General features: G+C 37.3%; 3 protein-coding genes and 1 non-coding gene across 5 annotated transcripts; all 4 read right to left on the minus strand.

The window, feature by feature from the left end:
- Nucleotides 1–275: 275 nt before the first annotated feature.
- Nucleotides 276–21,964, minus strand: LOC124160872 (mitochondrial chaperone BCS1). 2 transcript variants are annotated; one of them, XM_046536979.1, is made up of 9 exons: nucleotides 21,520–21,964; nucleotides 21,311–21,415; nucleotides 20,940–21,079; nucleotides 19,129–19,323; nucleotides 13,272–13,505; nucleotides 11,684–11,801; nucleotides 11,120–11,318; nucleotides 3,724–3,893; nucleotides 276–1,008 (listed from the first exon to the last, which is right to left on the minus strand). In XM_046536979.1, the coding sequence occupies exons 1-8, from the start codon at nucleotides 21,735–21,737 to the stop codon at nucleotides 3,726–3,728; spliced, it is 1,377 nt and encodes a 458-aa protein (XP_046392935.1). In that variant the 5' UTR covers nucleotides 21,738–21,964; the 3' UTR covers nucleotides 276–1,008; nucleotides 3,724–3,725. The 2 variants fall into 2 exon arrangements, with proteins under 2 accessions (XP_046392935.1, XP_046392936.1); XM_046536980.1 differs by having other exon boundaries at nucleotides 959–3,497.
- Nucleotides 20,011–20,083, minus strand: Trnas-gga. The gene has a single exon. It is a non-coding gene; the product is annotated as a tRNA-Ser (tRNA).
- Nucleotides 21,965–31,116: 9,152 nt separating the features above from the next.
- LOC124160874 (cyclic nucleotide-gated cation channel beta-1-like) lies at nucleotides 31,117–57,816 on the minus strand. The gene is made up of 8 exons (XM_046536981.1): nucleotides 57,561–57,816; nucleotides 56,019–56,171; nucleotides 52,773–52,922; nucleotides 47,405–47,572; nucleotides 46,171–46,399; nucleotides 41,868–42,157; nucleotides 39,432–39,651; nucleotides 31,117–36,541 (listed from the first exon to the last, which is right to left on the minus strand). The coding sequence occupies exons 1-8, from the start codon at nucleotides 57,742–57,744 to the stop codon at nucleotides 36,442–36,444; spliced, it is 1,494 nt and encodes a 497-aa protein (XP_046392937.1). The 5' UTR covers nucleotides 57,745–57,816; the 3' UTR covers nucleotides 31,117–36,441.
- Nucleotides 57,817–108,882: 51,066 nt separating this feature from the next.
- Nucleotides 108,883–109,953, minus strand: LOC124161377. Its single transcript, XM_046537691.1, has one exon. The coding sequence runs from the start codon at nucleotides 109,951–109,953 to the stop codon at nucleotides 108,883–108,885; it is 1,071 nt and encodes a 356-aa protein (XP_046393647.1).
- Between the last annotated feature and the right edge of the window lie 34,226 nt (nucleotides 109,954–144,179).

Consider the following 144,179-nt stretch of genomic DNA (forward strand, 5'->3'; position numbering starts at 1 on the left):
TTAGATAAACATGATGGCCCCAGTAACCTTAATCTACTGTAAATTGGATCTACCAGTTAAGATATCTAAACTATTATTATTTTTCACCTCCACCTATGATATATTCCCAGAATCAAACTTTTTATTTTCTACAAATCCATGAAAAAAGTTAAGTTAAAAAACTAGTAATTAAGTTAAAATAAAAAAGTAATATTAATCTTCGTAAAGACAGTTAATTCTTCAATAATATGCTAAGGATATAAAATTAGGCATTAAGGATTATTAATTCACTAAAATAAAATATGAATTTCTTTATTTTTAACAAAAAGTACAAATAGAAATAATCAGCATAAACTACATGTAATGGTAAAATTTCTCACCATATATGTCTGCAAAGTGAATTACTAAGTTTATTAACAACCTACACAAATCATTAAAAACAATTTATGTACACAAAGACAGAGCAACAATAACCAGCTAAAGATTAACAAATTTGATGTACAGATGAGGTTCAAGTTCAACAGATTTTCCACCGATTATGAGGTATGCATAAAAACATAATGGCTGCCAACATAACTATATTTACACAAAGTTATTAACATTAGCTTAGACTACCTAGAAACAGAACAACATGACTCAGCCAGCATTCAGACTTCATTTAACTTCAAAACATAACAGCATTCAGACTTTCACCTCTAGATGGTACATTAGAAGCATGACAATGATACTGACTTGACATGCTTACTCTTTGGGTCAAAATATTCCTTTGTTTGGCAAGTAACTCATGGTGATGACTAAAAGAAACTCAACATCAAAGTGGAGTAACAAAATGATTTCCCTCTAAATAAAATAATATCCTACACAAAACTAAGAATGCCTTTCACTGAAATGCAACAGCAATTGTTGTCACTGAGATTCCACCTAAGCAACACTCTCTTTGCCCTATGCAAAGAAACAGCGGAGATGGCTTTTGTCCTGGTAACTCCCTCACAGTATTCATCTTCAGACTTTTAAGTGTTTCTGATGGCACTTGAAAAAAATACAGGATCTTGTTAATGACACAATGCTGTGACATATATGGCACAACTTAAAGGACTTGCATGCAAAAAATGCAATGTACACATGCTTCATGCCCTTTACTGCGGTGGTGCTCAATCACTTCTCTGAATTCTCTTCTGAGCCCACCATATAATTTATGACAGATTTGTTCTTCACTTTTAACTTTCACGCTAGAATGTAGCTCTTCATTTGACTCATCAGCATGAATTCCATTGACTGATGTTTAAGTTTTTTATTAAACAACGCCCATTAGTTTCCAACCAAATTATGATATGTGACCACTTAAAATAATGTTTCTTAAAGAAATGTACCACTGAAGTGCATCAGGGTGACAAAACAACTTTGTATCTGTCTGAATACAGATAAGGAAGACATAAGACACCAAACTTAAATCCAGAAAAAAAATCCCTACTCTCACCATACTTGTCACTGAAGTATCGGAGCCATTACCAACCCTAGACTAAATAAAGAGCAACTCAGAGGATGATGATTCACAGATGTATCAGTGTCCCAAAAGAGCAATCCACTACCAGTGACCATGCAAACCTCTCAACATGTGTTAAAACTCAAAGGTAATGCCTGACTTTTACAAATTTTGCATGTGAAATTCTTACACTCTTTTCTCACAGTGGTGGAGTGGAACTCAGTTAAAGCAAAGAACAGTGTGTTTAATCCTTACAGGCCACACTTCAGCATGGCCACATTCCAGCCACACAGGGTAACTTGTTACCCCACACCGAAGAGGACTCGATATACAAAAAATACGGCCATTATAGGACTTCAAACCTAGTACTTCATACTTGTTGTTCTTTAACAATCCTAATAATTTTCACTCGTCAATTTAAAGATGGTGCTCTAAGAACTGGTCATACATGTGAGAACTCTGGAAAAAAAGGCTTTTTCCAAAAGAATAATAACTCCGCTATTTTTCAATATTAGGGGCTAAAATTTCAGGGTTGTGTGTGCAAGATATACAAGTACCACTAAAATAACATTAACCACTCATCTTGCAAAAAGTATATTTATTTTGAAAAATTACTACCGGGTAAAGTGGAAAAAATAACACACCATAAAATTTGCTTTTTCAGGCTGCTATTGACTTCTAACTAGGCATTTACTTGAAGAAAAGCGAAAAAAGATTATTTTCATTACATTTGAACAAAACAAATTAATTGACCAGCCTTTGTCATGCTCAGAGGCAACCTATGTTCCTCGCAAGGCGGCCTTCCACAGAACGAACATTCAAACTGGATTTTTCTATCCTTCTTTCGTTTGCACAGTAAACCACCTCCACCTTCGATCAAACTTAATTTTCTCCCGATTATTATAGTATACAACACAGTTCACTTTTATAGTGTACATGTATACACTCTTACAAGGCACTTATACAAGGCAGAGAAGTATCAAACACAAGGCACAAACCTAGTAGGCACATTAGGATTCTAACGTGGGAAAAGATGACAAAACGACCCACACACAGTATCATAACCTAACCTGCGTTACCCAAAAATAAACATACACTAGATTTATTCAACAAACAATATCATGGAAAAATGAAACTGAATTATTTCTCAAGGACAGACGAGATTTCATAGCGACTAGGATATAGAATTTTATTTTTTTAATAGAATATTAAAAACACCTTTATTTTGTCTATTGACACCACAGACAAGTTGTAAAAACTCTTCTCGGGATACCGTGCAGGTAAGATTTTGTAAAAATTAATAGATTTTGATATATATTTTAATTTTGATAGGTATTCCCTTTTTATAAGTAAACCGCTGGTGTTCTAACACTTTTACTACAAGTATTTTTAGGTGACTTGCAGGGTAGTATTTAGATGTAGATTACATAGGAACCTGAACAAATGAGTGGAGGCACTTTGAGCGTTCCATTTATCGGCGTGTAGTAACTAGTTACCCCCAGTGTGGCCGTAACCGTTGCTCGAGTCAGATCCTAATTTTTTTTCAAAACAACTAGTCAGTGATGTAAGAATTTAAACTTTCCCAGCAAACAATATGAACAAACTCTTCAAATTTATCACTTCTGTAGGACCTGGAAATATAGTGGAGCTCAATGGGATCACAAGCCACACCTGTCTACTACCGATGGATGTAGTTATTTGAATCGATTTCAAACATTTTAGAACTCCAATTTCACATTTTCTGAGCCTGGGCTAATGAGCCACCGCAGTGGTCGTTAAGGGTTAAAAATATTAATGATGAACGAAAAAGAGATCACTCCCCTTTGTAATATACTGTAGAAAGGACACAAACCAAGGCGTCAACAGTACTTACATTTCATATGACTGAAACCTCTGAAGTGCTGAGTTACATTCCCATAATTCCGAACCCTCTCACATTCCTGAGAAAACTCAACTGTCTCATCATGGATATGCAGTCAACCGAGAATACACAACTTTTCAACTGTACTCTGCTTGTGCCACTCAAACCCTAAAACTATTAATGGACATCGGTTTCAAAATTATAGTTTTCCTTCATTCAAGAACCCTAAATTCCCAAATATAATGCACACGCATAAAACCCACATTAACCTTTGGCTGTTGTCAAACTCTTCAAAAACAACCAACAGTAATGAATACGTTATACTAAAAAATTTTGGGTAGTAGCACATTAATGATGTAACGCATTTTCATTCATGACTGAACATTAAAATTTCACTTACCATCAACCCTGTTTCCATATATTCTTCACATTTGCTATCACTTCTGGACCCCATTCTTTATGAAACATGAAGTAACCTTGGAGTTGTGCTGGGCTGATGCCCTTATTGAAAGACAAAACAGCATCAGCAAACTTAACTGCCTCAGCCTGAGCTAACGCTTTTCTTTGATCCTGAAATGAAGCAAAAATTGCATGGATGTAATTCACCATGGTCTACTGGAAAACATCAATGAAACCATTCTGCACTGAGAAAAAATTGGTATGCATTAGCAATATAAAATTATCCCATAGGAAATTAAAAGTTTCCCCTTTCCCACTGATAGACTTTTATGATGATGCCTTCAAATTTAGCCATCACTTCCTAACTTTCCCCTGATTTCTAATCCAAAGCTTTTAAATTTCCCTGACTTAATATCAATGGTAAAGCAGTCATTTATATATATGTATATATATTTTATGGTAATATAAGGCATAAATATACAGTTAAATAAACTCTGAAGTAGTAGTGGTAATGTTGATCATCAATCCTAAGATTGGTTTGATGCAGCTCTCCACCCAATCATATATATTATTACAGAAAGGTCTTTTTCTATCATTTCATAAACATATATAATAATAATAATTTATTACTCCTACATTAGTTTTTTCATCTTAATACAATGAAAAAAGAGAAGGAGCTTTAGGTGTTCTCGAAGGTCATAGGACCAGAATTGAGCCACCATCAATTAACAAAATGTATGCCAATAACATAATAATGCAGTACATGATACATTAAGTTTTATGTAAATAACATCAAAATAAATTTTCAACTTTTTCTTGCGAGAAGAGCCAGTCTTTAGCAAGTCTTAACATGACATTTGTGGTTTTATTTTAATTCTAGCGGGCAGTAGATGAAATAATTTTGGCCCCATGTAAATAAAACAGCGTTTATATACAGTTAACTTGGGTCTATTTGCAACTATAAATGACTCATTCCTTAAATTATATTTATATTTGTCACTTACACTCGGCATATTTCCACTTCTGGCAAAAAACAATTTAACCACTTTGAATAAATACAAATGCCTTAGTGGCAACAAATTTAGGGCCACAAACAACGGAAATGAGTGCTCATAGTAATTTTTAGACAGTATTACCCTAATTATTTTTTTTTGCAAAATGAGTGCACACTTAAATGTGTTCATGTATGCACTGCCCCAGCAGGTTATACCATAAGAAAGTTTGGAGTGAACAAGGGCATGATAAATGGTTTTTTTAACCGGAAGAGGACATTTTCTTCGTAGGTAGTAAAATTTGGAACTTCTAAGGCATTTGTTTACAGTAAGTGTTTTACCTGTAAAGTACAGTAAGTAAGTGTTATATACTCTGTAAATGCTGCACCTACAGTGTTAAATGAGGTATCATATCAAACAATGAGTCACCGGCTTATGATGAAAAATACAATCTCAATCTCATTATTTACCCATTACTTCGACTTAAAAGTTTTGATTTTTCCATGTCGATTACTCGCTCGAGATATATCGACTAGACACATTCTTTTAATTCTTAACTTCAAAAAAAGGTTTAAAAATCTGTTAAATCCATAGCTACACCAAAGAAACATAACATAAGCAGGTGAAATATTGAAAATAAAATCTTGCAAGTATGAAGGTCAGACTCTAAACAACCTTCCCACTACTCTTTCCTTTGTCTAAGTCTTTGCTCCCACTGAAAAGATTTACATTCAAATGGTACAGACTTGAACAGGTTGTTCCTCTTGTGTCATGATTAATATCGTTAAAGCCTACAATGTCAGTTTTAACCCTTCAACACTGTCCTACATGCTGGATACCAAGCCCTTAAATCTTACTTTGTTGCCGCCATATGGTCGTGCATGGTTCCACTATACTTTGTTTCAATGTGCTCTTTATGTACAATATATAGAGGTCCGTGAAAGTGGATTTATTCCTTGCCAAAATTCATTTTCAAACCATGTGGTTTCGGTGTTATAGAAAATCTTGGCGGTGTAATTATAATAGGGTAGTTTCCTTCATCAAAGAAAACGAAAGGCATTGATTGCGATTCGTTACCCACCATTAATGCATTCATAATAAACAAATTATTTCGTTTTAGAAATACCGGTTTAGACGAATGGCAATGGTCCATTTTTATCCTCATTTGAAAAGGGCCAGATTGGCGCCCATGCGATGCCACTCCACGTGACGTCACAGGGACCTAGTTTCTATATGAGAAGATAGGAGTTCTACATAGTCTGAGATTACCAATGCATGCATGAGGCACAGAGCTCAGGGAAACATGTCTTAATAATCACTTATTAAAACTGGCTAAGGTCGGAAAGTTTTCCTCGTTTGATAAGGTATTAATAATCCTTATTTAAGCCAAGCGCTACCAGCCAGCAGGGTACTCAGCTACCCGCTAGCAGCCTGCGTCGTATCAGCGCTAAGCCTCGCTTCAAGGTCACCTCACAGGGCGGCAGTGGGAGCCAGACGGAGAGATTTCCCGGCATTCATACTTACGCGTCGCGTTTTCGCGCGCTTGAAATTTTTCACTTTTCATTTAATCGCGAAAAATAGATATCTTCATTAAAAAATTTAAAAGTGTGAAATACGTACTCCAGGAGTAATAATCTTTTGATTTAGGCAATAAAAAAATAATAGGAAACCACCCTATTCTACAATGTTTCCACATTTATGGACATTTTATTATTTTATGGTACACGTTTCATGAATACTTACATGCTTTTATTAAGCATTTTACATAACATTTAACACAATTTTGACTGTACAAAATTTCTGATAAAACTAAATGAAGGAAATGGTTCAACTTATATTGGTTCAAGGTGTATGAATGGTTCAAGTATGTAGCCTTGGTGAATGCGATCAGCAAACGGCAACTCCCCACTACCTTACATGTGTATACTTCGAGAGTCATTCCAGAAATTTTGGATTGTCAAGCTTCTCCACACTAAATTAAGCCTTTAAAAATGCTTCAGTAGTAGCAACAACAAGCTCCTCCTTCGTTTTCTTTGACTGAGTGACTTTGGGTTCAAATGATAACTGTCATTTTGTGGGAACCCTTTCTTTCACACATTTATGTGTATCGCTACTGATGTGCTTTAACAACGTGTCACATCTTTCAAATTCAAATATTTTATCGCAAACTTTGCACAGTAATACCTCTGTCTTTCACATAAAATCCTTCTGAGCTGAATTCACTTGCCCTGGTATGAGCGGTATCACTAGCTTTTGGCATTTTAAAATTCTTTTCGTTCGATATTTAAAGCTGGAACCATGATAAAAAAGTCCAACCGCAAAACATTACCACTCACGATGGTGTTTTCAAACTGAGTGCTTGGTAGCTACGGCATAATCATAGAACTGTATAACTTACAAATTGGCTGAAATGTTTCATGTCGTAGGTTCCCTTTCGAAACCCTCACTCAGGTGTTGAGGGAAGGTAGGACAGCAGCTAGATACAACAAAATCGCTTAGTTATGATTACAGTTGTTGCCAATTGGTCAGGAAAGGCAGTGAAAGAAGCACACACAACTAAAACTAATCGGATTCAAAGAAACTTGAAAAAGTACATATTTCCCATTAATCAATCCTGAAACATCTAGATTGAGATGCTTTCTCACCTGAAGACTTAGATATTAGATTTGGCCAATGTCGAAATGATTTTTTTGCAATTAAGCTCAATGGAGAGCTGAATATCCAACGATCCGTCTGCTAATAAGGAGAACCCCTCTCCTCCTATCCTTTTTGTTCCTTCCTTCTCTTCCCCCAACTGCTAGCGCTTCGTGTTTTCAATTAACCATATGTGTCTATGGATGTCTGTAAGCGAATTGAATCCCACAGTTGACGTTGATGGCCGCCGTGATCACGACGGCACCCATTTCAATCCGGCCTCACAGTGCACCATCTACAGCATGAAATACAGGCAGTATTACATTGAGACAGAATTGTTACATTAGACCCACACTCAAGGTTTTCCTGCAACAAGCTATCCAATAACGCTGTCTAATGCGTCGCGATGAGTCACCGGAATTACTGCTCAGCATTGACGCGTGCCGGGTGCGTGAGCTTGTATTTCCGCTCTTCCGCAGCCGTGTTAAATTTCATTCAGCACTTTTTAATTCATAATATCTAATTCTTCAGGTGAGAAAGCGCCTAATTCTAAATATTTCAGGATTGATGTATGGGAATCGAAGAGAGGCTGTGATAAATTTAACGGCAAATTCTGGCAGAGAAATCACTACAGTACACGATATTACACGGATGCGTTATGCGCGAGACTAAATAAGCCAATTGACCTTGGAATCGTAATGAGATAGAACAAATGAACGTCGGCAGCATTAAACAATGGATTATGACTCATTAGAGGTGATTTCTTCACTAATTCACCTAAAATCGCAAAAAAAGTGAAATTTCGTTTTCATTTACCGATTTCGGGTGGCGCCATTTACCGATTTGCATCTCGCGAATTTCACGGACCTCCAACAATATATCATTATGTGGTATGTGATACAATTGTACAATTATGAAGAAATGAATTAAATGAGTGGGGCTCCCAAAGTTCCACCAGTAGATAGAGATATTCCAAAAGAAGAACAAGGCAGACAGTTCACGGATGTAGATTGATAAGGCGAGACAGTTAGTTCTTGTTCATAGTGTGCAAAGGATAGGAATTGCTAAGTTTTTAAGTATTGAAGGATATAAGTATTGAAATAATTAGTTTATCATGGATACACTTGAAATTCAGTTTAAGAATAGGCTTAATATGATGATTTTTATTTTTTAAATAGGTTCTAACTATAATTTTCTATAGGTAAGACATCCATGAGCCAACTATGTATAGAGAATTAATGGAGCTGACGGTAATATTTCTTGGAAGAGTCCCTCCAGAAGGCTTTCGCTTCAAGCAATCGGGTCCGAGGCATAACGCCCCATGGATGTCCAAAGTCATTTTATTCTATTAAGGAGTGTGTTTTTTGCTCGCAGTTCCATTTGAGCCGGCCCCAAGAAGATGGTCTCAAGTACATCTCCCTATTTGTAGTGAATTTATGTACCTTATTTCTCCGAATATAGTCCCCCCCCCCAATTTTGAGGCTTCAGTTTCAGAAAATAATTTTAAAATGCATTTGAATATAGTCCCCCCTTTACTTTTACCATGGAAATTGTTGGAAAAAAAAGGGGGGACTATATTCAGACATACACGGTACTCAGATGTGGTTCTCCGCTCCTTGTGTTCTTCTCACAAAAGTCACCAGCAATTCCATAAAAGACTTGCTAATTACGAAAGTGTTAACCTGCACATCGCAAAGACCAGCACCAAAAAAGCAGCACCAAAGAGATTTTGAAACCCTCTGTGGTACCTGAGCAAGGACTTGGTAGGACTGTCATTGTTTGACAGATCCCTTTCTAGGGTGAAAAAGAAAACGTGATACGCCATATAAGTACATTGAGGGAAAATGTGATTCACTGAGGAAGGTATCCAATAAATATAAAGACCTGACTGAGCTATCTATACAGTGAGTCCTTCTACGTCACCCCGTTTAACGTCATTTCGCGATAACGTCACGAAAATTTTACGACCGTGATTCGTTTATCGCCCCTTCGCTTCGCGATAACGTCACGTATTTTAAATTTCGCGCGAGAAAAAAGGCGAAGTGGCAGGCGTTACAGGTTGTTTGTTTCGTGGGCGGTAATACGGTCAGTCTATTCAAAGTGTAAAACGGTGTGTATATTGTTAATTGCGATTACGGTTTTGGAAAATTTTAGCATCAGAGACATTTCCACGACAATGTCCAAGAGAACAATGTTCACAATAATTTTGGTTCCTGTTACTGCGACAATGTTTCAGCGATGATGATGCCCAGGCGACGCCCGCCCGCCTCAATTCGCAATTAAAACCATCTCTTCGATTTCATAATCCCAGTTTGCCCGCCCTCGCTCATTTCCGCCATTTTGATTTCGCTCCTGACCGGTCCGAAAAGAAATTCTCGTAGCGAGGGTAGGGCCTATGGATCGGAGCACCGGATCCCCGGTCTGTAGCGTCCGGTAGCATTCATTGGATCGCACTATAGCGAAGCTGAAAAGCAAATGCGGGAAGATACAAAAATGGAGAAGGATTTACGTCACTGCTGCTATTGTCGTCGATGAAGACAGGAACTCGTATTTATGCCATAGTTTGGCATTCCCATCGTAAAAAATGCCCCAGATATGATACGCCAATATTTTTTCGCATAGGAATTGTGAGGTCTAGGAAGCGATATTCAATTTTTACATTGTTTTTATGGGATATTATGCTTCGATTAACGTCATTTCGTTTATCGTAACATTTTTCAGGAATGGTAGGTGACGTTAAACGAGGACTCACTGTATTGCATTTTGCCACAGCTGATTCGAGAAAACTATGTAATACTTTAGACATACACTCTACATTTTTTGATATGTCCACATAGGAATGGGATGAACATCCTGACTACAAGAACGGTTAGCAAATTCTTCAAGGTCTTCAAGTGGTATATGATTGTGCAGAGAGAGGGGTGAAACGTAACAAAGAATGAAGAGAGCTTTCAAAATTTATTACTAAGTGCAAATTTTCATCGTAGCACAACCCCTAATGTGCGCAAAATCACTTTAATTGTTAAATACTATCCATCAGTGGAAGGTTAGAAATACACTTTAAATGTATATTATTTTGATGAATATGTACTTGAATTCATAGACAGAGTGATTATAAATTGATCGCTTTTGATTGTAAATTTTTTCATGTCAATTAAATCCTTTCTCACGCAAGCACATTTCTTCAGAGGCTAGATCTTGCTAGTAGGAGTAAAGACTTTGCTAAGGGTACGGAGGGGGTGGAGGGGAAGTCTCAAGCAAGCGGTGTGGGCCTTATCTTGTGGCACCACAGTGTGGGGTAGCACCCTAGAGGGTGGATTGCAATAAGACAGACGATATTTCATAAACGCTTAAGATAGGTCAAAACAATCTGAAATTTGGCCCTGTAGATCTTTATTTTCAAGTTATTCATAAGGACAGTGTCTTGTTAGATCCAAAAAACTCAATTGAAGGTCCTCAGTATTTGGGGCCCTTTTGGCACGGGTTCCCATTATTTTAAAGTAACCAAATTTTAGCATGCGAATAAAAACCTCATTTGGGTCATTTTGAGACTAGGAAAACATAAATTTTATCAATTCTGAAAAATAAGGGCTGGCCTACTGTACCCCTTTATTACTTGAAGTTCTGCTTGAGCAAAGATTTTCACTGAAATTTGATAGTGACATTGGATTGTCTCCTCTACTTGCAATGCTCAAACATATTATTTCTACATTTACTTGGACATTTTATTTAGTCCACTTCAATCACCTCTATGGGCATTCTTGAACCTACCTCTTCCCTTTTCTTTTGCTCATCCGGGATTCCATTGGCATCTCCATTGCATACTGCTAGAGCAGCTTTGTCTCCATTATCTAACGAATAATTCCAGTAGTAGAAACGGAGGAACATGCGTTCAATTTGGTATCGTGTACATTGTCCAATGTATTCCTTGACATCCACTCGCCCAGGTCGAATCAAAGCAGGATCCAATCTGTTGAAAACAATTTTCATGAGGAGTACTTTTGCTAATATAGTCACTCAATTTTAAATCAAAATTCTTTTCCCTAGCTTTTTAAAAAGCAACCCTATCCTCAGCCACAATTGTTTTCATTTTTAAATATTTTACATGCTCAATTCTATCTTAAACCAATTAAATTTATTAAACATCATCTTATCTTAAACCAATTTTATTAAACATCATGACACCAATATTGGAATTAAAATAAGCTGTGAATGCTGATAACTTATACATAAGGCAAGACATTTCATTTCCCAAGTGAAGAAGACATATTGATCAGTGATTGTCCCAAACTAAACAATGTGCAAAACAAATAAACTATGTTTATGTTAACTTACCTATCCAGAAAATTTGTTGTCATGAAGAGAATCCTTGCTTCAGTTGACGCCACTCCATCAAGGCAATTCAACAGCCCACTGAACGTCACACGGTTGAGTCCTTCAAAAGCTGCCTTGGCTACAAGAAGAAATTTAAACTCCCATGAAAAATGAAACAAATTCACACATGAAATTTTCAAAAGCTAAACGCAGTCGAATTTTTCAATGGCTCATGTAATTGCTAGTGGTAAATTATTTTGTGATTAGTAAAAGAAATATGGGCAAGCGCTGGTCAAAGTGAAAGGGCCACGATTATAAATTAAGTAACTTATTCAACCCGAGGCATTTCTTAATTTAGAAAAAAAATTTAGCTACACATTTAAACCTACTTTGATATGCAAAAAAATGTCAGAGAATTTCAATCCCTATTTATTTGTTTGGGTAATTTGATTGGAGAGTCACAAACTTCATGGACAAAACAGCAAACAATGACTCTACACAAAGAATAGATTTCCATTTCTTTTGAGATACATAAAATTTGTTCATCATGTGAATAGGAATCAGAGGAAAGAATAAAAAATTACCAATAATGAGGGCAATTCAGAAATTATTGGTAGGCAATTTTTATTCATGGCACAAATGACTTCCTTGCCATGGCTGGTCAACATATGCATCTTGGAGGAATTGTTTCTGCAAGCAGGAATTCAGAGCTACTCATCACTATCTAGCATCATAGTTTTTTTATCAAATGAGAGTGGCACATATACACAATAGATTTTGAACATTACCGTAGATTTAATTCCATTAGGCTATATTGGAGTAATACAGAGAAATGATGAGGACATAGTTGTTTGGTTAGTTGAAGTCACTCTAGGTACTAACTGAAATAATGAAGTCAAATTAGTTTCAAGTTCTCCCCAAGCCAAAAGTCCATCAACAAGAAAATATTCACATTAGTTTGAATGCTGTGAAGCTGGGATCTTGAAATTTGGATGGAAATTTTATTCAACCACAGTATAGCCGTAACATTTTCAAAGTTCAGATTCCACAGAAATTACTCTCTGGTGAAAAACTGACAGCTCATACAAATAATAAATCTGCAGTTTTTCCCCTATACAAATCACAAAAATGCTGCCATCGATAACAACAATAGTGATCAAGAGAGATATGGTATGACTGCACACAATAGTTTGAATAACATTGGGGTGCATCACTGCTGAGTCAATGGTGACCCAAATATGATGCAGCACAATACATATTGATCTTTGAACAGATTTAAATTTTGATGTATAGAAATTTGATAATGCCTTTAATATTAATTCAAATCATTTCAAGTAGTATAATCTTTTTCATTGAGGAATATCATTGAGTAATTGATAAAACTGAGTGCAATGATTACTCTCTCAATGCAAATGGAAGCACAGGGTTATATGTACTTCATTTGTAATTGCTGAGAGTGTAACATTAGCAGCAATTTCAATTCAGGCCACCCTCGAACTGTGAACACTTGGAACCAAAGTTGACTGCACTCCTACCTTTCCATCCATACCACTACATTTAATTACATTTGATACCCAAGATATAGAAAGCAGTCAAACTTTTTTATTACCTTGAGACGACTCAGTCCTGCTAGCAAATGCAGCATCCACGTCTTCAAGCAAGAGCACAGACGGCAAGGGAGCTACAGACAGAAGATGTGCCAGTCGGTCATCAGACAATCCTCTTTCACTCAAGTTGAGCACACAAATGCCAAATCCCAGTTCGCCAGCAAGGGCATTAATGAAAGATGACTTCCCACAGCCAGGAGGGCCATGAAGCAGGTAGCCACGGCGGTATGGAATGCCTGAAATATAAAAATGTTCGTGTTTAATACCAGAAAAGATGGGTCGGTTCCACTTTTTTACCATTTCAGATTCCGTTTTCAATCAACTTCAGTCAACTCTTGATTTTTTGGCTCTCAATTATCCAGTTTATAGATTACATATTCAGACTATTTTTCTCTCCCCTCCTCAGAAAAATTCTAAGAATGCTATGCAGGCAACAATAATGAAACTTTAAAAGTTCGATGTAACTCCATGAAATTAATCTAGATACAGTAAAACCTCTTTACATTGTAATAGAGGGGACCAAAATTTGGGCAATTTGATGTATGGAGGTTCACTATAGAGAGGTTTTAGTGATAGGCACCATTTTTTCATATCCTTTGGAAATGAAAGGGTCTATACTGTCTTTTAAACCATTATATTTATGTTTTTAAACACACATGCATGCATCAGTGAACAAATATTTATTATTTAATAATTACAGAAAGCAAGCGCTATCGCATGATTTTTGCCATGATTTGAGAGAAAATGATGTGATCTCTCTAAATTCAACAGTCACTTAAAATGATTGGGATAGTTGGATACCTTTTTTCTTATTTACTGTTAGGTATGCTCTCATATTGAACAAAATGGCCACAACTAACGATTAACATGAAAATTACAGCACAATGAGGTATATAAGAAAAAAGAGTGAAACATTTATTGCTGAAAATGTCATTCCATGTATGTAATAGGGGCTGCATTAATGGTCTCTGGTTGTGTTAGTACAATTTGCGGAGGTAGTTAGGCCGTCTCGGGGGTATCTCCTTGGTTTGATAAGTGGAGGTTTTATGATATAAAGAGGTTCACTACAAAGAGGTTTGCCTATAAATTTACATGTAAATCTGATGGGACCGTAGGGGTGGTATGATGTATGGAGGTTTATGATGTAAAGAGGTTCACTACATAGAGGTTTTACTGTATTAATATAAATGTATGCATAGTTAATATTTTTCATATACAGGCATCCCCCGAGTTACGTATGTCTCGACTTACGTAAATCCGTACTTACGTAAGTGATAACCGTATTTCAAATGATTACGTTAATTTTCGAATGCGAGCGCGAAGAATTAGATATTCACTCGTACAACCTATGGTAGAAAAAATATTGATTAGTTATCGAGTTTTTTACGTGCTAAAAATAACAAAGTGACCCATATTTGTCATTCCTCGAAGGAATTTTCATTAATTTCTGCAGAAAAATCGCTTATAGACCCCAAGTCAGCAATCAACGTGAAAATTTGCAGTTCTAGCGATGGATGTGGTTGCGCTCATTCCTGTACGATACAACTTGTTATACAGCATGCACACCCGAACTCAGACTTTCAACTATTTAAAAATTGTATTCTTAAGTTTGGACATTTCCATCTGTGGAATTAAAAGAAAATGAAGTTTAAGCAGAAATCTTTATCGCAGAAAAGAATTGTTTAGTACCCACGTAACGGCATTGAAATTTTGAGTGTTGGCAATGAACGCCGCGAAAAAGTTAAGAAAAAGTTGACACACTATATTAATTGCGTAATTGTTTACATGTTTCTGGCGGAAGATTTTATTAAGCTGCATTTTCTCGTTCTCTCATATTGTGTGCATCTGTAAATGAATATTGCGTCATTGAAAGCTTTTCCCCACTAACTTTGTTGCACGTTAATGACGGAGTTGGCTGAATAAAAGCTCACTTTTAATTAGCTTCGTGCTTTGGAAATACTCTTCGATGTTTCCAGCGAAGTAAATATTCAAATGATGATATTTTCACGTTATTTTATTGAGATATGAGAGAATGAAAGTATGTTACCGTGCGTGTATGTGTGTGTGAATGTGTCTAAGAATATAGTTATTTACTGGTATTTTTGTGTGTGTTATTTGCTCGTAATCCTAGACACTCCTACGTGTATTAACTGTGACAGTGAAACCACCAGATTCATCGATCAACGTTATATATAAAAGGCAGAAGATATAATGATTATGGGTAAGTAGACAATGCATTCTTTTGGCCCTTAGATCGCAGTATAACATAATGAATCAATTTAAGTATTCAGTTTAGTAATTTAGCGTTGAGATACCGTACTTTCCCGAATCCACGCGATTGGTCCACTCGGGGAATAATATTACGCATTTTGATTGGCAATGCTCGAGATGCAACTCTCAGACTATATTAATGTTTATCGATTTTTTATCTAATAACGTAAGAATACGCGGTAGAGTACATGAATATCGCAGTGAATTGAATGAAACTTCACCGAGAATTTACCACGCATTTCTCCGCTGAGAATTTCACCGCACCGATCGAAATCTCTGAAGCACTAACGCAAAGGTTCGACTTACGTAAATTTCGACTTACGCAGAGTCTGCCGGAACGCATCTCTTACGTAACTAGGGGGATGCCTGTATGTATCTACAAATGGTTGCCTGAAATTGACAAAGGAGCAAAAGTGGTGCTGATAAATTTCCTGCACAACTTTTGCAAATAATAGTATGTACCTGGTACATCAGGCAACATCATGCTGGTCAACCTACAAACACTAATGGGGAATCACATGGTAAATACCAGGTAAGCCAAGAATTGGTCGTTGGTGATTAGTTGCACTAAATAATATTCACACTAAGTGGCTTTATGACTGCTCTTTCCTGAATTACTAGAAAGAACCCGAGGGCAAGTTGTAACACTTCTGATTTGTCTGATTCCATCAAAGATTGTGAAGTTCTATGGCAATGAAAATAGAATCAGCTGACTGTATCACCTAAGTGACTTAAATCATGAAGACTGAATCTTTCTAAGTAACACTCCTCCTATCTCTATCTAACAGTTTCAATGGGGTACATAAACTTGAGTCTTGTTCCAGCCTTAAGTGGTAGAATGTATTTAGATAAATATTAAGACAATTATGCTCGAAAAAACTATACGGATTTCTTGGAAGAAATCGTAAGAGCAAGTGGTGAAGCGCATACTTAGATAATGCCTAAATCTCACAGCAAGTTCAGAGGAACTTTCAAAGAGGAAAAGACAAGCAACAAGACATAACAGAAAATAATATTGCAAAAACCTATTTCAAACATAAGCTGTAGAAATCAAGAGGAAATTTGAGCTCTACAACCTATACTTAAATGTAACAATATGAAAGATAAACTGTAATGTCCATAAAAATTCTTTCTCCAACACTCATCCTGTTGCACTTAAAACCTTGTTCTGCTGGTGTTTTTCCTTCGGCTTACTTTAGTGTGTCTTATTATGGCCAGAATTATTTGCAAATTTGATACTCATACTTGTTTCATCAGCATCTTGACTATGTTCTTACATAGCTAAGTTCAGCCAATATAGTTTAATTAACTTTCATATAGTTATATATATATAAACTCGCACGCTCCGCGCGCTCGTTAAGGGGCTCCGCCCCTTAAAAACCCCGGTTCCGGCTTCGCCGTCTACATATGTGGTCGTTGGAAGACTTTTGAAGTTCGAATAATCTCAACTCGACTAGGGGCCGGCTTCGCCGGCCAGGGGGTAGGGAGGCGCCCCACTCATTCCTCGGAACGGCTTCGCCGTTCCTCGCTGAAGGGCGGCTTCGCCGCCCGGGGGTTTAGTGTGCCAGGGGGCGAGGGCATTTCGGAACTGTTTCACCGTTATTCGTTTAAGGGGCGGCTTCGCCGCCCAGAGGTGGGGGGAGTCCACAGCGGCTGCGCCGCTTGAACATCGGGGCGGCTTCGCCGCCCGGGGGTTACTGAAGCTCCCCCTCGCCTACGCCAGTTCCTCGTTGTGGGGCGGCTTCGCCGCCTTGAGGCGGAGGAGCCCCCCCGCGGCTGCTCCGCCTAGTCCTCATAAATGGTCTTCCCCACCGAGAGGGGTGCCCAGGGGGATTTTAATGTGTTATGCATGCGGTCACCAAAAGTCCACAGTGATCATGTAGCGATGATTGTATTAATAGTGGCGACAAGTACCCATAAAAGAAGACTTAATGGCAAGTTTTTCATTTTTTTTCGGGGGGTTCCTACGGAATACCGGGGGTTTTATACTTGTGTTAAACCAGTGGACACAAATCGTTCTCATAAATTCCGTGCCGATAAGTCCTAGGGGACCGGAAGAGTGGTCTGATGATTCTTTTACCTGGAGAGGCTATTTATTAGAAATCTTTTGGGAGGTTTCACGGGGTTATCGGGGGTTTTAATAAGTGGTAGGGGCACTGGTTAAATTGTGTCGAAAACTATTCGAAAAGGCGAGTTTAAATTTGTTTTATTTTTTTTCGGCGATGTTCCATGAGGTAATCGGGGGTTTTCTGGTATTTTTTCCCGTATGGTTTACGGTGGCTCGCCCTCACCAAATATTCCCGATCTAGAGCTCAGAGGGGACGGGTAGTGCGGCGTAATGTTTTCGAGAAGTTCCCCAATAGGAGGCTAAATGACACATTTTACATTTGGGGGGATTTCAGGGGGATACCGGGGGTTTTAAAGTGTGTACTCCTGGCGGTCACCATCCGTTCACATAAGTTCCGTGGGGATGAGTGGTTGGGGGCGGTGGAATAGTCACGAAAAGTACCCAAAAAGTAGACTTATATGCAAAATTTTATTTTTTGGGGGTGGGGGGGATATGTGGGTTTACCGGGGTTTATAGGTTTTTACTGCCAGCGGTCATCAATCGTCCACATCAATTCCGTAGCGATGAGTGGTAAGGATTGGAAAAGCGGCGTAATTGGGACGAAAGTACCCGAAAAGGCTACTTATTTGGAAATTTAAATTTTTTAGGGGGTTTCAGGGGGTTTAAAGATGACGATACTATATGGTGACATTCATTTACTGTCATGTCTAAAAAAATGTGCCCTATGACAACCATATTTCGAGATTAATACAATAGAAAGCAAACCAGTCCCTGAAAAAAGTGTGTAGTGCCCGCCATTTTTATTTTTTCGCGGTTAAATCCATTAAATCATTTACTAGATGTTTATGTTTTCTGAAAGACAATGCTGCGCTCTATGTAACTAACAAGTTTGAAAGAAATCGGTCAGGTAAAAATTGACAAAATCTTGTGTTAATCTTTTGGAAATCGTAATTTTCGGTGATTTTCGGAATATTTTAATTTTTTTCTCAGTAACTAAGGACGATGAAAAAGAATTGTTAACATCACTTCGTAAACAATGTTATGAGCATATATAATAATCATTTTCGTTATCTTACACCTGAAATTAAGTCGAGGGGAGAGGAAAGTATGAAAATATATTCGAAAAACCACTTTTTGGACGCCATTTTGGCAGCAATTTTCTTAAAATGAAACTAAGAGCATTAAACAGTCACATGGCCACGTTTATCAGCTTTAAAAAAATGCATTAATCATTCGTGTGGCACGCACAGTCCACGCGCAGTAAAATAAAAACCAAAAGACGGTCCCCGGAAAAGGCGCGATTTCGGCCATTTTGTCGACCTAGCGACGACACGTGGCGGAAACTTCCGGTTTTCGGATTTTTCCTCCGGATCATTTCGGGTTCCCCGCACGCGTGCCAAATTTCAGCTCTCCAGCACTTCTGGAATTGGCTGGGAATTTGTATCCATGAGTCAGTCAGTCACCACACCGGCTGTATATAGATAGGATAAATACTAGTAAAAATTAAACTTTGGCTTTACCTCGATTACTATACCATGATGGATTTTCAATGAACTCTCTCACATCACCAAGGATTCTCTCACCAACACCTTCATCAAGAACAACAGATCCAATTGGTCGACGCTTCCGAGGATGTCCAAAAGGCCTCCACTCTGATCCCATGGCAGTGTACATAACAGTCTTCCCTTCCTGTTGAGCCATTGCCATATGCCTAGCTGTAAAATGAAAAAAAGATAGTTGAATCAAACCTTCAGCATCGCATGAATGAAAAACTATGCTAACTCAATATCCAGTGAAGATGTATTTGAACTGTCTGAGCAAACAAATTTAACAGTACACATACTTTTAACTAGCATGAGTTTAATTTATTGAAACATTAAATTCAAGTAAACATATCCTTCGTGGTAACTACAAAGAAGGATGCAATTCTTGCAGATATCAATTATCAATCTCAGGAAACAATATAGGAGATAGTAAAATAGTGCAATTTATGATCTACACTTACAATAAGTGGAAAGAATACTGAATAAATTTTAAATCAGCACTCTTTCGCACACATTTTACACTATGAGTTTCTATTCACAGTCTTCACTTTACCCTGCCATCACTGGGGCTGAATGAATGAAGAATTATATGGGGCCTCCATTTTCCAACAGTTGAACTCGTTCATCTATTTGACAAGCTACCATGCTAAATTTTGTGGATTTGAAAGTATTTCTGATGGTGCTGCTACTTATGACTTCATGCCACAGTTGTTTCCTAGATGCCCTGTACCTCTTCCACCAGAACTACTGTCAGCATAATTTAGAATGAAAGAGTTCATCAATTTTATATAAAGTGGAATTGTGATGAATTCAACAAATAACCAGATAGTGCGAAAAATCCACAGAGGAAAAGTCATTCGCCTCGACCGGGATTCGAACCCGGATCCCTCGATTTCCGGCCGAGTGCTTTAGCCAGTTAAGCTACCGAGGCGTCATTCTCCCCTGTGGAAATTTGTGGACTATACCGGACAAGGTGGTATGGACTGCTGAGCATATGATGCGACTAGCAGTCCAGGTCGTGCGCATGGCGCCACAGCCGGTCGTGTGCATTGCGGGTGACTCCGTAAAAAGTTATCACCGTGGCTAGCCCCGGTATACTTAAATAAGTCCAGAGCGAACACCTCTAGTGTTCAAAGTTCGGGCTTTGCTCTCCGGCTGTGGTGCCATGCGCACGACCTGGACTGCTCGTCGCATCATATGCTCAGCAGTCCATACCACCTTGTCCGGTATAGTCCACAAATTTCCACAGGGGAGAATGACGCCTCGGTAGCTTAACTGGCTAAAGCACTCGGCCGGAAATCGAGGGATCCGGGTTCGAATCCCGGTCAAGGCGAATGATTTTTCCTCTGTGGATTTTTTGCACTATTTGTGCATTGCGTGTGACTCCGTAAAAAGTTATCACCGTGACTAGCCCCGGTATACTTAAATAAAATAACCAGATGCTTCAATTTCTTTATCAGAGAATTACTTGGAGAAATTAATGAGTAATTATATCAAATTTCAAGTATATAAATAAATACCACATAATATTCTTCTAACTGTCTGCATTAAGGATGCAGTCTGAAAAATTTTCTGCAGATTAAATGATGGGGTAATACCCATGAAATAGTATATATCTTGCATGCAGATTACATGCAGTTCAAATAATGGGACGAAGTACCAAAAATTGCTAGACTTAGAAGAGCAAGTTGTTTCAGAAGAGCACTCGGCGAGCCAGGGGAAGCAGTACCAGGCAAAATTGCTGATACGTAAAAACTGAGATAATTACCCCATTTACAGACACCTACCTTCTTCCAGGATATCAAAGTACATCTGCTTATTGCGTCCAAAGGCCGTCAGTGTAACCGTTTCCCATGGGACGCCCATGTGTAGATCGAGTGTATGTTGCTCTCGCGTCCTTTCAACCTTAATCCATGTGGTTCCATACCTAGCAGACAACATGAAGATCCGGCAACCTTAGCTAGGCGAAAATTCAGTGCATTAGGATGTAGGGTAAGGGCTTTCCACTGATACTATTAAACTCGAGCTATTTTCCAAATATCCATGCAATAATATAATTTATATTTAAATACCAAATTTACCACTCCATGATCATCATAGACATAATCAAATAACTCTCTAACCTGAAACGGAGTTGGGGCGACAAATATGAACTCACCGAAAGAAATGGGTTCCGATGCTTGGTATAAAATCGTACTTGGCAAACACATGCCCCGTGTCTTTTTGCAACATGCTGGTTTCAACGCTCAAATGCTGCGTTTGCCTACACCAAAGGAAACACAAGGTGAGTTGCAAGATGAATACAAAACACATTTACTCATTAATCCATCAATAAATTGCGTATAGCAAATTAAAAAGGGATACTACCTCGCTCCTTTCGTAGTAATCCATTGAAGAAGCCAGTGGTAACTTTTGTCTCTACAAGGAACTTCCATTGTCATCATAAAATGACGACGAAATAAGATAAGACCTCCTTGGAGGCCTTTTCGGAGAATAGCGGCGCCAGCCCCAATACCGAAAAGGCCAAATCCAGCACCGAAGTACGGATTGTCGGACAATGCCGAAACATATTCAGCTATGGTCATTTCGCGATGGAGGACATGAACTCACACATGCAACTCCTCGACAAATGGTAGAATACTAGTACATAACACCCTCACTTCTCATTTTGGCATGCGTGTTACAGACACATAAATAATAAAATCTTATAAATTTAATGCATTCTTCACTATTAAAAGCATTACCTGAGGTAATGAGTACACACAGGTTAACTTGCGTGAAGCACTTTTTCCAACTTTACCAAAAATTACATTCAAATAACACTTGATGAACGAAAAGCGCAAAATGATCTATACACCAGAGACCTCTGCTGCCTCTATATCAAACTAATAAGTTGCAAGGCGCAACGTTCAAGTGAGGTTCGAGAGCAACCTAGCATAACAACTGTGAGTTGTAGTTAATCAAATAAATAAATTAATGCATTTCCGTGTGTAGAAAACGTATATTGGAATGAATTTCATTGAAAGTGAATAAAATGCTATAGAAAGTTGTACACTTTAGTAGCATCTTTAAGTAGGTAACCTTGCAATCACTTTAGGTGGGTTATCAACGTGGATTTCATTGAGTAAATGGATAAAGATGACAAATCTGTAGTCAAGTGATAAGCTGATATTTTATTTAATTGAAGGTTTTTTTCCCTAGTAAAACATAAGGCATCAGGAATCCATAAATTGTAACAAGTGGGTTACTCGATCAACATATCAACTGGCCCAACAAGATTCTCTATAACTAAGAAATTAGGAATGTGTGAGTAGTGCTTCTTGATCTTGAGTCAAGTATAGAGTCGAGTTGAAAACTATTTGCGAGTATTGAGTCTAGTTGAGTTTGGTCATTTCTGGATCTGGCAATCTGACTAAGTGTACACCAACTTATTTCCATTTTTTCAACCCCCTTGCAAATTTTTGACTCTGAATTCTTAGCCTAATGTAAAAAGGGAAAGATATAATGGGAATGTTGATGGTAATTGTGTCAGAATTAGGAGATGGATGGAAATAAATGTTTAGTTCCATAAGTACAAATGAAATGAACTAACATATCTAGTAATATGTTGTCAATTTAATTTATAAATGTATCCAAACTGCTAGAAAGAGCCCTGAATAATTAAAAGCATTTGCACCATTGTAATGAATCATGTAATATTTGGTCCTTTCAAATTCTCATGCAGAAAAGTCAATTGTTTTACATGATTATAGGTGCCAGGTTTTGACGTCTCCATGTTACAGTATTAGTGCATGCAGAAAATTGTCTTTCGCTACTCATGTGGCTGGACAAGTACTTTCTTGACAAAATTTCAATATTTGAGAGCACATGGAATTTTTATGAAAAATTATGTCAACGATTTTTAAGGATCTCGAATCTTCATGGAATTTAATTGGGCAATATGAACGAACTATAGAACTTAGCTTTAGATATAGAACCAAACTTTTTTCTTAAGTTCTCATTTTGTTTAATCAACTTAAGCAACTCTTGTTTTGTTAGTTCAAGAAGGAAACAAAATGCAGCAAAGGAATAAATGAAAATGAACATCGTATGTAAGTACATAATATTCCAAAAGGCAAGATTCAAGATGGCACTATTTGTGGGGTCAAACAGGAAAAAACCATCATTGTCTGCTAAAGCCGAAAAGTTACATGTTTATTCCTAGAAATCCAAACAATTTTTACGTATTCTCCCAGCATTTGAGTTAAGAAAGTAGGGTAGGGTATAAAAGTATCCCACAGTAAAGTATGAGCGACGCAGAGGTTCACTCCGATTATTCCAAATACATATGCCGCCGGGTCGGAAGACCGTTGGCTGCTGCAGCTGGTGGGTTTTTGGCACCGACGTCGACTACTGATTGCTACGTGTACAGCAAGCTGAAACTTTAGGGCCAAGGCATTAGAATGACTTATGTATTGACTTTAACAACAATATTACAACACAGGTTTCATGATAGCGCCTCCTGTGGGCAGATTTCTGAACTCACTGCCCTCAACAGCTCTGTAACTGAAGCGACTCGACTCGACATTCGTAACACTACTCGAAACATTCGAGTTGAGTACAAACTACTCCCTATAAGAAATCCTTCTGTTTTTATAAGGTCTGATGGTGAAGTGATGAAGTTCCATTTGAATCTATCATCATCACATAGATAAGTCCCTCCAGGTCATCCTTGACTACCTGAAACTCATCCAGGGAGCCAGCTGCGAGCATATACTCCAAATATACAAAAAAGCATGTTCAGCTATAGTGTGGTGCCTAGATGTCCAGGGTTTATCCAGAATTAATCAAGGGAAGGATGAGGAGGTGATGCATTGACAGATATAGGGGGGTGGCACATGCCCTCCCCCCCAAATGCTTAAAAAGTAGACAAAGGTTTTTATATGGCTATCACCATGATAATTTTGTTTTGTATGTAACGGAGCCTCAATAAATTCATTTCATATTAAAATAAAGAGAAAATTTCGTATAGTAATTGTTGTATCTTGTTTTTAATTTCAAGTATGAGAAGATCACTAACCTGTCAGACCCTTGTCCCCCCCCGCCCCCCAGAAAAAAATCCTGGATTCACCTCTGAGGTGGGGTGAAGCCTGTGGGTCTGCAAGGTAGTTCCGGTTGCCATCATTGCCTCTTCGATTGGAGCTGTTCGCGATTAGTGTGGCTGACCAGTAACAGTCACTGCATATTAAGGAGGGGCTAAAATCATCATCTTGCTTGAGTTCAGAGTATAGCTCGATTATTTTTACAGAGTGATCTTCAAGAGGATAATATTTAGTGGGTTCACCTAAATTTACAGGTATGACTGAATAGTAGTGCATGAAGGTAGCAAGAGACAGGTGTGTTATTGAAGTGATTCAGGAAACTTCCTCTGGGGCACAAAGACATGAGGATCAGAAGTAGATGATGACAAACAACAACTGGAAATTTAGAGCCTTGCATGCAAGCACTAATCTAACTTTAAGTACTTTCTGCATTTTTGTATCACTCAATATATTGGAAAAATCCTTGGCTTACTGGAAGTTTTTCATCATCCTAGACTGGCATCATAGACTCTTTTGCCTTGAATTAGATGCAGCATTTCAGGTAACCTTTTTTGAAATTAGGGCTGTCAAGTTCAAGGGTGAAATCATCGGCTTTATATTAACAGGGTGCACGTTATTTAAACCAAGTAATTATTTTAGTATCGTTATGTATAATTTTTACTTGTGTTAACTATTTATTGCTTGTTGAGTTTATCTTTTTATTTATTGTTTTGTGTTCTACCTGGATTGCGACTGGATATACATACATATTTTGCCATCTTGTTATGTTTAATATTAGTACGCTGCTATGTAAATGGTGTTCTGTTGACAATGAATAAATAAATTTATAAAAAAGTAACCACAAATTTGGGGATACATAACTTCCTGCAGATCCAGGGCTTACCTGAGGCTTATCATAACAGTAGTATACTACTTCCCTAAGCCCACACCTTTTCGAAATGATGATGGTGAGGATAATTCGAGAAAATTATGCTCTTGATTTAAAAGGTTTTATTCAGATGGCTACTGTGATCTGAGCTTATATTTTTCTCAGAACCACAAAATGACCTGATGATAAACGAGAGTGCAAAAGTTACTTAGCAATAGGAAGTATCCTGAATTATTTGCAACCCACACAACTATTATGACAGCGTGTCTGTATAAACATAAGGGGTTCCAACTATGCATGTAGAATCCGAGTTTTTCCCGGCGTATGCTCTGCAGGAATATTTCTCGGGTTTCCCACCGGGTGTCGTATCGAGTTGTAGTTCCCAACGTTTCCATGACTAAGTCCGTTGGGAACTACAACCCGATACGACACCCGGTGGGAAACCCGAGAAATATTCCTGCACAACTATGCATGCTCATAATTAATTTCAACCAAAGGTAATAAATGCACGTTATTTTAAATTAAATTGAAATTAAAATTAAAATTTTTAACCGCGCGTGCAATCGGCTATATTCATATGGTCGAAATCGACCATTACTATTGCCTTGGGACAAACGTATGGCTTTCAGCGATTCTTCTCTGAGTGAAAGGCCATAAGTCAGGTGATAGCTAAGGCCTAAAGGCCGTAATATTATGACCTGCCTAGGAGGCGATCGTAACACAGGCCATACAAAATAACATATTGCACGCCTAAGGAGTAATAAAAGAAATTTACAAAGTGTCAACGATTATATATAGCGATTGTTCCAATAAATATATGAATAGTGCGCTGGAGCACATGCAGATTCAACAGGCATTGGCTAGATACATGAAAGAAAGACGTCGATTTCATCCTGAAAGGAGGAGGATAAGGGATACATGTAATCCATTCGCATATGATGATGATATTTTCATTAAATATTTCCGCGCATCAAAAGAAGTTGTAACTTACCTTGGAAGCACAGATAATTGACGGAATTAGCATTTGCTTATAGTTAAAAAGTTATGAATATGTTTTAAATGGATGCTCCGTTGAAGTGAACGGAGGAACAGGCTTTTATTTGCTAACAGATTTCTTACTTATCCAAATTCATCCTTTTATAAGAGTCCACTTCGGTTAATGACCATAGAATTAATTTTTTCTCCTTGTTGGAACAAACTGCCTTCTCAAAAAATTACCATGTTTAAAAAAATGTTTAAAAAAAGTGAACTGAGTTCATAGTACCAATTATAATTTTCATACTTGCCTGCAGAAAGGGCCTTAAGACTTTTGGCCAGGCCATATGATATGGCCTGTTGAAAGTGGAATCGTTATAGTCCGTAATTTCGGGTCTGGCCATACAAAATTTACAGCCGGCCATAGGTATGGCCCTGTTTAGCAGAATAGCCCTGCAGGACCAGAATTTTTTTTTCTTAGAATTAGTGCACATTTTTAATCATATTTCCCAAGAACGCATTGCCATTAATACTTAAAAAAGCATGCATGCATGCATGAAATTTTATAGTGGCCAAAATGCATAATATTATTCCTTGACAGTAAAAATAACGTAGTACAAACTCTGGCTTCTACGCATATGATCGGGATTTTAAAGGAAAATTCTCTCCTGTGACCTTCAATGTGTGAGGATACATCTGAAAGGCTTATTAAAACAATTGTGCTTTATTTCAATTGGACATTATCGCTCTAATTAATTAGACATGTGCAAAAAAGGAAATATATCAGGATTTTAATAAATTTTATCATAAACACTACCATTTTAATAACTCTGAATGAGGGGGTTTCGATGATTTATTTGGTGTATTAATGAGTCCATATATGTGGAAATATCTCATGTTAATTGTCTTATTTTAATTTTTAATACATTTAAATAAATTATACCTACAGTAAAATTATCGGACTTTTACTTCCAAATATTACGTCCTTGTTAGATATATGTCTTTACTATTAAACCTGTTACACATGAGTGTAGCTTGAACTTGAGTTCTGCTGACCACGGTCAAATAAAATGCCTTTGATTATCGACAATTATCTGCTAAAAATAACTATTATCATGGAAAATCTGCTGGTTAAGCATTTTTGGTGGCATGAGGTGAAAATTTTGAAATTTTCAAGGAGAAAACATAGCCTTCTGAAGTCAAAATAAGCCATCCTTGTAGATGAGAAAAGAGACATCCTTGTGAGAAAACTTAGCCTTCTGCAGTCAAATAAGCCATCCTTGTAGATAGTATTAAACTTTTATCCTCTGAGAGATAGACATTTTGGTGATTTTTAAAAAAGCCTTTCTGAAATAAAACATTAACCTCTCCTTTTCTATAAAGTGGCAGATATAGTAAATCAGTCAATATGATAGGAAAATTGATTTACACAATTTAAAATAATTTTATTAATTCACCCTTCAAAAATCAATGAAAAAGATTTATTTGATGGAAATAAACTCTGATTAAAATTAATTGCTATTGAATTGTGCCCCAATCCTGACTAACAATAATAAACTCTTTTATGAAGAGAATACCATCTGGTTTTGAGCTGAATTGGTGAGGAGAAGAAAATTTCAATAAGATAATGAAGTTTTCAAGGTGACTCAAGAAGGTTCGATGGACTGCACCAGTGCTCAATGCTATGGGGGACCACTCTGTCAACAAGCTTGTCAAATATTAACACACTATGTGTGCATAATGGTAATACGTAGTTCTATTTTAGGGGTATAAAAAAGCAGGACATATTGTACACTATATAAATAAAATGAACATGGAAAATCTTGTATTTCAACTACAAAGTACACGCTAAATTTTTCATCACATTCACACTAAATTTTCTTCAATAGTTAGCAATTTTTAGGGATCATAACTCAAGAGTCAAAGAATCTCATCCCTAGTACTTTTCCTACAATAATGGGAACCTCTTAATGTTTCCTGTACATTACACCATAATACCAGAGACAAAATAGCTTGACATTGTGCCTCTTATAGTTCTGATTAATCAGAATTACCGACCATTCCTCAGCTTTTAGTAACTCTTGAAAGCCTCATAATATAATTTTCAAGGGGATCTAGCTCACTAAATCAGTGTCAAGGATTTTTATATAGTACATATAATTTTAGGATAAGGTAGACATGAAAAAATAATGTTTACATTTTTGTCCTCTCAAAATTGTTTTGAAATTCATGTTAATGCAAACCTCAGATTCAAAATTGGTAAACACTTTTGGAATTTAAACCATTTAAAAAAGGCCTGAACAATAGCTTCATGGACAGTATACCAAAAAGAATTTTTTCCACACTGCTTGAATGAATATGTAATAAAGGAATAATAGATTTTGTTAAAAATTTCCTTAAGCAGTCAACCAATACCACATATTTTAGAGAAAGGCAGTGAAATAGTATGGGGAACTTTAATAAAATTAGGTTTAAGACTTTCAGTAACCTAAAATCAACAACATTTAACAGTTAACTTGGCAAGGTAAAATATTTCAGAGGACTAGGCATATAATAATCTAATCAAATAGAAATCTCATTAATGCTTGAGGTCAAGACCTAATTTGGCATAAAAGAATGCAATCAGTGGCGGATGTGGGGGGTGCACGTCCCCCCTTGCAGGGCTGCCTTCATTGCCGAACATTGCAGAACCACTAAACCACTAAAATTTCTAAAAATTCACATGTAACTTGATCATTTTTCATTACAATAACAATATAGGTAGCTCAAAATATCTTTTGCTCCCCCCGCCCCCTTGAGTGTTTGCTGTATCCGCTACTGAATGCAATTTAATACTGATAAATCATACCACGGTAATGGAGCCATGTCTATAAACAGCAGTCAGTGGCTTCAGAGAATATAGACTCAGGTTTAAATCCTTTCAGAGAGAGCTAAAAAATATTGAAAAAAATATGGGTCATAGTTATGAAATAATTTCATGCATTGCCAGCATGAAATTTAGGTACAAACAATGATAAAAATCAGCAATTGATAAAAGATTTGGGAAATTATTGAACTCGCTTAGAAAATGCATTTAGGTTAGCTGTGCATATATTGACTTTGAAGGGCATAGAACTAACATGGGGTGTTATTCTTCCACCACTGGAATTGAATAATTAAATTTATGTTGTAATAAGTAAGCAATCATTTAAAGAGAATGTGGAAAAAATCTAAGGAATTGAAGGGGAGTGCTCAATTAAAATTACACTGATTAAGATGATTTAATCAAATATCATAGAGGAAAGACAAATTTTATAGCCCTAACTGCAGGAAAAATTATAGTATTCAAAACCAGAACACATAATGAAATTAATTAATGACAAACTCTAGGAATAAAAAAATTAATAAAATGAATTAGGTTTAACTTGATGTGAACCTAACATCAAATAATTGAGAAGACATGTAGCAAAAAGATACAAGAACTTTATGGTGGAAGGATATTCATAATATTATGGTCCAAATAATGGTTGCCAATTTTGTGATTCGAGGCCGACACCTCAAGCAGAAAATGTAGTTGCATAATGAGGCACAGGAAAAATAAATTTACATGCAGCTTTCAGAGTAATCCATCTTGTGACCTGAAAACAAAGCAAGTGTGTACCATTTTCCATTTTCAAGGAACTTTGCAAAAGGATTGCACAGAGAGACAAATACAGCCTTCTATCGAGACCTGGAATGCAGTATTTTCGTTTTTTAAATATGCCAAGATTTCTGATATAATTTGATAACCAGAGTTGTGATATGTATCGTTATGACATAAATACCCATTCCATGATAGTAGTCCATAATGAACAAAATATTTTACCCTTTGCTTAGGAAAAATTTACCATGAAGTTACCAGTTCTGAATAAACTACTCCAATGAATGAAATTCACAGAGTGATGAGAAATCTACTTGGTGCTTTAAATACTCTAAATAAAATAAACTTTCAACGAATCAATAATTCATCTGATGAATAATTGGATATCCTATCGTGTTTGCTAAGATCCAGTTGAAGATAAATGTAGGCAGTACTTCAAATCACAATCATTGGTACCGCATATGAATTTTACAAATTGATTTTGAAGTTTCCATTTACAGAAGTTATTGAAATACTCTTAACACAAACAGAAGGTATTTCAAACAAAAAATGAATTTAAAATATTTGATCAAATATAATTGGCCAAAAACTTCTAAATATTACATAGGCAGGTAACATTTCTAGTTTTTACGGCTTGAAACTATATAACAAGTAATCCCCGGGAGAGCCATTACAGTTATCCATTTAAATCATCATGGCTTCTCGTCAGATTCCTCCGTGGATATGGTATGATAACAGATAGACATGTATAGAGAAATTCCCCACTTGCTGATAATATCATTTTCATTTTTGAGGACAAATAACTCAATATTTCAGTGGCAGTCATTTGAAGAAGGTTCCTGCTAATATTTACAAATTTAGCGAATTCTTCCAAATTTTTTAATCAGTACATTGTACCTCAAATTTTAGAGCCTAATTGAAATATGTATGCATACTGCTACTACATACTACATTCCAGATAAATGTGATTTTTTGAGACTTCGCAAAGACATTTTTAGTGAGAGTTATAACCACCACCTGGCAAGTTGCCATCTATTTAGCCAGCAGTATGTGACTTTCTGTTATTTAAAGAGATGATGAAAACTCAATAGGAGAATTATTAGGACGGGATCCTAAAATTGGAAAAAAACAATAGTAAAAAAAATTTTCTTGGCTGTAAATTAAGATACTCGTATTACAGGGATATTATCTCATTAAAATGTTTAGCAGTAATTAGTATAAATTGAGGTAATTAATTTGTTTGAAATTATCTCCAGCATTTAAGAATATTGATTGATGAAACTGTGAGGAATAATACCCTTACAGAGGATTGGACCAGTTTCTTATTTAAGGGTGTTTTTAAAACTAAATTCAAAACTGTAAATAAGAATGACTTATATGTGAAGAGAATATTTTTTAATATTATAGATAATTTTCGATGAATTTACAATATGGCGTTTTAATTTCCTGAGTGAGAATAATTTTTATGAAGGAAACGCCTTATTACACAGTCTAACTTTGCATATAAAAATTGCAATAGCCATAGACCGTGTTCTTTCTCAGAAAAAATCACTTCCCAAGGCCAGTAATTTTTGGCTGCACCAAAGGAACAATCAAATTCACAACTTTGGATGCAATGTATGCAGTAACAATAACAGTTTTAACGGATAATTTGTGCAACTAGCGCATCAAAATTGTTTTAATTCTCTCTTTTAAAGGAGAAAAGTTTTAAGCATATTTTAAAAATATGTATCTTAAGAAGTTAACTCTTCAAACATTGTTTTTATATAGGCATAGGAATTATGAGCCAATTATGAGTGTGACAAAAATGGCTGTGATGAATCACCTCACCAATCATTTAAGGATTCACAGAGTATTTGTTTCTATATTGAAAAATCAACATTCCCCAAGAAGTATAATCTTTACAGACAAACTATGTGTCAATTTAATTAAATTAGATATGAAATTTAATATAATATGCATATATGATGAGAAACATGAAAAATCTGTTGCCCAGCTACAGTAATATTCTGACCATCTTTACAACACTCAAGGAGGACTTGGGCAAATCAAAACAACCTCAGAACAGTTCAAATTATCTGGAAGAGCACTCATTACAATTTATATACAAGTTTCTTGTTTATTATTTCTGTGAGCTACATTCTTCAAGTTAAAATTTTGAGAAAAAGTGAACTGTAAAGGAGTTGCCATTTCACCAAGCAAATGATTGATTTGATAAAGTACTGGGAATCTACAATTAAAAAGTATCTCAATCCATTATTTACAAGTAGGTTAGGGATTTGAGACTGTTCTTTTAACTATCTAAAGGATAAAATAAGCACAACATTCCCATTTCTTCTGCAAACCACTGCAACTGGGCACAGCAGGAGGAGGTATAATGGAGATGAAATGAAGAAAATGAATTTTCATCGGTCTATCCAAGGAATATAAAATTCTAACCCTTTTTTTAGGACTGAAAGTGATAAGGAGCAGTTATTTTTTTTCACAGACAGCAACTGCTAATGTACCACTTTATGAAACAGATATTAAGATGTGACATATCACCATTGCTTTGGAGTTAGCTCTTAAAAGCACATTATCCAAGTTCTTTTCTGGTAAGACACATAGGTTCAAGATACAGCAGTTATAAATAAGTGGGCTCACAATCAAATAAGTAAAAGTTAAATTTAAGTTACCTGTATGAACATTCACAATTGATGAACTTAAATTTTATGAATCAAGTGTTTTTAAAATTAAAAATAAACACAAAAAATTAAAATGAATGGGAATGAATTTTGCATAAGAATACTGTAAAATTGATTTTAAATTACTTATGAATGATGATGAAATAATTTTCGCAGTTAACAACACGATCAAGCCCAAATGGAAGTAAAAGTTGATCAGAGAGCCCACTGTTCACATATTTTGATGAAGAGTATTAATTTTATCATTTTCTGAAAACTGATTAACCCAGGGGTAGAGAAATGGCCAGGTTCCTTGATCCTTAGGAAATAAGGACATTTTCTTGAGGATATATCAGAAAATGATATCATAGCACCATGTAAAAACAAAAGTTAACAATAGCCGTCACACTTTTCATATGCAAGATCACACTCCAAGTTTTATAGTTAATACTGGAAGATGATGAATCACTTTCAATGCCAACTTGGCATGTTTTTCATATATTTATCTCTATATGTAGATGAATTATAAATTTCTTCATTGTCAAATAGGAATGAATGTTGTGACCCCACAAAAACTCTGAATCTTCTTCTCAATGGCAAAATATGAATATGCAATTGCATATTTTTTTTACTCACAGTTACTATTGACCTTGGCTATGTTATTAACCAATTTTTTTATATAGCATTAAGGGTTCACTCGCACCCAACCATTTCATCTGCGAGGAAATATAAAATTAAGTGTCACCAAAGAGAGTACAAAAATGTCTCACTTGAAATACCATTCAAGATTCTGACTGCAGTATCGGCAGTCCCTCCTCTAGAACAACAGCCCACAATATTCCAAGCTTGCATCATCCACTCATCTTGATAGTTTCTCATATAAACATCAGTGGAGAGGGGAAAAACTCACTACATATATCTTGTAGTTACTTAAAAACTCACTTTCATTGGAAAATGAAAAACTGTTTCATGGTTGTTGGATATGCAGACACTGCTGTGGCAAAGAACAGCCTTATTTGAGATCCTTCTTCCATCTCTATACAACTGGGAAGCTTCACACACAGTGGAGTCACGCTCTTCGCACTTAAAACACTGGTTGAGCGAGGCTCGCCTTACTTGAGGACATTCCTTCACTCACATTCAGAACAGACATCCTACATTTTTGGTGGCAGTGATGGTAATGTCAGCTTGAAAAAATGGCGTTACTCTGATAATTTTGTAACAGTTTTTGCTCAAGAGCAAAACAAACTTTCAAAGAGATGAGCATGCTACTTTGTCCAGAAGAAATGTTTATTTTTTTTACAACCCTTGGAGAATCTCCACCTGATTGGTCCCACAATGGTCTGATGTAAACATTCTTGCAAGTGCACATCGTGAATTCACGTCCGAATGACAGCAAGCATTAAACTTCTAATGGGAACTAAAATGATCCTTAAAATTTCACCGCAAGAAGAGATCAGACCAATCTCATGACTTCTTTCATTAATTAGGCCATATCACACTGTGGAGACCATAAGAGATTTTTTTATTTCTGAGATTTTATGAAGTGGAATGCCTATGGTGAAGTAATTCCCTATGCATTGACTAATCTACTTTAAAAATCACAATTACTCTAAAGAAGAAGGTTGCATTTCCTAGAACCATATCTGATCACCTCACTTTTCCTGAATACATGAGTAATTTTAATTTCAATTGCAAGGAATGCATCTATGCCTTACTTAAATTAAGAGATGTATTCACTATGTTTTAGAATAACCTTAGATTGCATTAAGTTAAAGATAAGATAAAATTAGAATGATAAATACGTTCGCTAAATTAAAATTATAGGGTGAATTAACTTCCTCATCAATTCTTTCATAGCCAAAATATAAAATGAAGTTTAGAAGAATGAATAAAAAGGAAAACTGTCTAATTTTTCTATACTCTTACTTAAATAGGGTTGGACAGTGAAAGCATTGAACTTTAAAGTATTGTAATTCCCATATGAGGCATTTCAATGGTTACAGCACTTAAGGACTGACAACATTGAGATAATTGCCATCCACTTAAGAAAATTAATGCCCAAATTTAAACAGTGACATTCTCACTGGCATCTATTGCAAATGAAATCAAATCATACACGAGTTCTGTGAATAATGATTGTAAGGTATTTGATGGAGGGGAGAAAGTAAATTTAAGTCCCTGAGGATATCTCCTAGAAGCTGAGAAATACCTATTTCTCCTCAGATAAAATACAAAATTGGTCAGAAATTCATCCGGTGATGAGGAAAATCATAAAAAAATTACGTTTCCATCGCTAAGAACAAACTTTCCACTTGGAGATGACATCGTTAGTGTAATGTTACTTTGAATTTCCCAAGAATGTCAATGCATAAATGGCAAAAAATAGCTTTAAAAGGAGTCCAAAGTTTATATTGCAGCCATTTTATTCCAAAACAAATTACTTAACCTCTTAACCTCTGAAACAAAACTTATATAAGTGATAAAAATGAATCTCTGCAATCACAGTGTGGCAATTTCTCAGACTCTCTACTTAAAATTTAGTTTTAGAAAATTGGAAGACCTTCCTCCTACATCTTAATAAAATGGTCTCAATCAAAGACATCTGCACATAGTGTTCTACTTCAAATCCAAGAGCATTCAGTTAGACTAAATCTTAACATTTTACTAAATCCGAAGAGACAAATAGGTATCCTCATATGCTCTTTTGCAGCAGTTTAGCATAGTGAGAGAAGAGTCTGTCGGGGTTTCAGTTACAGCTCCTTCATGGAACATACAACCTTGCAGTGACAAGTAAAAGTTTTCAAAACTAAAATGTAGACAAATTGGTCAAAGTTTTTAAACTGTTTAGAAATGTTTGATTGGTTAAAAAAATTCCCTCAAAGAATAGGCTTTGCTTTCCATTTTAATGGTACATAGTGCATTCAGTGTTAAGAGGATTCACTGATCAAGTGTGGTGGGAATTTAACTATGAGCAGTTACCCATACATTTATAGAGATTTTGAATCTTGTACCTCATTTGTAAATTAATATTTTAAAATAATTATCTATTTAAAAAAATAACTTACATAATTAGTGAAGACTAGTTCGAATACCACTATTTAACTAAAGATAGAAAGGAATACAATATTTAAATAAAATAGCAAGAGTCATTGAAGTTGGTTGCACTGATAAAAAAGGGCCAATCATGGGTTACTATTAATATCAGCCTGAAAATTATTCAAAGACCATGGCATTATTATTTTGATTTTGAGCCAATTACTACTGTTTTATTCTCATTTCTGCATCTAATTAATTTTTGTTTACCTTGAAGAGGCAATTAATTGCACTAACTATCATCAAAATACTTAAATACCAATGTGAATCAATTCATCTCCAGCAGAAACTGATTTCTCAAGTGAATGGCTGTCATTAGACAAACAAATTCTTATTTTCATGCAAGTAGTAATCAATTTTGATAAAGTCCAATGTATGATATTTATAAGCAAATTTGTAATTTTATCATAAATTTTCATTTAAATTTAGAGGGAATGGCCTTCTTATGAGAGAGAGAGAGAGAGTGTAGAAAAAAATAAGTGATAGGGATTAATCCATGATTTGAGCAAATAGGTATGTCTAATGATGAGTTTGCTAGTATCAAATCCACTTACCACTAGGCCCCAACACTTTTTTTTTTTACAGTGAGGCACGTTTCTGAGTTGTTTTCTAAATAAACTAGGTTAATCCACTCTTTGGGAGGGAAATAATAACCATGCTTAAAGGTAATTCCCTAGGTTGAGGACGTTCTTAGGAATATGAGCGTTTAAACAAACGTGTGATCAAGAAGGGCAGGCTTCCCACTGAACTCCTTACCTAAAAAACATACTTTGCTCCACTTTTAAGTCAAGTGACACATATTCCAACAACAGACTTCTAATAGCTGTGAGAGCTTCTTTTTCCTTTCAGATGCACTGAGTGACGATGATCCAGGTATCTATGGAGGGGATAGATGATGTGGACAGCAAACTTGACAGTGGTGATGACTAAGTCCTCAGCATCACACATGATGAAGTCACTCCTCATTTCCCATTTCAGCTCTACATGCTAGATGATTGACTCCCTGTTCCTTTCATTGTTGTCATCAGTGTTGGTCGTTGAACCAGCACTGCTTCCACCGCAAATATGCATCTCTATCTCAGCCAACCTGATTACAAGGGATTGAAAATCAGAATGCAGGTAAGGGTTTGTATTTTAACTATACTAAATTTGGATGAAAAAATTAAACTTTGTTTTTCATCAGATTTATTTATTTTTATTAACCCTTAGACCAGTGGCGCAGCGAGGGAGGGTTTTGGGGGATAAACCCCCCCCCCCCCAGAGCTCAGAGAAACTTGTAAGTTTAATCCATTTTACTTTATTTGATATAATAATATACTTAAAGGAGAGTGTAAGGATTAATAAAATATCCCTCAGAAAGCCATAAAACTCACCATTTTGAACCATTTATCTTAAAAAATTTCTGGGGGAGGGCCCCCGCACCTGCTTATCCTGGCGGGTATACCACACAACCCAGGTCTTTTTGCTCCTAAAACTCCCCTTAGCCTTAATTCCTAGCTGCGCCCCTGCCTTAGACCATCGAAACGTTTTTAAACATTTTGTATGCTGACTGCGGGAAAAACGCTTTTAAATGTTTGACCATTGCTCGACTATCTATGGTAGTTTCCCAACATTTAGAATGCTACCCAGGTGGAGCCCAAGTGCACTTTCCACACTGCAGGGATAGCTGATTCGGCTTAACTCTCCCTTACCATCCCTCAGGGCAAGGGGGTGCCTCCTGGAATTTCCTATCGTACTGCCCATTTCATATTGTTTCCTTCCCTCTCCGTACTGTTAGCCCTTTAAGTGCCAGCCCTTTTCGGGAGGGATGTGCGAAGACTGCCAAGGCTATTTTCTGGAATTTGCTACATTTCTTATTTTAAAATTTTTCAGCTGCTTAATTTTATTTAATACATCTATATTTTTTCCAATACTTAAGATATAATTATATCTTCTATCCATAGACAGATTATGGGGGTTTACTTAAATAACAGCCGTTGAAAAGGTCACAATCACGATAAAAAGGTCAAATAAGTCGGGCTGATAAATCGGCCCCTGGCAGTTTTCGCTCAACCAGCGAGGGCCGATATATTGGCCTGATGGCAGTAAAAGGGTTAATATACCAACGACAAGTTCCCAAATGTAGGCCCATGTGTTAGTAGGGAAAAAAGAAAGGTTGGATTGGATTACAAGGGTTCACTCCTTACGAGACACTCGGCCAGGCTAGGGGGCAAAATATTTCTTGGTTCTCTACTGCACAAGCTGGTAGCTAAAATCATGCACTACCTCAGCTTAAAGGGCTAACACACTACCATGGTTTCGATAATTTGCATCATCCTCAGGTGAGAGGTACATTGGTCCATCATCTTACATACCTGACTACAATCAGATGGAGTGGAGGGTAAACTGTAGAGGTAGGGGGAGAAGGTTGGAAGTTGGGAGGGTGGAAGGGGAGGGTTGGGTCTTCCCCAGGGAATGTGGGAGGATGGGAAGGTAGGTAGGGCCGATGCACTCAAGTTGACTAACTGCAGTGAAAGGTGGGCAAAAGAAGTAGGGGTAAAAATACTGTGGAAACAGAGTTTAAGTTTTTCATCCAAAATGTTCAGCAAATTCCACAAGCATCGCCAGAAACCACTAACTATACTGCAGTCAGGGCCAGATTTAGATGAAAAGAGGCTCTTGGCTATTCCTTTTATCACATCCCTTATATCCCTTTCACCTCTTACTTTGAAGTTTGTAAACTAGAGTTCATAATGATAATAATATCATCTGTTTGAAAAATATTTGAATTAATTAATAATTGATTTGCTAAATTCATACAGGACACTATAAAAAATCACTAGTATCATCATGTTAAGTATTAAAAATATTACTAAGTATTTACAGTGCAGGCCACAGAGAGAGACATAAATATATGTATGTGTATATATAAATTTCAAGCCATCACCAAAAACCTAGAAGTTAACATCATACTACACATTTCAATATTTAATAATGAAAAGGTTAAACAAATAAGGGCCAGAGGTCATACCATTGAGGTACACCTGGAAAATTTAGGGCAGTAACATCACAGAATCTGTGTGATCTGTGTTATAGGTGTTTAATTCTGATTTAATGACCCAGATAAATTCAGAGGATTACCCATCTGGAGGAGTAGAACTCATTATATTAATCCTTTGATGTGCATGCCCCTCCTGACTTTGAGAGATGTATGTACCTACTTACATGCGGTTAAATTCTTCTCAGAATTACACCTGGTCAGAAGTTCCATGTTGACCAACGATTCACTAGAGTTATATTCTAACATCCTCTGGACGGAGGTAAGATGCCACAATTCCATCTGTCTGGGTAGGTCTAATAGAATCTATTTTGAACCTAATAATAAAAAGGGCAGCACTGATTGGCCGAGACACAGTGGCAGATCTATAGGGATGTGGAGCTAAGAGGGCTAAAGCCCTCCCCTATTGGGTCGAAGCACACACTAGATGCAATACAAATTTTTGGAAGTTTCCACTATGTACAAGAGTATTTAGTTATATGTATTTGGCGATATATATTTTCCTACTTTAACCAATTGAAATACAAATTAGCTCTAACCTTAGGGCCTCTTTTACACGCTTTTGGTATGTCACAATCAAGTGGTAGATACAGACTTTATCCCTCCCCTTGGGTATTCAACTTACACTGGATAGAATGGTAATTTTGCTCGGATCCTCACTAATGCTGGTAGGTTACCACCCACTTAACTCCCCCACCCCATTGTCCCTATCCTGGATCCCCCACTGCCGAGACACCATAATCAATGACAACCCAGTTGATGCAGGGTCATATAAGTGCCCAGAGAGACATAACTGCAACTCTTACCTCAGCCCTGAGGATGCTGGAAAAGTACTCTAGCAAAACATAGGCCAGCATGGACCACCTGACCCTGTGCGATGCCGGAGATGAATTCATCCAAGCCATCCATCTGCAGTGAAAGACTGAAATCTTTTACGCACCTGTGCTCCACATCCCATTGCTGCTGGCTGAGCTTCACGCTGAGCGAGGCATTTTCGGCCTCGAGGGTGATCAACCGCTCTCGCAGTCGGGTGATCTCCGCAATTAAGGCATCATGTGAAGACGACGACGGTGAGGCACCAGCCACCACCACATCCGCCGGTACCCAAGACGCGGCACCCACCACCGCGCCACCAGCTACTGACGTGGCAACACCTGTAACTGAGGCAATGAATATGTCTTGAGGCAGGGAAGGAGAGGATTTTATATGGTTTTAGGGTCATAGGGAGATTATTCTATATTTAAAAATGAAAATGACCTCATTCGAAGGGCTGTTGGATCTTAAATTGAATCCTCTAATGAGTCGCCAGACTATAACGATGACTGAAATGCAATGAATTGTTCCCATGGAAGTGAGCCCTGTAAGTCATTACTAGTTCACTATAGACACTCACTTATTGAAATTCCAAACAATTAGCACCTACAAACTTTGGGAAACAAACTTCATTTGTAAAATGAAAGGAATCAGAGGGGCTTGGGCTGAAAATGTTACTTTTTCCGTTTACCTGACGTGGAATTACCAATTATTAACTTAAACGCCTTCACAGTGGGAAACAAACAATGAAATTTGTGGTATTTTCTGGTGTTTTAGGCTCTTGGAAGGCTACTTGGTTTCTTGAATTCTCCATTGTTTTTGCAGTGATTAGCATTTTGGAAGGCTACTCCGGTTTCCCACCTGGTTAAACATGACATTGCTTCCGATGTTTCGGAAACCGAGGTGGTTCCAATCTTCAGGTACCTATTCCCATCTGACATGAGTCCTGAAGATGGCAACCGACTTGGTTTCTGAATGTCATTATTAACCAAGTGGGACACCCAAATAGCCTTTCAAAATGCGACATCAATCTTGGTCACCTGTTCTCAGTATGTACGACATGTGCACAGCAAAAACTTTCACCATCAGTTCATCATAAGAGTGGTTCACTAGAACCAACATGACAGAGGACATGCAGTGAACACCCACTAAACGATGGGTTTGACTTTTGTTTACAAGGCACATAGGCTTGTAAAAGTCAATGTAAAAATGTAGAAACACGAGATTGAACACCAAAATGCACCGTGTAACTACCAAACTTAAGCAAATGCATAAAGGAAAATAAAACCTGTTCTAATTTGATTCATGCAATCAGGAATAAACTTGTATGTGTTAATGCAGCGGTTCCCAAACTTTTTCTTTCTGCGACCCATTTTAGCCCATACGTTTTAGCCGCGACCCCCTAAAAATGGTTGTCTAAGTTTAAGTACATAGTTCACTTTATTATTCGTATACATCTCGCGACCCCCAGTTTGGGAACCGCTGTGTTAATGTATCGTGTCAACTGGCCTATACGATGGATTCGGCACACAATCTGAGCTGACTTTCTGCGCTCTTAATGAAGTTTCAAAATTTGCCAATTTTTTTCCATTTGCACAGTGTCATTATAACTTATTTCCGTCAGGATAACTTTCTTCTTGCGATAATGAAAATATTTACATATGCTGCTCCTGCAGCTCCTATAGTAATCCAGTGAAATATTTGTGTGAAACATCATCTTATTTCTTCAACATGATCCATAACCATAAAGCTACAATGGGTGGTATTGAGGTCAGAATCTCATGTTGCTTAATTACTACGAGTGACAATGATAAAAAGGAAGAAAATTCAGGGAAAGTATTTTTTGGATGAAGGAAACTTAATCCATATAATGACATTTCCTATTGACCTTTTACACTTGACACTTACATGCAATATACAGTCGGTAACCCTCCATATTGAATCCCGTCACTTTCTGTCAGTGGGCTTACTTCCATCAGCTTCAAAAATAAACTAAGAAGTGGATTAAGTTATTGCAAGCTTCAAAAATACGTTTGTGACAGTTCGACATAAAAAAAGATTATGGGTTTCCTTGAAGAAGCACATATGCTCAGAATCGTAGGATGTAGCCATATAGGTGGGTGGAAATGGATTAACCCATATAACCCAGAGCTGCTCCTGGGAGAAATTAAATTTCAGGATATCTCTTTTTTAAAATGTAAAAATTTTGTACTCGATCGTAATTATTGTGGCAGCTACATATTTCGCCATTAACTTAACAGCACAATAAAAAAAACGTAGCTTAAATATTTCCTGAATAGAGCTGAAAATGTACATTACATTTTCAATGTTACTAAGAAGTTACATTGGATTATTATGGGTTAATTATATAATTATACGCCTTCTTCATTTACGAAAAGTACATAACACATCGACATTTGTATGCTTCGATGCTCTTTAGACTGATTCCTTGCCGTGTAATAATGCCAATTCAACACATGATGGAATTCCCTTTACGATCGGTCCTCCGGAGCGGATTTATATCGTGAATCAAGGGTATCGGATAATCGAAAGATTCCCTTACCGGGACGCAAGTGTGGGTGTGTAGGCACGGCGCTGGGGAGCAGGTGGGCCGGGTGCAGAGCTTGCACCGTGGGGGGCGGCGCGTGGAGGTGGACTGGCGGGGGCAGGTGCGGCGACACGAGGACGCCACCGCCCGCCGCCCCCGCCTGCGAGGTCGGGGGCAGCAGCGGGTGCAAGGGGTGCGACGCCGCGCCTCGCCTCTGCTGCTCCTCTTCCTCCGAGGACCGCGCCCCCGCGCTCGAGGTGCCCGACAGAGGCGACTCCATCGTCCTCGCGTGGGCTCCGTGTGACCTAAACGGGAAGAAACAAACAATTGAAGTAAGGAAAGCGATGGGTGAGACGAATCTCCAATTACTAGGAACTAGATGCGTTTACATGGGAAAAAAGTATTGGTACTAACCTAAAAAAGTGCATTAAACCACCTTCAATACACTAACTTCTTATTTTAGAGGATACTGAGGTAAAAGTTTCAAATATGAGATACAGGAAAAAAGTTAGAAAGACTCGACTAAATTTACTCTACAAATTTCAAGACAAGAGCGTACTAATTGATTTAGTAACAGGTCAAGATAAAAGCCTAAGTATGATGTGGTTCACGAACGTAGTAAAATACATGCTCTAAGGTTGGATTCACTCCCACTAGACCGGTCGTATTTTTTCTTATTACACGAAGTATTACTCTTTCAAACTTATGCCATTACATAGAAAAATTCATGTTACATATTGTGGATCTTTTTCAAAAGTTTTCTCTATTTAAAATAAAAAAAAATATCTAAGAAAATACTGAGGTAATTTTTCAAGTTTGAGATACAGGGAAATGCTAACAAGGATAAATTTTACATGGATGGCATAGTATTCTGCCAATTGCTGTCACGCCCTTAGGGTAGTTTGCATTTTGTCTTTTTTCACGACGATTCACGCGTTGAAAATTTACGTTACTATCTTGAAATTTTCAGGGGATTCAGAGAAAACCCTTGCCAGCATTTCCCTGTGTTTCAAACACAAACATTTTACATATTGAAAAAAAAACAGAGGTAAAATTTTGAAATTTTAAACTCGTGAAACTTATGTACACGATCCACTCAATATGGTCTGATGATTTCAACATGATAGCGTGAGTATTGAACTCAAAATCCTCCACGGAAAAAGACCGGTTGAGCGGAAATGATGAAATCCCTTCATTAGACTTTACGTCCGAAATTTTGAAAGCAAATATCCAACCATGCACTCATTTTTCTTCAGTACCAGAGATATTATCTCTATGTAAACAGACCGAAAATTCAAAATAACATCTCAACGACCTTGCAAGGGAAGTTACCCAAGTGTCAAGCAGATGGGGCTCCACATATAATTTTTTTCAATAGATAATAGCGCCATGTTTCATAATTACGTATTCAAACCGTTATCACAACCACACTTTAGACCGCAAGTTGCGATTCGCCGAAGTTTAAGAGAGGAAACTTTCATCCTTATGCATAGGCTAAAATTACGGACTAAATGAGTAAATGGTTGCAGACTTTGAAGGATACCGGTGATGAATTTGATGCATAACAACTCCTTAGGATTCTCACATTACAATGCGTTTCACTATATGAATTACCAGAAGTTTGGGGGATCGGGTAAGTGTGGTGACTAGAGTATTGGCTTCCAACCTAGCGCGTTTGGGTTCAAATCCCGGTGATGATGGAGATTTTTCACAGAATGCCCGAACACTGCTTCAGTACTTTGTGGAGTGTACTTCAAGCACGAGTACATCAAGCACATCTCTTCGTCCTCCAGCTGGGACGTTAAAGTGTGGTTACTTTGGGGCCTTTCGTTAAGAACACGATGACGGGTTTCTTTCCACCCTTTCGTTCTATACCCTTCCCTAATGGCGCAGATTACCTCAGCTGTCGCTCGCCTCCTAATAGCATACCAGCAGTTTATTTCGTGCGAGAGATTGGCTTCCTCTTTTTTTCATTATTTCACACGGAATGCGGTGAATGTTGGTAATTTATCATATGATGAGCAAAACCCCATTCGGATTAGTGATTGCTTCACTACTATTCACTTCATCAATATACAATAATAGTTAAATGACTGAAAATCTGAGTTTTCGTCGTTTTTATATCATTCAGTGGGCGATAAACCTATTTATCTGTGTTTCAAGGGCCAGATGGTGGTATCATAACGATATCTGCGATATTATCAAGACTATTTTAGGAATTGCAAGTAGATTGGGGATCTCTCCTTTCTATTCTCCATTTGGCGGTAGATTCTAGGGCGCGAATTAAATCACGTAAAGAAATTTATTGTGTTATTTAGTAAATATGGAAGCCCTTAAAATTGGCAATATTGCGAGTCTTTCGGAAATTTTAGCGGAATTGATTTTCACTTTACTTCGTCCAATGCTTTTTTTGTTCATAGTCGACACCTAATGAAATCAACTGATCAAATTTCCATCTAAGTAAGCGTACTAGGAAGGGTGAAATATAAAAAATTAAAATCAACCACGTGGAAACAAAGGCTATTGTCGCAGTAAGCCAATTATACCCATAAAATTCATCACAAGATCGGGGATTTTGCTATTTCAATACCAATTCTTGTGCATAAATGTATACTGGAGCTCTTGCATACATTTCCTGAAAGTCTCAGTATCAAAAGTTTTTATGAGGAGTCATGAGAAACAACGGATGGCGGCGGAAACATTGGGTGCACACAACACTTGCGCATAGTTGCCGACAAACCAAACTATTTGAGCTGCTTTTTCATTGGATAAATATCATCTATAGCTGTAATTTAACTCTAAAAGCGCCGAAACGTTAATTTTGACTGTTTTTGAATTTCAATTGGTCTTCTCTTCTTTTACGATGATTAAAAATTGCTGATATTTCATGAATATTAATGAATTAACGTCCTCCGACCACACGCCAAAAATTATTACAATCGACTGCATGAATGATGAAATATTTGCTGATACACCTCAAAGCGCCAGAGCGGTCATTTTGACCGGTATAATTAATGCTATGCTTATTACTTGTGTCCTTTAAAATCAGATTTCTTCAAGCATTATGCGCAGCATTCACGTTAGCAGATTGAATTCACAAATAATTTTCTGCATGTTTCTATGCAATTTCTTTTTTTATGCTGTGCAGTTATATCATAGATTTCTTTCATAGACTACCTCGGAACTTATCTTCCAAAGTTTGTGTTCAAGTTGAAAATTTAATTGTTCAAAAATGTTATTTATCATTTGAAATTATTGTTAGTTTTTCATTATTGTTGAAGTATTCCACCGATTAAGGCAGGTTTCCATGGAGTACTTGAGAAGAATTCTGGGATCCTCCCTCCCGATCAACCACTTCCTTCTTCAATTCACAATGAGGCTTACTTCCTCTTATCCTATCTAAAAATCCTATTCTTTTCCTTCTTCTCCCTCGTTTACCTAACATTCTACCCTCTAACACTGTTTTCAACATTCCCTCCCCGCTAAGTACTCGCTCCATCCATACCTTCTGTCTCCTCCGTGTCTCATCTAAAAGCAGTCTCTCACCCTCACCCACCATGTCCAGCACTTCGTCGTTCCTCCTCCTCTCCGTCCATTTCATCTTCTCCATTCTTCGCTACACCCACATCTTGAATGCCTCCAGTCTTTTCTCGTCCTCATTCGTAAGTGTCCACGTTTCTGCACCGTAAAGCGCTACACTCCAGATCAAACTCTTCACTAACCTTTTCTTTAAATTCTTACATAGTGAACCTCTCAGAAGCTCCTTCCTGTTCACGAACGCCTCATTTGCTAATGCATTTCTCTTCCTGATGTCCTTAATACTGTATCCGTTTTCCTCAAACGTACCACCTAAGTAGTTGAACAGCTCAACCTGCTCAAGTTTTTCACAACCCACCTTAACATTAAGTTTCACATTCATCGTTTGTGATGCTTTACAAAACCTTGGTCTTCTTGTCATTAATCCTCATCCCATACTCCTCGAAACGCTGGTATAACGCATCCACTGGAGCTTGAAGCCCCCTCACTGAATTGTAAATTAGAGATTAAAAAATAATCATACTTCAAAATAAAAATGAGAAAGACATTATTGACACACACACCACCACAACGAGAGAAAATGCCTACCGGTCAAAATGACCGCTGATGGCGGTTATAGGCATGGGAAAAAGACATCGCGTCTAGTGTTAAGTGTAATATATATTTTGAAGTATTAAAACTCCGAAATTCACTATGAAAAGCCTGGTATTTCATCTGAGGTTGGGGCCAATACTTTTCCCCAGCAACGCATCCGTTTTTTTGCACGGTCCAATTTACTCACCTGGAACTGGGGCTGCCCCCGGGGCTGAAAAGCGAGTTGGCCGAATATCCGGTAGAGGGTGCGATGGAGTGCGGCCCGCCGCCGCCGATGCCCGCGGCCAGCGATCCCCCGGGCGCCGAGGCGACGGCAGCGCCGACGGGGGACACGGGAGACAGCCACATGTCCTCGATGGGGATGCGGCCACGGGACTCGACCAGACCGGGCGTCGAGTGACTGCGGCCCATCGCCACTGCACGGCCAACAGAACGAGCAGATTCAAACGAGGATCACAAAATAACTCAGCCATTGTTACTTGTTATATTTCTAACCCTGCCGCGTGAACGGCGGTGAAATATACAAGAATTGCCATGAGAAAAAATTCCCCTGGACCGGGAATCGAACCACCTTTGGCTTTCCGGGCCACTGCGCAGACCACTACGCCATCCTTGAGGCTCTCAATCGATTGTGGCTTCTTGGAAGTCCTATCTCCCTCGCGTTGCCATCCTTGATGGGCCGCGAGGACCTAACACCTAGTACCATGAGCCTCGGTATAATTGCCATGGGAATCAAAGAACCTGGATAGTGTAGTGGTCTGTGCAGTGGTCCGTAGTTCGATTCCCGGTCCAGGGGAATTTTTTCTCATGGCAATTCCTGTACATTGTTACTTGTTCACACATTCACGATAAAAATTTGCTTGTTTTCATGTAATGCGACCGGAAAAAGAGAAAATTGGGCTGCTCTCATGATGTCCGGGTTTTCGGACCTGAGGTTGTCGGAAAACTCTCGCCATCAGACAAGAAACAACGCTTGAATTGCCATGAGAAAAAATCCCCTGAAACAGGAATCAATGCGAGGGCCTTTGGCTTTCCGAGCCGCTGGGCAGAACTCTATGATATCCAGGTCCACTTCTACCGAGGAGTCCACAGGAAAATCCAGGGGATTTTTTTCTCCTGGAAATTCAAGTAATTTTCACCGCCGCCCACGCAGCAGGCTCTATATATTACACAGAAACAGCAATGAAACCATGACAGCATCTACTATTCATTGCGAGAATATAGAACTGGTTGAGTGGACGTAATGCGGCTTTTTATGGTTAGGGTCTATGATCCATCATTAATTTTTTTACTCAAAATATGAAAAAATTATTTTGCGGAGCATTCTGCGTTTACTAATGGTTGACGTTTCGCACACTAGCTTGTCAAATCTAGCGAAAGATTCATGAACGGGGTTTCTATAGAGGGAATTAAGGTTTCACCTTTCTCCAGCGGTGCTCTTCGGTATTTCTCCAGCCTCTTTACTGCTATTGCCTCCAGTCGGACCCTGGCTGCTGGATACTCCTTCAGGACATCCCACATGTCCTTCTTCGAGAGGACGAAGAGGTCGCTGTAGCCGACTGACCTCACCGAAGCCGTCCTCCGATTACCTAGTCAAAGGAAAGATAAAAAAATGATATTAACCACTCATCTCGGCAATTATATTCCCCAAGTTCAACCTGTTTTGGGTATTAAATGTAGAAATGACTCACATTTTTCACTAACTTCAATTGGGTCTTACAACTAAAGAGAGTAATTTCTAGTTATTTATCGTATCCCAGTTGAACACTGAACATAAAAGAGAGCTTATCGTATACTCAGCGGTGTCTTGTTCTCGATTTATCAATATTTATGAATTCACTAAAAACAATTTCGAAATTTATACAAAACGATTGATATTATGATTGATGATAATGATTGAAGTAGAATCATTAATAGTAATGAGTCATGGAAATAATTTCGGCCGCAGTTTTAATTTAGTTAATTAATTATTACAAGTTGTAAAATTCAGTCATTATATAGTTACTTCGTATCGATATTATATATATGTAATTAAAAGTACCATTGGTTCCAAAACTATAGGATCATTACTCCCTCGTTGAAGAAACGCGTTTAAAAACCGGTTGGGAACCAAATGATAGTTGTAAAAAATAACAAAGTAATCGTTATAAAGTTAAGGCAACGAAGTAAAAATGACTTTATATTGTTTTAAAATTTAACCTTGTAATATGATAAATGCTAAAATGTTTCCCATGTTAATAAGAAATCTACCTAGGTATCGTTGGCTTTGACATACGGGTTGCTGGTGGATGGAGCAACTCTCCATTTTCCGAAGTTTTCACTATTTGATGTTCCATGGTGAAGCGGGTACTAAAGTATCGTTTTGTTTATTATCTGCACTACTATGAAAAACAAGTGTCGTAAAACGTAACCGTTACCGGTAACTGAGTTACTTTTATTCAGATACTCCCGGCCTCTGGTAGTTCCACAGATAATAATTTTCAAGAACCGAAGCAAAATTATTGAAAAGCATTCGGTGAAGCATGAAATATAATGATAACGTTTGAGATTAAAAACAGGTATAAAAATTTTGATACCAAAAAGATAAATTACAAAAAACAATTATGGTAATTGACTGTGGCAATTGCGTTCAAAAATAAACGATTATTTATCATCATATTATTAATGGGAGGATGAATTTGAAATTCGTGCCACATTATTAAAAATCACGGATTTAATTAGCTGTGAGCAACTTAGGAGTTTTTTTTTAATGATTGGCAATTCGAGTTAGGTCATATTGAAATAATGACGTCCTCAGAATAAAAGATGAAAATATATTACATCTATTTTTGTTCTTCCAATATCTCTTTAGCGAGGAGTTCGACTTTGGCAATATAAAACTACGTTAATGAGCTTAATCACGCAGTTATTTTCTTGATTCCGTAGTACCAATCAATTACGGACCAAAACAATGGGTTTGACTACATTGTCTTTTTGCCCGAAACTTTCCTTTTCACTGACAAGGTGATTTCTCGTTGTTCCCTTCTCATCCGATGAAGACGAAGTCATTACGTTTCTCTTTGCTTTCCATCACAAACTTTCATAATTGCATCAATTCTGTCCGCCACGGCCAACTTGAGGAAACATTTTCTTTCATCGACATTCTGCTGCAGGCTCTTTTTTGAGACTAGACAAGCGAACGACCGCGGAGGAGAAGAAACTTAATTACGCCAAACAACAACCCTGTGCCACAAAATAAGGCTCACTTGATGAAATCTCCTAAAATTTCCACGTTCGAAGACCACATGGGAGGAAACATGGTATACTGTCCAAAGCTATAGGATTTCCGGAGGATGGCTGTGGATATAATCTATTAAGGAGTAGGACCGGTAATCATGAGGGAATTAATTAACTGGGCCGATTTGATTGTCTTCGATAAATCCTGAAATTTCAAAAGTATTTTGGCATTCAACTAATTTAGTCCAATCAAGGCCAAGGTATACTAAGAAGAAAGTACAGTATTCATAAAAGCACTTGAACCTTTCACACTTTTAATCCACCCATTGATCATGTATTAGAGTAGAAATTACGGATACTCATGATTTCAGCAAAGCTAATGCCTCTACAGTTTGCGATAGAGATTAGTGAGGACAGATTTCACTCCAAACAAAGGCACTTAAGCGTGTCTAGTATGATATGTGGCACGATGTGGTGGAAAGTCTCCCAAAACCTTCAATTCCCCCTTTTTTCCTTCCTCGTACACCATCTCCTTTTGAAGCAGGACATCAATACCTCCACTACAAAAACGCTCAACAATCACCCATCGAATCAAATCCGCTCATCTAGTAGCCCTAGTAGTATTAGATGAGCGTATTTGATTCGGTGGGCGATTGTTGAGCGTTTGTGCGGTGGAGGTATCGACATGGTGTAAAAGTCGAACTCTTTCATTGAAAACGAAAGTTGTTTTACATAAATTCTAATAGACTTAATCATGAAATGGCTGTACATCTCACAAAAAGCTTTCACCATTTTCTATGGGTCTAAGAATAATTTTTGCCAATCTTAGCGACGTAACTCAGTCTGCCATGTGTCATTAACTAAATCAAAATTAAAGTTATCTTGGATTAAGTCATGCTCAACAGCTTGCCGATAAAAATCGAAGCTTGAAGCACGTACGTGGTGCAAGGGCTCCATACTAATAATGAAAGACTCTTTGTTTCTTCCACAAGTTTATAAACATTCTCGGCTATTACACCCAAAGCCTCGGGTATTTGATAATGATGTAATAGCCGAGACCGGTAATAAAATAGAAATTTTTATAAACTTGTGGGAGAAACAAAGTGTCTTTCATTATTAAGATTGCCCATACTTTCGCAGTAGGACATATTTAAGGAAGAACTTGGCTGCACGTGATACACTTGAGACTGTCGTTGTAACAACGAAACGCATCGTGTGAGAAAATGAATGCAGTGGGGATATTGCAACGTTCAATTTAACCAGGACCGGAACCAAGAGTTTTATCAGGTGGGACAAAGATCAGTTTGCCGCCCTCTCCCACTGAATCCCCTCTCGCTTCCTCCATCACTAAAATATAATACGTCCTTTAGCTCTTTTTTGATATGCGGCAGTTTAAATTACTTACCGTATTACCATGAAGAAAGTTTAAAAAAATATTATTGCTTAGTAATTTATAAATTGATAATTATTGTTACATAATTTAACTATACAAATTAAATAACTTTTAAAAATAAACTCTTGTCAGTCGTCTTCGCCGACGGTAAAAGGGTTCGGGGGAAACAAAGCAGGGAACAAGTCCAAATGCTCACACAAAACCAACTCAACTTTATTCCAACCAAGTCGTGCACCACTATTCCGCTGCCCAACTACGACTGCCTCCCCTACCCGCCGTCAGCCCACGTCCGTTGAGTCGCCCATGAGAGATCGTTTCCCAAGCATCTCTTCCGATGACAACAGGAACGTTCCAATGGTTGCGTTTCGGACGAAGTCCGTTTTGAGGCTGCTCTCCATCATCTCGCAGCTTTTAATAAACTTAATGAAAGCCGCGCTCACACTACTTAAAATTTTTCCGCCACCTGATATCTGCCGCCCGGGACACATGCCCCTTCTGCCCTGCCTTATTTCCGGGCTTGCATTTCACAAAAATTTTGCTTTGTGTGTGGTGTTATTTTCACACACTCAGGGTTGGCAGTTTTCTTTCCCTAGGTCGCTTCCTACATCGGTGATTTTTTATTGGTCATAGGGCTTCAACCGGGGAGTGGTTTTGGGGCCCTTTGGACGATAGCCAAACCCTCGACCCATTAATCAAAGATATTCTCTTCGAATGAACCTCAGAAAGAAATTCGCCATGAAGACATCATTTGAATTATTCGGGATTCAAAGCCGGATATACACATATGTGTTGTAACCATCCTTTGAGGATGAGTTGCAATGACGTGATAAACGCAGATTTTTCCTATACTCCCTCGATGATGACACGAGAGACAATTTCGGCGTTCGAAGACCAGGTAGGAGAAAGAAATGGCATACTATTGAAAACTATTGGATTCCCCTAAGAATGTAATGAATATCATTTGAGAATTAGGTGCGGTAATGCTAAGGGAATTAATGTACTCAGCATATTGCATGCTGTTGTTTTATTAGATTATATGCAGTGCTATTACGTTAGCTACAGAGCCAAAATCTCTATTATCCAAAATGATAGTGGCTTTCAAAGTTTGACCTTATCTCGTAGGCCAAAAAAATAAACAGAGGGTTTTGATGTAGCGAGGGCAGAGCCGAGAGGGGATGTTAAAAACCGTACTCGAGGAAAGAGTTCTTGCATGCGAGGTCGGAGGAAGAAGATAATGGGATTTATAGATAGAATGATAGGGAATTGGCGTTATTGTGAACTGAAGAGGGATGTGCAAGAAGGGAGGGGAGACGGCCAAAGTATCATTATATTATATACTATAAATAATGCTTCAAGTGGGCAATTGGTTCGTTGGTAACATAAATAAATATGGTGCTAAGAATAAAAATCTTTGCCTTGGTTTACAATACCCTACAATTAAATGATAAAGCATTCTACTTCACTCTAATTTTTAAACATATTTATATTTTTTTTGGGAACAGTTTGAGAAGCTTTGCTGGTAGATCGTTCCAGTCAAGTATTTACCTTTTTAGATACGAAAACTCCTTAACGTTAGTCCTTCGTAATCGGCACTTTATCTTAAATTGGTGATCACTCTTTCCAACAAATTTTGGCTTTAATATATCCTTCCCTAGATCTTTCCAAAATCTTTCTCCGGTAAATATTCTATACATCCCACATAGACTGCTTCTTTTCCTCCTTTGCTTTAAGCTATCCCATCTTATAGGTGATTGAATGATCTACGGCAGTGAAACAGTTGAAAGAAAATAAATTCCCCAAAGCCGTAATCTTTGCTGGGCAAAAGGTGGTGGGTGGGGAGTTACAAGGCTGACAGTGGGGTTATAAACGAAAAATTTAAAAAATTAATTTTCGTGTATAACCCCACTGTCAGCCTTGTAACTTTCCACCCTCCACCTTTTGCCCAGCAAAGAGTACGGCCTTGGGGAATTTATTTTCTTTCAACTATCCCATCTTAGTTCATTGATAATTTTCTCAACACTTTCCGTTTTCTTGTATCTTCCTAACTCATACATGATGTGCAAATGCTCTATGCAAACTTACCTTAACCGTAAGAATACCTTAATAATAAAAATAAAATTCTGGTATTATGCTGAATTAAAAGGATATACTTATTTTGCAGCATCCCGCCTGATACTTACCCAGACTCCGACCCGCTGTTCCCATGTTCAAGATGCTGATCTCCCCGAAGTACGAGCCGGCCTTCAAGGTCGCCAGCACCGTCCGCCCATTGTCCGCCACCACCTGCAGCCGACCGCGGTTCACTATATACATCTCCTTGCCCACCTCTCCTACGCGGAAGGCAAAGAAGAATAGCAGTGAGGCATTGAATCTTACAGGAGGTAAAAAAATCCTTCACAAATTTTTACTCATTTTTCTTGCTTCGCCTCGCTTTCGAAAAAAATTGGCGTTATAAAGATTGAATAATCTTGTATCATTACATTGATGGTGAAATAAATCTCCCTGAATCTTTAACGTGTATGGAAGTACTACAGAGAATTTGTTTTACATAATAAATACTTTTAAATATTTAATTAATGAATCCCGTATTGTTAAATATTAGACTCGTATTATTTGCCGTGAATTGATTGCCGTATAAATTTGCTATTCTTGTTCGACTGATCAATTAATAGATAAATGAATCAGTACTCATAAAATGGAATGATTATCGATTAACCTGGTGAACGAAGTAATCGCTTACACGGAAAATAGTAAGTAAAAAGAGCTTATAGCATACGCTTGGAATAGTAATTGGTTGTTTCTTCCCCTTCGACTTTCCTCACAAATTATCTGAGGTAAAAAACACGTACAAAAATTACCCAAAAAATATTATGCATAAATACTGCTTTTGTGATCTTCTACCAACCTCACATAGTTCTATTAATCAATTAGGGGTACTACACAAAGTGCTGAGAGCTAACGAGGTAAACGGTTTCTAAAATTACCTGTTAACATTAACAATAAGGATTTGAAAGATAGCACTTACTCAAAGCATTCACAACAATGTAAAATCAATTTTTTACCCAGCAAAAAGGCCACAAAACAATTACCACACCCTAATAAACGAGTAATGGAAGCAATATCCCCACAAATATGACCCAAGGTAGTACGTGACATATTCCTTCAAATAATAAATTCATAAAAAGTAAGGTCAACTGTTGTGTATCATCCAATGACACTTGTCGTACGGATACCGTTTACGCTTTATATGAAATTATTTTTCCGCGACTACGACAGTATTTATGCCACGTTCACGAGATGAGATTATTCGAAAGATCGTGCGAATGGCTCCAGAGTCAGAGAAAATAGAGGCGTGAGGCGCTTGATCAGATATCGCTTTCCCTTCGATATTGCCGTTATCATTCAGGAATTTATCGCCCACGTCGCCGTAAAAAGGCCATTATCGCAATAAACATCGGGTACGGCGCGTCCGGGTGTCAATCTTTACGATTGGTATCATCATTCCATCATCGTACCTTTGATATCTCATCGATCTCTTCCCGTTATTCCATCATATTATGTAAGAGCCAACCTAAAACGTTTCCAAATCCAAGCGAAACATTATTTCAACTGAGAATCGGACCAGGAAAAGATAACAGGAAAATAGGTTATGAAATATGAAGGTATCGATGACTCGCGCGTTAGGTAGTGCATTTAGAAACGCCTGCGACGATATGCAGGTAATAGGGTACCGAGTTAAAAATAGAAATTTTGCGCTGATGAAGTCAGAGGTCGAATAACTGTTATTGAATCGGAATGCTACTTCTGATTATTTGAACAATTGCGTGACTCATCTAATTTAATAATGACTTTAAACATTCAAATACTCCACTAAATTAAACGGTTACATACCGTTTTATATCGTATATGTTTGCATCGACGAGAACGAGGGGTTAGGTGGAAAAGGGGACGTTTTAGTATCAACCTCGCCCGAATAAAGACATCTATTATTATTATTATTATTTTTATAAATTTGCTAAATATTGGAGAATTCCTAGAGGCTGGAAGGGTACAATCATATACTCGTTTTTAGAACACGATTTATAGACACTTCATTTGAATTCCAGTTCCTCAAATGGAATAATTGCTGATTCATCACCTTCCATTTCCAGCGAGCCTCTTAAAGGGTTATTGGCATAAGGTATTTTTTACTGACATAAAATGACTGTACCTTTTTATGATCTCGAGGATGTATCACTTAACATCAACACAATATCAGAAAATAGACCTTTGGTGTCGGAACACACAGAGTTAGCAACGAAAATAAGTTATTTTAATCAAATACTTTCAATTTTCCACAATTTCTCAGTTTACTGCTTTTTACCAGTTTTCATGTTTGTGAATGTTTTGTCTTTGTTGACTCTTAATATAATCACTTCACAATTTTATACAGATATAAATTGAGAAGAGAGTAGTCAACTAAGTGAGAGTAGACAATAGCCAGTACTGAGTTTTGATAGTGAAAAATTACACCAAATTCGTCTTAACAGGCATTATTAGTTAAATAACTTTACCTAGCGCTTCAGATCTCCGATAAAAGAGAAAAAGAGAAATAAACGAAGATGCAAAAAATGCATGGACTTAAAAATGCTCTCAATCGTTCTAACGATATGAATAATCTGTGTAGTAGGCCACAGAGTAAAGACGATGGGGAATGTACCAGCGACTAGTCGCGACGGTTACTTAAAAATAGAACTTATTGTCAATTTATCATGACCAGCAACTACATAAAGTCTTCGAGTACTGTCCAAAATATTTTTGACGCTGAAAAAATGTACAATTTTTTTATCTATGGCCAGTTAAACCGTAGGAAATAGTTTTCAGCCCTCAATTTTAAATTGGCGAATTGAAACTGAAAAATGAAGAGAAAAATTTCCCAATAGTAGTATTATCGTACTATCTGAGGCAACGTTTATGGATGAGAAAAAGAACCAATTCCGAAATACTTCTTGCCAACTAACAACAAGACCTCACACGAGGATCCTAGAATACAAGGGGTGCAAGTGCAATTTTTATAAATTTGGAGATAGTGCAAATAATGGTTACTGAGGTACACAATATTGTTGTGTGATAGGGATACAGGTGAATCATTGAATCTGTGTAGTTTCACTTGTACACATCGCCTTATAGGCTCCTCATATATTAACTTTGTCTAGCATGAAAAAAATTAGTCACAAGAATCTGATCACCTTTGACAGAGTACTAGGTAGATTTCAGTGCAATCTCCGCAGAACGTCAAAAAATTAAGTAAAAATGGGATTATACAACAATATCTAGAAGAGTTGAATATCCTGAGTTTATTCACGGAAATATTTCTAGGAGGGATTCAAGAATTTCTAGGAGGCAGTATTTCAAAAAGTTAAGCTAGGTTAGCTTTTTTGGCTTACCCTTTCTGCAGATGTAATCGCCAGGGGAGAAGAGCACCGGCCTGAGCCTTAAAACAAGCTCGCAGAGGAAGCCGGCTTCGGTGTTTTGGAATATCTCCACCCTCTTCAGCGTGTCCAAGTGAACGTTGATGGCAATCTCGGCCTTCAGCTTGTCTGCACGACGAAGAAACCACCGGTCACGAAAGCGGATAAGGAGAAAAACAGTAATGTAAAAGTAAAAGTAAAAAAAGACAATTAAAATTTCAGCAGTTGTTGGGGTCGAAAAAAATTACCATTCTATCTAGTGTTAATGGGATACCCAAGGGGAGGCTATGTCCTCTTTAGCCCCCCCGTAGACCCGCCACGGGTTCTAGGGATCCATTACACACTTCATTCGAATAAAAAAATCTGCCACCGATACTAAAGAGGCTATTGAGAGAGACAAAGCATATGTCATTTTCATGAGCATAAAAAATTGTATACTGAGTTGTACCGCTGAGGGGCTACAGAAGTCATTGGTTTTATAATTAATTATAATAATTATGTAAGCACAGGAAAAGCGTTGATTGTCGACATAATTTATACCTCATTTTGACTAAATTGATAAAAGTTTCGTTAAATTACAATAGTCGTGGTAAAAATAAAATGAAGGCATACCATTGGACTTCTTATCGAATCATTAGCAAATGAATGCTCTAATTGAAGTCCGGTGGTATGATATGGCTTTCCATTGTATACTTTCTGGAAGCTACATTTGAAACACCGAATTTTTAAAGAGGCTCTTAAGGGAATGATTACCTTAACACAGGGAAAGCGTTGATTGTTGACATAATTTTGACAAAATTGATAAAAGTTTTGTTAAATTATAGCAGTCACAGTAAAAATAAAATGAAGGCATCGGACTAGTAATCGATTTATTGGAAAATGAATGCTCTAATTGAAGGCAGAACGCGTTCGTTACGTGAAATCGCCACTACGGTCAGCTAAAATTGCTGAAACAGGTTTTACGGTTATTAATAGCTGGAGATTGGGAAATGGCAATTTGGTTTCAACTTCTGTAGCAGCATGTCTGAATACTTACGATATTGATCACAATGAATGAATTAATCAATTTTATTTTCAGATAAACTTTCTTGGCTAAAAAGCTGAAATTTTAACCAAAATGAGGGTGTTCATTTATTTTCAATAGTATATCGTTACATGTTTACCCTTAATTCCCATAAATTTCAACTGGTACTCAATCGTGTACTAAGTCACAAACACAGTGTACACATTTTATTTTAGCAACTAACATTGAAGGAATAATAACTTTGAAATGTAGTTAAACAGGTGGGATAAATGATTCTGAAATACCCTGATTCTTAATGGATCAGGGACGCTAACTATCTGAATGCAATAAAACGACTGAGGAAAGAAAACTACTGCGATTAATTATTTTTTAAACAGAAGACTACATCGGGAATAAAGTTACTTTTTGTCTCTTACTCCTCGTCGATGGACAAATTTAAATAACCTCTCTTCCACGTTAACTAATCAGCAATTGAGATATGTCTAAATGCTTACCCGGAAGACAGCTGACAGCCTTCTCTTCGTCGGAACATTTCTGCGTCAACCAGAGGTAGTCGAACCACTTGATCACTTTGACCTGCAGATGGTTTGGAACCCGTCGCATCCTCATGTAGGTCTTCACGCCATCGAGCTTGGCTGTTAGGAGAGAAAATGAAGAAGACGATAAAATATTGCACATTTATCCTCTACATAGTGAGAATCCGTTAACCATTAATCACCAAGCAGTACCAATGATTTCCAATCAGTGGTGTATAGCTGAACGTAATTGCCATTTATATTACTTGATGTTAACTCTGGAGTTTTATAACTGGGATACATTTTCTATTTTACGAGTATATTATATATAGTAGAGTTTATCTGACTGTTTTCATGGTGAGAGAAAAGTAACTAATGAAGATAAGGTCATATGAAACATAAATGTATAAATTTTTTTGTTTGTGCACGGTTTTGTTAATATATTGCCCTGGTGTATCAATGGAGAAATTTAAAAACACTCTCACATCCAAACTCTTATTACCATCATATCATCTCCACACGAAGTATGAAAAAAAACATTTAACGCAAAAATTCTGCAAAATTTCATAAAAAAACGAAAATGGAAAAAGTATATTGCATTCAATACTGCCACAGGAATATGCAAATCTCGGAAAGTTTAACAATTTTCATACTAAAAGGTTACAGGCATGAAGTAACAGCAGTAGAGTATTATAAATAGTAGTATAAAACATACATGCAAAAGGGGAACGCGTTCAAAAGCATATAGTCCTCCTAAAGCCAGAAAATATAAATTGAATATAGTCTTGACTATAAATCTAGAAGCCAAAGGGTGTAATGATATAACTGCCTACTTAAAAGTAAACCCTGATATCGAAAATACAATAGCTCTAGTATAAATAGCAGCACTTTATATTAATTCAGAAATTCTGAATTACTGACGTACTAACCTCGGCAAAATAATCATTAAGTATGCTTAAAGATAATTACGGCCTGTAAAGGATGAATCAATACGAACGGTGTTTCATTTCACAATCTAGTGAAATCAAGTGGTAATATTATGGAGTAAGACAGAAGTTTAGGGGAGGAAGTTGGTACAATCAATCCATTATTCCGACAAAATTCTCCGTTGCGAGGAGACAAATTATTTCAAATCTCCTAACATATCGAGAAGAAAAGTATCAATGTAAAAGTAAAAGTATACTTCAACTTATAGTTTTCACGTTAGCATCATAACTGGTGTCAAATAAGCCGAAAAATGAGGGAAAATTATACGTGTTTATTAAACAGGGCTCGATTTGGTGGCTTCGTTTGCTTAATAATTTGGAAATAAAAGCACTTCTTCAAAACTTCAAAGGATCATTTTGACACTGAACCATACCTAAAAGCTTGAAAGAGATATTATGATATGCCGAAAAGAAAAAAAAAAGTTTTTTGTGAAAAAACAGTGGAGAGCTTAAAAAACTTTACCAAAACAACAGTTAAAACATAATATTTATTGAAAATTCATGGCCCGGGTTTTCCAAAATCTTAAGAGGATAGAATATATACATTATTAATCACTCCCGCCTTACCTTTTGTGCACTTTTTTTCTCGCGACACTCGACTTGATAGTAAGTCATTGAAATTTTAATGATACATAGATTAAATCCTAATAAAAATTTACCTTGTAAAACTCGCGCATATAAAAACCTATTTAGAGGTGAAATATTGATACTTTCGGAACAGGTAAATTTTAAGTACGGTCTAATATATGCACAGGATAAATTTCAAAATGATTGCGTGAGTATAAAGCAAGTAATTTTTCACAAAAAATGACCTATATAGTAGGAGTGATGCGTCTCCTTAAGCACCATAATCTCGGATCTGAAGCACTGACCTTCGAATCGTGAACCTTCTAAAACACCAATTTTAAACTCTTGATTTCGCAAAAAGATAGCCATCCATTTGTTAGAAAAAATATCACCGCAATTGGTCAATGATTCTCACAAAAACAAGTCATTCCTTAAAAACTTTTGATTTTTTTTACTGCGGCTCCAATATACCGCTCTCTCAATCTAATACCAAACTATTTACGTTATCGTTGAAACATCGGATTAATAACATTAAAATCGGAAAAATTTAGTTGCCTCCACGAATAGGAAAACATGACTTTGGTGCAGTCCATATTGAGTGATCATCAGTGAACCATGAAGCAAGAAATTGCTTTCCGTAGTAAATCTATTAAAATCATAAATATCTCGCTGAATGCCAAAATATAATTAAATATACGGTAAAGTAATTATTTAATCGTTTAATATCAAATAGGAAAACTCTCTCCTGATATCCGCCATTCGAAGAAGAGTTAATACTTCCTCATGCCAGCTTAAGGACAAGAATATGTTGCACTATACGTCATATGGACTCTAGGTGGAATAAGGCATCATGGAAAAACAACAGATGGAGGGCAATCAACAGGAAGAGGAAATAATGGATAACGCTTAAGCGGTGACTACTGAAGCTTGGAAAAAGATCATAAAAACATACGTGAGACCCCTATATCAGGGGTCGCTTGAGAAGAGTCACATACATGTTTGTCTACAATAACACCCTGCATTAAATCTACATTATTAATTAACTTTATTGACTGAAATTTCAGCAACTATTTGCCATAATCGAGGTCTTCATACAAGTAGATATTATAAGAATACCGGATTGTTTTAATAAAATATGGAAATGTAAACCGATTTATTTTTGAAAATTAAAAATACACATTTAAAAAAAATCTAAAATAAGATATATTTTATAGTTGGTAGATAGAAAATACAATTATTCTCCGACATAGTTTTCTAAAACACAGTTTGAGCGCATAAGTTATTCATTGGGGCCGTGACTCGGAACCGAAATTGTAATCGTAATTCGCTAAATTAATTCAGTAGGTAGAAAGAAAAGATGAGTTACGACGAAAAGATTCTTCCTCATTCAGCCATTCCTGCGTAAGTTCAAAATAAAATAAAGCATAAGTCGCCCCGCACTTTCCCGAGTCAGTGACGTCATTAGAGTTTCGGCTCAGAAATCCATTCACGGAGAACCGATCTTTGAGGGAAGGAATTGCTCACCGAATAGAATAAACAACAATTGGTCACGCGAGGCCGAAGAGTTACTGAAAAGCGGTGACTCCTTCAGCAGGACTCAAACGTTTAAAATGGAGACTCTACCTCTGCGGAGAGGGTAACTCTGACAGTATAAAAACACACCATAGACTTTACTATAGCATATTTTGAGTTTTTTTCGATAACGACTCGCAAGCATCAGAGAATAATGTCGGAATCTCCGCAAAAAAATTCAATAATGTAGAATTTCATTTAAAAATGAAGTAATGTGTACTGTTTATATTTCATTTTAAATTACGAGAGATATTTTGCCGAAAGGATTTACAATGAAAATTTTCATCGAAAAATGAAGGACTGTAATAAATGGTATGGTATTTGGAGGAGGCGACCGACAGTTGGGGTCATTTGCGCCATGAGGGAAGAGGTTTGGAAGGAAGGGTGGAGAGAAACTCGGCGTCGGCATTAGCCTGCTCTTAACGAAAGGTGCCAAAGGGACCACGGCTTAACGTCCCATCGTACGGACGGAGTGTTGCGCATGAAATGTCCTCCACCCAACACTCAAGCAGGGATAAGGCAGTCTCTGAAAATTCTCTGCCAGTGCCGGGATTTGAGCCCGAGCCCGCCGGGTGGGAAGCCAACACTCTAGCCACCACACCAACCCGATCCCCCATTAATAAATGGCCCTTGCTTCGTGTCCCAACAACTCCCACCACACGCCGCGCCGGCTTGTGGGGTAGTATGTTGATGAGCTTTGAAACTCATTTAAAGCAATAAGACCGAAAACCCAGAGAATTAATTTTTTATCAAATAAATAGTTTGCGAGGACACTTCGTGGAATGGTGACGTGATAGATATAAAAAATAAACGTTTTTTTATTCCACACAGTAGTTCTTGAAATCTCTACATATTTCGACTTTTCAGGTAATTATCAAGATGTAACAGAATTCTGTTAATACCTCTTGATAATGACCTGAAAAGGTCGAAACCGGTAAAATACCGATGTGTGGAATATTTACGTTTATCTTTGAATCTATCAATTTATATTTTGCCAAAAATTTGAAAAAATATTAAAGATATGAATTTCAGTTTTTTTAACAAATAATACATATTTCCAGTAATGCGGGTTACATTAAATTGTTTCGGGGACCACGTGCCATCCACAGGCTGCCGACCTCTGTCTTACACCGCTAGAAATCGCCACAATAGGGTAGTTTCCTTCATTAAATAAAACGAAAGGCATTGATTGCGATTCGTTACCCAACATTAGTGTATTCATAGTATACGAATTACTTGGTTTTAGAAATCACAGTTAGACGAATGTTAATGGTCAATTTAACCTCATTTGAAAAAGGCCAGAGTGGCGCCCATGCGAAGCCACTCCACGTCACGTCACAGGGGCCTAGATTCTATACGATTAGATAGGAGTTTTACATCGCCTGAGATTACCAATGCATGAATGAGGCACAGAGCTCAGGCAAACTTCTCTTAATAATCACCTATTAAAATTGCCTATGGTCGGAATGTTTCCTTCGTTTGATAAGGTATTAATAATCCTTATTTAATCCAAGCGCTACCTGCTAGCAAGGTACTCTGCTACCTGCTAGGAGCCTGCATCTTAGCGGCGTTCATATCCTCGCCCCAACGTCACCTCACATGGCGGCAGCGGGAACCAGAATGACGTCACACGGGCTCTTCCCAGCATTCATGCTTAGCCGTCGCGTTTTCTCGACTCAAATTTTCAAATTTTCACTCTTTATTTAATAGCAAAAAATAGATATCGTCATTAAAAAATCTAAAAGCGTGAAATACGTACTCCAGGAGTAATAATCTTTCGTTTTAGGCAATAAAGAAAATAATATGGAACCTCCCTATTCCCGCTTACGCTGCCGGCTCCGCGTCCTGCCTGATGACCGTCCTTGCATTTGCATTGCTGGTGAGTCCCCCACTTCCCTCCCCCCTCCCACGAGGCGAAGTGGGCCAACGCGACACCCCCACCTCCTTCCGACCCTCCCCTCCTCCCCCCACGACGACGAAGCGGCCACGTTGCCATGGAGACCGGCCACGCCGCATCCCTCCTGCGTCATCCCACACCTCTCCCCTCCTCGTGACGTCATTTGCCAGCAAAACTCTCCGCCACACACACATTCAGCGTATGTGTGTGTGTTTTTATATGTGTGGGAATCATGATGCGTCGTTTCCCATCCCACCAACCCCTGTAAAACCGTTACCCCTTCCCACCCCACCCCCCATCTCCACGGTATGTCCACGTGTGTCCGTGTGGCGTTTTGGTTGGTTGGCGGTCATGTGGGCGATGCGCGACCGGGCACGGGTTTAAGGGAATGGGTCTGGGGGTGGTGCTAGGGCTGGTGCCGCGACCACCATGGTGGTGCTTCATATTGTGGGACACGTAGATACGGAGAAGGCACGTAGTGTTGATTACACAGCGGCGGATTACGGGGGTCGCTCTTGTAACTACCTTCGTAACTTCTGGATAAATGAAAGAGGTGATAATCTTCAAGTCGGCTCTTCAGTTAAAGATTTTATGTAAAAATCTTAGCAATCAACATTTAAACATTGTGGGTCAACTTTTCTCGGGATTCCCACCGGGTTAAAGACTCCACGGAGAATTTATACCGGAGGGAATCCCGAGAAAAATTTGCCCACATTATTCGCAGGGAAAGCATAAAATCTTATTTCAACACTTAAAAATTATTATATTATAAAAAAAGTTACTTCTCTACGCATAATACACCTCGGACGAATTATTGCTGAGAGGTTTAGCATACAACCAAGACTGTGGAAAGTAATGTACCCCTTCAGCCCCCACACAATGGCAATGACCTAAATCCGCGTGTTCTTACGAGGTGAACGAAACAAAATTGCAATGGCGTATACGTTTAAATAACAATAAAAATCGCTGTGAGACTCACTCAGAGATTCAAACCGAACTTTAGTTTCGATTGGTGAAAGTAGAGATTACTCCCGATTAAGAAGCAGACGAGTGAATATCACAATTTCTTAGTATGGTTACCTTTCTCCTTTAACCCTTCCACTTCAATTAATTTTCTGAATATCGTGTTCCGAATCTCTATTTATTTTTCCTGTGGTTCTCTTTCAAACGATGGGTAATGAAATTTTATAATCAACACAGAACCGTGTAATAAAACGTGATTATTAAACATGGAGAACACACTTATCGCTACTCGGATAAAATCATTTTTATCCTTCCAATGCATCATGTTTCATGAAATATGAATTATTCATGTATACTATGAATGTTTTAACATTGTTAAGCTTTCAAAATAATTATATTGTTTCTCTAAATAGTGATACAAATTATGAAAAAACGAGATACACTCGTCATTGAGCGGTTTGGCGTCGAAAGTTCATGACGAGCTCGACTCGTCATTACAGCGCAAGGGGTTAACAGGTCCACCATGCACTGGGAGGATTTTATTGAGGGTGTCGGAAACTTTTACTCGAGGTTTGAACCCGGGATCCCTCGATCAGCAGCCAGGCTCTTCTCGGCATATTTATCACACCTTAAACAGCAAAGGAATTCTTTGTACGGGGAGTAGTGCTGACTTGTAAAATTGAAAAGACTGCTTTCTGAGACAAACATCTAAATGAATCGCTAAGTGCAGAACGGCATCATGTCCAAGTTGGACGATTTTTCTTTTTTTTTCTTTAAGTTGCTGCTAGGTGCAAGACTCAACGTTTCCTACTAAAAGGGAACTTGTCATGCTAATAACACCGAACCGACATGTTTCCTTTTAGTTGGAAGCGTTGAACCTTGCACCTACCAAAACTTAAACAAAAAGAAAAATCGTCCAACTTGGACATGATGCTTTTATGCTGTTAGCGATTCAAATATATCACGATGCATTCATACGTATCGAGGAAAGAGTACTGCTTAAAATAATAAAAGGTGTAACGATTAGGATAGCGGAAATTGAAATTTTCAATGAAATGTCTTTGTTCTACCCTGAATATCTAACCTAAAACTAATATAAATCCTGTCCAAGATCAAGAATTTGCCATTTACAAGATAATTCTCGTAGCTAGGCATTCATAAAAATTATTTCTTTCAGGCGTGACTTTCTGGACTCTACTTAGCATAATGAAAAGTAAAGAAAACTTTGCAATCCCGCATAAATATTTAATGTAGGTACGACCTAGGTTTCGACCTGGCACGTCATCAACCTGAGAATATTTCATTTGTTATCTCTTTGACGAATTGTCAAAGTTTGATTGCGTATAATTTTTGCTAATATTTTTGACTTGGCGATTGATAACATAATAATTGGACCAAGGAATGGAAATAATACCTGTAAATTAAACTGCTATCATAGCCGCTCGCCCTTTCAGTGCGGAGTAAAGGTGGCGCTAGTGCCTCCTCTGCGAAAAGCTTAACGAATGAATAATCGGTGACATAAATCCTTAAAAAAATAACGGGAAAAGGGGTTAAGTCCAATGACAAATGATCACCATTCGGGATTCATATTCATTAAACAAAAAAAAACGTGATCGGGCATTAGAAGTAGCTGCAGTTAATCTCAGACAAGAATGAATAATGACTTGGGGATCAGTTGAGACTCCGTCGAAATGAATGAGAGACTAAAAAAATCTGAAAGCGCTATTCGATTGGATTTCTACTCTTCATTGGCCTTAAATAAATTATCATTTGATACACTACGATGACAGCTAGTTTAAATTCAAATTGAGACTCCGCCGAACTTCCGAGAGACATTTAGGTGAGTACACAGTGGTGCAATATGATTTAAACGTGGAGAATGAAAATTAGTCCTCCCAGAGAGACAATTGTGACGTGCGACCGGTTTTGGTTAGAGTGTAGTAAATTTTTCTTTGTTATTATATCTTAGAATTCTTATGAATTAAATAATAATTAAAATATTTTCCGAAATAGACTTTTGTAAGCACACCTAGGAAATTGAAAATTAGCACCTATCATTCCTCAGAATTATTATACAGCGGCTAGTTTCACTGAGAAGGCGTTACCATCAGAAACTATTTCCATTTGAAAGGTTTTACGTCATTATGATGCCTTTGTGTGACCTGTCGTACCATAGAAACTGAAATGCGTGAAAAAGAATGATATAGATAATAGCTTTGGAAAAAAATACCCAAATGATCACTATATTTCAAAAAGAGGGTTCCCAATTCAACAAAAGGGGTCCCTTTTCCATAAGGAGCATTTCCATATTTTGGCCATGGAACGAAAATTTAAAATATCTGGCCATACGAATGGATATTTTCATTATTCAGTAATGGATCCGTGTATAATAGATAATGTATCCTAAGAAAAATACTAGATTGTCAAATTGAAAAGAAAATAAAATATCCTAAACCCGTTGCATGGATGGTATAAGCAACTATTTACGAGAAGGAGAATGTAATTTCAAAATGATAAGGGCCGTCTCGTAACAATTGGACAATAATTTTTACTTAAATCAATCGAAGCACTGCTTTTGGAGATTTTATTTCCTTATTGAATAACATTTGGATATTATTTCACACGGAAACATTCACTTGAAGCCGACTAACATCTCACCTTCAATCAGTGTCCAAATTTGGGAAGGTTATTCGGGAATTCCACCGGGTCAGGTTCTCCAACTCCAATTCGGCCGACGTTTCGATAAACGAGTTGTCCATCGTCATCAGGGCATCGTCATCGGAACCTGATCCAGTGGAATTCCCGAATAACCTTCCACTATTCGATACGCCGGGAAAGCCTGCGACCATTCTTCAGTGCACAAATGTATTTGAAGACACATTAATACATGTGGATTTCGGCGAATAGATCCGATTAGCATGCAGTAAAATCACATATTGAGTTATGATTGGCATGCTAAGTAAAAATTCTAACCCAAGACCCCTGGGTCTATGGTGGAGGATCTAATGGAAAAAACATATGTGGCAGAGTCTTGAAGAAGCTAGAATTCCTCAAGCGTGAAATGGGAAGTTCACAGGCCTTCAAAGTGGAAGGGAAGTGTTACTTCGCAATTCGATTTCTCGGCATGCAAATACGATCCGGTACTATATATTTAATCCTTGAACTTAATTAAATACAAAAGAAAGTAGTGGCTTTCTTCTAAAACTGCTACGGATGAAGGGAAAGCCTTACACATCTTTTACACAGATAACATTTGGAGCCACAAGACACTCGGAGGCGATGTGCTAAGGTGAGATTTCTTGAACAATTATGAACCGGCGTCTTCAAGAGTGACGCAGACGCCGTGTTACGACCATAACATGATTTCAGATACCACAGATAATATAAGATAAGAGAAATACGAATATGAACGCATTTGTAGAGGAATACATGTGTTTTTCCCGCTGACAATAAAAGAGAAGTAAAAATTATGCTATGATCAAAATACTGACCAATCACCCCCTTAGCAACTTTACTTAGCATAAAGTGACATACTATAATCCAGATCTTAAAGTATCCACTTGAAGCCAATCGGCGACTCATCTTGATTCATTTAATATGTTAATTTTAAGTTTTATTTGTGCATGGGAATTTCGGAGAAATTAAACCTGCCTTACCATACATATTCTGGAAAATGGCATACATCTATGTCAGGAGCGATGTAATGTCAGACCAGGTGCGTCCACTACCGATATAATAATACACTAATATTCCATCTATCCAAGCTCAAGCCGCGCATCAACCGTGAAATCGTTTTTAGAGTACTTCCGATTATTCTAACTTCCTTCCTTACCACCGGCCACTTTAAAGAGAAATTTATTCTTTTATCAACTAAGACCATTCCAAGTCCAGCTAGGCCGTATTAAGTTGTTGTTAACACTTATAAGTTTTTAACTCCAACTTCTTTTAAGTGCCGAGTTAAGTCGCATGGAACGAAATATTGTCTTTTCCACCAGAGCTTAAATAATTCAACTTGTAACAATCGAGTTGAAAACTCAAAACGATCGTCCGTTGGTTCACAATGACTTAAAATGGTGTAATTATACTTAGGGTATTCACTGTTCGAAAACAGCTCAAATTTCTCTTGAAATTAGCTAATGAAGAGAAAAATAGATTTGTCTGTCGAGTTTCATGTATACTATCGTAAGTTCTCTGAAATGGTGTCCACGATTGATGCGCGGATTGTACAGTGACTGAAGGAAAACGTATTTAATTGATCTGGTTCATAGATAGTCAAGTTACCCAAAGTCTCTCTTTCTGATTAATGGCTGGCATGCCTATTGAGATGACTAGAATGGTAGGTGCAGATTTAGACAGATAGGGACTGCGCATTTATCTAACAAAGTTAGGCGAATAAAACCAGTTCCGGGCACGAAGGAAAACATTTAGCGATCTCTAGAAAACGCGTACTTCCTTCTCTTCCGATCTCTTTTTGTGACGATAAAAACCGTGAAACGTATGCAATCATCTTGAAATTATCACGGTCTTGAGTGTAGCGTTTTACGGTGCAGAAACGTGGACGCTTAGGAAGGAGGACGAGAGAAGACTGGAAGCATTCGAGATGTGGGTTTGGAGATGAATGGAGAAGGTGGAGTTGACGGAAAAGAGGAAGATCGACAAAGTGCTGGAAATGGTGGGTGAGGAGAGGCAGCTTTTAGATGAGATACGAAGGAGAGAGAAGGTATGGATGGAGAGAGTACTTAGCGGGGATGGGATGTTGAAAACAGTGTTAAAAGGGTAGAATGTTGGGTAAATGAGAGAGAGGAAGGAAAAGAAAAGGATTTTAGGATAGAATGAAAGGGATAGAAGGAAGTCCATCAAAGAAGGCGAGGCTGAAAGAATACTTTTCAAAAGCTCCATGCAAACCCACCTCAGTCGGTAGAATACTTTAAAAATAATGATTTAAAGAAGACATTATTCAACATTTACCTTTATCAAATACATAAAAAATAAATCCGAGAATGTAATTAAAACATGTTCAACCGATTCAGGCGTGATACAGTGAAGTTCAAAGCACTAAATAAAGTACGCATTATATAATTGTGGAAATGTGCAACTACCTTTTATATCAATATGTAATTAAAAGGAAAAATTATTGCATTAAAAAGACAGGCACTTATTGAAAAATATCTGCCTGAAAAATAACTCCCTGAAAATTTCAAGTTGATAACCCACGTTGAAAGCAAATATACTGTCACCAAAAGAGTTCAGTAGGTATGCTTCCTCTTAAAAATAAAACAATCGTCGTCCAACGTGGTGGTGCCCCGACAGAAATAAATTGGATTCACAGACAGACCCTGTTCAACATTTTCCTATATCTCATACGTAAAAAATACATAGAAGAATGTCATTAAAAGTAGTAATATCATCAAATTTGGAATACAGAAAGAAAATACAAAAAAACGATCTAATTTATGTACCCTGAAAATTTCGAGTTAATAGCACAAGTTGAAAGCAAGTATTTGGTCAGCCAAAGAGACCGGTCGTGTACGAAGCATGCGTCCTCTTAATAATGAAACAATGGTAGTCGGTGCCACGAAGGAAATAAATTGTATTCACGGACAGACTATGTTCAACATTTTCATGTATCTTATACTCAAAAATTACATCCATGAGTGTAAATCAAAGGTAAAATTATCAAATTTGGAATACATGAAAATGCTGGCAACGATCGACTTCATGTACCCTGAAAATTTCAAGTCGATAACGGTATTTATAGGATGCGACGGACAGCTGAAGTCATTTTCGCTATGAGGGAAGGGTAAGGAAGGAAGGAAGGGTGGAGAGAAACCCGGCGTCGGCATTAGCCTGCTCTTAACGAAAGGCACCAGGGGGACCACGGCTTAACGTCCCATCCGACGGACGGAGTGTTGCGCTTGAAATGTCCTCCATACAGCATTCAAGCAGGGATCGGGCAGTCTCTGAAAAATCTCTGCCACTGCCGGGTTTTGCACCTGAGCTCGCCGGGTGGGAAGTCAACACTCAAATCGATAACGCAAGGTAAAAAGAGAGTATTCGGTCACCAAAAGAGACCAATCATCCAAGAGGTATACGCCCTCTTAATAATGAAATAATCGTAAGGTTTTTTGGATAGTTAACTTTTACCTATAGCTACAGTAGTGGTATAAGTAAAAGTGAACAATCCAAGAAATCGTATAATGGAATACTACACAACAGAGAATGAGTAAGGGAATTGAAACGTAAATAGCACAGTAGAAGTTAGTAGCACAAGTTGATAGTGAGTATTCGGTCACCCATAGAGACCGGTCATTCAGCAGGTATGCGTCCTTTTAATAATGAAATAATCGCAGTCAAGCCTAATGGTGCCTCGCCAGAAATAAATTGGATTCACGGAAAACGGCACCACCGAAAATTCTGCATTCGGTTGATTAAAACACACATATAGAGGAAGAGGGGCTCTTTATTTTACTCGTATAAACATTTCGAGAGTTCGCGGACGCGAGTAAAAACACGGTCGGGGGATATTACTGCGGCGGATGGCGTCGCGAAGAAAGAAGAGCACGAGGACAGAGGAGAGTCTTTTGGGAGTCAACGCGGAGGGGCTGCATTGCAGGGCCTTAATTACATTCGCCATGCGGAGCAAACGTCGACCCTCTTTTGTTTTCCAGCGGACATTTCTCCCGTGCTCTCCACATGAAGATATTCGCTCCTCGCTTCGTCCCACTTTTATTCGCTCCAATCGAATTAGCGGCTCGACGATTTAACTCTATAGCGATGGAATAGCGATCGCCGTGAAAGAGTCAAAACTGCACACATCCTTTTCAGTTTTTGTTGATTTTCATTCCAACAATTTTTTTCAACATTTCAACCTAATTCAAGATCAAATGAATCTCTCTATTCATGTAATGCTTATTTATCCAAGAATTTAATGAAAAGGTAAAATTATCAAATTTGAAATGCAGAAAAATGTTGGCAAGGATATACTCAATGTACCCTGAAAATTTCAAGTTGATGGCGCAAGTTAAGATCGCCGTGGAAGAGCCAAAACTACACTTATCCTTTTAATTTTTTAATGTGATTTTTATTCCAGCATTTGTTTCAACGTTTGAATCTAAAAGAAGATCATATACAGCTTTACTTAGCATTTTATGAAACTAAATCAATATAAATACGGCGATGTGAATCAATCCCGTTTAATAAGTAACAAAATAACCAAGTATTTTTCTAAATTTTAAAAGACATTAATATCAACATCTGTAACAAAAGAAATCATCACGGTGGGATGAGAAAAGGCAAATGTCATTTTTACCTGGAGCGATTGGAGTAATCAACGACGAATGAACACACAATTACTTAGTTACATTTTAGGTGATTAGTGACAAACATTTTTTCAAACTTTTAAATCCAATTCAAGATGAAATAAACCCTCTAATTAGCATAATTACCCTCTGAATACGGCAGCGTTAATAAATTTGGTTCAATAAATAAGAAAATAACCAAGTATTTTTCTAAATTTTAAAGAAAATAATGTTAATATGCATAACAGAAGAAATCATCACGATAGGATGAGAAAAGGTAGATGTCATTTTTACTTCAAGCGATTAGAGGTAATTAACGAAAGGACAATTACTTGGTTAAATTATTAAATCATTAGTTCCAGTCATTTTTTCAACATTTCAAACTAATACCAATCAAATACACGCATTAATTAGGATTTAATTACCCTCTGTATACGGCATCGTTAATCAACTGGGTTCAGTAAGTAGCAAAATTACTAGATATTTGTATACATTTTAAAAGACAATGATATCAACACACAACAGAAGAGATCATCACCGTAGCATGAGAAAAGTTAGATGCCACTTTTACCTTGAGCGATTCAAGGTAATTAACGAACGCACAATTAGTCAATTTTCCAACACATGGTAATAGTATAGTTTTCGTAGAGTAATGAACTTCATGGTAATTATTGTATTTGTTGGTAACCATTGCATTAATTTCCTTTATTACGCTTTTTATTGAACCAACGGAAAATAGAAATGTTGTTAACACTTAAAATTTATGCTATACCTACTATTCTTTCTGCTTAGGCCCAAAAAGCAAGCAATTTTCACATTATGTTTAACGTTTCAATCCTAGAACGGGTTATTTTACCATAAGTATGCCTACATTCTACTTTTTAACAATCGATTATAAATATAATCATCTTGTTAGACTAGATGGAATAAATATACTAATGATAAATTAGAGATAATATAGGAGGTATGTAATTGAAGAAGGCGACCCATGGATAAGGAAATTTGCGCCAAAGGCTGGGAAGGAAGAGTGGGGAGAAGCCCGGGTTCGGCATTAACTCTTAACGATAAGTAGTGTCTAGGTGACCACGGCTTATTCACGCATCTGACAGACAGAGTTTAGTCCTTCACAAAGCATTCGAGTTAAAAAAATTGATACTGCTAATATTCGGACCCGGACCCTTAGCGTAGAAGACCAACACTTCAGAAACCACACAAACACAATTCCTTTAGAGAAAAATATTCAAAATAGGACAATATAGAATTTAAAAGTTATTTAAAAATTGCATACATCGTCTCGAATTTTTATCTGATTTTTTTTCTAGCATTTTTTTCAACTTTTCAATTTAATTCAAGTTTCAATCCATTCGCGACTTAACATATATTTACCCTCTGCAAACGGCAGTGCTGATAAAGCGTAAGTAATATTTTTCTAAATTTTAAAAGTGTCAACACGTAAATCCACTGGTATCCTTACCATTGGTAAAATAACCTGTTCTGGGATTGATATATTAAAGGTAATGTGACAATCAGATCTCTTTTCGGGAAAAGAGCGAAGCAAATTTTAACTATTAACACCACTTGTCTACTTCGATTATTCAATATGAAGCATATCAAAATATATTAATGTAATAATTACCATCAAATGCAATAATCACCATTATTTGTTCAGCATTGTGTTGAGAAACTTCACAAATAAACCGAATGTGATGCTTTCACAGCCGTTATCAGAGAGGGTGAAGAGAAAATGAAAGAGGAAAAGCGAAATGCGCAGTTGCCTTGACTCCGGAATAAATTCCATCACTCCATGGATGATCAATAACGTGCAAGTCGGAGAGAGGCAACATGACGGATGAATAAATAAATAAATCTAGCGGCCGCGGCAATGGAAGAAAAGTTGGGTGCGAGAACTGAAAGGGGAAATATGTACCATTGAGTGGATATATCGGTAGAGGGAGTGTGACAACATTCAAATATATTCTCCACCAGCATATAATCGTTTTTTGTCCATTCACCAGAGAAAACATTCATAAAAAGCTCATTATCGTGCGAGATAATGCTTAATTCTTGAATATTGACAACGGCAGACGACAGGTGGATATACAATGCCAATGAAACGGCTTCAGCCGAAATTTAAAGGAATGAGGTCATATAAAAATAATTAAATTTCTTTATATACGACAAGGTTTCATACTTGTTTTGGAAGGGTTACAGGATTTGCGCGCGCCATTTCAAAGACAGTAGCTGTCATTGCATTGAAAGAGACACACATTTTAAAACCAGTCGAGAGCAAATATTACATACTGGGTGGGGTATTACAACGAGCCATTTTAAAGCAACACATGAATAATTCAACGCAGCGGGCTTTCAAATTATATTTTAAAAACATATTGTTTCAAATTTTCGAAAAAAGCATGCTTTTTCAATGTGTACATGCATGAAATTAATCAATAAAAAGCACCAAATAATCATTATAATAATATTTAAGATTATACTGGTCTTCCTTAACATTGTAGACCGTATTAATCCTCATAGAGATAATTAGAGGAACGTAGATGACTTCTACTTGCATAATCAACAGTGAGATAGGCCTGAATGCCCACTCTGTTTTGCGTAAAGCAATCCCACTTATCTCTCCAACAACTCGATTGAGGCAGCATTTGAAAATTATAGTAGTTAAATTTACAAATATTAAGCTGAAATCACCAGAGCCATGCAACTCCCCTTGGATACCGCACGAGCTGCAGTACGAGATATTTCCTCGGTAATTAACATGGATATCAGCTCCGATGTTAAACTCATTCCGTTTTACTCTCTTCTTGTTTTTTTAATTTATTCTAAGCTATTTTTTTTAGGGAGATTGCCTTCATAAGTAGGAAAATGTTGATTATATGTCATATGTAGCGTATATGTCACGCATGACGCAGTGCATGTTAGTGGAAGAAAATTTTAATCCATTGGTGCATGTTGGTGATAGTTCGCGCTCTACCAAACACCGTAGTTGGCTTGTAGGGCATTTAAATGTAGTTTATTTTACACACAATAGATACCTAATACGATGATAATGATGGCTTGTTTCATTCCCTACTTAAACAATAAAATTCGCCTTATTTAGTCGATTTTTTCAATAAAAACCATTAAATATGGAAAATAAGGTTGGTATAATATATATCTACGGACCAAAAATCCGATCGACTATTCATAAAAAATCTGTGACAGTTGTGGGTTTAAACAAAAGGAACAATGTCAAAAATATTTAACGCACCGTAATTAATCACATCCAAGAGATAGAGGACGCATCACTCTCGTTCCACCGATCTTCTTTCGTGACGTACTCGTGACGTATCCGTGACGAAGTGTTTAACACTCTTCCATCTTGTAATTTACTTGACTGCATTTTAATGTTGAGAATATGACCTCAGTGTTTTCTAGGATGCAAAGGTTTAATATTGGAGAAACAGGGGAATACTGAATAAGATCTAATCTACATCGCATGTGTTGAAAATTTAAAGATGATAGCTTACGTTTTCACAGAGCAACACGCCCCGAAAAAGAAAAAACACGAACGATTGAGAGGGGTGATGCCTGGGCTAGATTTTCCTCTAGGCTTTCCAGGCCGGTACCTAGGGCCTGGAGATCATGAGGGGCCTACATTCACTATAAATTCTCGACTTTTTCATTTATTTCGTGCCAATTTTGTTAATAAAGGCTAGTCGCTATCACAAGATGTTTTATTTAACATATTGATATACATCACAGCAATTATGTATTTTATTATCTCTCATGTAATATAAAAACTTAAAAATGAGAGGTGATAGAGCCCCATTTATAGTAGCATATAGAGCAGCATTTATCTAAATCTGGCCCTGGATGATGCGTCCTCTTAAGGATTTAACCCATTTCCGTCCAGAAAAATGTCTTGAATTCCTTTTTCCACTCGTCTCTTTAAGATAGTAGGATTATGTACACCGGCTTCAAAAATAAACTAATAGGTAGATTAGATCAACAAAGCATTAAGTAGCATATATTGTACGTATGTAAGTAATTGTTATGCGTTTCTAAAAGCAATTTAGTTACCATGTGTATAAGTATTCAGCTTAGTAAAACCACTATGGCACCAGTGTCACCTTGATAATGGCACCAGTTGCTGAAACCATGGTCGGTTTAAAAAAAATTTTGTGTGGAAACAGACAAGTGGTTTTACTACGCTGAATATCAAAGATTTCCACCGTATCACGCCGGACACTGTGTCTTTTATATATAAGTATTGTGTGCATGTAACATTAATGGAATATCACAATTGAATGCAAACGATAGGAAATATCACTTAATTCAACGAAAGAAATTTATTTGTCATGTATTGATAGCACCAGTCCTGTATAAACATGTGTATGATGGTAGCCCCAAAACGGTTTAAATGGGGTACCAATATATTTCAGCATTCTTATAGGGTTTTCTGTTGTAATGCAATTGCATATGAGTAGAATAAAGTTATATTATTATTATTATAAATATATTTTTAGCGATTTGAAAACAAAATAGAGCGTGGTTTTTTCATCAAGAGCTTCACATAGGTACTCAGAATGGTAGGGTGTAGCCCGGTAGAGTATGGCTATGGTGGGCTGGAATGGTTGTACTATCATTTCAGGTTTAATAGTGATATCGGCTTGATCAGAAGTTGCATAGTTAAAACGTTGGCTTTAGCTTCAGGCTTCGGCGCAGCTACATTGAGCACTCTGTTTATAACTTCTCTGAGATCATTACTTTGAGGTTTATTCCCAAAGTACACTTTCTCTTCAGCTCAGTCCATCTCCCTTAAACTCTCTGTGACGATTGGATCGGTTACATAAGCGGCCTTGCGTGTAATGGGGGATTACTGTGCAGTGCGAGGCCATTATGCAACGGATCACATGCTCTCCATCACCTGCTCCGTTCGCTGGTACGTAAGTCCCTCGTTAAGTCTTAAGGCGAGGAATATGACAGGTATTAGCTGCGACACGAATACTCCTCGTGAGAGACAGTCAGTTATGGATGACAAGAGGCTTACTTTTTCTGGAATTTAAGGAAAACCGGAGGAGTTACTGATGTGCATCATGGGTGGAGCTTTAAATTTAATAGATTTCCGCATAGTTGCTAAGATGAGAGATAAAATAGTTAAGGTTTAAGTTAATTTTAACGGCAGGGTATTCGATTTTACTCTCAAATTCAACATTATTTTGAGCGTATGACACTCAGCCGGACTCTCAAAATTATAACTAACCGGGAAGAGCAATTGAAGTTTCTTTGAAAAAATCTTTAATTTTGACCTAAAAATTAAAGGTCAGCAGAATGTTTAACAAATTCACTTGTTTGATATCTGTGATTCCATGCTTAGGGGCTACATTATTCGATCAAATTGCTCAGCAGTGAAGTAAAGATATGTTATTTTGCTACAACCCAAACACGCACTTTTTAAGATAATACCAAATTGAGTAGGTACAGGAAATTCCGAATGGCCATTATAGCTGGAAGAAATAAATATCACCGAAAGATATTTTTTTATTTATTTCTCCATCATAAATTGGCATTCAAATTTTTCTGCCTTTGGAAATTTTTAATTACGTAAATTAGCCACTCATGCTGATTACTGTAGACTCAAGGAAAATAAAGTAAGGGAGAGTAACATAAACAAACTTGATGACTCACAATAATTAGAACTTAATGACTCACGATAAAACACTAAAACTTTGAATAAATTTATTTAAGGGGACCGAAAATGTCTAAATTCAGGCGTTTTCAAGAAATACATTGTTGCAGCTGTTGCGACAATTGACGTCACTGCCAATCGATCATCAGTTACCCTTTGCTTATGCCGTGATGGTCTAAATAGGTAACTACATTTCATGACCTCGAGAATTCAAAAAAATAATAAGTCTCCGTATCATTACAGTCTCTGATAGCATAAAAATTTGGAGGTAATATTTTAACAGATAGCCAAAGTATCGTACGTATCAATAGTAGCACGCAAGGTACATCATTGTTAACATTACCTGTATTTCAAATGTAAGAATTAATATCTGACGAAATACTGAGATTAAATTTACTAATTTGATAACAGGCACATGTTGATATAATATACTCCGCAAATTTTAAGGTGATGCCTGAAGTATTAAATGAATAATACGTCAAGACAAAAGACAGCTTCAGGCGAGTATTGCGTTTTACAAATGGAGAGTTATGGGCGAAGTGCAGAAAGAATTAAAATATTTGCGCTGTCAAATTTTATGAAACCAACTTATTCAACTTCATTGAATAGCAAATTCTCTTCGTTTCGCGGTGCAACCTGGGTCAATTGTCGGTTACCGCAGTATGGAGGCGAAAGGCAGTCAAATACATTCGCAGTACATTGGTTTAAGCCCGCGAACTCACGGCGAAGGTTAAGTCTCCGCAAACCATAAGCTGATTACGCAAATCGCCAATCTGAACCGAGGGCGAAATCAAGAGGACTGCATTCACGAGTTCTCTTCCATCGCTCGTGAATTCACCAATCTCGATTTCGTCGAACCGCAAGTCTTTCTGCAAGACGATTCCGAGAGCAGACTTAAGCGACGCAGTGGTTGTCACGAGGAATCCATGTTCGGCGCATAAAATTTTCCTAAGTAGGGGAAAATAAAACGGAATGCAGGATAAACAGTATAATTGGCCAGGGTTATGCCGTGCGTACATCACCTACTGAAAACATCAAGAGCTTGACTTCCGAGTTGTTCTATTGGATCCCAGGGATGAAGTCAACGATCCTGAGGCCATCTTACTGATATACCATGACTTAACCAATTTGTTGGAGACGAGTAATGATTAAATAAGGTAGTAGACTGCCAAAGGCTGGGTATTACTGTAATAAAGAAAGTGAAATACGATTCGCCGCGTTCGATCCTGGGCCCTTCACTTCTCAGACTGAAAAAGACTAACTACCTATGTAGGTAGGTGAGTTTTTTTTTAATTATTCAGATTAACCATGCTGGGGCTACTTGATGTGACACTGGTGAGAAATCCCGAAGATATTTTATTTATATGTAACATCTTCGAGAAAAAAATGTAATTTTTTTTGGTATATCAACATGGTGTTTTTTTATTCACTCTTATTTTACTAATATTTCTCCTGTTTGATTTCGGCTCGTGGCACTTTTCGGCGGCGAAGCAAGAAGCGAGCCGATATATCGGCCCGCGGCTCTAAGAGAGTTAAATCCAAAGTCTAGTTTGCGTGGGTGAGGTTAGGGCTCACCACTGAATAAGGCAGGCGTGTATGAATTTCTTGCGTGCTGATTGGATGTAGAAGAGCCAATCCCGCTCCCACCGCCACCTTGAATATGAATGATTTTCGTTCGGGGTGTCAAAGCTTCACCCGGATTTGATGCCGGGATCTTTTGATCAGAATGTAAACCGCTTTACTCACTAGTCCACTACAATCTCCAGAGATACTCTAAAAATGATCTTATTCTCCAAGTAGGATTCTTGAGAGGAGAGATTTATAGCACTAGCTACCGATTTATAGAATAATTATTTTTTCAAAGCAATCTCTACGGTGCGTAGTTAAATAGTTTGGCAAAGGAACATATTGAAGGCTTTGCTGACAGTTTTGAGAAAATATTAACTTCTCCTTGAGGGATAACATTTCGGTTTCCCTTCACAGCAGAGGAGTAACAAACTACCAACAAAACACGTCATATGAGTTCACTATGAAAAATTAATCAACAGCAATTTACTACAAAGAATTGACTACGGTTATCGGGGCATGGATAATTAAAAGCTTCTCAGAGGTTTCTACGAAAGAAATAATTACCTGTAATGTGAGAGTAACGAGTGTAAATTAATATTAAGTTCGGCTGACAAATAACCATTTAACCATTTTAAAACAAAAAAGGAAGATAAATCTGTTCATTTAAATTTTTTAAGACTAAATTGTAACATAGCTGTTGATGTTTAACGCATCAACTCTACGCAAACAAAGGGCACATACCTGAGATCAAAATAATTTCGTGTCCAATGCTTACCATAAGCCCTGATTGTGACGCATAATTTGGAAAACCGGATAGTATATGAGTCCCAACTAAATATTAACATCGGAAATGGACGATTCTTCTTCGAATACGATGAGATCATTCTCAGTGAAATCCTGAATCTTCGTATTTTATAATTTTTCAAACAAACACTATCACATTTAAAAGTTTCATTAAGTGAAACCACATACTGGAGTGAAAATTAAAATTAAACTCGTATTTACTTGAACCGACCTTGGTTTAGACATAACTATATGCCATTTTCAAGTCATAGTTAGTTTTCAAGACCGTAAAAGGACATTTAGTTGCGAAGAAACATAGGCCGATGATGTGGTATTGGTAGAATATCAATTATGGTCTGAATCAAAATCTGGTAGAAGTCATAAATATGTGTTGAAATTGAAATGCTCCATACATTTTTCACATACGATATATATATAATAACTACAAACTAGTGTTCACTAAAGCAAGTGTTCACCAGATCTCCAATCAACTTATTTATCTATAATTGACAAATTACCACAGAAAATATATTTCTAAGTTTCATTTAAACAAAAAAAAAAAAGATTAAAAATAGAGTTTTTCACTAAAGAGCTTAATATCATTCTCCTGAAATATTCTTGGAGAAAGCGTCACGTCAATTAAAAAAAAAGCAAGAAGTCATGCCAATGATTAACGACAGCAAAATTCCAATAACTGCGAATCAACGCCTCTTTCACTGCTGTCACCACCTTGAAGTGCAAAGAGAGAAAGTCTTTTTTTTTAGCAAGAGATAATCCATAGAGCAAGCCCAAATGAGCAGAGATAAGGCATAATAGATGAAGAAGAATGCTAAAAGGGATCGTGGTAAATGCATTAAAAATCTAATGGGAAGAGATTTTCCGCACAGGCATGGAGAAAAGAGGATATAAGGGAGAAAAAAATTGAAGCACGTTCGAGCGAATCGGGACAACAATCGAGGTAGCGAGATAAAGAGAGAGAGAGAGAGAGATAGAGAGAGAAAGAAACTTATGATCAGAGATTTCAAAATCTTCCACTAGACGGCTTTGTGTCGCGATGAAGCAATAAAGCCAAGGTGATTAACGGATGAAAAACAATTAGTTTACTGACGCGAAACGATTTAACGCACTTAAGCCACACTCATGCAAGCACGAAGTTTCTTTCAGGGACAAAAAATTCTCGGAACTTGTAATCTTCCAATAAGAACTGGGCGAGAAACCAATAAAAGTAAGCGATAGTAATGCCGAAGTTATTGCCTCAGGCCTCTTGGGGCATCGACCAGCAGTTCCTTGGAAATATGACTGCTGCGACAGGCATGGACTCCAGAAATGATTGAAAATTTACCGTCTAGTGACTTAATTTTGACATCTCTGAAAAGGATGAAATATGAAAATGAGTTGGACGAATGCAGGGGAATAACAGCCAAATGCAAGGATTTCCTCCAAAAGAAGATGCTTGATTTTTCAGTATTTTTTTCTACTTACATGGGCCCCAGAGCTCTGTAAAAGTGCGGAAGATTATTATTAAAAGGGAAATATTTCAAATATTTAACTATTCATATTGAAAAAAATCAACGGTGGAGGTAGCCATTTTGATCGAAAAATGCATTTAATTCAGCTTTATCATAATTATAACAATAATTTATAATACATTCTTTTCCCTGCGATCACTCATCTTCTTTACTTCGATTTTTTAAGCCTTCGTAGATTCATAATTTTCACATTTTGTGCTTAAATGAAAAAATCCAGAGAAATGAGAGGTTCCACTCCTTTATGAGTTCATTTATATGTGATAAAATTAATATAGGCATTGTGTGGAACCCCGGTAGTGATTATATTAAAATGAAAGGATTCGTATATAAAACTTTTATGTCCTCTTACTCCTCCAAGATCGCTTCCCTGGTATAAAATCCTTCAGTTGAAAACTCTTCTTTTACAAATTGCATGTACTTGGTGCAAAAATCTCTTTTCGGAGCGCAATTTAAAGAAAATCATAAAGATGCATTTTCAACAATAAACACCCACCACCCCTAACTCTTTTCACAGCTATAGCATTAAGAATATGACATTTTATCCTAACGCTGAGGGACATCGCCAACTTCACTTTCATGGCTCTTTAATGCCGAAATAAAAGTAAAACTACCTACGCAATTCGTACGTATCCTTCGGCATATATCGCATAAGCTAAAAATTTTCCTGCCTATTTTTGTCTCGTGAGGAATTTTTTACGAGTTTAAAATGTTCAATGACGTAGTCTACATTTTTGTCCTACATTTATGCGTGGTATGATAGTCATTTATTTAAAAATACGAGCGGCTCTATAAATATTTCCAAAGTCTTAAACGAACCATGGAAGAGAATTATTGCTGCTTTGGCGGTGTCATTATTTCTAAATCCTCCATAAGATGATTAAACACTAAATTTCGAGAAAACTGATGGCTGAACGACTGAAGATGATGTAGTATTATGATTACGGATTTATTTGACCAAAGTGGCATGAATGAATGCAGGTTTATATCTGCTTGGTTTGAAAATGCCATGAACTGGATCGAGCAAACTGTCAAACGTTATATTGATAGCACTTACGGAAGTCGTTAAATTGGTGTAGATATCGATAAAGTCAAACGGAAGCCTGAACTGAGTAACGTTTCCACGACTTTCGGAGCTCTTCCTGGGAACATAATATTGCCAGCATTTTTCCCGTCTTTAACCTGAAAGGAGAATTAAAGTTTCCATTGATATTTTCTTCGTGATCTTTCTGCATGGCTCTCTTTCTCCTCATTTTTTTACATCTATTCTCCCTCTCTTCTCTTCCAGCCTCATTTAAAACAGAGAAACACCATCTTCTTTTATAACGCGAAGGGATATGAAAACGTTGAAGAGGTATCAGTTTTAATCAGTCATTAGTTCTGTTTGTTATGCATGATACATTGAATATTGAACACTGAAATATGTTTACATTAACAAATTAATATTACTATTCATTTTTGCATACGTCTTAATTCCAGCTACGATAGAATTTAGGGTATAATACTAAATGGCTTTATATTAGTAGTATGGTATAAGACTAAGATTTTTCGCTAAATACGCTCACACTCTTAATTTCACTGCTTGAATACAATTGAACGTTCCAATACATTTTACGTAAAAATGAGAAAAATTGCTAATTAATGAATGCTGTTTATTACGAATTGCTCCTTAGGCAAAAATGAGAATTACTACCCCATTTCTGGTAGTGTTCTTAAACATAATTTCCATTCTATTCTTTAACGCCACTTGAACCTACTTCTATTCTACTCTCTCACACCATTAGTTTCACTCTACGTTATCCTTTCCATGGCTACCTAATTCACCACCCTTAATATTCATCAACATCCGTTACTTTCTCATTATATTTAGACATTGCTGTCAAATATCCTAAAATTAGAATTAGTCGCCTTGTTGATGGATGTAGTATAGCACGATACGCACCTTTTACGAGAAAAATTAGGTTTCTATGTCCTCAAACTACTCAATGCGTAATACGAGGAAAGGGAATTAACAATGAGCTTTTTGCTCAATGATTCACAAACCCTTTCATCTAGAGAATAAAAATATGGTTAGATGGAGCTTTAAATGTCTCTTTGTGCAATCAGAGAGGAATTGAAATTGACGAGCGACAGCCTTTAAGCATCTAAAATTTATGTCTTCATAGCAAGTTGATGATTCAGAGGCCTTGTATCTCTCTAAGAGTGTGAATGCGGTCAAAATGACCCCTCCAACCGTTGAAAAGATTATCTATCAGCCGTAATGAAATTGACAAAGAAGGTTTCACCGAATAACCCCTTTTATTTCCTCAAAAATGCATACACAATTCAATGAATTCAAAGGCATACTTTTCAGAAAAATTACGAAAACAGTTAAAGTCCAATAAATCTCATCAGAACGATTGAAAGAGTTGAAATTTTCTCTAGACTTTGAAATAAAAATATATTTTCTCTTAAAAAAATTCAAAATTCATTCCATTATTAATTATTCCATACAGAGAGAGTTCCCATAATATTCTATTAGGAAATATTTGATAAAATAGCAATGCAAAGCCGTCTTTGAAGGAATAAATTGGGCTAGAAAGAATATCCTTGTAGTTTTCAACAAGCAGGTGATAGATTCAACTCATTGAGCATCATAATTACAGCAATATTCATTAAAATATTTTTAATAGGGACGATAGAATATTGGATATCACTATAGAGGTCAAGTGACTCTCATATCAAAAAACTAGCGGGTGACTTAAGGGTTTATGCTCAAGGTTGACTCGTGACAGTGATTGATGACGTAAATATTTGATAGATGCTTATCAAATATTTCCATCCTAATCATTCAATATATTAAACAATATCAGCGCTTACGGGGACATTTCACGATGTAAGTCGTCTTCTTAGGTGGTAATTTATATGAGCTTCTGAGGATTGTTGAGAGTAATATCGAGTAAGCTTTATGAAAAACCTTTCTGCACGTAACACCTGGCAGAAGGACTCGAAGATTGAGAATTTCACGGGGGTCTTCATCGAAAATAATGGCGAATAGATATGAAATACAACTTAGCAATGAAAGAACCACTTCAAAACAGTAGCTAATCTTATCAGGCATTTCCGTGAGAAACATAGTCACCTACTCCGTGTTTTAACGCAATATACTGGCTTGGATAGGTAGAATCACCCTAAATTAAGCCGCAAACTAACAAGGTACAAGTCTACAAGTATAAGAACCAGGTAGAGGTGCCAGTTTCCCTGGGCCGCCTTGCTATTCAAGAGTTTTAGTCCGGGGGCTTTCAATAGCTTCACCCTGTATTTGAATCTGGTACCCTCCAGTCAGAACAAAAACGCAACCTTCTCGGATAAAAAGCGTCCAGAATAAATCCGAGTTTTTAAGATGAAATTTGGGAGGCCGATTCCCTATCTGAATTCCACTTTACTATCCTATTTTATCATCACCTATTACATGAAAATTGCTAAATTTTTAATCATTAACACCAGAAAATAGCTGTAGGAACAACTAGCAAGCAATATTTGAGCCCTAATTTTATTCTCTAGAAAAAAAACCGTCAAGCGATCCACGAGAAATGTGAAGTTCCTAAAACATAGTTGCAACATTACATATACCATATAAATAGACAATTAACGTTTATCTCTGGGCAAAAATAGGAGCAGAATAGCTCAAATAACCGATTAAACTACGGACTACGATAAATAAATTTGAAAAAAACTTTCAAGTACTCACATCTTCAATTATATCCTTAGAATGATAAAAAAAAACAGTGTTAATTCGGCCTCCAAGAAACACTGAATAACCGTAAAAGCTACTCCGAAACTTAAAATCGGGTGTACAAAATGTGACATTACCTAATTTGCGCTAACAAAATTACCTACAGCAGACTACCTACTTAAGTTTATAAAAAAATTGAACTCTCAATAAATGAGATAATTAATAATGTAAATGTCGTAAACTCTTGTATAAATAAAATAACATAGGAGTGGTTCTTCCATTGCTGAGTCAACAGTTTTCTCGCCATCAATGAATTAAGTTAGGACCTAATAATTTAAGAGCTCGTGTAGACAGGAAAACGAGGGTGGGTAACAGGAATATAGGGAAATAGCGGTGCGAGTTTTTCATTTTTTGACGGCAGGGCACAGAGGTTTAATGTGGGGCGAAAGGGTACACGTAGATATAGAATAAGGTGGGGAGGAAAAGTGGAATTTGCAGTTGTGGAAAGGGAGGAGGAGAAAAAAAAAACACATTACACACTTGGGAGTGAATTAGTATAGAGTGATTATTTATTTAGCGCATTGGATTTAACGGTCGACGTCAGGGTCGATCGATTTATTGATCAATTTACCCGACCGGGTCGTTCTTTTAAATGAATTAAAAAAAAACGAGGCGCCATCGATGTAAATTGCCGCTAAGGATGACTCGAAGCCATGATGAACACACAAGCGTAGAAAATTAAACAAAAAAGAATCATTAGCGCAGTCTATTACTCATTTTTTCTTTAATTTTCGGGTTGTTCCGCATCGCGAGCTCCGCACCAGGACATTAAAAATTGCGCTCACCGCGGAGCACTAAATAAACTATGCAATTACGATACAAATCAAGGCTCGCGTACGAGCCGAGATTAAAATTTGTGTTATCGCCAACATCTGGCGACAGCGATCAGTGGGTCGCCCGGGTTATGATGCACTAAGTTTGGATATGGAATTGCCTGCGACAAACCAGAGGGAAAAAGAGAGTTATTATTTAAGGAGAGAACTTAACGAAAATTGTGGTTTACGTTTATTTACCGATGGAAGAGCATCGAAATAAACAACCACGGGACATAAAAAAAATTAATTCATCGTAAACAGTTCTACAATTAGACGGCGGAATGTCTGCAGTTCATGAAAGTAATTGGAAATTGGAGTAATTACGATGCACATGCACATAAATATTTCATCGCAAGCATCATTAAATAGAGTCGGAATTTGGAGGCATTTAAACGCTGTAATGGTGAAGAAAAACTGTACCGAAGTTGATCAAAATATAATCGAATCGAGGCGTTTAATCCAATATATATACATATTTATATCGAAGGTAGATTTTTCTTTTATTTTTATTTCCATTAAAGTTAAGTCAATTCAGCTTTAGGACTCTTTTCAGAGTGATTCTGGTGAATATGCCCATAAATCGGGATAAAAATAGACAAAATGTACAGATTACGTATATTATAATACCTTCTTGCCAAACATGGTGAAGTTTTTTTTTTATAGTTTTCAATCAGGTCTACTTATTTCTATGCTCAAAAGTTGTGGAGATCGGGTGGCTGAAGTTTTGGCTTTCCGCCTAGTAGACTATGGTTCAAATCCCGGCTGTGGCAGAGAATTTTCAGAGGCTGTTCGATATCTACTGGCGTGTTATGTGGTGTATAGCACAGCACCCCGTCCATCGGATGGGACGTTAAGCCGTGCTCCCCTTAGCACCTTTCATTTAGGCCAATGCCGACGCCGGATTTCTCTCTACCCTTCCTTACCTACCCTTCCCTCATGACGCAAATGACCTCAGTTGTCGGTACCTCCTTAAAATACCATACAAAAGAGGCATCTCTTTCCTACATTTTAAGAGATAGAGTGATTAGTAGACTGAAAGTAGGCTAAAACACTATCTTAACCCCATTCAGACTTTCGCGGGCTAACATAGTAGATGAAGGAGCGAGCGGAAGCCAAGGATAGCGAAACGAAAGGGTTGCGAAACGGTTGAAAAAGCGCGAAAAGGGTATAACCCGAATACAGTCAGGCAAACTGAAAAACCCCTGTTACGAGCGTCAACATTTCGTCTCTTAAAAAGAAACCCTAAAACAGTGGTATTTTTCCCACGATTAGTGATACAACCTAGGGATAGACATACAAGCAGAAATTTATTTCTGTAGCTAAGAGTAATGGAAATTCTGTAGTTAACATTATGAAAGCGCAAGAAAAGGCACGCATTTCATTCCAAGGTCACTATATAGCTTTACGGAAAATTGCAGAATTTTTATACATTAATATGAATCATACATATTTATGCATTCATATTCAAAAGTTATAACTTTTTTCACAGGTATTAACTCACGCCACGTAATGTAAGTGTTATGCACACATTGCACTTTAGGAATGTTAAAATAATTTGGGGGAAAGCTCAAGCCCCTGTGTTACCATTTGTGGCTACGTGCCTGCCGAGAGATGGTAGATGAAGCAAAATAATAACTTTAACAATTAACTTTACTCTTACAAATTTACAACAGTTTTAATACAACTTGAGATCAAGTAGCGAGGCGTGTGATTTATAACACTCCATCGAGTCAAAAATCAGTGTAGACTTAATCGAGTAAACGAGAAAATTTACAAGGCTTGAATAATCCACTTCTGTTATTCATTCATTTTTCCTTCGTATTGCCTGTCTGTTTTGAAGGTAGAAACACAAAACTGGATTTCAAGTGATTTATTTTCGAAGGTTGCCGCTTAAAATTAATGGCTGTCATGCAGCTAAAGAAAGTGGGGACACAAAAAACTTCTACTTATGAAATGAATACGAAAAAGACAGCAAAATTCAGTTTCTGCACATAAAAGCGCTAAATTTATTTTGCAAGTGTTGTGTAAATTATTTCTAATGAATAGCAGTTTCCAAAATTTCCATTATTAACTATGAATTCTGTACAGTTTTCAAAGCTACGTATGCATCAAAGTTACCCTAAGGGTTACAGTTTCAATAAAAAATAATCCAGAAAACATGCATTGTACAGCGATGGAGCAATATTAGCAATAAGCGTACAGCTGAACATTTATATTGAAGCCAAGTTAGCAACAAGATTAGACCCTGATTACCGGGCCAAGGATTTTTAGGCACATATATATTTAGGCAAATGAGGTAATATTTCAAATAGGCTAAAGCAGACTAAATGTCGAATATTGGCGAAGAAAGTAAATATGGATCAACTTCGTCTCAAACAGGGGTCTTCAAACTTTTTTAATACAAGGGTCAGAAATCGATTTCACATCGTCCGGAGGGCCACAATGCACCACGTCACTTTACCACCACATTAATATAATAAAAATACATTATTTCAAAATGCCGTAATCTTTATTGGTTAAAAAGTTCAATAAATCTATGAGATTTTTGAAATTGTTGATTTTTGACGAGTGTGTCGATATATACTTCATATTTTACGTGGAGTGATACAATATTTTAATCAGCCTCTGGGGGCCGTATGCGGGCCGGGGGCCGCGGATTGAAGGCCCTAGATCTAAAAGGTCACTATGTTTTGTTGAAAAAACTCTTGATAACAAGCCATCCACCATGGCTTCAACCCGAATGTTGTTTTGCGTTGGTGAGGGTAGAAATAACCCTATTAGGCCAATCTTAGCCACCGGCGGATGAATTTTGAGCATTGAAATTACAGAGTACCTTCTGATGATCCTGCTGTGGCTCAGAGGATCTCCTAGGGTTCAAAACTATTTATATTTGTGAAAGTAACTACTCGGATTGAGATTTTTCTTCTAGGTTGTTTAATGCAATAACGTATTTGTCATATAGAGTGAAGTGTTTTACATATTTTGTACAGTCCGTACGTTTTTAAATATTTTTTCTTTGATTTATGGCCAATGAACATCAATATAAGGTAAATAAAATAATTAATTTAATTATTTAAAAAATCATGATGCCTCCACCTCGCATAAAGAGGATTTCTGATTCTTTTAGCTCTCTAAATATAAAACCTAGATTCTTCGGTCTTTAAGCAAACGCTGTACCTAGTAGGAATGCACACGCCAGTGGCGTTGCCAGAAATTTCTTTCGGGGGGTTCCAAAACCAGGGTGGAAAACTTTTGAAAAATAGGGTACCAATTAGATGGCTTTAAACTAATTTGAACACTTTTAACTATCAAAAAACAGCATTGGTCACAGAAAACTTTCGTAAATTCATTATTTTTCAATGTTTTGTTTTCTTTTATGGAGGAAAGAAATTGTGTTTTTATGTTTCGGGGGGTTCCGAACCCCCCGGACCTTTCCCCTCGCTACGCCGCTGCCACACATCCCTATCAATGCCATATATCATTTGAGACAAAAGTAATTTTTTAAAAACGATAAATTTGATCTATTCTTTGGAAAAAATGTTTTTCTTTCCTAATATTAATACGAGGTGCGTTCAGAAAACAACGGGAACTAATTTTCTTAATTTCTCGCGAGTTTGAATAATACGATTGTAAAATTTATTTTATTAATTTGGTGTACATACCCCTGAAGTATGATAAAATTTTCAGCCGTTTTCATTGTTTACTTTGTCAGTGGAAGCCACGGAGATTAGACGTGTTTATATGAGGTCGACGATGTTTGGCTCACACTTCATTGCTTGTTCGTGAATGTTTGGTAAAACAATACAGTAACGAGGCTCCAGCCCCCATATTCGCCAGACATTGGATTTTAGTGACTTTTACTATTATCATGGAAGAAACGCTGACACATTTGCACAATATATAATGGAGACTTTTTTGAAGGCGACAACATCAATGTGGACGAATAAATAATTTTTTCGACTAAAATATCCTTTATTTTTTGAACGAACCTCCTTTAACGTAATTAAATGAAAGAAAGCTATTTAATGAATTTAATAATCAGAATTTTCAAGCTTCAATGTACGTCCATTTTAATTAGTAGTGCTTATTAACCGGCGAGAAGGAAGATCTTGAGCCATGGCGTCGCGTAGCTGATTTAAAAATATTTTCGCATTATTTCAAAAAAATTCTGCACTGGCTAAAACGTTACGAAAATCATGAAACGGTAGCACGGATAGAACGTTCACACATAAGATCAAAATGGGAATCTCTACGAACAGTAGGAAAATTAGAGCAAAATAAAAATACGTTTCAGTGACTCCGAATAGTTAGAAAGGTACAAACATCTATAAAGTAAAATTTATTAAAAAAAAGATGCATTAATAAATCCCTCTCTCCCGCAGCAATAAATCGCAGCTCCCTCATAACATGAAAAACTTAAATATTCCTCGCAGAGCACGGTCTGAGATTTAAAACCTCTGGAAATGTCTCCCTAGAGGAGAGAGAAGCCCACTGGAACAGTTAAAACGAGATGAATACTTATTCAATTCCCACAATGGATAAGTTCGTCGCGCAAGGTACATATAAAATTTTTAATCAAGACCAAGCTCCTTATTCATTTTACCTATCTTTATACTATGAATTCACCCATGGTTACGGTTGCAAGACTCCTTTGTTTGCAGCTTAGCAATATTTTCTCAATAAATTGCTATTAAGCCTATTTTACAGAATATAACCTTCTATTACTATCGCTCTCGTGGAATCAGTTGCTGACTATTACAAATGTATATTATATTTAAATATGAAACAATTCACTTATGAACATAATATTACTAAAATTTCATCAAGGCAATAAATATTGTTTTATAATTGCTATATTATAAATAAGTCCTCATATTCCTTCGACAGTGAAAATTTTCCACACTTTCAACCAATGTTGACTTGCTACATACCACATCAAAACATAAACCTACCTTCACCCATCCACATCTATTATTACTCATGAGTTATCGAGGCATGGAAGTAATTTTGATGCGTAAAAGGGTTGATACTCAGGGTGACGTTACGAGAATTCACTCGTTGCATAAATTATAATAGTTGCGTCAGGAATGCTACTCACCGTAATAGAATGAAACACTCGGGAGGGTTGCGAATGTATCATTTCCCTTGAGGCGTGGAATAACACTTCCCGCCAGTGGGCCTCGCGATCATACTCACTCTAACCCCTTAGGTTCTCAGCGGTTTTCCTCCGCTTAAGCCCCTGCATCTCATTTGCGATTGTGAGGGAGAGAGAGCCCGTGGGAAAGTGGTCCTCTGGGGTGGTACCGAAGCCCCCTCTCATCAGACGGAACGGTGGTGAATTATGCGGTTGGTTGCCTGATACAGGGCTACCAACGAAAATGGATGTATGATTGCAAGTCAAAATGGAAGTGCTTGCCACCATGAGCTACTAGAAATTCAAATCGAAGTACAAAGGATATGAAAAAAAAGATTTGACGCTTTCCCGGCGTTTTATGTGGTAAAAATTCTCTCGGGATTTCAACCGGGTTAGCAACTTCATTTTTGCCGACGATTCGAGCTCCGACGTGGGGCTCATCCTGAGGGCTGATGAAATGATTTAGTTGGAGCTTTTAAACGTCGGCAGAAATGGAGTTTCTAACCCAGTGGGAATCCCAAGAGAAGTTTACCCAGGCAGACGGTATATTTGCCTCTATTTTCCTCCATTCAGAACGAATGGTGGTTATAGAGTATGTTTATAAAATATGGAAAGTATAATGCGTTTTAAATAATTTCTCATGGAAATGATATATTCGCAACCCTTCAGGTGCTTCATTGCATTGCGTTGAGTAACATTTATCACTCCACTGTCATAATTTGTACGAGTAAATTCTCGTATCATCACCCTGAGCATCAAAATTTTCCCGTACCATAGTCACCAACATTTTTATTAATGAATCAGATATAATACTCGTAGGTGTTATACATATTATGATAGATTTATGATTTTTTGAGACTGCTTGATGATAAACGATGATATTCATCAGCTGGAGCTGGTTTTCGAAATCTTTCTTTGGCTGAAGATGACCGAATTTGCAGATGAAGTTTTAAGTGCTGATTTTTGTGGAAGTGGTTCCTATGAAAACCACGGACAACGATGAAGGGTGCTGGTTGTGAAAAAGGGCGTGTATTATGTATACCTGAGAGAATCGAGTTAGGATACCACACCGGTCCTCGCTTTCTATTCACTTTGCTTCCGCCGTGCCTTGATAGTAAACAATTGAATCCTTTATTACAGAATCAACATAACCGAAATATTTTCAACTAACTTTTAGTTAATTTATTTTCAACTTTTAGTTCATTATGAATTGACAATTTTAAATACATCATTTGGTACAGAAACTGCACGACTGTTCATCAAATTATTCGTTTAGTGCAGAAACCTCTAAATTACAGGATTATGAAAAATTTATCTTTATCTCCCTAAAATTTACAAATTGTTGGTTGCGGGGTATCCGTAATAAACGATTCAATACCTTTTTATCATACGAATCAACCATGTCCATAGCTTATTCGTAATTGCTCACAAGTGTCTATGTTTTCCAGGTTTGATGAACGCGTCTTCATTTCTTACTGTTTTAAATATTCTCCATTATAATCATCATCATAAGTCATCAATCCTAAGATTGATTTGACGCAGCTCTCCATTCCTCTCTCCCATTCGCTAACCTTTTAAAGCGACGTAATTCTTCTCTTTTACGTCCTTCATGACCTATCCTATTTAACTCATTCGGGGCCGTCCCATTCCCTTCTTCCCTTCCACCTGTCCTTATACGATTCTTTTCATCAGGCCATCAATCCTCATTATGAGTCCAACTAAGGTATCTCGTCTTCTCCTTAAGGTTTACCTCCTTCTATAAATAATAATCTACTCCATAATCAAAGCTATCAAAAACGCTCTCAATTCTGTGGCCATTGAAATCCAAGCTGATTTTTTGCCGCGTCAACCAGCCGCTTCCAAGCTCTCCTGTTCTTCGCTATTTCAATTTCACCACTCAATTTTCTCACGTTGTTTGCTACTTGATCATCCCATCTAATTGTTGGTATCTCTGTTGGTCATAGTACTCCCCGATGTTCTCTGTTCACTCACTTTATTATTACGAGGCATGTTTTTAAAGTAAGTACCGTTTTGACATAAAAAAACAACAAGTAAATTTTTTTCAAAAATAATTTATTCACTTGAAAGGTAATACTTTACTCTACTTTTCTACATAATTCCCATTACTACTGAGGCATTTATCGTATCTTGGGACCAGATTTTGTATGCCATCGTCAAAGAAGCTTGCCGCCTGATTAGACAACCACTGCTTCACGGCCGTTTTCACTTCGTCATCATCGGAATGGCGCTGTCCCGCCAGATGCTTCTTCAAGTGCATAAACAAATGGTAGTCGCTCGGCGCTAGATCGGGATTGTATGGAGGGTGGTTTGATTGTTCCCAGCCAAAAGAACTGATAAGGTCTTGTGTTCAATTTGCTGTGTGTGGACGGGCATTATCGTGGAGCAAAACGACACCTGCACAGCATGCCACGCCTTTTGTTTTGAATAGCGCGGCGCAGTTTTTGTAAAGTCGCACAGAACGCTCTTGCATTGATTGTGTCGCCGCAAGTCAAAAAATCGACCAGCAACACACATTTAATGGCGGGACAGCGCCATTCCGATGATGACGAAGTGAAAACGACCGTGAAGTAGTGGTTGTCTAATCAGGCAGCAAGCTTCTTTGATGATGGCAAACAAAAGCTGGTCCCAAGATACGATAAATGCCTCAATAGTAATGGGAATTATGTGGGAAAGTAGAATAAAGTATGGCCTTTCAAGTGAATAAATTATTTTTGAAAAAAATTTACTTGTCGTTTTTTTATGTAAAAACGGTACTTACTTTAAAAACATGCCTCGTACTTCCTCTTCTCTTTTTCCTGCTCGGTGCTCTCCAATTATTTCCTTACCATAGAATTTCAATCTATATAATATATCTGTAATATAATCTACAATATAGTAAAATGAGAGAATTCAATATTTCTACGGGATTTAATCGAACACGAGACGCTTGTCACTTGAAAATGTTGTTGTAGCAACGACAAGCGTCGTGTTCGATTAGATCCTGTGGAAATACTGCAGTGTCTTATTTCACTAATATTTAGAACTTCCACCACGTCGTGCCGCATGTATTATACAAGCTATTTAATCTAACTTTGGACAACATTTTGCACGAACAGTTCAATAGAAATTCATCATCATCACTGGTCAACAATTCTAAGATTGGTTTGATGCAGCTCTGCACTCAATTCTCCTATTAGCTAATATTTTCGTCCATACGTATTTCTTCTCTTTAAAATCCTTCTTTATCAGTAGAGATTATTCACCACAGTTTAAAATGCTCTAAGTATTTCACTCGTTTCATTCGCGTAATCCACAGTTCAGCTTTATATACAAAACGATTCTCTATACGAATCCTACCCGAACGACTCTTGCTCGCCGGGCTAACTGGAAATTTCGCGAAAACCCCAGATGCAATCGCATCTCTCGCATGAGAAACCCCTATCCCCTCCCCTTCACCTCCTGCTATCTCTATTTCCCATCAACCCCTTCGCGCCATCAGCATCGCCCTCGGACATAAAATTGAAACTTGCCGCAGCGCCTCCCTCCCCTACACTCCTCTACCTCGACTCAGCAGCGCCAACTGTTGCTCGAGTTTAAAATTAAATTCCAATCGGATTCTGTTGGGGGTTGCCATCTCAAGCCCTTAGGGAGAGAGGAATGGGCTGAGGGAGCAATGGATATGACTCTCTGGTGGATTAATTTTCCGTAACACCGATTGAGTTACCCACCTTCCGCTTTCCACGGGCGGGCGAGCGAGAAATAGTTTGAAAACTTTTTTTCTTCCGACCAACTTTTTCCGTTAATTTTTTCCGATACGGCATGACATTCCCACCTGCACGGATGGATGAAAAGTTTTCGCGACGACGTATCCGTCGACTGCAGCTCCGAGACAGAGCCGGGGAATATAAAACAAACGTAACGGTAGGATAAGCGAAGCGGCAGCTAACATAACTTTCAATCAGTTTAGGCTCCGTGTCCTGACGTGCGCGCGGATTTTTCGAGCATTTCTGAAGACTTAATCTCTGGCATCATCGGAGATCCGCCAGCTCCAGATCGTGAAAACGATATAATCCGCCAAGTTCCTCACTTTGATGATGAAAATAATGACGATAAGGTTATACAAACATTCACATAGGACTCCAAGTGCCATCACGCCGAGGCATTTGATTTATTTAATAATAAAAAGTTCGGAATTTGGGATTTGATAAGAAAATTTTGGATTTTTGGAAACAATCACGGAATATGGATAAAGGGAGAAGAAGCTGACGGTTTTCCCTGGTGTGTCTGTAGACGCGATAGTTGCATTAAAAATGTAGAATATTAAAAAAGTGTTAAAAGCTTCTTATTTCCTGGTTCTTCCTTACTTCTATGATGAGAGTAATGACCATAAAGGTATACCCCTACCTGAAGGATTATATAATAGGAAGAAGGAATATATATATCATCAAAGAGAGATATATGTTTTATTTGAGAATAGAAAGTAACATAACTTTGGTATTTTTTTATGAAAAACACGCATTGGAGACATAGAAATAGAAAACTATGAAAGTGTTACCAAGAATGACTTTTGATGTGATAATTACTCTCAAAACAAGCAAAATACTCAAGTACATAAAAAAGATCTCTATTTCTCATAGAAGTAACATTGCAGACAAATAGTGCGCGATATTAAATTAACGCAGCGACTAAAGAATTATAATTTTGGGATGTTATGTAATGAATTCTGTTATCTAAATATATACAAAAAGAAAAGTGTTTAAAGGATTATGACCATTACTTGCTAGGGAAGTATTATACCTTGTCCAATGAAAACGATTTGCCACCCGATTAAGTCATGTTAAACTTCGTCCAGGGAGAATGGTTTATGTTAGTTGACGTTGATGAGAAACGAAGTTGTCAAATGAAATATTACACTCAGTTAAAATAGTGTGACTAGTATTTGAGAGGTAAGGAATCTGGAAGTCGCATGTAGTCATTGCAACTGATTCTTCTTACTGCGCCGGCAACAGCAGCCATTAAGATAACGAGATAAGAAATTACTATATAAAAAGTTGATGGTCATCCAATAGACAAGATAAGAGTTAAGAAAATAAAATGGATGTCTGGATGTCTCCGTCAGCGCAGGAGAACACAGTGATGGGTGAGAACTAAGAAAGATGTTTCTTGTCACCTCGGATCAGGATGTAACCCGCACTCTTTCCGATTCCAGCTGACTATTCTTCCGCTCAGCACAAAATGCTCAGAGACGGGAAACAATGCGAGTTCACTTGGATACATTTGTCTCGAGGAAAAACATGAGATAATGGAGTGATGGACGAGTGCAGCGCCGCGGTGCGGAGAAATGGCGAATGGCGACGAAAAGAAAAAGTCACAGCAGCGAGTATACTTCCACGGAAATGTTTTCGCAGCAAATTCCGAATGCCATCCATCTTGGAAATGTAATAACATCAGCGACATCATCGTGTTCACAGCGGGATAGGGGGGTCAGTCGCTGGGAAGAGAGTTGTACTAACTCCCTCTTCCGACCGTCCGCGGAAACATTCGAGATGACGGATAGAGAAACAAGAAGCATCAAGCCGTCATATTCATTCTTGAACGTATTCACTGTTGATCTAGGATTTTTATATAAAATGCTTGAATGAGATCTAGGATTTTTATATAACATGCTCAGGAGAATGCAAGAAAATCTTATTCTTTTTTGAAGAATACACAATGAAAAAGGATTCTCAAAACTCACAAATTAGTAAATTTTCACTGGAACTTTCATGTAACATTAGGGATCTCCATGATTTATTTCATTCCCTCAATTGATTGTATAATAGGCACTAGACTGAGATAAGCAGTCTCAAATGCTAGTCAGTGCGTGGAAACCGGTAATTTCTCAATAATTACTGTACTCGATTGAGGGAATTTTTGGAGTTTTTCACGACTGTCCAAAAAAGAGCGTTACCTATATTTTAGGAGGTTATCTATATAATTACCATTTGGCGGTACAAATATTACATAATCGATGCCAAAGCTGGTGATCATAATAAAAAAATGATGTTTAACTAATAAATTTAGGTGCAAGAGGCCAGAAATAGTCCATAGAAAAACATATTCAACGATGTATTAGGAAGTCATTTGAAGCATCTACATTATATAATTTGATGCTTAGATGCAACGAGATCTATGCTTGGGGTGAATGACATAAATAGTAAAAAAAAACGCTCCTAAAATATAGGTAATGGCTTATTAGATTCATGTCTTACCTTTTGGCGGTACAAATATTACATAATCGATGCCAAAGCTGGTGATCATAATAAAAAAATGATGTTTAACTAATAAATTTAGGTGCAAGAGGCCAGAAATAGTCCATAGAAAAACATATTCAACGATGTATTAAGAAGTCATTTGAAGATTCAAAAGATAATTCATAATAATTTTCCCCAAGGAAATCACGTAAAATTCATCGTCGTTCACGCAACAGGACTGCAATTTCACACATCATTTCCTCGGTGTTGAAATTGAATTAACCTTTATAAATTCGTGGATCTCACCGGGTTTCCGCCGCGTTGGTTGTCAGAGGTTAACGACTGTTTCTCCGGGATTTCACCAGGTGTCTTCAGGTCGAAGTGGAAGTAAAGACATCCCGACGGTGGAATCCCGACGAAACTGTCGTCAACCTCTGCCAACCAACTGTTCTCAACCACTGACAGCTAAATGTCATCAACCTATGAAAACCAACACGGCGGAAACCCATAATGTGGAGAGAGCCATGACTTTACAAAAACTAATTCAACGTCAACATTGTGGGAAGGTTGAGTCATATTTCCGTCCTGATGTGCGAACGGCGGTGAATATCACAATGACTATCAACAATACGAAACCCAGAAGATAGCTACACGAATCCAAAAAGTCAAGGAAAATTACTAGTCAACACAGTTTTTGTAAAAAAATAATTTGGAAAAATCACCAAGTTTGCCAGTGTGTTGAATAATCTGACACGATTATTTTCACTCCTCTGATTATATCGCAGTAAATGCAATCGGTGAAAACCCAGAAAATTTAGAGATCCAAGAATCCAATACGTCACAGAAAACTATGAAACAACACAGTTATTGTAAAACAAAGTTTTTGGAAATTCACCACGTTTGGCAGCGTATAGAATAATCTGCCACGATTACATTTTCTCTAGCGATTTTATCCCAGAAAATGAAAGATGTATTATACATATTTTTAGGTGATGAAAGAGATCACGGTTGGTAGTATTATGATTTCAACTGCATGCAACTGAAGTCGCAGCTGCGGGACACTTATTTCCCTCTGCGACGTCGCAATAATTCGCCGTCTTCCCGGAACGCGACAGTGTATTGTTTTTGCTGCTTCATTCGTCCGGACCCCCATAGAGGTCTCCACTGGAGAGGTTTTCAGCGCTCCTCGAGGTTACGGCATTCTTCTCCTCGTAATTTTGACCCTCTAGCTCCAGAAAAAAAAACAAAACAAACTATGAGAGAAAGAATAGGGTCTACGGAGCGGAGGAATGCATGGTGCATGCAGGAGACAAGTGGAAGCGACGCTGAAGGAGGTGATATTTCATTAGGGTAAAAGCCGGAGAGTCTGGAGTGACCGGAAGAAAGGGACTCTTCTTCGCCCCTTCCTCCATTTTCCCTACTTCCACCCCGCTTGCTTCTCTGCTCTAGAATCGCCTGCTTTTTTGTCTACTCCTCCGCTTCATGAGTTCAACCTGATCCTTGGCCATGCATAGCCAGTAAATTAAATTTAGCGTCCCCAGTATTATCAACTTGACGTATAGCGTATTATCCAGGTGGATTAGTGGTATTATTTATAGTAATATAAGTAAATTTAAAGTACTACGTACTATCAACATGATGGATGACTTATTAGCAACGTGGAATCGTTGTATTATTAACAATATTACTAGCAATCTTTTTTAATACTCTTATACCCTTTATTTTATGAGTTTGAGTGACCATTGGTCGCTCATGGCCTATAGCTAAATTTAACGTCTTCCGTATAATCAATATGATGCATATCATATAAGCCAGGTGGAATCGTGGTATTATTATTAATATTATATATAATATTAACATGATGGATACCATATAACCCTCGTGGAGTTATGGTATTCAAAATAATATAAATTAGTGATTTCCATCATAATATGTTGTATTCACCGGTTTTGGAATAATACTTACATCATTATCAAAATTCAAGTAAAGTTACCGTCTACTAAAGCATCTGCCGCCTCAATAGGCATGCTGCGTGAGGTGTTGGGACACCAGCCGTTATCCTGTACGAGATTTGAATAACTTTTGGTAGCAACTGTGAGAGATTTGGCTGCAAGAATTCGACCTAGACTTTATTCAATTCCTTTTTCAAAAAAATTTAATCAAAATTTATTTCATCGGTATCGTCAGTGGCGCCTTTTTTAAAAGCAGTAAGCATAATTGGTTTTCATGCTATACGATATCTATATATAAATATTTGTAGCTGAAGGAAGATTGTGTACTCTAATAGACATATTCCATATGAACTACAGACAAAACTCAGCGGGATTGCTTCCAAAACAGCTCATTGTATGACATCGAGTATGATCATTAACATCTATTATGAACATTATAATATAGCTAAAAATTCGGAAGTAGGTTAAAAAGTTATGCCAAGTTACATGATACTTTGTACGTTAATCATGAGCATACAAAGGAAAATTAAATTCTTCTCTTCTTTCACACAGTCTTTGCGTTTAACTCAATTGCATTCTATGGTCTCGCCTGAGAATTGGATATCAAAGGTGGTTGTACACATTTCAGTCACCGAAAGTAAATGGCAAAAATCACTTGCGTAAAATTTTTGGAAACGAGATGATTTAAAATCAAACGTAAAAGCGAATGAGACCTTTTTCCTCGATTATAAAATGTAAGCGTGGAATCAGATCTGCTAATTGAAACTAGTTTACTCGGCTGCGTGAAAAGTTTTCAATCGAAGTATGGCGAGCGAGCACAATCCAAAACGTCGGAAAAGGTGAGCCAATCAGCGACAAGAGAGGAGGGGGGGGGGCACCGTGCTGAAAAAAAGATGTGGGGAGACGGTAGGGTAGGGGACGTTGCTTGGGGGGAAATTGAGGATATTATGCTTTCCCCTATGTTGTGGGTACACATATCGAGTGGTAGTATCGCGATGTCTCTCAACACGGATTGTTACTGTGCTGCTTCCTTGGTTTTATTTTCCATTCTTTTCGATGCTGCTAACGAGTAAAACAGTAAAAAGAGTTTTCTAGCTTCAATGGGACCATACTTATATCGATGTATCGACATATATCGGTATCGATTCGTGAATCATCAGGAACGGGGGAAATAATTTCCGACCTACGATGGCCGCATCGCAAAAATTCGAATTTGAAATGAATACCCATCAAAAGAAATGAAAGAAAAAAGCAAAACTGGAATGTTGGGAGTTGGTCCTGTACTAATTATTTGTTCGCGGGTAGTTGAAGACGTAATATTCACAGGGTGTGGTCTTTGGTGTGCAACACCCGAAAACTCTTTTGGGTCCTGAAGCGTGTAGTCATTCGTAATTAAGTGTATCCAGTAGGGCAGAGTGAAAGCAGGAGCACGCGGTAACTATAGTTCATTTCAAATATCTTTGGGACTGAGAGGCAGGACCAAGTTTTTTCGTGGAGTGAGGTTGGAGGGCACGAGACTTCCTGTAAACAGCTGATATGTGTACCCTAGCTTCCAGGAAATTCAGTCGCCTTTGGATCTCTGTGATGTACACATCATGAGTAAGATAGCCGTGTTGACAAGTGTGAAGAGGGTATGAGACAGTCATCCGTTTCCATGCACATACAAAGTCTTTTGAGAAGAAATGGCAACGTCCGCCTCTCTTTCCCCATCCCAAATTACTCGTATCGCAGGTCCCACCTCCTGTCGTAATGCCGCTCGAAACATTCTGAGCATGTACGACTGAGCCAGTCGCAAAGATATTTGAAAAGGATCATAGTCGCGTCCTCCGACAGTGAATATTCGATAGCGGCAACGTCCAAGCGTATTTTGTGCCATATGTGGCACGCACAGGTGTCCACGCCAATGGTTTGAGCTGCGCATATTGGTGGCTAACGATTTAAAATTAAGATTTATGAATTCAGATAAAATTATAAGATACAAATTCTTGTATTTTGTATATGATGGGATATTCTCGAACTTATTTACAGCAAACACGTCATCGGCGCTGCAGCGTAGGTTAATTTTCGGCGGCGGCATACACCTATTCTGGTAATACACTTCTTGGTCCGGCGCCCTCTACATTTGACTAGCCCTTGAAGTCCGCTATTTTTAGCATTTTTGCGGTGAACGTGAAAGTGTAAAATTAAAATCAGACAACTCGAGAGCTAATGCATGTTTTAAAATAAAATTTTAATTATAAACATATACTTTTAAGTATATTTCATACTTATTTTATGCAAGAAAAAGAACTTGGTCCGAATATTCCAAGGTAATACCGTAGAAATGGAAGTCGCTAATGAAAATGCAAAAATACATAACGGGACAACAACCGATGGATGCAGAAACACGTACTTTCACGAGGGCGGACCATATAGGGGAACAAGGGATACAGTGAAACATGGGGCACAGTGAAATAAAATAGTTTTCCCGAAAAATATTTGAATCTAACCAGTGGCACTTTTAGCAAGTTAAGTGTGAGTGCACTACCTGCTGTTGATTTAGTTTCAAACTGGTTGCCATTGTATAGAGTCACGTTAGATAAGAATGTTTGTTTCTCCTGGTAAAAAGTAAATTTATGACGCTTCATAATTATCGGTATTGCAAAATTTTACTTGTGTTTACGGAGTAATGTGTTATATTTTTAAAAACAACATTGTGTGGAATATGGACGCAGGTAAATGACATTAACGTTCATCAGTTAGTTTTTGTGTGAAGACGTGGTTTTTGTTACTCTCCCATGTGGGGCACATTGACACATGAATCATTGAGGTACAGTGAAACGTTTTACTCTGCCTCATAGGATTTTAAGATATATTATTTTTGCAAAAAATTTGTGTGAAATTTTAACACGTTAAAGTATGTACATGTCCTTTCTAAGACTTTTTATCTAAAAATGTTTTTTTTATAAGATGTGAAAAATGTTTCATAATTATAAAAGAACTACGAACATTGATTCAGTTTCTGGAGATTCGATGAAAAAAGTTGTCAAACTTGTCCAGAGCGGAATGAATATTGGTGAAGCTGCAAAAATGAAATGCTTGAAGTATCCAACCCTTTTCAGATATGCACGTAAGTCTAAAATACATGACGGTGAACAGGGAGAACTGAAGTTTAGACCCAATTGCAGAAAATTTCTTCTATAAATATGGGGAAAAACTCTATGAACATTTCCTCAAAGTTATTAAGGAGCTATATTTCTTTGGTAGCTGTGGACATTCTTATTTTAATATTGTGAAAAATTCAAGTCTTTGTATATAAATCCTATAAGTAGCTTATATAATTATAACATTGAGAGTGTAGTTATTTAAATCATAATGCCCAAAAAGTATTATTATATTACATTTTTGTTAAAAAACTGATAAATGATTCATGTTAAAAATGTTACAAATGCGTGTATCACTCTGCCAATCACCTGTTTCACATTTGATTTCAAATTATAATTACAGATACTAGAAAATATTTCTCAGCTATAAAATTTGGGTTGTACAATGGGCAAATAGGCATCTAATTATCCTATGCATCAAAACGTCATTGGAATAAACAAAAGAGGATTTAGATCTAACTTCCGATTATTTGTTTCACTGTGCATCCTGTTCCCCTAATGTGGTAAGACGCAAAAATTCGATTTCCAATATCCTAGAACAATATAAAATTAATGGTTTTGTCATGATTTGTTCGAGGCCCATAGCGTGTTTCATATTGACCGCTTTTTCTTAAGAAATGGGTAATTACGAATGGTTTCACCCGCGAAATGTCGGGGTTTACGACAAGTCATGCGATAAGCCTTTAGATAACAAAGTGCAGTAAAGGTACTCGTTAAATGAGCCGTGAAATGAGTGAAGACAGCAGTTAGTAAAGTAATATTGTTCTTTAATAGCTCGTTTCCATTAAGTTAATTTAATTTTCTGTATAGGAAATCAAATAAAATGACAATATAAAAAATTATACGAAGCGTAGTATGGAATATTTTATGTAGGTATAGGTCTGTTCAGGTTTTTACACCGCTAAGGTTTGCCATGGTTAACGTCATAAGAAGATAACATAACAATTGTAGCGAGAAACGCTAATGCCTCGACTCGATTTAGCAACCGCTGGTAATAAGCAGAATGAATGCTCAGGATTTTACTTCCATATATATAACTAGAGTTTAACAACACAAATTTCCCTTATGGACAATATGTATTAATTTTGAGATAGGTTTCAATTATTAGGGAAATTACGAACTTTGTTACGGAAAAGTGTTTCGAATTGATTAAATGTTTAGGAAGAATTTTTGCCTTATAGGAACCATCTGCTAAACTGCAAACTGCAAAACCCTGGGCGAAAAAAATAGAACACCACTTGAATGAAAGTAAAAATTTTCGAAGGGTACACAACCGGGGAAAACAAAAATCGAGTTAAAATTCGAGGAAGGAACTTCAAAGGATATCCGCAGATGAAAACGAACGAACGGGAAATAAAATTTCACCTCGAATTTCAAACATACCATCAAATTAAAAATGAAAAGACAATTTAACCCAATTTTTAATCGAGATATGAAAAAGATGAATTTTTCTTTTTCAAGGCATCTCAGACTTTTATGCGTGGGATTTACACACATATCTAAAATTATCAAGTTCTTTTTGATAGGATTTTTTTGATGAAAATGTGTTTCCTAAAATCAGGAAAAAGATATGATTGGAGATGTAGTTCCATAAAACTGGTCATGTAGTTCCATTTTTTCCAACATTATGTTCGAAGTTGATGGTTTGAGACGTTACTTTATGAAATTTATTCATATTAAATTAAAATTAAACTATGTTTTTCCACATAAAATATTTGTTAGATCACTACCATGGTTTCAATGCACTACATCATCCTCATGCAGACTGCCCGAGGATGACCCAGTGCGTTAAAACCATGGTAGTGATCTAATAAATATTTTATGTGGCAAACCATAGTTTAATTTACATTCAACATTATGGTCCTTACACCAAGGAACGCCGTATTAGCAGCTAAACAATTCAACCGAAATTTAGGTTAATTTATTTTTATTAGGGTACTAATTTTGGGAGCTCAAAACCATTGTGACACTAAATGAAAACCCTCATATATTGCGAAGATATTTTCCAACCTTCTCTTGTGCCAAAGAATCCAGCTTAGCGTGCCCAAGGCATTTCCATATTTCATTAGATCAAATATTAACTACCTGATGTACTTCGTATCACAGTTAGTTACGAAATTAGCCTAAAGTAAGGGAAAAAAGTTTTCGAGCAATAAAATTTGAATGTATAATGACAGATGAACTTTTTGTCGGCTATAAAAAGGGATTTATTTTGTAAAGAAACTTAAGAGTTTCCAAAGCCCATAAACAATTCTGACGGTCGTCAAGAGAACAGCAACCCGAAAACGCTCATTCCAATATTTTAATGAATTTTATGTAAAAATCCACCGTAAATCACGTGGAAAACGAAATTCGATTGCAAGATTAAAAATGTGTACCTATTTTTCTATCCATTGGTATAAGCTCCAACTACTTGTGACGATTATCACTAATTTAAATGTGCAAAAAAAGATCTACCGGCATAAATAAAGAACTTTACATGCATATCTAATGGAAGTGATTTCGGACCCATTCCAGGGCTTCTGGGCCCTGTGGAATAATAATCTCACCTTTCCTTGACTTCGAAAAGTATTTTACAATCAAAATTAGACAAGTCGGTCCAACTGTTCTCAAGTTTTGGCGAGATTAACGAACAGTAATTGATTTTTACATAAAAATAAAGGAAAATCAAAATAAAGCAGCAGAAAAATTAGGAAATGATACTTATTATAGCAGAAAGGAATATGTTTTTCGCTAGAATACGACCCAAGATTCATTTCAAATGGAAAGATAAGCAATGAGTTTCAGGTTTGGTAATTATTTGACCACAGCGGCTGGATATCAATGTCGGTCCACTGTTTGTAAGGAGCTGCATAATGAGAAATGTCCGGAGAGGCGAAGGAGAAGGATTCCAGGAAGTCTGGAGGAAAGTTCGCTCGCTGAAGACAACTTGCACAGCTTCCTGTGTTTCGAAGTAATGACCAAAACCGGCAGTGTTGACAGCAGAAGCCGCTGTTTCAAGGAACTTTGAGAGAGCAGTTATTACACAAAATTTAATTCCCTAAATTCCCTTTCAAACAACGTGGTATGCTCTGCGAACAATGACGTTTATCGCGAGTTATTGTTCATTTAATCAAAAAAACAAGAATAAAACATTAAGTTGCATTTCCAGGACATTATTATATTGTTTGAATGAAAGACAATGCTCAGAAAATCAGCGGAAAAATTAAATTCAAAGGAAGTAATATGATCAAATCATCCCTTTTTCCTTTTCAAATAACGTGGTATGTTCTACAAACAATGACGTTTACCTTGAGTCATTTTTAATTTAATAAAAAGAAAGAAAAAGAAAACATTAATTTGCATTTCTGTGGTATTTTATACATTTTATGATGCTTAAAAATTAAAGAATAAGCTCAGAAATTCAGCGACAAAAATTAAATTAAAAAAAAGTAATGCGATGAAATCAAATAAATTTTTCGGAATTGACAGCTTTGTTATCTGGGCACAAATACTTTAAATTGGAAAAAGAGAGCCAAAAAAGACAACAGAAGATTCCTGATGAACGATGAAATAGAAAATAACGAATTTTTTACTTAAGATTAATATGATAATAAATAAATGGTGTAAAGTTAGACATGAACATTAACTGATTAATTATGAAAGATTGTTTAGATCATTACTGATGAATATCTTAATAATGCTACAATGGGAAACTTGCATGGGTCGTCGATTGCTCTAAAAACTATTCTGAATAAGTAAAATGGATACATTAGCTCGCAAAAATACCTAAAGTTTCTCCATTCATCATCAAAATAAAAAAAAAATTGACTTTAAAATACCACCACTTTAAACCGACCACTGCGCGAAGACACCCGTGCGTTGCCGAGGCCAGGCGTGACGTCATAGGTGCCTAAACAATCGTAGGGAGGTGGGAAATACGCTGACCGCATGCTGTAGAAATTGTTTTGAGGGAGTATTTAGTCGTTAATCGTCACTTTATTTTGTTCTGTTATTCTTGGGCAAGTTTTCCTATTGCTATTGTACCACGAATATTACTTGGGATAGGTATTAATAATGCGACATCGGGATGATGAAGTACAAGCTTTTCACTTTGTAATAATAATAATAATAATAATAATAAACGTTTATTATCGTAGACCTTCAAGGTCCTAAAGACTTTACAGAAATAAAAATTTAGCTTTTTTTTATATGATAAGAAGACAGTAATAAATAAAAAAAATAACAAAGACTTAGGTACAGCAGAAATATTACATAGAATAGAAAAAAATAGTATCTTCCTCATAGCAACAATAACTTCCACTCGATACATAACAAGGCATGAAACATGAAGCAGTGTTGATCTGGGGCAAAATGAATTTTTTGAAAAACATAGAGTAAGTTCACAAAGTATAAAAGAACAAGTGACTGTACCGTGGTACATAGTAGCATACAATTGGGACATCCTAAGTCTGATTACTAATTACAGGAAATATATACATTTACACTCATACACAGGAGGAATTGACATATCGTACATATTATTAATAACAATGAGCTAAATTAAAACTAAATTTAGGATACAATGTGCTTAGGAAGATTCTTCAGTTTTTAGAATTAAGTGTTTGAATAATTTAATTTTGAAACTAGTTAAAGATTGACTTGATTTAATATCTTCCGGGAGTGCATTCCAATGCCTTGATACTGTAGCTACGTAAGATTTATGATATATTTCGGTTTTGTGCTGGGGAATCTGTAGATCAATATGCTGGGAGCGCGTTAAGCGACTTATTATGTTCTTTTTAAAAGTGAAAGAGCTGAATAGGTACTGAGGACAGCTGGATTTAAAAGTTTTAAAGGCAGAAACCATAGACAAATAGAGGCGTCTTTCCTTGACTTTAAGCCATTTTAGTTTTCTGTAAGCATCTGTAATATGATCCCAACGCTTTAGATCATATATGAATCTCAGTGAAGCATTCATCGTTACCTGCAATTTATTATTTGTTTCTTCATTAATATTACTTAGCACACCACAACAGTAATCAAAATGGGGGAAAATGAGAGCATTTACGATGGATTTTCGTATGTTTGTTGGCAACAGGCGCTTTGTCTTGTATAAGTAATAAAGCGTTTTATGGCTTCTACTCTTAACATTTATGCAATGCGCATTCCAATTTAAATTGCGGTCCATAATTACCCCCAGATTTTTTACTTGCTCTTCATAGGGGAGAGGTCGATGTTTAACCATGATTTCTGGGATGTGGTTAAGATTTATCTTGAGGGAAAGGTTTCTACTGCTAAATATAATGGCTTTTGATTTATTTTCATTTAGTTTCAGACCATTAGTCTCAGCCCACGTGCTAATATGTTCAATATCAGTATTCAGCTTATCTATTGCTTGTATGAGGTTTTCAGGAGTTGCATGAAGGTATATTTGAAAGTCATCGGCATAGAGAAAATATTGTGAGTGAATTAAGCATTTCGGTAGGTCGTTGATAAAAATGGAGAATAGTAATGGGCTAAGAACAGAACCTTGAACCATTCCTGTGTCCACATTTTGCCAAGTAGATGTTACTCCGTCCTTCCCTATTACAGCCTGCATTCGTTCGGAAAGATATGATCGGAACCATTTAACAACACTATTTGAGAAATTGTATGCTTTTAACTTCTGCAATAGGAGAGTGTGGTTAACGGAATCGAATGCTTGTGAAAAATCAAACAAAACGAGCACAGTTAACTGTCTATTATCCATTGCTTTTAATATGTCTTCGGTTAGGCGCAGAAGTATAGTTTGTGTGCTGTGTCCCTTCCTGAAACCAGATTGTCTTGGGTCGAGTATATTACGGTCGGTGATATACGCACTTATTTGATCAAATACGATTCTCTCAAGTATTTTAGCTGTGGCACATAGTAATCCTATTGGTCTATAGTCACTCGGATTGGAAGGTTTGGGACATTTAGGAATTTGCCGTAAAAAGGTTCTTTTCCATACATCTGGGTATATACCTAGTTGTAGAGAGGAGTCAAAGATATTTAAGAGAACAGGTAGTAACATAGGTAATACCTTTTTAATAAAATCTATAGGAATTTCATCATAGCCTCTAGCGTTTGTGGTGATGTTTTTACATGCTTTAGTGACCTCTGTAAGTTTCACGTGTGAAAAGAAGAACTGGTTATCAAGATCAACAGCCTCATTGTTGATGGAGGTTTGGGGAAGAATTGCCTTCTTTCTGAGAGAGAAGTAATTGTTTATGATGTCTGGATGTATGTTTAACTTATCGTCTTTATGTTTTGTAGCGATTCCGAGATTTCGCAAATGCTTCCATGTATTTTTTGCACTCTAGCATTCTGAGAAAAGCGCGTGATAGTATTTATTTTTTGCTTCACGAATCTTTTTCTTTGTAAACTTTCTCAGGGCTTTGTACGATGCAAAGGCATCAGGGTCACCATACCTTCTATATAATGCTCGGGCATAGTTCCTTCGCTTAATTTCCGTCTTTATTTCGGGTGTTATCCATGGAGTTGGTGGGTGGGTCACACGAATAGTGCGAATAGGAGCATTCAAATCAAATGTATCTATAACGTTGGTATTGAAAATTTCTACTTTATCATTTGGGGATATTGCATTCGCTATTGCATCCCAGTCTTTATTACTCAGGTCGGAGAGGAATTTGGAGTGGTCAAAATTTCTGTAGTCCCTGTAGGTTATGTGCTTCACTAATGGGTCTGGTGATTTAATATCATACACTAAAGTCATTTGATTGTGGCAAGACATGTCGGGTTCATCGAATAATTCAATTTTAACCACCTTATTGAGATTATCGACACAGAATAAGTCTAAAACAGACTGGGCGTTGTGCGTATGGCAAGTTGGCCCGGTAGCTACAACGCTGAGATTAAATCCCTGTAACAATTCCAACAGCCTATCTTTTTCTGAAGAGGGTTTAAGTAAGTTAATATTAAAGTCTCCCATCACAAGTACATTTTCATACATAGAAATGTGATACCCAAGGAAGTTTTCAAATTCTTCTAAATTTTGAGATTTTGGAGGTTTATACATAATTAAAATTAAAATTTTTGTTGGTGGTCGACATACCTCTAAGCATAAATACTCTGGCCGGTTCGAATATTCACTAGGGGACGAACCGATCAGTTCAGCTTGTAAGGATTCATGGACGTATATACCCACTCCTCCCCCTCTCTTTCCTTCACGGTCATTTCGGAAAAGAGTATAATTTTTCAATGCAACAAAATCATCTCCAATATTTGATTTCAGTAACACCAATTATATGGATCTTTCTAGAATCATAGTACATTTTAAATTCATCGAAATGTGCGACAAGTGATTGAGCGTTAATTAATGAAATATTGATATTTTTATCAGTGCTAGCATACAGATTTGTCTCAGACAAACACTTATCGCTATTTATAAAAAAAGATCCAGATCTCTCTGAGATTCGATGACAACAACAGGGCCGGTTTCAGATTGCCTCACAAGGATTTTACCGTTTTTCACCCAAACAAATTTTAATTTGCCCTCCTTCTTAAGACCTCTAGCGAGGGCAAATATTTTTCTATTATATTTGGTGAGGGCTTCATCGATATATATTGTTTGATTGATCTGGGAGAGAGAAGTTGAATCGGAGAAGCAACCCGCGTCTTTAGAGCTGAAATTTTTCTTGGCACGACGCTTCACAATGACCTCATTTTTTTTGCTCTGCCTCACAAAACGGACAATAATCGGGGGGGCGTGTGTGCCTGAATCACTGTTGTGGCGAGGCCTGGGTCTGAAAACTCCGTCTATATCCTCGGCTGACACATGCACACCAAGAAAGGAGCAAATTTTTATGACCACACTTTGAATGTCATCATCTTGGAACAGCGGCACACCTCTTATCTCGACTGAGTTTTTCAGTGTGCTTTGTTCAGCTTTATTTAACTTAAGATCAAGGTCATTTGCTTTTTCTTGGAGCACGTTTACTGCACCTTTAACTTTTGACAGTTCTTCCTCAATGAGAACAAATTTTGATGAAAGTCCAGTCAACAGTTCACTGTTTTCACTTACTTTCTGTGTTAGCTTCTTCTGGTCCTCTTTTAGGGTGTCCAGTTTCCCATTTACTTGTTCCAGAAGTGCGGTTTGGTCGTTGAAGGTATCTTGCCACGTGATGAAGGTCTTCTTCAGATCTCCATGATCCTCCTGCAGCTGCTTCATACGATGAAGCAACTCTGCGAGGGGGTCGTCGGCATTCTCGGGCGATGTTCTACTTGGAGCTGAATGACCTGTGGCTCGAACTGGGGTGTTGTCACCGCGTAAATTCCGGGATTCACCGATGCAAACATCACAGGACCACGTCTTCTGGAGTTCTACCAGTGTTTGCAAGTCAGTATCTGACAATGAAGCACAGTGAGGGTGATACAGTCTCTTACATGTATCACAAGTAAGCTGCTTCTGGTTTCGCTTTATACTGGAACCGCACTTGACGCACTCACTAGGCATTGTGGACTGCTTTAAGTAGAGAGAGCAACAGAAAAATACGTCCGCACACCACGAGGGACTGAGAGAGAGTGTGACTTGACCCACTTTGTATGTTTTAATTATCAGAAAAATGAATGATAACGTTGCCGATCTTTCGAATATTACACCTGAAATTCATCTACATTTACGTAATACCCCGCCAGTCGCCTAAAAGGCAGGGGGTGTTAGGACACCAGAAATTGATGCCATCACCCCCATGGAATTTGTTATGACAAATCATTGCTATACTTAGGCGGCAAATCTAGATGTAAAAGAAACTTATAATACTGGAGAATAACGATCGTAAGCTAACGAGCTGTGCTGTTGAATTTCAACGCCGTATTAGCGGAGAAGGTAGTCCTATCCGTCGTACGGTACGAACCACAATGAAAAAGTTGTATAAACCTGAATAAAATTTGTATACATTCTTATACATTGTCATGAAAATTGTATAAGAATGTATTCAAGTTTTATACAGGTTTATACATTTTTTTAATAGGGGAATTCACAGCAACAGTCAGGACACAATTCACATGTGAGATAGCGAATCGGTTCCACTGCCAAAGCATAATCGTACCCAGCCGTCACCTTTCGTAGGCTGTTCTAAGAATCGGACTAACAAAGCTATAGATGGGTTTTGGAGGCCTGGGTTTCCTAGGTTCAACTAGAATCTACGAAAATATTTTTGTATTATACTTATTTATAGACCTGGCGCTCTCTGACCGGGAATAAACTACGCGCAATCAAGCCGGTAATCTCAGCGTGGCCCACGTCTGTCAGGAAGAATCGCAGGGAGGAGGTCGCAATCACGCGACTGAGAATTGGGCACTGCGCTCTCACCCACTCGTACCTCTTCACTGAGGAGAGAATTCCACCCCTTTGTGATGATTGCGACTCTCCCATCACTGTGAGATATCTCCTAACAGAGTGTGAAAAATACCGTGCTATGCTATGCTCCATCGGCTGAACATCGGGGGAGACCTACGGCACATCCTAGGAGACCACCCTGATAGTATCAGCCGAGTCATAAAGTTTTTAATGGAGACCGGGCTAATTAACAGCGTTTAAATCCCAGCTATTTTTTAGCATCTGTCGACTCCTTTTATTTACCTTTTTTAAACGCATTTTTAAAATTTTTTATGTACCTTTTGCAACTTTGGATTTTATAGTTTGTTAGTGGTGCAAATGAACTTAGTTGTCGAGGCACCCTTAAAACAAAAATACTACTCCTACTTATTTATAGAGCAATCTTCCATTTCAGTACGTAGAGCAAAGGTAGTCAAGGGTTCGGCAGAGTACACGCCCACCTTGGTCTTCATAGCCTTGGAGCGAGTGTGTACACTCCACCAACCACTTGCATCCCTTTTCCCAACCCACTTTGAGAGTTCAGCGGATAGAATCGCACGAGGATAGGTACGGCTGATCAAAGGGTTCCAGCCGAAGAAGAGCAAAATAAGAATGCATCACCTATCCAGGGTTAAAATTTTACGAAACAATTATTCTCCACCGTGTGCATGCACTCCGAGACCAGGTGCTCAACGTTAACCACCTGTAAAACAAGGAGGTACAAAATGGGCGAGACTCCTTTCCATCCCCCGTCCTGAGAGGGTGCCTTGTCTGGGGAAATGAAAACACGGTTGAGCAGTTGATACAAGGGTTCAGACGGGGGAGAGAGGTTCGAGGGGAAGTTTAAGGGGATCTAGAGAATGGAGTGTCGCGATAATCGGGTTACTCTGTGCGTGGGTAAGGGTCTGATTGGGACCCTATGGAAAGGGGTTCAGGGAAACGGGGGAGAGGGACGGTGGAACGAGCCTTGACGGAGGAAAAAGAAGGTTCCGCGAGCATGATGGGAAATAATAGGATGAAATGAGACGGGAGGAACGGAACAAACGAACTGCCTACGCACCCTTCCGCCTACATCTCTACTTCTCAATAATGGGTGATTTTCTTCCCAAGGGGAGGAGTGAGGTGAAGCCGACGAAGATGTCGCGACGATGGGACGATTTCCGAGGGAAGCGATTCATAAAAGACGACCGTAAGTCGGCGGAAAAGGAGAAGTTTGCATTTTCAGTTTCCGTCTGGATATAGTTTTCTCATTCTTCCACATGACGAGCGTGGGACTTTCAAGATTCCCTTACCCGCCCTGATCGTAGGCATGGAGATGTCCCCGACCACGAGTTTTTTTTCGTCAATTTTGAAAGAAAGTGCGCTTATTGAAGTTTTATTGGTGAAGCAACTTCAATATTGTCATTCAAGTTTTCTACCGGTTAACCTAGGTTCACAATGAGATCGAGTGGGCTACAGCGCTCTCTCTACTTCCGACCCCTTTATTTCAGAGTAACGGCTAGTTCTTTTCATTCCAGTCATAGATCCTATTCTCTTCCTTCCCTTTTTTACGCGTAACTAACAATCCAACCGATAGCACGAATTTTAGCCTCACTTCCCTTTTAAGTACTTTATAGCTCCATTCAAGTCATTTCACATCAATTAAAAAATATTGTAAACAATATCTTTCGATTTTTAGAAATGAAGGAACTTCTTATACAGATTAGCCAATATACATCACAAACCCACTGTGTAAAAGAAAACGAAGGTTGGTATGCACAGGTTAGGGCAGAGCTCACCCCAGACTAATCTGCAGGCGTTTGATACCATCTATTAAGGGTAGGTGGGGCAGTTCCTTCCCTTTGGCCGCATCGCACTTCCAATTTTTTAATAATTTATACTCTTGTCTAACAAATTAAGCCAGCTGCAGTAATGTTTTCAAGCAATCAAACTTTCTCTCAAATCGCTGAATTTAATGTCTAATATCTAAGAAAATAACAGAGGGAGGTAAATATATTTCATATTAATTACGAATCCTATAGTATGGAATACAGAAAATATTTCTTTTAATAACAAATTTGGAAGGCAGACTGATATAATCCACAATATACTCGATGTAACCGGATGAAGACGAATCTTCATTTAATATTAAATGCACTGTTGAATAAGGTACAAATTTACATTTTTAATATAATTATTATTAAGTCTTGGAATGATCCAACCACACCGAAGGTAGTTCCTTTACATGTGAACAATTATAATTCATATTAGATCCAATACATTAAGAAGATACACGAGCACCAACACTCTACTGACTTTATTATAACTAGGGAAACTGATAAATTGCGATAAAAATGCATCTGCAATATTCAGTTATAATATTATTTGAGAATCCGGCGTGAATCTGTTCACTACAATATCAACCTAAAATCATACACACGATAAATCATAAACGCCGATACATGAAACTGACATTTATGCTATAAACAAATTGTATTCTAAAGATAGGCTCTAAAAAATTGCTCGAAAAATATTTACGCAATTTTCAGAAGCAATTTCGCTCGAGCATCCAGCCTGAATCTGTTTTCAAATCACAGCATGAAACAAGTGACTTTTTATGCAGTAACGCGCACGGTTGCAAAGTCATATACACCAAGGGTGAGATTCGTCATGAAAAAATATTGGCTAGGCCGAAAGTCTCCCGATTGCCGGTCAAGTTACGATGGTGACCAGTTACACCTCGAAGCCATCTTCTCAGAATCTGTTTTTTTTCCGTCAGTTGAAGCGAGAAAAAATGTCAACCTCTCTAGAATACGAGGTGAGGTGAAAGGTGGCGTGTCCATTTGTTGGGACAACTGAATTGAGATCACGCGCAGACCTCGGAGAGCGTCGGACGCAAGAACAAAAAGGAGAGCGAAGCGGTTTGTTTATTCACTGGAGAGCCTCCATGTTGAGGCGTGTGGGAATCACTTCAGTGGCGAGACGTGTTTCTTTGAGGGACCGTCGACGATGGTGTCGCAAGAAGCAGTTTTCCTTTGCGCCTCATCATTGTTTACAGCTCCTCGTTCCCGGCCACTCTCCCACAACACCAGTTCAATTCCCTAAACACCCATTCACAGAGAGGCCTTCATCTCTCGTTTTGCCATTGCCACTGCTGCCTTCTGTTATGGCGCCGCTGAAGGAGAGGTGGGCGGGCAGGAAACTTCGTCGTGGTAGTTTATCAATTGCACCTGCTCGAAAGTAAACGTAGGGAGTGGTAGGTGAAAGTTAATGGCAATAAAAGCCACCGGTAGGTTCCATAGGTTGAAACAAGCAGGGTTGATTTTGCACAGTTACTAAGTATCTATGTATGATAGAACCCACTGCCGAAGTCTCACTGTTCAACTCACTCATTCATACACATATTTGGGGGGAACGAGAAGACATACGACAGAAAGTCATGGAATCGACCCCTACTAGGAAAAATTGTCGAAACACTAACTTTTCCATCTATTACAGTTTTGCCATCTGGTCTCTATGCCTCTATTTTTTGGGGGAACTCGGGGGTCAAAAAATTGTTTTTTTTTTTTTTAAATGTCATTTGTCGAAACACTAACTTTTCCATCTATTACAGTGTTGCCATCTGTCTCTATGCCTCTATTTTTAGGGGGAACTCGGGGGTTAAAAAATTGATTTTTTAAAATTTCATTTTTCGAATCCGGACCACATGATACGTCGAGAAACCAATTTTCAAACCGATCGGAGCACTTTTAATTTAGGCCAAACCGTGCAATTTCACTATTTCGTGAATATTACCTCAACAACGTTGGCAGACCCGGTGCTGCGTCATAGTGTTGTCAAAAAAATTGCAAGAACTGGCACGGCAAACATAAAAGGCAGCAGGCCCCCGACCGAGCTAAAGTGAGTACTTTCTCAAACATTACACAGATATATAGCACAAAAAAGTTTAGAAAGAACCAGTACTATTCTTCTATGATGTCCAAGGAGTTACTGCTGATCTGTATTCCTCTGGACTCTACTACACCTTGAGACACCTAATACCACTTTCTATGTTACTACCAGCACTTAAGTGGCCCTGCGCGCCGTAAAATCTCAATCTCGTGCCAGTAGAATGGCAAAGGGTAACTACGGCATGGGCATGAAACTTCAATAGAACAGTCACTAATGCCAGCACGAAGTATTACGATTAGCTCGTGGCAGTGAAAGTAAAGCAGTATTTTTCAATGAAGGTTTCAGGAAGAGAGGAACAATAAAAAACTATTCTTGGGGTGTCTGGGACTAATCCCAAGAATTTTGCTTTTTCTTATCTTATATCTGTACTTATGTAGCATCATTATGTTAAAAAATTACCCGTTGTTACTACACTCATAACCATTCATTTATCCCAGCTCATTTCCATAATTAATTTCTTTAATCGAATTTAAGAATTACAAGATTGTTGCACTCAGCTGTGATGGGGGTATTATTTAACGTATTGGTCTGCATGGTGAATTAATGGCATAATACTATAAAAAATGCAAAATTAAAGGCATCAATAGCAAAAGATGTACAAAACGTTTCTAGACGTCCAAAATAGTTTTTTTACCCCTTCGTTTTTACTATAACCACGATAACCACACCATTTTACATTTACCTATACCAAGCAAAACTCTCTTTAAGGGCGATTCCTGACATTTTTTGGGAAGATATTAGCACTTATTACATGAAAGAATATGAAAATTAATAAAATTTCAATAAAGAATTACCGTGGACAGCGGACAATCGGGTAGTCTCACAAATCACATAATTTTATATTTTCCTTCGCCTAGCTGTTTTAGATAGCAAAAAAGTAATAGAGACCACCGCAAAACTTTCTTAAGGGTTCAACGTACATGAACAATCAGGGCACTTGAAGACACCTTCCGTAGCCTATTACCCAACTGTTTCCTCGTATCCCCGCTGCCAGTGGGACGGCGCCACGAGCACTGCGGGTGCTTTGAACTGCGGCCAATAAGTCATTGTCAGGCTCACACATTGCAGGTTGCCACGGCGCCCAGCTCGACGCGTCGGGCAGAAGTGATTGATTGATGGGTTGGCCGCGCGGAGCGCTGGCCACGCTTGGCACATATTCTCATACAAGCCGCAAAAGAGTAGAGGCACTGGCTATGCAACAATTTCAGCCAATAATCTCCTTTTCAGCAATGTTCTTTCGAAAAATACGTCCACCACGTAATTTATCGAGCCTTTTTTTAGGCGACTGCTTCAATATGAATGAATAAGGCACACGCGCCATTAGTTTCCATTATTCAATTACACCAGAAAGATTTACTATTTATCCCCTTACCCTCTGTTTAAATTTCAAAATTAGAATTGTTTTACTCATTGACAAATATTTTTATATAACGTTGAAAAATATTCGATCGATCGATAATAATAAATGGATCGATCCCTAATACGATTGTGAATGCGTCTCGCATAAAAAATACATCCTTCTAAAGGAATTAAGTTTGATTAATTTAGAATTCATCATATATATTATTCTAAGCTTTCCTCCGATAATACGCTCAATCAGAACTTGGAACCAAATACCTACTGGAAAGGAAAATTGGGCAGGGTAGGGAAATCTCACACCTTTCTAAGTCATAGGTGTGTACATTTACATTCACTCAATGAATACGGCATAGCTGCCCTTCGTTTCTACAGCTTGATTCTATCAGACATGCATATTTTGAATGCGAGACCAAATAAAATCACATTCATCAACATCATCATCATCATTAGTCAACAATCCTAAGATTGGTTTGACGCAGCTCTCCATTTCTCTCTCCTATCCGCTAATCTCTTCATAGCTACATATTTATTCTCTTTTACATCCTTTATAACCTGTCCTATATAACTCATTCGGGGCCGTCCCTTGCCCTTTTTCCCTTCCACTTGCCTTCAACGATTGTCTTCATCAGACCATCGTGCCTCAAAATGTGGCCAACTAAGTTGTCCCTTCTTCTGCTTAATGTTTTTAGGAGGCTTCTCTTTTCTCCTACTCTCCTTAGCACTTCCTGGTTACTCACACGGTCAATCCATTTTATCTTCATCATTCTTCTGTAGCACCACATTTCGAATGCTTCCACTCTTAACTTCTCTGCTGCTGTCAACGTTCAAGCCTCGCTTCCATAGAGAAACATACTCCATATGTAGCATCTGATGAATTGTTTCCTTACTTCTATGCTGGTATTTTCAGCTGTAAGAAGATTCTTCTTTTTGTAGAAAGCCCTCTTCGCCTGCGCTATACTACTGTGTATTTCTTTCTTGCTCCGTCCATTGCTGGTAATTCGGCTTCCCAGATAAGAGAACTCGTTCACCTCTTCAAGCTTATGCTGTTCTAGGTTGATGTTTGTTTTAGCCTCCTCTCTCTTGCTGCAAACTAATATCTTAGTCTTCTTTTTGTTGATTTTCAGCTGATATCTGGCCATTGTAGGGATCAAATTCAACTATTTGGGCAGCAAATTCGAGGTTACGTACGCACTTATGGTAAGGAATTGTGGAAAGATGTTTGGTTTTCTGATCGGAAGGTTCTAGTTCAAATTCCAGATAAAGCCTTAGGACCCTCAAAGAAATATCTTGAAAGTGCAACGTAGCCAAGAGTACCATGAAAACTTATCCGGCTTCTTACAAAGATCATCAGAGAAAATTAATTTCAAAGTATGGTTCATGAGCAGGTGACACAGTTATTCAGTAACTTTCGATTAGAAGTTTCATGAGGATCACTCCAAGTAATATAGAGAGCCTATAGGCAAGCATTTTTCACCAAAAATTGGTTTCTGCAGCCAAAATTAGCTAAAGATTGCCGAAAGATACCTACAGCGGTAAAATAAATTCAAAATATCAATCGAATTTTCATATTATCCCTGAGTTTCATTTCAAAATATCAATTTATTATAAAATGGCTTGGTTTGAATTTCGTGCACCTCAATCCAGAAAAATCGCAAATATAAACTTCTGATACTAAAATAAGGTACTCCGCACAAAAGTAGGAAGCATTTACTTTAAAATTCTTCAGCTGGCTTAATTTTTAAACCGATTGCAGCAGGGGTTGAAAGATAAAATTCACTCCACCGAACTTCTCATATTAAGGTTTTCAAACGGGATTGTTTCCTCGGCGACCCAAATTGCACATTCCACTCAAAATATATTTTCCGCGATGCATTTTGAGCATACAAGCGCTTGAGAGGACTGAAAAAGTATATATTTTTATATATTAAAACAGATTCATTTTACTTTTTCGAATTCAACCTCAGAGTAAAAACATAAGCTACCAGGCTATACAAACGCATTCTTTCATCGCATTGTGTGCATCATATAAACGTAAAACTTTGAGAGAGTCTTGAGCTGAACCACATCATTACAATTTTTTTCTGCCGGGATGAGATTGTTTTCTCCCTCCTCAGCTAATTATATTTTTTTTGGGTAAACCGCTGGCGAGGTGGGTTGAGGGGATGTAGATTTTCTAAAATAGCTTCGCCAGGGCCTATGAAATTTGGTTTGCTCGGCGCTTTGTATTATTTCTTTTTTCGTACCCCCGTCTCATCGTGTACATTAATTAAAATAGTGCCGTGCCTGACGTTTTTCCCGAGGCCGCTTTCATACTTTGTTAGAAACGCAATTAACCGAAAGAGGTTTCCTTTTCCATGTGTTCCTAAAATAAATCTGTATGTGAAAGAAGTATGAAATAATATTACAAAAAATATTTTTTTTAAAATTAAAAGACACGTTTTATTAAAGAGAGGAAATTGATTTTTTCTTTCTCTTGACCTCTACGCTTAACGTTGATTAGTGTCTTGGAGTTGATTACAGCCTTGTTACATAAGTGTCTTAATCTTGAAGTTAAAAAAAAAAGAATTTGCCAACTATAAATTATACTTATGTTCCTTCATCAGGGCTATGGATAAATATGAGTACATTCATTTAGTACATAAAGGTATAAAAGGTTATGACAATGTTTTTACAATAATAAAATAAATAAAGAAAAAGAATTCAGTTGAATTTTAATTAAAAAGAAATGACCAGAATTTTGACATGTCTAGAAGTAGAAAATTTAAGGTCTAGAACTAGAATTTTAATGTACTTAACATTAATGAGTATATAATTTTTAATACTTTCAAATGTAGCTTCTATGGTAAAATCTAATAACTTTCTTTCAGGTTACAAAGTCACCGCAATGAATGGATCGGATAATGCAGAGGATCCTAAAGGATGTGGTAGCTCTGAGAAAGGCTAACAACAGTATTTAGGAATGGAATTTTTTCTTCAATTTACCACTTCTATCTTTTGATAGAATAAAAAATGCTTGGAATTTTGCATCGTATCCCTGTTGTGACAAGTTAAGCTAATGTAACTAATAGCTAGTGTAATTAAAATTAAGTAACGTATGTGGGACTCTAGTAGAATGTGATGCGGCCGCGGTGACTAAGAGTGGAGTGGAGGTTTTTCCATCGTTTTATTTGACGGTGTAAAATACAGTTTTTTCTTGTATCTATACGGTATAATAGAGCTGAATAAGTAAAGAACGCTGGACCACACAAAAATATCTCATACAAGTATTCTCTTAAACATCATCATTAGAGATGCGTGAAAATCGCAAATGCGATAAATGCGATATATTTGCGATGTGAGCAAATAAATGTGACATAGATGCGATAACTGGACTCTTACGATATTTTTACGCAATTTGCCTTTCCCACGGCAAAATTCGTACATTTTGTGTCATGCGCAGTTTAAATGCTCCGCCGACACACCGCTTAAAGCATGTGAGCGACTGGCCAGCTGCTAGTTGGCTGGGACTCTTACGTGGCCGCGAACTACAAGTGGGCGCGGGCAAGCTACACCTCCGCCACTATATGTCTAGTTCCTTAATTTATTATTGTTCCACAACATAATTACATAAAATATCCTGTATTTTGTTATATAACTATGTTTCACTACAATTTATCTTCATCTACCTCATCATCATCATCATCATTGGTCAACAATCCTAGGATTGGTTTGACGCAGCTCTCCACTCTATTCTCCTTCCAGCTAATCTTTTCACACCTACGTATTTCTTCTCTTTCACATCTCTCTTCACTTGTTCCATATATTTTGTTCGAGGTCTTCCTTTTCCATTTTTACCTTCCACTTGTCCTTCGACGATTGTCTTCATCAGGCCATCATGTCTCAGGATGTGGCCTATAAGGTTGTTCCGTCTTCTTATTAAGGTTTTCATGAGGCTTCTCTTCTCTCCTACTCTTCTTAGGACTTCTTTGTTACTAACTCTGTCGATCCATTTGATTTTCATCATTCTTCTGTAGCACCACATTTCGAAGGCCTCTATCCTTGCTTTCTCCGCTGCGGTCATAGTCCATGCCTCACTCCCGTATAGGAGTATACTCCAAATGTAGGTTCTTATAAATTGATTCTTTACTTCCATATTTGAGTTTCCCGCTGTAAACAGGTCTTTCTTTTGGTGGAATGCTCTCTTCGCCTGGGCTATTCTGCTGATAATTTCTTTCTTTCTTCTCCCGTCACTAGTTATCTTGCTTCCCAAATAACAGAATTCATCCACCTCTATCAGTTTTTGCTTCCCTATTTTAATGTTAGTCTTGACTTCTTCTCTTCTGCTGCATACTAAGATCTACCTCATTATGAAAAAAATAGACGCAACAAAATGCGATAAACTGTTATTGAAAGTGCGACAAAATAAAAATGAAAGTGCGATTTTCACGTATCTCTAATCATCATCATCTTAATAAGTCAAAAATCCCAAGATTGGTTTGACTCAGCTCTGAATTTCTCTATCCTATCCGCAGGCCTTTTCATGACGACGTATTTCTTTCTTTTACATCCTGTATGGCCTGCCCTATGTAACTCATTCGGGGCCGTCCTTCTTCTATTCCTTGCCCTTCTTCTTTTCCACATTATTCTTCAACGATTACTTTCATTAGACAATCATGCCTCACTATGTGGCCAAGTAAGTTCCCCGTCTTCTCTTTAAGGTTCTCTCCAATTATACTCGCTAAATTTTACCAATATAAGTTAGAGAGTATTTCAACCCTTTTTTAACCCACTAAACAGAAATTTCACCTACCTTCCACATTTAGCTATGCTTATATTTCCCTAGTACGAATTCAATACAGTCTTCAAAATATTCGTTGATCGTGAATTTCACACGCACTGAGTTTTCAATAAAATCTTTTCTTTCTTAGTGGAGAAGAAAGTCTAATAGTATTAGAAAATATATTGGGGTTAGAAAATAAAAATGAATTCTGTAGTGAATAAGGAGAAGGAAATGAATGTATCATTGTTTATTTGCATCTTTTATAGAACACGATCATCAGCAAGTGACCAATATTTTTGATTCAAATAACATCCTTCCAACTCCAAGAAGAAACTTTCAGCGAATTAGAATCTTAAATGTAGCACAAAGGATGAAATGGCTCAATACTCTGCACTACCTGCTACGATCAATGGAACACTTTACATGAAACTTAATATGTAAGCACTCAAATCAATGATTTACCAAAAAAATAATATAGATTTCGAAAATACAGCTACCGCTACCGAGAAAGTATGAAAAGAGTCACGAGAGGATGATAGAAGAGAGTCATGAGTGTGGAGTATTTTTGAGTTGATTCGGAACGGAACGGTGAAAGGAGTTTTTGATGAGAGACGATGGAGGGCTTCCGAATGCAAATAAACGCAAATATGGAGAAAGGTTCGAGGTGAAACAGCGCGAAAGTTAATGAAGAGACGCTTTGGAAAGAATGGCGACGCGAAATTCAATAGCAAGTCATTCGAGATTGGAAATTTCCCTGGGAAAGATGAGACTACTGAGCTCCTGTGCGAGTATGTGCGCAGCAATATGGGGTAATATATATATTTCAAGAAGACCTCTTCATTAAAGACAACGGAAAACCCAGATCTATCTTTCAGGGATTTTTATCTTCACGACTTTGAGTTTGAATTTCTTCACAAAACTTGGCATACATCCCCAAGACATCCGTCAGATATCAGTGTGACATATGAGATATTATTAAGTTGGTAACAAATGATCGGTCAAATTTTTTTTCACCCTTAATCGAGCTACAATTTTGCTCAATAAACGGAAGAGAACTTCGATGTAAAGTTACCTGCAGTATTTTATTTCACTCGTTTCAATACAATTTTCGGTTTCCTCATTAGCTTTTAGTGGCAACGCATTTGGTAGCATTTTTATAGCGCTTCAATGAAATTTGGCCAAAATATTATTTGCTGACATCATGTCTTAATGCTTTAGGCTTACTTTACCACACTTGGCAATATCCCAAAGGCATCTGACAGGTATCAGTATGATATAAGAGAAAAACCTAAGATGGTAACAAATTATCGGTCAACTTTTTTCAACCCTCTGATCGAGCTACAACTCTTCTGAATAAAAGGAAGAGTTTAGATTTAAATTTACGCGATGTATTTATTCTCTCGTTGCAACAATATATTCGGATTCCACATTAAGTTTTATTGCAAAATCATCATGTCTTAAGTTTTTTTTTAGGCTTTTTAGACAGGTTCAAGATAGTGTTCAAGTTATGATGCAGCTTCTGTAGTTGAGCTATGTTTCAAGTTAGTTTTAATATTAATTTTTCCACTATCGCATAACTATTCACGTACTTAAATCCGTATAATGAATCGGCAATGCGAACATGGATGGTATCATTGTTCCCATACTAAGCACATAAATATTCATGGAAAAAGTAACATTTTTATCACACAGAATAATTAAATTACTCTAAGAGGCACGCCATTTTAGGAAGCAAAAGTGGGGTAGTAACGCAAAATGAAATAGATCCATGAGAAGTTCAACTGAAAAATTCTATTTTCAACAACTTCCAAGTGCGATGATTATGACTTCATCTCCTCGTTCAGACGCCTGGGGTGTTTTTCATCACGAGCATACTTGCGGCCAGCGAACTGATATAAGTTTAAGGAATCCTCACTCTCAAGACGTTAGTTACCTGAGTTTAAGTTTACGACGCCATCGTCTCTCTTATGAATTTTCCCTAGGGGACCGCGAGTTGAGCCGAGTTGTTCCCAACTGCGGGGCGGTGAAAAAGCCACTTCCACCCAATTGTAACTCATAGTGTGCATAACTAGGAGCAAAGCCAAAACAGGACGTGCATGACTGTACTCGTATTTAATAAAGTGGCTAAGCTGCTTCATTTATCAGGGCCATGAGATCATTCCACCTTCCCGCATAAAGACCTTTAACGGTCGTATTGTAAGTGGATTTGAACATTGCGAGGTTTGGATCGAGGGGTTTTATGGAAATTTGCATTAAAATTGAAGTCATATTTTCCCTTGGTCCCGGTGAAAAGCAATATTAACAGATTTACGTACCCGCTTCCAGATATCAACCAAAATAATTGAGTCTACGATTCTCGTATTTACACTGGTAACATTAATAACCGTTTCTGTCCTTATTTTATTATGTAAAGCGGCAGATTTCAATAACGTATTTGCATAAAAACTCATCATCCGAAATAAGGTTGCAAGGACAATATTTTTTTTTAGAATCAGGAGGAAATTTGATAAGCACATTACCTCATTTTATTCCAGTAATAACGAGAAAAGGTATCTTAAAATGATGCCACATTGATAACTTACTGAGTTAGAGCAAATTTATCGATAAAATTATTCATACAAATTAGAGCTTTTCTTGCCAGCAAAAAGTTTCTTTGCCCAGGACTCCACATTTCTTATGGTGCCAATGTGATTGCATAAAAAGTCTTAAGAGGACGTATCGTGATACATGAAGGGTTTAAAATACGATTTATTCAACGAGTATAAGGAAAAAATAGCAAACAGTACTAGTAAACCCAAACAATTACGTGAAGGTTTTTCATTGTGATAATTCTATTCTGTTTTACTTTAAGCTAGTTCCTCTAATCTACGTTGAAGAATGATCAATCATAAAATAACATAAATCGACGGTAAAAGACAGTAATACTGACAGTATATTTTTAATGTAATGTATGACTCGTGATTTAATTTTAAACATCAATGACATGTACGTATGACCTATTGGTGTTAGCCCTCTAATTCAACGGTTTCCACTACCAACAAATACAAGGAAGAATAGCAAGTAGAGTACCATGTTGACGCACGAGAAGGTGCAAATGAATAATTCAGCGCATAAACTATGTGATGAACCATGGCAAGAATTAGATTATTGTAATAGTAAAGCTGCGTTTATTAATAAATAAATTGAGAGGCTGGTTGCTTCTTCAGCGTTGAATTTTTTTGTGACAATTACTTAATTTTCCCCAAGATAAGGGTTCGACGGATTATGTAATTAGCTTATACTCTTTTATTTTCCACAACTTTTATTTGATTATAATAGTTTTTTGTAATAATTTACTAGCATTGTATTTTTAGCAGTCGTTTTTTGTTCACGTACTTTTTATTCATTTTATTAATTATATTTGGACATACGTTACCATGATGAGTCATAGATGAACTTTCTTTGCTTCACACTTATTTGTAAAATTTACTGCCGAGCATTGCCTTATTCTCATTGAATGGAAGCTCCAACATAAGATTGTATCTTCTGGGGTGCCTATTTTCACCGATTATTTATGTATCTAGGTGTAACTTTTTGAGTACTGAAATAAATATCTTATTATTAATATTTTAAGTACAGGGTGTCCAGTCAATCAAAGCAGAAAAATTCATACATAATTCCCGGTTTCTTAGGGAAAATATACAAAATTCCATTTTAATCTTACGTGATTACAGCAATATATTGTAATTTTAAAAAAACAAAATTACTTCAATACTTTTAAATAATATTATATTTACTCATTTAAACGGACAAGGGACATGATAGTTTGCACGTATTTTATCGAAAATTTAGATCTAATCGATGCAAGTCAAGACGCTGCTTCGACCTCATAAGCAGATGTTGACGTCACCTGAAATTCTAATTCTTCGTGTTTTTGAATCTAACTTGAGTCAAGAGTGCATAGACATTTCGATTCTGTGGCTGTAAAAATTCTACTTGCATACTGCACTTAAGATTACGACAAACCATTTTAGGCTAGATAATGGGTGTTGAATAGGAGATGAGCAATACTTTTGTGCAATACTTATTTGTAAAATTTACTGCCGACTATTGCCTTATTTTCATGGAATGAAAACCCCTACATAAGAGTGGAAAGCTGCGAAACGAATTTGAAATGAAATATTTTGAAATTCCCGGTTGGACCAAAAATTCATGCATAATTCGTGCATAATTCCGGGGAATAAAAATTCACGAAAAATTCCCGATTTTCCCGGTCGCTGGATACCCTGTAAATAGCTTCCAAACCTTTGAACCTTCGATTGCCTATACTTTTCTTTGAAGCCTCTATCACCAAGCGCTGTATCCCGGAGAAGCCATCTAAGTCTTCCAGCAGAAGTAAATCTGAATGTACGAGTATGATATCTTTAACATCTGCGTCGCCCCCACACATATATTTTTTCGCTATCTCTTTCCCTCATGGGGTCCACAAAAATAAACTTCTCCCCCTTTTTCTCCAAAAATAAAACGTGGCTACTTTCATCTCTTTTTTTATCTCACTCTCCCCCTCCCTTTTTATCTCCATCTTATGGCGGGTCTAAATTTTCTCCACATCATGAAGTTGCACTTCCTCGGCACGTTTTTCCTTGCCCGATTGGTTTCTCGGCTTGGTTTATAAATTCCATTTCCTCCTCCTCCTCCCTTATACGTCTTACGAATCTCCGCTCCAGTAATATAAGACTTCCAAAACTCCCTCTCGTGTTTGCCTTTCCTGTTTCTCTTGCTGAGCTCTGGTTTTCTTTCTCTCCGGATTTTTTTTTATATCCTCTTACTTTCCTCGATTTCTTTTTTCCCGTGTCGGCGTGGGGGCACTTTAAGAGAACGCCTTCGACTTTTATTCTCTCCTCTATATTACGGATTCCGCGGGCCTATTTCCAATGCTGCCTCAACTTTCCATCTTCATCAAACGTGGGTGGGATGGAAAGAATAAATCATTTATGCCCACCTCAGGAATGGCATCAAATAACTAACGCGCGCTTCTAGATCGAAAATAATGCCCACGGATGGAGACCACATCCAATAATTTTTAAATGCCCATATCAAAATTTATTTTCGATTGTAGTGGAAATGTCAATATGGTTAGCACACTCAGAGAAATTAGAGTATTTATTACCACATGTATAACATATTTAAAGACTAAATAAAAGTTTACGATCCGATTTTCAAACAACTGAGTATTTTCTTCACTGACACATTTACGGCGATCTTAGCTCCTTTAGCTTGCTACCAAATTTATCCTAAGACAAACTATTACATTTGATGGCTAATGAAGCACTTAACCTCCATTAACATTGCATCCCGAAAATGCCTTTTACGGAATAAAATGCAGTAAAAATTCTTATCTACATTACCTTTTAAATGGCTCTAGCAAGATAAATACAAATTTTTAAAAATCCTGAAAAATCTTGAAAACAGTAATAATTAACTTGAAATGATTTGAATAAGGTTTATTCTCTATATACCGCTTGGAGACTCAGATACATATATGCTGAAGCATAAGTGAACAAGGTTCTAGTTAAATAAACAAGTAACACGTCTCATATTTGTGTAGTCGGTAGGTAAATATTTTGGAGTATTGCGTCTAAAATTCGTTGGTGCTAGACAAAGAAGGAGACTCACACTAATGGCGTGGAGAAAATTTTCCTTAATGAGCAAAGTCTTGGGCTCCGCATACAATGGAGAAATTCCTCGAAACTAGCTAGTTTTGAAGATCAATCAGTTACGCGAATATGTTCCACGCATAACCTCCGCGTGCCGTGGTTTCCGAAAGGGCTGAGTGAGAAACATACGGAGGCGTTCAAGGATATTTGACCTCCGGGGTGAGAGTGGGAGGGCATTTATGTGAAGGCAGGGAGTGTGAACGGTTATGTTTATAGGGGAAAATTGAGAGTTACGACCAGGTGGCAGCACTGGAGAGGAATGAAGGTGGTGAAGACACCGGGATGAGGCGAGAAGAAGCGCGTCGCCTCGGCAACGGGGCCAACAAACACCTTTCACTTTCATGGGGCTCGAGTTCATTTACCTGCGCAAGACGACGTTCATTCGTTCCACTACGAAATCTTGTGACATTTCCCTAAGATGGAAGCACTAGGAAAGTGAGTAAGCCATATATTCATGTAGAAATCATTCTCGATCAAATAGGACGCCATCGGCGCGAATGAAAATAGAAAATTAGGCGAGAGAAAACAAAATACAAAGAGGAAAGAGATAAAAAAATTGGATAAAAGATCAAAGCTAAGGCCCGAATTAATTGATGTGCCAAAAAAATCTCAACAAGATATGAAATCGAAACTCGAACCTAATCTGCTTCCTTGGAGTATGCTGAGACTTCTTCTCTAAGAAAATTACTGTATTTATGACAATTAGTATATTACTACTATACTACTATATTACTACTAGTATATTACTCTTCTATTATTGACCTTTTTCAATTAACTTTTTATGATGTTTCTTGGAGTTTAGGTCAATTGAAACCAAGTTATAGCCAACGTTTCGATTCATGTAAAATCATCCTCACGGCTATGAAAGTGAAAACATGAACAATATAAAATACAAAGATGACAACGATATACAACATTTTTACATAAAATGTTACGATCTCGTTTTTGATACAGTAATATAATTTAAAGTATACACACATATATATATATAAGAACTGAATAGAATACACAAAAAAATTTGACATACCTCTTAACATTGTACATATTTATTGATATTGTATTACTAAGGTATTGCCACACCTAGTTACCATTAATTTTGATTAATTAAATAAAAATAAATTTTACTGAGGTTATCAATATCTGTTTTTTATTACAACTGTTTTTTGTTTTAGATATGTAAACCATTTCTTTGAAAAGTCTTTTTTTCAATATAATCTCATTATCTAAAATTTCGGCGTTGTCAAAATCAAAAACATGGCCATTGCTTATGCTGTGGCTAGCAAGAGCACACAGTGTTATACCACCTTTTACTGTTGATTTATGCTGTGAAATCCTATTTTTTAAATATTGTGATGTTTGTCCTATTTAGCAAGTGTTACAATGGAGACATGAAATTTTATATATTATATTACTTTTCAGATTTTTAGGGGTTTCAGATTTTAATTTTGTGTATAGGAGCTTGTTTAGAGTATTCTGATTTTTGTGTGCAATTTTATAATTTATTTTTTTGAATACCTTCGTAATTTGTTCAGATAATTAATGTAATAATACAATATAGATGATGCCACGGTATGAGGATGTTGTATTTGATGAATCTTTTTTGTTTAGTGAATTTTGAGCATGTGAAAATATAGCGTTGTTTCTGTGAAGTATAGAATGTATAAGTTTTTTTGGAAAATGATTTTTCTTCAGAATATCCTCGATTATTTTAAGTTTTTTTCGTGAAATATGTTATCACTCAAATTCAGAGCTCTAAATTGTAGTGCAAGTGCTACATTTATTTTATGTCTAAGAGGGTGATGTGATTGGAAATTTGGAAATCTGTCCGATTTGTGTGGTTTCTTCCACAAATCTACCTGAATGGACCCATCGTGATTTCTAATAGTTAGCATATCAAGAAATGGTAGAGTATTATTTTTTTCATATTCTGTTGTAAATTGCAATTTGGGGTGGAAACTTAAAATAATTTAAAATGGTGTCCTCTTTGATGTCATTGGGAAGTGCTAAATATAAGTCATCCACAAACTTGTAAATGAAAGGAATTTTGAAAGGCAATCTAGTGATTATATTGTCAAACGTAAAACGCAAAAATTGCATGCCTTAATAGTGGCATAATTCCGATTAAGAATGATTAATGGCACACGTTCAACGTGGTAGTATATTAACATTGCGCAGCTTCGCAAGAACGTTTTCTTTACAACAGATCCCTTAATCTACCACCAAGCAATGCACAATGATTGGGAGAGAATGAATTACCTTAAGCCTTACTCTTATCTGGACGAAAAAGGGGGAATAGGAAAGGGAAGGATTAGGCATTGGGAAGTTAGTAAGCACTAAATGGGGCGAAATACAGCAAATTTATACTAAAAATACAAGAACACAAACATACGCGCAAGCTCACTCACTCACCTAGCAGATTTGTCATGGGAACAAATTTCCGCGTAGAACTCAAGTACGCACTCTTTAGGATTGCGAAGTTTACACCTAAGCACATTCAATGGCATCAGGATCAACTATGTGGAAGTTGAGATTCACAAATGAAAAGACGACTTCGTTGATTTCCACAGATTTATTTTCTTGGTACGTCATGTTTCGATCTATAGAGGTCATTTTCAAGTACCAAGTACCGTACTTGAAAATGACCTCTATAGATCGAAACATGACGCACCAAGAAAATAAATTAGAGGAAGTCATCAAAGTGGTCTTTTCATTTGTATACACTTATTTACTCATACTTACTACTCATACCATTTAATTACTGATACGAGTAAAATAGAAAAAAAAACAAAATAAAATAAAAACAGACGCCCAACTCGCACTCCTCACGGACTTATTTTAAGGAACAAATTTCCGCGACGGAACCACGCACGCACACACTCAGGTTGACCAAATTTACACTTACTCCATTGACCAACTCACAAAAGTGAAATAGGAAAAAAAACAAAACAAAAAATAAAAACAGGCACTCATTTTTCCCTATTCCCTTTTAGGTCCACCCCACCATTCCGCATGGGGATTTTTTATTTTTTTTTATACTGTAGAATGGCCGTGGAGCGTTCATTTATTTATTACCACAATTGTGTTTTAAGCCAACCACGTACGTCACAGAATGATAATTAATGAAAATGTGCGTGGTATGAGCGCTTCCCTGACCAACTCATACTTCTTCATAGAAGAGAACCACCACGGTGAGGCGACTACCCTCCTAAGAGCACATCATGTACTGGAAGTATGTAATAAGTTCCCATCCAATCGAACGAAACAAAATGGAACAGAACCTAGGACGAAGTTTGTGATACATGGCGATTCTTCAAAAGTTTTCATCCGAGTCAATGTATTTTTAAGAGACATTCAATTTTTCAAAAAATTTCGTAGTTTGACAAAATGACTAGAAAATATACATAAAAAACAATTGCCTGACGAGCCGAAAGTCGCAGATTCGAGTCCCGCCTGGGTAGCTTGCCCCTATCTGGGCACGGATGTTTATGGTAGTGTATTGCTGCTTGTTGCAGCACCCCAACGTAAGGGCCAAGCAGAGCTGTTTTCGGGGCTATGAACATGAATAAATTAATTGAATCCGGTTATATCTTGTGGAATTTTTTAATCGTGTCAGTGTACGTTTTATAAAAGTGAGAAAAAAAATAGAATAGATATATTTTTCATACGAGTATCGAGTAAACATTAGAAAAATGAATTATCCTCTTCAGTCTTTCGAGTAGTTTGAAATAACAGTTACAACCTACGGACCCAGAAATCAAATTGCTACTACTATCTGCATACATCTATGAATATGCATCTCAAAAGCTACCACGGAAAGCACCAATTTTTACTTAAAAAATATATCGGCTATCGATTAGGGAATAAATCCACTACCATGCACGACTACATCTGTTATCAATTTTTCAATTTACGATTTAGGTCAGCTCTTGCGAGAGAAGCGTTGATATTCCGACTAACGTATCGAAGATTTGAAGGCAACAGATTGTGAAAAGGGGGAAGGAAGCGGAAAAACTTTGGATGACCCAACCCTCTTGCTTGACTGATATTCTCGTTCGACAAGCGGTCATAGAGAGAGAGTCGCCGGGACGAGACGAAAATGCAATACAGTCAGAACGCTCCCGAAGCCTCGAGTTTTACGGTGGCAAAGTTCCGCTCCAGGAAACTCGATATTCAAGGGACGGGCCAGATATTTCCATAAACTCCATTTCCTCCGTCCGTTAAACTCTGCAGGAGCCATCTCTACATCCTCCCACCTCTCTCGTCATCCAACTCCTTCCCTGACAACCCCCACCTCCATTCCCTACCCATGCTGACCACCAGAGATACACAGGGTGTTTCAGGAAGAATCTGGGGATAGGGTTGGTTGCTTGTTGTTGGCTTGAGAGTTGGCTTCCCACTCTGTGGGATCGGGTTCAAACCTAGGCGGTGGCAGAGAATTCTCAGAGACTACCCGATCCCTGCCTGAATGTTGAGTGGATGGCATGGATGTTTATGATAGTGTATTGCTGCTTGTTGCAGCCCCCGACGTAAGGGCCAAGCATTTCTGTTTTCGGGGTAATGAATATGAATAAAATAAATTAACTCCGGTTATATCTTGTGGAATTTTTGTAAACGTGATGATGGGAGATCACTCCTCTTCACTAATGTTAGGTTTTCCCGGCGTATCAGTTGCAGAAAAGTTTCTCGGGTTTTCCACCGGTTGATGTCGTGTAAGTCTCCCGACGTTTCGATCCGCGACTTGCTGATTATCCTCAGGGGATCTTCCAAATCGGAATTCCGAATCGGAAGATCCCCTGAGGATGATCAGCAAGTCGCGGATCGAAACGTAGGGAGACAAGGACGACATCAACCGGTGGAAAACCCGAGAAACCTTTTTTCCTCTTCAGTAATTTTCCAAGGTTGAGAGAATCTTACCTTGATAATGGTGGATACCAGTTGAAGACTATGTCAGTGTATGTTTTATAAAAGCAAGAAAAAAAAATCCCGATCCCTGGTTGAATGTTGAGTGGAGGACATTTCGAGCGCAACATTCCGTCCGTCGGATGAGACGTTAAGCTGTGGTCCCCTTGTCGCCTTTCGTTAAGAGCAGGCTAACGCCGACGCCGGGTTTCTCTCCAGATTTTCTTGCATAAACTTCCCTCACGGCGAAAATGACCTCAACTGTTTGTCGCTTCCTCCAAATACCATACTTTAGAATTAGTTCTTTACCTGGACCACCTTGCTATCCGAGGATTTGTTTTAAGGATGCCCAAAGACTTCACCAAGATATGTACCCAAGCTGTTCGATCAGCAGCCCTCTACCCACTAGGCTGCAACGCCCCCCCTTATCATTCCTCTGTACTACTAAACTTCCAATGTATTAGCCATACACCTTGATTTCTCTCCCCTATCTGTCTCTCTCGCCTATGCTCTACACAGGGCGTTGCAGGAGGACTTTTCAATAAGATTAAATTTATCTCCAAATGAAATATTTTTAGACATATAGCGATAAAAACTATTAAACAAGTAACAAATAATTTTTTTGATAAAATTTGGAGGGGATAAATTTTTTTTGATAAAATTTAGGGGGGCATGACCCCCCTAAATCCACCCTTGATACCCACTATGTCCTTTCAGGTTGAAGCGAAGACTTCGACTCTTCGGCCTGAAGACGCATGGTAGAATCACGGCGAAACTATCGTCAAACTCTGAGATCCTACGAGGCGAAAACCCGGAAGATCTCGCAACCTAAACGCCACGTAAAACTACGTGTCAACTCTGAATTTTCAGGTTGCATCGCTGATTGAGTAAGAAAAATAATTCAAATGAAATGTTTGTATCGTATGAATAATGTGGAAGTAGAAATGAGAACAGTATAAAAATGAGAAAAATTTTGAAAATATTGGGTAGAAAACGGGAAAAATTTTTTCGGTCACGTTACGAGACAAAATAGTACGATAAAAGTTATCGTTTGAGGACAGGTTAAATGGGGGAACGGTAGAGGTAGTCCTTGGATGAGATGTATTTGGCAGATGATGAAGCATGTAGAAAAAAATAATTATATAGGAGTTAAGAGATTGGCAAACGGGAGAATTTATTCGAGAGCTACGCCAAATCAATATCAGGATATATGACTGTTTATGATGCTTTTAATACTGAGTCACTGCAAAATTCCCTACATATATTTCATTACTGCTCTGAGAACTGCGAAAGCTTTAATGTGGAGAATATCTCATAAGATGATTCATAAATTCCCCTCGAACAGTCGTATTTTGTCTCCTATGGAGACATGCTCATTAAAAACGTTTTCATCTTGATACCTTCACGGTATGTAGATCCCTTGTTTAGCACGTGCTTATATTTCAAATATTACACCCGATGCAACCTATAAAATACCGGAATAAAATTTTCATTTTTGAGCTTGATACTCGATAAACCGTGAAAATCTGAAGATGGTGAAAACATCTTTTAAAAGAGTAGTGCGTTTTTACTAGACCTCTCGATTGAAAGGAAATCTTGTAGCTCTTCCTTTATTGGTGTACGTCACACCTAGGGGTACACAGTGCAACTTGGTTATTACGGCCTCGGCCGTAACGTCAACAAGGATATAGCGTCATTTACCTATAGCTAAAACCTCGTATATAATGTCAATAAAACCCGGCTCCAAGCAACAAAGGACAATCCAAAAGAAAAATACTGAATTATTTCAGCAGTAGGACTTCATTTAAGCGTGCTTTGATATTTTTAATTTTTATTAACATATTCCATGGTGCCCTTTCTGAAACATAATACTGTATTCGTTGCATAAAACACTTCAATTTGATAACTTATTTAAATAAACTTCAAACAGCACAACAATTTTTATCATGTATTTAGTTATTTAAAACTAATAATCTCATTGAAGTATGTATTTTATGAAAAATGGTAACTTTTTATTTCTCCTGTATTAATGATTAATAAGTTGAATAGCCCTTTCATAGTATCACTCTGATATAGCGTCAACAATTGTGCGGTCCCTTTAATGACGTCATAACCAAGTTATACTGAATAAATAAAGCAAACGGCTAGATAGTAATACTGTATATGAATAGATCTTCGCTCCTTTCATGACGATAAAAAACGATTCGGCAAATTGACAGCATTCTTCAATGATACCGGGTTGGGTGCTATTAATGATGATGCACATATCTGAACGCACATTAAAAAAGTGACTGAAATACTAGCAAGAAATAATAAAAAAATAGACGAATCAAGGATTAAATTTCCTTATTTTGGAAGAAAAAAGCCAGAGGCCGAATTGAGGATCCACTGTTGTAATATTCGTGATCACAGTTCCCCTTCTGTATTAATTTTTTTTTACTCGGGGGCATAAGTTGTGGAAGAAGACGGTGGCGGCGCCGCGGTATATCGCGCTTCGCTTGTTTCTCTTTTTCTTCGCTGGCATCGAGCGTCGACGGGACACTTTACACATCTGTGGTCGTCCTTGACCTTTGACCGAATCGGAGATTAGAAATTTAATGCCAATTTACGACCTGGAGATGGCAGCAGCAGCAGCAGCCACGTCGTGGTACCTCTCCGCAAGCGAAATGCGCGCGGGATTGGGGAAGTAAGTTGGTCTTCCCCATGAAAACTTCATCTCCAAGGGAACGACGTTTCGCCTCCAATATCGAAATTCGAAGAGCAAACTAAATTCACCGAGATAGAAAAAAACAACCATCCCCAACGCTGCCAAACGAAATGTTTGGCGATGAGTCCGCAAATCGCCCGGCAAATGGGCACGGGATGAGGTTTTATTTTACCGGGAATATTGAATAATTGAAAGGCCTTAATTATAAAATTAAGCCACGAAGAGGTAAAGAAAATTACTACGATTCCATTAAGAAATATTCATTTTACGAAACCTTAGTTGGGCAGACGAGGACTTTACACCACTGCCTACACTCTACGAAAACTCTTCTTTCATCCTAGGTATTAATGCATTTTCGACTTGCATTAATTCAGTCTCGATACGCAGCTTATTGAAAATTTGGCTAAGCACTGAGGCTCTTCGCGTGATATATAGACACTGACTGACACAATATACTGACAGACACTATTTACATATAATCAATAATAGACACTTAGCTACTTCCACAATATATTTTTTTAATTTCAACCGGTTTCTGCTGTTACACCATTATCGAGTACAGAATATATTATCTGTACTTGATAATGGTGCTACAGCCGAAACCGGACGAAAAACATACATTGTGGAAGTAACAAAGTGTCTGTTACTGATAATATGGAGCCCTTCCACCACGTACAAGCTTCAAGTTTCGATTTGCTATTCACATATGTTAAACTTAGGTATTAAAATCTGCAAATATGTTTCTGTGAGCTACAGAAAATGAAAATTATTCTCTACTATGAAAATGATTACTTAAAAATAAAATTGAGGTCCTGTAAGCGATTTTAAAGAGTATTTTTAGGAGTACTAAAAACCGCGCGGTAAGATTTATCCAACGTTTTTCGCCCGGTAGGAGAAGCCTCATGAAAACCTTGACAAGAAGCCAGACTAACCTAATAGGTCACATCTGGAGACATGATGGCCTGATGTAGACAATCGTAGAGGGACAATTTGATGGCAAGACCGAAAACTAAGACCTCGAATGAAAAATATGGAGCTGGTAAAAAAGGATGTGAAACAGAAGAAATACGTAGGTGAGAAAAGATTAGTTGATAGGAGCATTGAATGGAGAGCTGCGTCAAACCAATATTATAGGATTCTTGACCAGTGATGATGATAACATCGTTGAAAAAAATGGACTAAATACACTAATTTGGAGATATGAATTATAGACGTCAGTCATCCCCTTAAATGGCTTATTCCTTGAGAATGAATCATTCCTTAGTCTTCGATCCGACTCGGTTAAAAAAAAGCAATGGAGCTTCGTTAAAAGAACAAAGGAGTGCCGATACGATGACGTCGCTGCATATGCATGCGTCATTCTAAGCCACTAATAATCACCCGGACAAAAGCTTCTGCATTTGCAATTATAATTTTTATCTCATCCATACCCACTTCTTCCTTTTTACCGACGACCCCGGGGATGCTTCCAATTAGTGTCCGGAGTGCTTTAAGAGGAAGAGGTGGGGGGTTCCAGTTTAAGGGGGTGTGCTGGAAGGGGTTGCAAGCGATCGACCTGACCCTGGAAATCGTAATTGCTACATCGTGCCCGTATTGTTCCTCGGAGACCTAATGGTATTAGACCTCCACGGTAAAAGTATCATGAATTTGATGAAAATTTGGTCGTATATTCTTTAAAAGACGCAATTTCAATTACCTAAAGAAAAAGGGATTCTCATCTACCGTGTTTGAGATATTTGACGGTAAAATTAGGAGAATTTAACATGGGCTCTTATGGGAAATACTTTTTTTTCGAGCGAGATATCGAGTTTTTTTTGTAATGAGTCGTTGAGACGACACTTATTAAGAGCAAAAATTTGTGATAAATCTAGGTATGTTCGGGAAAGTATAAGTTCATGATAAAATAAGAAAGATATTAGCGAAAAAATACCTGGACCTGGCATGGCGGCTGGGTATCTCCGGCACCAACATAGCTAAACGAAAACCACTACACCGACTTCGCATAAATTACGCACATATAATTAGCCCCGGCTTTTACATACATCTTTCATATCTTTTGTTTATAAATAAATTAATTTATTTAGGATTTACCTCTTAGATTGTGAATATATAGTCAAGGTGTGTCGTCAACAGTTCAATGTGCAAAGGTTGGAATCAGTGTTGAAACTAGTCAAGTTGACTATTGTAAATAGCTTTTAAAAATAATTTTTGACGTTTACATTATGCTGAGGTGAAACATTGCACTCATACATCATTCATAATTATTTTTTCTTTTGTTTAAAAATTTTGGCGACTCCTTTACGTAAATAATAGGTAGCCCGAGTACATCACTTGACTTCAGTTAATGACGTTCTAACTATCTTAAGCAAGTCACCAACGCTGGCTTCTCTCTCTCTTCGCCGTATTTTCGCCGAAATTAAAGCCGACGTTTCTTAAACTGCTCCCGCCGAAGGATTTTTTTTCTTCCCTCTCCCGAATAATGAATACCTTCGACGGAGCTGGCTCGGCGTAAAACTGGCTGTCTCAATTAAGTTCCTCGCATATTTAGTCTCGTTTTTCTCCGCCGCGTGCGGGAGATTTCGGGGATCGCGAATATTTTGACCGTGCCCCATCAGTGACGACGAAACCGAATTATGCGCAGAGTTGAGGCGGTAAAAAAGAGGCACGTGGCTGAGTGAACATCTTGGGTTGTGAGTGTGATCCATCTGTGTAAAGTGGATTTTTAACTTCAGCGTATATTCTGATGTTTTGAATAAACTGTGGATCCATTTTATTTAATCACCGAATGCTACTGTAAAACATGGGTCATTGACTTCATCGCATTTTTTTTAGTTTTGAAAAAAAGGTCAATGGAATCCATTCAATTCTTTTGCCCCTTATTTCCCACCTTTCACGACAGAAATGATAAATAAATTTTTTAGTTCGATACTAAAGGCTTAAGAAGTCGTTTTTTTTAAAAAAGGCTATGGTTTACGAATGCTGATAAATAAGTAAATATCGGAATAGGTATCTGGTATATATGTTATATAACAGAATACACAGCTGAATTTCCACGCCTTAATCCTTCATTGGCACGTTCAATGTGGTTTAAGAGGTGCTAGAACAGATGAAGCTGAAGTCATGCTTACCGTCTTCTATATCTGTACCTTATATCATATCGTTGCTTTCCAAAGTTCTGTTAAAAGCCTTATTATATTTCATCCTTAATTTACTCCTAAATATTTTTATTAAGTCACTATTTTAACTGCGGTAAAATTAAGTTTTAAAACTGATTTAAAGCTCTCGTTCAGAAGTTGGACGTACGTAACGTTATCATTTGCATGAGTTCTAGGACTACCAAGACGCTCTTGGTAGTGAGAAAGCCAAGTCAAGCGGTCAAAGTAATTTTAGCCCGAGCGATGAAACCTCAAAATTAGTATCCACATACGATATGCTGTCCCCTCAAGGAGTAACTTTACGAGAAAGCTTCACCAAAAATAAACTCAGATCAATAAAGTCAGTAATATTATAGTCGCCGACGGTCATAAGGAGTTCTCGTAAGACAGGGGTTACTACCACTTGCCTGAAAATAGGGCTTCGTGAACCATCGCATTCATACTCCTTTATTAGATGAGAAAATATGTTGACCCAACTATGCTAGCATCAGTATGAAACATGTATTTGCGGGGTATTATGAATATTGTGTTATTGGAATCTATGGGATGTTAGGATAAGCTTAATATGACACGGTGGTAAAGTCAGGAAAACATCATAATTCAAAACTGCGATTATTACTGGCATGTAATAAATGATATATGCTTTTTTCATTTGCGTATTTTTCGTAAAGTAATACTTGTTCACTTAAAAGTTACTCGAAACTGTAATAATAGATCATATTTGAGCAGTGTGGATTCAATATTGTGGCCACACATTTAAATTTGTGGAGTAATACGATAACGTTGAAATTGCAGTTTAATAGCCAGGAGGAAAAAGCATACATCACAACTGTAATTTAAATATGGCAGAGACAAATAATATTAATTCATTCGTTTTAGAATAATAGAATTTTTTGACCACTTATAAATTAATGAAATCTGTGATAGTCAATAGTGGCACATGCGATATCACCAATCGGAGCATAGAAAAATACAATGTTGCCCTACTTGGTGGAAGATGGCTTAATGGTGTTACTGGTACCATCACACCTATTCTGGGTGTAAATTTATAACACAAGTAAATTGCTCAACAGCGTTAGAGGAGTGCTGAATGAGAGACGGAAAGGATTTGATCGAATTTATGTCTTCGAAATAAGCCCTACGGAAATTATGTGCCACATGCTAGAATAAATAAATCAATATTATGATAGATAATTGAAAAAAATAAGAAGATATGGAAAATGCACCTCCCTGATGTGGTTGCCTCTTTGATGCCGTACAACATTCTCCGATCACTTAGTACGGTTTTTTCTATAGGACACCAATCATGATAACATAAACGAATTCTTCTCGGGTTCTCAGCCAGGGTAATTCTGTCGTATAAGCCTGGCCGAGAAATCGAGAAGAACTCATCAATAGTATTCACCAGAAAAATATAAATCGTTTATGATAACATTATAGGATAAAATGCAATTCTTTCATGAGAAATCAAAAATAAACTCGATGAAGAACCCGAAGTTCCTTCACCTACATTAGAGGCATTTTTCGTTTGCAGTCGTGGAACGGAAAGGGGTCATCACCTCGCAAGGCGAAACGCCGAGTCATTGGGCCTCTCGCCGCGCGTGGCCTCGGGGAAGTAGCGGGAGGGTTTCGTCTCAGCAGCCGCCAAAACCAAGGATGGATACGAGAAACGTCGTCTCTGTAGCGGGGAAGGAGAAACGGGGGAAGGGATGTTGCTCTGAGCGAAGTCTCCACTGGGGATGCTGGCGAAAGAAAGGAGGGGTGGGGTGGGGTCGTTGCGTACGCATTCTGCGGCGTTTCTCATGCGCCAGAGGGGCAGGGACAGGGGGAGGGGGGAAGGGGCCTAATGTGGGTTGCGGCGGCGTCAGGGGCAACTGCCGTGCCTCTCAAGAGAGAGAAGGGGAGGAGGGATCGTGTACTGGAGGTTATGAGGGCACGGGAGAGGAAGGGGCTTGCGGATCCAAGAGGCAATGTCCTACTGTGGCTGATTCCCTTCGATGATTCGAGCCTAGATACGCAGCTCACAAGGGAGGGGACCCAAGTGTCACCGCCAGATCACGTTCAAACTTAGCAGTGCGATAGAAATCCAGGGATTTCAGAGACAAGTGTTTTTGTTCAAGCCTTCACTGGAATTTACAAGTATATGGGAAATATATATGAAAACAGCGATGGAACAATAAGATAACCATACATTTGGTTTAATATACTCTATATACTACGAAATTACACATTTTTCACCACTATATCGAATGCTAAGATACTCTAATGAGTTCTCTTTTCATACTGATAATTTAAAAAATCTATTTTTACCTTTAAAAACAATATAATTTCCAATTATGTATAATATTCTTTTAATTACTTGCATAAATAAGGCATTTTTCACTAATCACTGTATTTGGTGATACGAATTACTCAGGCGTCCAATGGGTCTTACAAGTAAAAAGAGAACTACACTCTATGGAACAATATAATAGCAATACATTCGGTTTAACATACCCTATTCCCTTAGAAATTACAGTTTTTTCATTCCTATATTGAATACTGAGAGCCTCTAAATGAGTTCTGTGCCAACACTGATTACTTTAATACATCAGTTTTTATGTTACGAAATTATTTAAGGTACAATGTTAAATAATATTGCTTTAATTACTTCTGGAAATAATATTTCATTTTTACCCTCCGATCGTGCGTTTGACTTTGATTCTTGTCTTAATTCCTTGCATGGCTTTATTACCTTAAATTTCAATTATAATGAGTATGTTCTCCACACCTATCGGGTTTATGTTTGTGTGTTTCCGTATTTGAATATGACAACTTATTGTGGTACTTGCGCCTTAACATGCAAAAGGGCTCTTCCAATAACTAAAAGTTATTATTATTGTTATAACTATAATAATAACGGATTATGTAATGGCAATATATATACAAATCACTATGCAACTATATAATGCAACAAAATTTGGTTTGACGTACCCTGTTTACTAAGAAATTATACATTTTTGCACCCCTATATCGAACATAAATAGGTGGGGAAAAACTTGACCAGGTAGAGCAATTCAACTATTTGGGCAGCACATTAGAGGAAAACGCACACAGTAGCAAGGGCATCGGGAAGCGAATTGCGCTAGCAAAGGAAGCGTTCATGTACAGGAAGGAGCTTCTGATAGGATCGTTATGTAAGAGTTTAAAGAAAAGGTTAGTGAAGAGTTTGATATGGAGTGTAGCTCTCTACGGTGTGGAAACGTGGAAACTGAGGAAAGAAGACGAGAGAAGATTGGAGGCATTCGAGATGTGAGTATGAAGAAGAATGGAGATAGTGAAATGGACGGAGAGGAAAAGGAACGATGAAGTGCTGGATATGGTTGGCGAGGAGAGGCAGCTTTCAGCTGAGATACGGAGGAGACAGAAGGTATGTATGGAGGAGTGGATGTTAAAAATGGTGTTAGAGGGTAGAATGTTAGGGAAACGAAAGAGGGGAAGGAAGAGAATAGGATTATTTAGATAGATTGAAAGGGAGTAGGCCTTACTGTGAATTGAAGAAGTCAGTGCTGGAAGGAAAGGGAGGCTCCCAGATCACTTCTTTAGTACTCCATGGAAACCTACCTTAATCGGTATAATACTATAATAATAATATTGAACATTAAGAGACTAATGAATTCTGCGCGGGATAAGTTATCTTCGGGGATTTTATTTCTTATCAAATCGTTATAACTGATGGATCTTCTGAAGTTTATTAAGTTCTGTGATTAAAATAATATCAAAGAATATGTTAGTCTTAGGCGTACAAATATATGTAAATCTATTTTTTTTTAATCAAAAAATGTTGACTTCATGGTCAACAGAATCCTCAGCATTAACCTAAATATTGCGAAAAATAACTCACTCAATCGACATCAATGTATTACTAAGATGATCATTGATACAGATTTATAATAAATTGTATCAGTTGGTAAAACAAGGAATTCTATTCCACTCACAAGACAAGATTGCGGAGTAAAGCAAATTTGTTTCTCAAATTTGTTCCAATTGAAGGTCGTGAAAATAAAAATATATCGGCACCACTATGAATTGATTGGGGACTGAAGAAAGAAAAGAAATGTACCACTTAAGCCCGAGGTACGGGATTTTTCTGCAGGTGTTTGCATTCATGCGATTTTTTCCCTTTAATTACTCTCATAACGGTTTTGTAGGAATTAAAAAAAAGGCATTAACAAAGACTAAATTTGGTAGTGGAGGAAGCTCGTTAAAAGTTTATTAATCTCTCTGTGACTTGTAAAGAAATAGTGACGTAAATTATATGATTCCTTTTCAAAGTGTCAAATAATTAAAATAACCCCTTTTCTCTCCATTACTCCGCGTTTTGAAACCAATTTCCACATTAAATCCCGGCCAGATACGCGATACATTTCGCAGGATCTATTATTTATTTCCTCTAAGCTCGCGTATTTGGCTAAGTCTGTCTGAATGCAGTTACACGAGAAAAACATTTGCTTGAATGAAAAAATTTGAACGCTGAAACTGTAATGAAAATATGAAAGAAAAATCCAGCGTAACGGATATAATCCCTAATTTCCGCCTCTTTTCGAAGCTAGGGTTTTTAACGGTTACCACTGGGGGCGTAATCTCCGAGGACCTTACTGCACCTCTTGCGGTATCTCTTCAGGGATATTTTTTTTTGGCTTCCGCATTCAACCGCGAATTTTATCCCACCATTAATCACTTCAAATAGCGCCTCTATAGCCGAGGCCACCAGATTGACAATGGCTTTTATCCGCAGCGCACAAAAGGAAGCAATTAATCATTTGAACGATACTCTGGCAAGCGATGCGGATCTAGCAAAAAATTGAGAAATTAATTTCTTGCTCGCCCAACTCAGGTGTAAGTGCAAATATGGAATTTACGCTTATGTACACCAAGAATTAATAATTTTACTCAGCTCAAAATGGGAGGGAATAATCTTATCACCGCTGCAGAAATTAATCCCACTCCATCAAAATTGACTACGTTGCAATGTAAAGTACTGAGACTGCATTAAGTGAAAAGCTCAAACAACTTTTGTAGCGTAAACAATTGTAGGCCCTTGGCTTTGGTGGTTGCACTTCATATACCGTCAGCGGGAAAAAATATTTCAAGAACAAATTTATTGAAGCAGCAAGATTAATATTCAATATCATCCCGTTCTGCTTTATATATTATTGAAAGTTACTTTATAGATACTATCAATACAATGATTTACGGTGCGAAGTAGGTAAAAAGTAACAAGGCTAATTTTCATAAAATTATCTCTTCCCAGTATTGAAATTTAAATTTATTATCCAGAAATTTTACACTAATTAGCATGTCATAACACCATGTGACATGTAAATGAGTCCAAAGTGTCGAAAATGATTTCTGTAAATGACATCCTTTCAAATTGGCACATGTGGTTTCAATTATACTTTTAGTTTAAACATAATTTAAATAGATTTTAAGATTGTTAAGAAAAAAAAGAAAGTAAATATTTTTTAGCAGAAGAACGCAACAGTAAAGTTCAGGGAAGTAGAGTAAAGTAGCAAGTAAAGCAGGAAAATCATAATAATTCAAAGGAAAATGAAATAAAATATTTTGTACGATTACAAATTATCACCTGATGACCAAATTTATGCATAATAAAGTTGAGTAAAAGCGGTGGATGGTGTGCAATATGATATTTTTAAGGCGTTCAACATTAACAGTCTGAATATAAGAAGTATTGTGTTTTTGGGAAAGGGATGCTAAACCTATCAGGTGAGTTGTTTTCTTCTTCAAGATATTAAGTTTTAATTTGGGACCCTTAAAAAAGATTTCAAAGGCACCTGAATATCCCTTTGATAGCTAAAAAATTATAAAACGGGCGAAAAGGCAAATTAGGGGGAAAATAATCGATCACCAAGGACATTTTCTCGGAAAAAATCTGGAATGAAGTTAAGTTCTTCATGGCTTCCATTATCCCCTTTAGAATGCATGCTGATCAAAGTGATAGAGTAAAAATATCTCGCACAAATACACTAACAGGAACAGTGAATATCATTTCTTTGAAGATTCTGGCTTTCAATGTTACCTTTCGTAGTTCCCTGTTTTCATTGCCCTTATCTTAAGAGTCATTGCTACACTCAATCGCTCATTTTTTGGTGACACATAAATTGTTTAAAATATATCTATGCCGAATATTGTAAGGTATACACAATAAAATCTTGCCAACATTCGCATTGACTTTGAATTTTAAAATTTTACTTAGATTCTTAATTTTTGATATGTAGACTAAGTTTTACTTGTAATACCTTTAAAATGCCAAAATTATAACGTGTGTTTTAATTGACTAGGACGCCACCTAAAATGACTAAACTATCGTCCAGAGGGAGAGATACATTTGTTAGGTTATGAAATGGGAAGAGATTATTGTTCACATTTCAAAAAATAAAAGGCTGTTTTGGTAATTATCGATGTGCCTGCAAACTGTATTATTATTATTATTTTTGTTGTTACGGATATTTCCTCAACAATAAATATTTTTCTATCCATCTATCTATCCAATGCGTCTCCTTAAGCATATATTACTTTGTACTGGCGACTGTTCGCAGTAAAATGACAATTGGCACCAACTGCGGTTACCCTTATGATCATGATTGAAAGATAATCTAAATTTTTCATTTTTTGATTACACGTTGCCATCAATTATAGTCCTCATAAGAATAAGTGAAATACTAATATGAGTATTTGAAGAGGAAAAAGGATTGATTAATGGAATGGAGTACGCCTTATTGAGAACTGAAAAGACAAGTCTAATTTGGGAAGAGATGACAGGCCAGAGTGATTAAAAAATGTTACATGTAAACCTA

Source organism: Ischnura elegans, chromosome 6, assembly GCF_921293095.1.
Source record: "Ischnura elegans chromosome 6, ioIscEleg1.1, whole genome shotgun sequence".
NCBI classification, from domain to species: Eukaryota; Metazoa; Arthropoda; class Insecta; order Odonata; family Coenagrionidae; genus Ischnura; species Ischnura elegans.

Coding starts and splice junctions, on each gene's coding strand:
- LOC124160872 (XM_046536979.1), bottom strand. CDS start 21,737: ATGACCATAGCTGAATATGTTTCGGCATTGTCCGACAATCCGTACTTC. Junction 21,080..21,310: donor ATCGGAACCCATTTCTTTCG/GTGAGTTCATAT, acceptor GTTGTCTGCTAG/GTATGGAACCACATGGATTA. Junction 11,319..11,683: donor ACAACAAATTTTCTGGATAG/GTAAGTTAACAT, acceptor TGTTTTCAACAG/ATTGGATCCTGCTTTGATTC.
- LOC124160874 (XM_046536981.1), bottom strand. CDS start 57,744: ATGTGCAATATTTTATCGTCTTCTTCATTTTCTCTCCTAACAGCCAAG. Junction 56,172..57,560: donor GGCTGTCAGCTGTCTTCCGG/GTAAGCATTTAG, acceptor TTCGTCGTGCAG/ACAAGCTGAAGGCCGAGATT. Junction 46,400..47,404: donor AAGAGCACCGCTGGAGAAAG/GTGAAACCTTAA, acceptor TTGGCCGTGCAG/TGGCGATGGGCCGCAGTCAC.
- LOC124161377 (XM_046537691.1), bottom strand. CDS start 109,953: ATGCCTAGTGAGTGCGTCAAGTGCGGTTCCAGTATAAAGCGAAACCAG.